This window comes from Toxorhynchites rutilus, chromosome 3 (genome assembly GCF_029784135.1).
Source record: "Toxorhynchites rutilus septentrionalis strain SRP chromosome 3, ASM2978413v1, whole genome shotgun sequence".
In the NCBI taxonomy this organism is placed as follows: Eukaryota; Metazoa; Arthropoda; class Insecta; order Diptera; family Culicidae; genus Toxorhynchites; species Toxorhynchites rutilus.
Window position 1 is genome coordinate 197,572,039 of NC_073746.1, and position 144,179 is coordinate 197,716,217.

General features: G+C 41.0%; 4 protein-coding genes and 1 long non-coding RNA gene across 14 annotated transcripts; 4 read left to right on the forward strand and 1 right to left on the reverse strand.

Moving 5' to 3' along the window:
• Nucleotides 1–13,242: 13,242 nt before the first annotated feature.
• Nucleotides 13,243–16,278, forward strand: LOC129777570 (uncharacterized). 2 transcript variants are annotated; one of them, XM_055783920.1, is made up of 2 exons: nt 13,243–14,830; nt 15,254–16,278. In XM_055783920.1, exons 1-2 carry the CDS (start codon nt 13,910–13,912, stop codon nt 15,320–15,322), a joined length of 990 nt encoding a protein of 329 aa, XP_055639895.1. In that variant the 5' UTR covers nt 13,243–13,909; the 3' UTR covers nt 15,323–16,278. The 2 variants fall into 2 exon arrangements, with proteins under 2 accessions (XP_055639895.1, XP_055639894.1); XM_055783919.1 differs by having other exon boundaries at nt 15,283–16,278.
• A 4,223-nt stretch (nt 16,279–20,501) lies between these two features.
• On the forward strand, nt 20,502–23,269 carry LOC129778661 (uncharacterized). Its single transcript, XR_008743475.1, has 3 exons — nt 20,502–20,856; nt 21,083–21,210; nt 22,064–23,269. It is a non-coding gene; the product is annotated as an uncharacterized LOC129778661 (long non-coding RNA).
• A 484-nt stretch (nt 23,270–23,753) lies between these two features.
• On the reverse strand, nt 23,754–25,558 carry LOC129778725 (uncharacterized). The gene is made up of 2 exons (XM_055785802.1): nt 24,666–25,558; nt 23,754–24,470 (listed from the first exon to the last, which is right to left on the reverse strand). Exon 1 carries the CDS (start codon nt 25,433–25,435, stop codon nt 24,713–24,715), a length of 723 nt encoding a protein of 240 aa, XP_055641777.1. The 5' UTR covers nt 25,436–25,558; the 3' UTR covers nt 23,754–24,470; nt 24,666–24,712.
• Nucleotides 25,559–27,217: 1,659 nt separating this feature from the next.
• On the forward strand, nt 27,218–29,455 carry LOC129773805 (uncharacterized). Its single transcript, XM_055777458.1, has one exon. It carries the CDS (start codon nt 27,218–27,220, stop codon nt 29,453–29,455), a length of 2,238 nt encoding a protein of 745 aa, XP_055633433.1.
• A 4,045-nt stretch (nt 29,456–33,500) lies between these two features.
• On the forward strand, nt 33,501–98,377 carry LOC129775543 (alpha-1,2-mannosyltransferase ALG9). Of its 9 annotated transcripts, none has more exons than XM_055780392.1 (8): nt 33,501–34,146; nt 34,211–34,391; nt 72,631–72,732; nt 72,783–72,880; nt 74,958–75,014; nt 76,215–76,371; nt 77,408–77,424; nt 97,570–97,739. In XM_055780392.1, the coding sequence occupies exons 1-8, from the start codon at nt 33,666–33,668 to the stop codon at nt 97,596–97,598; spliced, it is 1,122 nt and encodes a 373-aa protein (XP_055636367.1). In that variant the 5' UTR covers nt 33,501–33,665; the 3' UTR covers nt 97,599–97,739. The 9 variants fall into 9 exon arrangements, 8 of the variants coding, with proteins under 8 accessions (XP_055636367.1, XP_055636368.1, XP_055636369.1 ...); XM_055780393.1 differs by having other exon boundaries at nt 33,505–34,146; nt 76,235–76,371; nt 97,570–97,679; XR_008742978.1 differs by having other exon boundaries at nt 33,515–34,146; nt 75,096–76,270; nt 97,570–97,642.
• The last annotated feature ends 45,802 nt before the right edge of the window (nt 98,378–144,179 follow it).

Below are 144,179 nucleotides of genomic sequence, written 5' to 3' on the forward strand. Positions count from 1 at the left end.
ATTTAGGGATCGTTCATTTCATTTGCTTATTTTTACTTCTAATAACAACACTGTTCCTATATAGTGGACTATTATAAGAAAAGTAACATACATAAACACAATCTGTGACGTCACAGATTTAAAAAATCTTCCCACCTTTCATTTTCCATCTCGCTTTGGTGGTACCCGAGCCGTACCATAATACCACGGACAGACATACAGCTGTACTTGCGTTGTACGTGTACAGCGTTGTACAGGTACCATCGTACCATGACAGACATACTTTGGTTGTACCAAGGAGCTGGAATTGACAGGTGGTTCGTTTTCGACAGTATATGAGGATAAGGCATGGATGATGCGAGAGGGGATGAAAAATGACAGCGGCTTTTTTTTGTTTATAAACAAAGTAGATCAAATCTTTATGCTACATAGCGGTCTCCACCAACATATACCTACGCTGGGCTGGTTTCAATCGAACTAGCTGTTGTGTCTCACAACCCGAACGATCAGGCGAGTCTTCAGCTAAAGCAATACGGCACAAGCCCACTGGTTATTAAGAGCCACCTCTTTTATATACCCACTAGCAAAGCTCCCACAATCGCTGAGTTTCCAATCCCAGCAGCAACGGCAACAACCCTCACGTCCCGTAGAACAGCAATGCAGACAATAACTTGCAGCAGTCACCGAAACACTACAATGATGCCAACAGCGTAAACAAAACCAACATTTATGCGCAGCAAACACATAGCGGCATGCACTCCTCATTGCATGCCATTTGTTATCCTCTTTCTCGGAAAACTCTAGCCGTTCGTTTGGCCGCTGTCAATTCGAACTCAAGTAATGGCTGAACAGCAGTTCTGACATAACGTTCCACCTTATTATACCGCCTTGGGTTGTACATTGTACCGTATGTCAAACTGACAATCAGATATTTTTCCAATTTCCACCACATATTTCAATGAAAAAGGTTTTTATTTAGTGTCTAAACTATCAAACACAACAAAAAAGTTTCCAATCTGAGTTATTAACTTAAAAGAAAGTCAATGAAAAGAACGTTTATCAAGGGATTTGATTCTGCTTGTTCATGCTACCCACCACTAACCGTCTATGGCGCTGCGCACAGTACAACTGTAGCCATGTACAGCGGTAAAACTGGTCGGTACAGGTACAGCGATTGTACCGAGTTGCTTGCATGGTTCTAGCGCTGTACATGGTGACAGACATACAATTTTCGAAGTACAACGCAAGTACAGCTGTATGTCTGTCATAAGTATAATACCAGGGACAGACATACAGCTGTACTAGCGTTGTACGTGTACAGCGTTGTACAGGTACCATCGTAGCATGACAGACATACTTTGGTTGTACATTGCACCGCATGTCAAACTGTCCATCAAAAATTCGACCAATTTTCACCACATGTTTCAATGAAAATGTTTTTTATTTAGCGTCTGAACCATCAAACACAACAAACAAGTTTCCAATTTGAGTTATTAACTCAAGAGAAAGTCAATGAAAAGAATATTCACCAAGTGTTTTGATTCAGTTTGTTCATGCTACCCACCACTAACCGTTTATGGCGCTGCGCACAGTACAACTGTAGCCATGTACAGCGGTAAAATAGGTCGGTACCCTTAGAAAAATCCTCGGTCGAAAACTACTAAATACATTTGGTAATGAAAAATTAGTAGAATGTACAAATTTTTTGTACATATTGTCAACAAACCCGCATCCCTACCAGATATTAGTATATTTTACTCGATAACATTAGTAAGCTTGGATATTGTCATATATGAAAATTGGTGAGAAAAGCGCGTATTAACCATTTTCATTGTTCCTATAAGGCAATACGGAGGTATAATAAGGATATAATTCTGATACGTGCATTTTCGGCGAGAAAATGTAGCCGATATTGGGCTTCCGAATCATTGTTCTGCTTGACATATGTGTTTATTAGTACGGTCGAAAATGACTATAGATTGGTAGTATTTACCAAAAAATTCGTTATATTTACTAATTATTTCTCTCAGTGTACAAGTACAGCGATTGTACCGAGTTGCTTGCATGGTTCTAGCGCTGTACATGGTGACAGACATACAATTTTCGAAGTACAACGCAAGACAGCTGTATGTCTGTCATAAGTATAACAGACATACTTTGGTTGTACCCGAGATGGAAAATGAAAGGTGGGAAGATTTTTTAAATCTGTGACGTCACAGATTTTGTTTATGTATGTTACTTTTCTTATAATAGTCCACTACATAGGAAAAGTGTTGTTATTAAAAGTAAAAATAAACAAATGAAATGAACTACTTTTTTCCTAAATCAATGCTAGCGTTCAAAATCACAAGGGCCCGACATTTTAACAGAAACTGAAATTTCAGTGTTTTTGAAGTGTTCTAAACATAATTTCAATTCAATTTTACTTCTCGTTACGTCGACCAAAAACGTAAACGAACAAAGTCAGAGTCATGCAATTTTTTGTTCCTTTGACGGATAAACATTTGACAGTGCATGGGAAAAAAGGTTGCAAGTTTTTTTCACGTAAAATCAACTTTAAAAATAATTTTAATTGACTTCGTATGACTTAGATTGAGACGAAAAACTTTCCGTTTGCGTCTTAGTTTTAGACGACTGAAATTTTTAGCACCCTAATTGTGAAAAAGTAATTACAGTTGCTGACAAATGTCAAATTTCCATGAAGTTGCTCTAGAATCCAAACATAGTAGACATTAAAATACTATATCTGAAATCAAAGAAATAATTAAACATTTTAGTTCGTGATATGTTTCGTTTTTCTTCATGATGCGAAAAATATGATTTGGAAATCTGTAATTAGCTTCTGTATATCCTCTTTCAACGTTATTCGTTGACACATTCAATTTTGTACCATTTGAGTAACTGACTGGTATGCCTGGTATGTGAACTTCCTATCTTCCTGGCTACTAACACAATCAAAGTTCACCACAACCAAAACCCGTGAATCTTCCCACCTTCTATTCTTCATCTCGGGTTGTACCAATATGGTGGAGTTAACAGGTGGCTCGTAATTTACACTATTTAGAAAAGACGTATGAGGAATGGCAAGACGAAAAGTTTGGATTTGTTTACGTTATTACTTACGTTGGTATGGTTACTTTTGATTTCGTCGAAGGTATTTGAAGCAGTATGATAAATAAACAGTTGTCGTTGAAAATAGTAACCTAGTAACCTTTATGCATATGCTTCCGCCAGCTGGCTCGGCTAATGCGATATGATTTATTCAGGGAATGCTTTGATCGTGGTACCGCCATTGGCGCATAATTTGCAGCTTTGTTTTTTGTGCTGGTTCATAACGGCAATCGAAATGAAAATTAACTTTTCTATATCAAATTAGTATTTTATTTAAATTTAAAAAAAATTGTTTGCAGGTGGGGAAAAAGTCTCATACGAAAATTGTTTATGAAGACGACTTTATATTATAGTGAAAAAATTCAGTAACAATGTTGGAATTCGTATAGCCATATGGTTGAATGAAAGTCAGAAATACGTGCCTCAAGTAATTACATAACACGATGTGAACATTTTCATTCAAATTTTAAAATTTAAAAACCGGCTTCGTGTCTTCTAATCTGATAGAGATTACATTAACGAGTTTGGGACCCAAATTTGAAGTCGCCACCAGACGTCGACACTATTTTTCTGTCATCGCGAATTACCAATTTACCACCATCTGACATAACGTGAAGTCGATGATGAACTTTTACAGCAGAGGGATAGTGAGATAGGCGGTGATGCTAGGTAGAGTGGGATAGCGATTATCGTGCCATACACCTGCTGCCTACGCTCTATTTGCATTGGATGGGATAGGGTTTCCATAGCCCCGACAACGCTAGTACAGTTGTATGTCTGTCATTGGCGATCTAACGCAAAACGTAAACGATCGGTGAGACATCATTGCTTTTGAACTAAGAAAATGATGATAAGGTAACCTAAAACTTAAAAATAAATCACGTATATTTTACTCCCGGACATTCCAAGGTAGTTCTCACATGCAGGAACCATGCATTTTTCAACTTGTTTTGATTGTGCTCGAGAATTTCCTTTTTTAATTCAACCATTGTCAACATTTATACAATTTTCACTACTGAAAGAGGTAAGTATATAACATGTTATATATAAAATTGCGCAGAATTAAATTTCTTCCAAACTCGTCGCAATCAAATAATCTTTTATGACTATAACATCGTGATTTATGTAAAGAACTACAAACCTTCCATAAACCCACATTGAAAAATTTAAAACCATCATCACTTTGACCGCAGCGCCGCCTAGGTGTAGATTTGTACGTTAGACCGCCAATTGACGAATTTACGCAAAGCTGAATCAGCTCATGCGACATCTACATTAGAGCTCAAAACCACAAAAGTGAGGGTGTTTGTTTATTTTACGCACTTAAAAGCAAGATTCGGTAGTGATTATTCAGTTTATTTCAATTTAGATTTATTTCAACCTTTGAATGTCGTCAGTATATGGTAAGAAAGTTGGAGTTTTGTATATTTACTATGGTTTCAATACGCAATTTGACCAAAGTCATAGATAATCTTCGAAAATTTTAAGTTTGATGATGCATACCGGTTATTTATACTATGGTTAATTGCGATAAAATCGATATCATATCAAATTGGCTGATATCATTGATTATGTAGGGGCCGATACGAGAAGGAATTGCAGTATTTTTAGCGTAAAACACCCTATTCATCGTTTACTTTGTTGAAAAAAATTAAAGTTACAATACTTATAACAAGACATTCCTCGTAATACACATAGCACATTGTAAAATGATGATTTTCTAACCGGGAAATTTGAAGATAAATTCTGATTTTTCTAGAAAATTTGAACAAATTTCATACCAAAATAATAAAACAACCTCATTTTACTCGCTGCGCCATCTGGTTGTAAATCCAACGTAAATTCGTCAATTGACGAATTTACGCAAAGCTGAATCAGCTCGTGCGACATCTACATTAGAGCTCAGAACCACAAGAGTGAGGTTGTTTGTTTATTTTACGCACTGAAAAGCAAGATTCGGTAGTGATTATTCATTTTATTTTAATTTAGATTCATTTCAACCATTGAACGTCGTCAGTATATGGTAAGAAAGTTGGTGTTTTGTATATTTACGATGGTTTCAACACGCGATTTGACCAAAGGCATAGATAAGCTTCGAAAATTTTAAGTTTGATAATGCATACCGGTTATTGATACTAATAGCGAATTCGTTTTTAAAACTGAGTCAGTGCCACACTAACTCTGTAATAAAAAAACGTTTTCAGTTTCACGAATGCGGTGGTTTGTTGGTGTGCGTTATATAGTCTGATTTGTTTATATTTGCGACGACAAATGTACAGTGTCGACGTCTGGTGGCGATATTAGTGCTTGGGAGGTAAATTATTCTCTATCAGATAAGAAGGGCCAAGTGCAGTGTAAAAATATAAAAGTTTGAATGACATTTTTTACTTCATATTGTTTGATTACCTAACACATGTAGTCCTGACACTCACTTAAACATTTGTCGATGCATTTCCTGTTTGTTCCACAAATAATTACTATTATAATATAAAATCATCGTTAGACACAGTTTTCGTTCAATGTTTCTGCGATATCGGAAAAAAAACCCTCTTATTTCATCACATAAAATAAATATTCGATACGTTAAAGTAAATTTTCATTCATAATTTTGATTTTGAGAGCATGTTTATTCCTCTTGAATATCCATAATAATTTTCGCCTCCCAATGAAAGCACACGGAGCTTAATGCCGTCTACACGACTATACTCTTCAAAATCAGAATCCGAATTGGATTACGATTCCAATAATACAAAAGCAAGAGCAGTAGCTTTTCCATTTTCATAGTCTTCATTTCTAGATTTTCCAAAACAATACTCGGAACTTGACAGTTCAGTATAGTTGTATTGGTGAACCCGAGTGCCAACCCGTGAAGCATCTCAGTGCGAAACTAGCAGCTTTCGGGGCGAACTAGTGCGACACTGAGTGCGCAACTGAGTGAATAAAAAAACGTTTTGACAGCAGTTAGTGCGGCACTGGGGTTGAAACTGAACAAAAACGAATTCGCTATAAGGATAATTGCGATGAAATCGATATCATATCAAATTGACTGATATAATTGATACTGTAGAGGCCGATACGCGAAGGATTTGCAGTATTTTTAGCGCAAAACACCCTATTCATCGTTTACTTAGTCGAAAAAAATTGAAGTTACAATACTTGTTCGTGACAACACGAAGGAGCGCCAACTGGCTGTGGATTGAGGAACTACAAAAGCGAAAAACCCCTCGTTCGTCAGTCATGCGTATATTTGATTATGCGTTTGTCTCGCGTTTGGCTGACGTTTCATCGTTTCCGCATACGGAACGAATGACGTCACGACAAGTATAAAAGAAGGACATCTTGTTTGCCTCGCTCTCTTTCCTGTTCAACGACGCTTGCCGTCAACTCTTTTCGGATCAACGACACCTGCTGTCAACATCTGTTTCCGGCCGACGACACCTGCTGTCAACCATTTTGTGAGCAGCGAAGCTCAGTGAAGAAAAATTATTTGTGCAACTGACATTTAATTAGAAAATGGAGTAAATTTAAACTAGTGGTTAAGTTAGGTTAAATAAAAGGAAGTGTTTTTGAAGTAAAAGTAAATACTGACCTGGAAATAATTTGAACGTTTGGTTTCCTGATGACCTGGAATAAAAGGGAAAATAAGTGAAATATACCTACATGCTGTAATCTGCTACCGACTGCAAGTGATTTTTCGGAGACGTTTCGGTGGAACGGACAACGGCCCGTCTGCTGCTTTGATGATCTATCGACATCAGGTCCTTCGAGCCGGATAAGCGTCGAAACTCCGCTCATCTGGTACCCACGTGCTACGATCTACGATCCGCCATTGTTCAATTCATCTGGAACGTTCGAGAACATCCACGAGCTCGCTGCAGGTAGCGACCATTGTTCCTGTTACTATTCATACAAGGCACGTTATTGCCTTACACAAGGTAGTTGTATTTCCAATAACATTCATTTTCCCGTGAGAGCTACGCGGTCTTGCGTTTTGCAGATTTGATCCTTACTCTGCCATCATGTCCGCCGAACGACGCATCAAAGGACTCAAGTCGCGCTACAAGAGCTTGAATTCATCACTCATCCAGATCAAGATCTTCGTCGACGAGTATCAGGAGGAAAGGGACTCCCTCGAAGTTCCGGTTCGTCTGGAGCACCTTCAGAAGCTGTGGACCGACCTGGATAGCGATCTAGAAATGCTGGACGATGATGCTTTTGACGAACTCTTGAAGGAGCGGATGGCGTTCGAGTCGCTCTACTACAAAACAAAAGGATTTCTTTTGGCCATGAACAAACTGCCTACTACGACGATCGCTTCTCCGGCTAGCCGTTCTCACCACCTTCCTGCACAGTCGTCGCACATCCGCCTGCCAGACGTCAGACTGCCTACGTTTAGTGGAAATATTGACACGTGGCTCAATTTCCACGACCTTTTTGTGTCACTGGTTCATTCCTCGGCCGATCTCTCGAGCATACAAAAGTTCTACTACCTGCGCTCTTCACTCACTGGCGATGCACTGAAACTCATTCAGACCGTTCCGATCAGCGCCGAGAACTACCCTATTGCGTGGGAAATTCTGATGAATCACTATCAGAACACTGCCCGACTCAAGCGCACCTACGTAGATGCTCTATTCGATTTTCCTTCGTTGAAGCGGGAATCTGCGACGGAATTGCATTCGCTGGCCGAGAAATTTGAAGCGAATGTAAAGATCCTGAAACAGCTTGGTGGACGCACAGAGTATTGGGACATAATCCTGATCCGCATGCTCAGCATACGACTAGACCCGACCACGAGGAGAGACTGGGAGGAGTATTCTTCTGCGCTGGACAACGTGTCGTTCCAGCAACTGACCACTTTCATCAAGAGGCGAGTGACAGTATTACAAACTATCCAAGTGAAGGCTCCAGAAATTCCATCACCTACTACACCGAAATGGCCTACTCAACGGCCAGTAGTGAGCAACAACGCTTCTCAACAACCAACCAACAGCGGTCGAAACTGCACCGTCTGCCACGATCATCATCCGGTCTACCTTTGCCCTGTCTTTTCGAAGCTGGAAAGTCGAAGGAGAAAGACTTTCGTCGCCTGCAGCTTTGCAAAAACTGCCTTCGAAAGGGACACCAGGTGCGGGACTGCCCATCTTCTAGCTCTTGTCGAAGATACAGAGGACGTCATCACACTCAACTCTGCTCGGGGGTAAACGTAGTCGCTGTGCACTCCAGGGCTACAGAATCCGAACACGCGAGATCGGTCCCCACTGCAGCGGCTGTACAGCAAACACCGAAAGCTTGTGTCAACGCTACTCTCAACTATTCGCCTAGCCACGCTTCATCTGGAAATCATCACAAGAACGTCCTACTCGCTACTGCTATTGTCACCTTGATCGATGCCAACGGGGCAGCACATCTCGCTCGGGCTCTGCTGGATTCTGGGAGCGAATGCTGTTTTGTCACGGAGTCGTTTTCACAGTCGATCAAGGCACCACGTCAGAAGATCTCGCTGCCAATCTCGAGGATTGGGCAGTCTTCAACCTACGCGCGCTACAAAATCCTGTCCACCATACGATCCAGAACGAGTGACTATTCCGCTACCGTGGAGTTAGTTGTTCTTCCGAAGGTCACAATCGATCTACCGTCGTCGTCCATAGATCCATTTGCATGGAAAATCCCTCCTGGCATTCAGTTGGCCGACCCGAATTTCCGATCGACTTGATTCTGGGCGCGGAAATCTTCTTTGACCCCTTCAAGGTGGAAGGTCGAATCCAACTCGGAGACTCGTCGCCATTCCTCGTCAACTCCGTACTTGGTTGGGTGTTGTCCGCGAAAATCGCGAACGGAACCTAGCTTCATCGACGAAATCATGGGAAAATTCTCCAGCTACACCCGCTTCGTACGAGTTGTGGCCTACTGTCATCGTTTCCTGCTGAATCGCGTTCACCACTACAAACAGACAATTAACACCAAAACTCCAACTTCGGAAATTACTCTCCTCAGTAGCGACGGAATCAGAAACGCCAAAACTGCTTTGAGCAGACTTGCTCAGCAGCAAGACCAGTGGAATAGGCTCCAGCATTCACATCCCGTTAGATCCAAATTTCGGTGGTTAGCTTCATTCATTTCGCTGGACCGGCTGATCAGGATTGGCGGTCGTCTCACTCACGCATCACAGCCATACAACATTCACAGTTTTCATCTGAAGAACCTACATGCTGCTCAACAACTCCTACTTACACTTCCACGCCTGTGGTACTGGATCACAGGGGCCAGAAGTCTGAAAAAAAATGTCGTTCATCAGTGCATCTTTTGTTTTAAGATCCGCCTGAAGCTTGTGGCACAGTTCATGGGAGAACTACCAGCCGCAGGAGTAACCGCCAGCCGACCTTTCTCCACCACGGCAGTGGACTGCGCTTCGACCACCCTACCGTCGAGCAGCCTCAAGCAAAGCATACATCGCAGTATTTGTGTGCTTTTCAACACGCACTGTGCACATAGAGCTCGTCACCGACCTCAGCACAGCAAAATTAATTCAAGCTCTACGCCGCTCCATTTCTAATCAGAGTCTGTGTGCAGTAATTTACAGCGTCAACGGCCGTAACTTTCTCGTAGCGGACAACGAAATACAACGACTTGTGCGAAACCAGCAACACCGTCAAACAGTCGTCAAACAGGAGTGTGCAACCAAAGGAATGCAACCACTAACGCCGGAGTACTTTTTTGTTGGGTCCGCTCTAAAGGCCGTTCCAGATTCGGATGTATTTGAAATCTTTTTCAATCGCTTAACGCAGTGGCAGCAAATTCAAGAACTGCTGCAGAACATCTGGAATAAGTGGCATTCCGGATATTTGTCGACGCTGCAATCGAGTACGGTCACCATCAGCAACAGTCAGCTCGTTCTTCTGAATGTTGGAAATTGTCCTCCGATGGTATGGCCAACAGCAAATCGTCGAAATAAACCCAGGCACCGATAACGTCACCATGGTCACCGTTCAGACGACGGACCGCCGATACACTTGTCCGTGACGAATATTTATTTGCTGCCAATTTCACCCACACAAGAAACACCACCGAACAACAACACCGAATACGGAAAAAAAACAACACTGACATCCGCTCTCCTGTTGGATTCCTTCCGATTTTCGTCACGATTCCATCAGCTTCAACTGGAATTAAACAAATACAACGCCTTTATCAATTAGGGACAAGGTAAGCACCTGTCCAATCAAATTTATTTTTAAAACCCCTATACCGGGATCTTATTTTCATATCGCCGCGCTGAGTTTTGCTGGTTTCGCTCGCAATCAAAACAATCATCGCCTGATGTCTATCGAGTGACAGCCGCTCTCATCATCATCGTAGGAACCATCATCAACAATGTTCGCTTATCGTTTAACTGTCAGAATGGACGATTCTGAAGGGGCCAGTATGTTCGTGACAACACGAAGGAGCGCCAACTGGCTGTGGATTGAGGAACTACAAAAGCGAAAAACCCCTCGTTCGTCAGTCATGTGTTTATTTGATTATGCGTTTGTCTCGCGTTTGGCTGACGTTTCATCGTTTCCGCATACGGAACGAATGACGTCACGACAAGTATAAAAGAAGGACATCTTGTTTGCCTCGCTCTCTTTCCTGTTCAACGACGCTTGCCGTCAACTCTTTTCGGATCAACGACACCTGCTGTCAACATCTGTTTCCGGCCGACGACACCTGCTGTCAACCATTTTGTGAGCAGCGAAGCTCAGTGAAGAAAAATTATTTGTGCAACTGACATTTAATTAGAAAATGGTGTAAATTTAAACTAGTGGTTAAGTTAGGTTAATTAAAAGGAAGTGTTTTTGAAGTAAAAGTAAATACTGACCTGGAAATAATTTGAACGTTTGGTTTCCTGATGACCTGGAATAAAAGGGAAAATAAGTGAAATATAACTACCTGCTGTAATCTGCTACCGACTGCAAGTGATTTTTCGGAGACGTTTCGGTGGAACGGACAACGGCCCGTCTGCTGCTTTGATGATCTATCGACAAATACTTATAACAAGCCATTCCTCGTAATTGACGAATTTACGCAAAGCTGAATCAGCTCATGCGACATCTACATTAGAGCTCAGAACCACAAAAGTGAGGGTGTTTGTTTATTTTACGCACTGAAAAGCAAGATTCGGTGGTGATTATTCATTTTATTTCAATTTAGATTTATTTCAGCCATTGAATGTCGTCAGTATATGGTAAGAAAGTTGGACTTTTGTATATTTACGATGGTTTCAACACATGATTTGACCAAAGTCATAGATAATCTTCGAAAATTTTATGTTTGATGATGCATACCGGTTATTGATACTATGGATAACTGCGATGAAATCGATATCACATCAAATTGATATCATTGATATCATTGATTATGTAGGGGCCGATACGAGAAGAATTTGCAGTATTTTTAGCGCAAAACGCCCTATTCATCGTTTACTTAGTTGAAAAAAATTAAAGTTACAATACTTATAACAAGCCATTCCTCGTAATGTACATAGCACATTGTAAAATGATGATGTTCTAACCTTTTCAGCGTGGAAAGAATACATGAAACTGGGAAATTTGAAGATAAATTCTGATTTTTCTAGAAAATTTGAACGAATTTCATACCAAAAAAACAAAACATCCTCATTTTACTCGCTGCGCCATCTGGTTGTAAATCCAACATAAATTCGTCAATATACATAGCACATTGTGAAATGATGATTTTCTAACCTTTGCAACGTGGAAAGAATACGCGAAACCGGCAAATTTGAAGATAAATTCTGATTTTTCAAGAAAATTTGAACGAATTTCATACCAAAAAAACAAAACATCCTCATTTTACTCGCTGCGCCATCTGGTTGTAAATCCAACGTTAATTCGTCAATACACTGAGAGGAATAGTTAGTAAATACGACGAATTTTTTGGTACATGTTACCAATTCTCTAGTCATTTTCTACCCTACTAATCATTGGTACATATTACGAAAGAAAAATGGTAGGCACAAACGTCAAACAAACTACGATTTGTTGGTCCAACATTGGTGCAATATCAGTGAAAATTTTGCTTCTCATTTGTGAGAGATAATCATCAGGGATAATAGAAATGTTTTTTAATAATTATTTTTAATTTAAAAAATTATATTTGGTTACATTTAACTCCACATACTTAGAATACATAATAATAATAATAATAATATATAACTTATTCTATGAGCAGCGTACACGTGGAAAGTTCCCGTTCATCTTCCTGCTGCATCGCTCTAGTTAGCATTATTTAGGGAGTGCCGGTAGCACCAGCACGTTTCATCCGCATTTTGTTCTCTCGTGTCTCTATGAAGAAAAGAAATACATATGTTAATAATATTAAATATGTATATATGTACTGAAACGTAACATCACAAAAATACTTACCTCCGAATCGCTTCATCTCCAAAATAGAAATGGCGATTTGCAAAGTGCGCACATCACAGATGTTAAGCGGACCTTACACGGTCAAATTTATTGACAATATGATGACATTTGAGAGCATAATGACAGCTGAACATGGCCGACAATGCAGAAATCCGGATTTTCTGATTTTCGGGCATCAATATCGTGACATTTCATATGGATGCATGATGATGACGTTTTACCTCACGGACTTCCAGACTGAGTTGCCAGATTTGCAAACGGACATTTAATGTTTGTTAGTCTTTTTTGCGATTGCAATTAAAATTTATAAACTTCTGAAATTGTAGGAATCATAAATGAAAGTTTTTGGTTTGGAAAACTGATACAGTAATTTACATTTAATGCGACATGCCGAGAAACCACTCAGTGTCGCATTGGAGGCGATTTGACCTGTAATTGGACATTGAATATGAGAGTGGTACAGCGTCGACGTCTGGCGGCGAATTTCAATGTGGGGCCATAATTTGGGCCCGAACTCGATGTTTACAAAAATGTCTAATACTTATGACAGACATACAGCTGTACTTGCGTTGTACTTCGAAAATTGTATGTCTGTCACCATGTACAGCGCTAGAACCATGCAAGCAACTCGGTACAATCGCTGTACCTGTACCGACCTATTTTACCGCTGTACATGGCTACAGTTGTACTGTGCGCAGCGCCATAGACGGTTAGTGGTGGGTAGCATGAACAAAACGAATCAAAACATTTGGTATACATTCTTTTCAATGACTTTCTCTTGAGTTAATCACTCAGATTGGATACATATTTGTTGTGTTCGATAGTTTAGACGCTAAATAAAACCTTGTTCATCGAAATATTGGTGAAAATACAATGCAATAAATTCAAACTTCTATTTGTCAGTCTGACATGCCCAGTAGCAGCAGGATATCGCAAGCGAGCAGATATTGTATTTCTCCCGCTGCGAATAATCGTTGATTACGTCTCACTTTGTGTATAATTGTGCGTGTAAGTTTCACGGGGCGCCGCGCAGGTCGTGGAAGTGAACTTTACCGCTTTTATTTCGTGTCCGTACGGTCCGTACTGTCCGTTTGTTCGTCGTGAAAATTGTGTGTACCGATAGCATTGTATACTTTTGTTGACGTTTGTTGAGCCACTAGCGCTGGTGCGGCTACATCGCCGTACACAAGTGTTCGAACGTTTTGTTCGCGTTAATTTTGTTTTGTGGACAATTTATCAATTGTTTTTTTTAATTGTTCAACCGCCGGGAAATAAAACGCGAGTGAGGTGAGAAGCCGCGTCGGTGACGTCATTGGGGTAGGGATTCCTCCGTAGCGTGTTTTTTGTGCGTCGTAAAAATTCACTGTTATTGGATAAGCGGCTGCTGAACCGCCGTAATGGCGGGTGTCCCCGGCCCCGCACCTAGTGTGTGGGGCGTCAATGGCGGGATAAATCACCGCACAATCGACGGTAGCTTTTCGGGTGCGACTTTACCAACATACATAGACCCCGGCGGTAATCACGGAGAACTGATGGTGCTACGAATCACTGGCGTGGACAACGACGGCAAAGATAAGGCGCTCCCTACCGCACCATTCATGATTCGCAAGTCAATAGAGGACTGGGCTGGAAAAATTGAAGGTGCATTCCCCGAAGGTGGCAGTGCGGCATACGCACTAAAGGTACGTGACAAGAAACAGGCAGAGAGACTTCTGGATTTGACCAATCTAGCGGACGGAACAAAAGTGAGGGTTACGTACCACCAGTACCTCAATTTTTCTAAGTGCGTCGTAAGTTGCGGGCAGACAGTCAACATGTCCGAGGAGCAAATTGTGAGCTACCTCCAGGATCAAAAGGTTACAGTGGCGAGGAGAATAAAGCGACGAACTGGCCCGACCACTTTCGAGAATACTCCGACGATAATACTGACTGTAAGCGGTACCCAAACTCCCGAATTCATTGATTTTGGATATCTGCGTGTCAGAACGAGACCCTACTATCCGTCGCCCATGAAATGCTTCAAATGCTGGGCGTTCGGTCATACTAAACTCAAATGCAGGCAAGACACACCAACATGTGGGAATTGTTCAGAAAAACACGTGATTCCGGCGGAGGGTCCCAAATGCGAACGGTCATTGTTCTGTATAAAGTGTGGGTCGAATGAACACAGTCTTGCATCCCGTTCCTGTCCTGAATATCTGAAAGAAAACAGCATTCAGAGATTAAAAGTAGACCGCGACATCGATTACAGGGCCGCACGAATAATTTTCGAGGCAGAAAATGGTCGATCAAAAAGCTACGCCGGTGTCACTAGAGAGGTAAGTGATCAAGGCCAATCATCGACTACGGGGATTTGTAAGGGGGATCCTGCTCGGGTCTTCAAAATCTCCGACTTTCGCGCCAGAGGACCACGGCCCTCTGTCGGGATTCAAAGTTATGGTTGCCCGGACTAGCGTTTTCGCTTGGCCACGCGACAGTATCCACCTTCAATTGACTTTTCAACCAACTTACAACCGATCCGAAATTTTCGATTTCGGAAACAACCAAATCGACCAAATCAGTTAGATTAACTCACCAAAAATTAAGTGAAATTAAAAAAAAAAAAAAAACTAATCCAGAAACTTTCCTTCTTTCAATCGTCTATTTTTTCCAAATTAACCCTAACTCCTAACGATGACGTCGCTCTTAGCCCTACTCTATGTGTATATCCTATCTCTATAATGGTTTTCCCTACTTGGAAGGGGTTTGTGTGCGCACACTTTTGTTTCAGGGTACTCACGAATCGAACGATGACGTTGCAGCACCGGTGATGGAACGATGGAGCAGCGTGATGTTTGCTGATGCGCTAGCACAGTGTTCCGCTCACCGACGTGAGTTTTCGGGAATCTCGCTGGCGTTGGCAGTCTTTTCCCTTGACTGAGGCAAAAACCACGGTGGAGTGTTGCCGCTTGTAGCGTACGGCAGCCGTGGGACCGAGCTTCCTCACCGATGACCAACGCACTCCAGAATGGCCTATAGTAGTACGCAACTACGAGGCGATAGGCCACTCCGGGGGATTCTACCGACGCACCGATTCACAATGATAAATTGAATATACTCCGGACGCGGAGCCACAAGGCTACATAAATTAATGGTGTCATTAATGCCCTGTCTACTACCGAAAATACATATTTTATTTTTAGTTTTAAATTTACCTCCGTTCCCTTGGTGCGCAAAAACTGCTGCAACCGTATTTCTTGTAGAATTGTTCTACAATAATCCTATTCACAAATAAAATTAAAATTACACAAAAAACTTATTGTCTAATTCTATAAATGACTCACTTCTATTGTTTTTTTTAATTCCACACAAACTCACGATTTTTATTAAAAAAAAAACTCCGAAAATTTCTGGAATAGGAATTTCTAATTAAATCACAAAACTTTACTTGACTAAATATTATCTCACCAAAACAACTATTGAAATTTAACACTCCAAGAATCAACTGATTCGCTCGGCGGCTCAGAAGGAAAAGATCGAGTCGGTTTTGTTTCGTGAATTCGAAACCTATCGAATATTCTAGAATACTTTTTCCTGTCCTTTTTTCTTACTGCTTCCGGTTTCACGAATATTGTTCGTGACTTAATTCCCGCCGCGTCATTTTTTGAATATGGAGTCTACATCGATTTATCACTTAAGTCTGATTCCAATAGGTTGTCTACTACTAGGCGTTAAATCTACTTAAACTCTATTTGAAACGACTATGCTCGTTTCATCACTCCCTACTCTCCCCAAAAAAATATATGAAATATATTTTTTTTTAATAAATTCTTCAAAAGTTACTCTTAATCCAAATCCAACATTTAATCCTAAAAATTCAAACTAAATTATACCAAAATTTATCCAAACCCAAAACTAATAATAATTTAATCGAAGTTAAAAATATTAAATAAAACTAACCAACTACAACTAACTATTTACAAAATTTATTTACAACTCCATTTGGAAAACCCAAAATCATTATGATTTGAAACACATCACATTACTATGGATGTCATCTGCTGAGCTTTGGAAACACTAATAACCTTTTTCATGGTATCATTAAGTGTGCAAAATTGTATAACATAACCAAATCACCTCCAATTTACGAATTGGAAAACATTTACCAAATAAACCTCCAATTAATCAATTGGAATATCCTTATCCCAAATATAATATCCTGAAATTCATTTCGGAAAATACTATGTCCTTCCTTGTCGGAAAAGACAAATTTACCCTATTTCATAACTCCAATATACATATTGGAAAACATAAACCAATCGATGACGTAAGAGCATATACTGACAGTATACTGAGACTCAATTTCTCTCCAGTGTACTCAGACAACATGCCTACGCACATCCCCATAAAATCCAATTACACTCCATATGAACATATGGAAATTGGACCAAATCTCTACACAACACAAAGTGTTATACTCTCTCGCACTTACATCTCCGATACTATTACTTCAGCCATTGTTGTTTCCAAACAACCAGATGAGTGCAACCATTGTATGCTATGGTCGCGCACTCCTTTCTTCTGAATTTATTTTTCAGGTTTAGTGCTGAAATCAAGGATTCCAAAGGTAAGTATATGTTTTATTACGTTCTCTAAATCTATTTCTATTTCTGGTCCTATTTGTACTTTCCATTTTCCCTTATATTCAATTAATTCTTTCGTCCTCTAATTTCATATCAACTAACCCTATTGTTTATTCCCTCATAGGTCTTTGTACTCGGGTAAATGTTTTGTTTACTGTTGTTCTCATTGTTGGTCCTGTAATTCAATGCTTATATCTATGTTTTTTCCAGCATTAATATGAAAATGGACGGCCTACCCGGGGATTGGGTTCGAAGTAACAAAATTACAAACTTCCCCAAACAAACTTACGAAAATGTAATTGGAATGAATGGGTTACGCAATGGAACGTATGGAATTCGTAAGTATCTCAGAAATAAGTTTTTTTGTATCTTCCAATAAACGTTCATTCCTATGTTGTGTACATTTTTCCGCAGAGCGTATTTTCGTATTATGCTCTGTGCGCAACATAGTTTTTGTACATAGCTTGAAATTATAAAATTTTGCCGTTTTTTACGTGTTTTTGTCTTATGTTTTTTTTTCTTAATTTTATTGTTTATATACATAGCTTTCAATTTCCCATGATTTTTCCGATTTTTCGTATTTTTGGATTAAGCTGTTATGCTTAATATTGTTTTTCTACATAGCTTTCAATTATTCCTTTTGCAAAGCTACTCTCAAATTGTAAGCTTTGATCCAACAACGTGATATTTTCTTCTGCCTTTACTTTACTTTCCGGCGATTCCGATTCCCCGTTTTCTTCTCTATCACTCAAGTTCATCAAACTTCTCGCTTGCGTTTTATACGTCTCTATTAATTTCGAAATTCGTATTAGCGTCTCAAATTTCTGATCTTCTTGTGCCAAATCTATAGTTTCCGTTCTATTAATTCTTTCTCGCCAATGACGCAATTGCGAAATCCATTTCACCTGAACATTTTCTTTCAAACCTGCTTCGATTTTCTTCAATTTCCTATTTACCAAAGGTAATTCCTCTCCCATATTACTTTCTATATTCCATGTATTACTTCCTTTTTCCTCACTCTGAAAAATATTTCTCAATCGTTCTCTTTTCTGCTGTACTGATTCCTTGATATTCTGTTTTCTAATTCCCAACTCATATTCTACTTCGTTGTCGCTTAAATCATATGGATTTATTATCCAAATTTCACCTTCAGCCATAATGCTAAATTGATTCCCTTTCTTTTCTTTTCAGGAAGTCAACCCAAGCAGAATGTAATCGAAAAATAATTAAAATAACAATAAAAAGAAAAATGTCCCACTACCTAAAATTCAAAAACAAAATAAACCTTCACCACAATTTCCCGAATTCAATCTATTAATTTATCTACCTAATCGAATCAGACTTAAATTTTCTAAGTTCAAATTATTACTTACAACTAAAATTTCCTATATTTCAAATATTAAAACTACTTAATAAGAAATTAACCTAAACGTAGTTCACAGGGTCGTGAATTAACAGTTGGGCGCCAATGTAAGGGGGATCCTGCTCGGGTCTTCAAAATCTCCGACTTTCGCGCCAGAGGACCACGGCCCTCTGTCGGGATTCAAAGTTATGGTTGCCCGGACTAGCGTTTTCGCTTGGCCACGCGACAGTATCCACCTTCAATTGACTTTTCAACCAACTTACAACCGATCCGAAATTTTCGATTTCGGAAACAACCAAATCGACCAAATCAGTTAGATTAACTCACCAAAAATTAAGTGAAATTAAAAAAAAAAAAAAAAACTAATCCAGAAACTTTCCTTCTTTCAATCGTCTATTTTTTCCAAATTAACCCTAACTCCTAACGATGACGTCGCTCTTAGCCCTACTCTATGTGTATATCCTATCTCTATAATGGTTTTCCCTACTTGGAAGGGGTTTGTGTGCGCACACTTTTGTTTCAGGGTACTCACGAATCGAACGATGACGTTGCAGCACCGGTGATGGAACGATGGAGCAGCGTGATGTTTGCTGATGCGCTCGCACAGTGTTCCGCTCACCGACGTGAGTTTTCGGGAATCTCGCTGGCGTTGGCAGTCTTTTCCCTTGACTGAGGCAAAAACCACGGTGGAGTGTTGCCGCTTGTAGCGTACGGCAGCCGTGGGACCGAGCTTCCTCACCGATGACCAACGCACTCCAGAATGGCCTATAGTAGTACGCAACTACGAGGCGATAGGCCACTCCGGGGGATTCTACCGACGCACCGATTCACAATGATAAATTGAATATACTCCGGACGCGGAGCCACAAGGCTACATAAATTAATGGTGTCATTAATGCCCTGTCTACTACCGAAAATACATATTTTATTTTTAGTTTTAAATTTACCTCCGTTCCCTTGGTGCGCAAAAACTGCTGCAACCGTATTTCTTGTAGAATTGTTCTACAATAATCCTATTCACAAATAAAATTAAAATTACACAAAAAACTTATTGTCTAATTCTATAAATGACTCACTTCTATTGTTTTTTTTTAATTCCACACAAACTCACGATTTTTATTAAAAAAAAACTCCGAAAATTTCTGGAATAGGAATTTCTAATTAAATCACAAAACTTTACTTGACTAAATATTATCTCACCAAAACAACTATTGAAATTTAACACTCCAAGAATCAACTGATTCGCTCGGCGGCTCAGAAGGAAAAGATCGAGTCGGTTTTGTTTCGTGAATTCGAAACCTATCGAATATTCTAGAATACTTTTTCCTGTCCTTTTTTCTTACTGCTTCCGGTTTCACGAATATTGTTCGTGACTTAATTCCCGCCGCGTCATTTTTTGAATATGGAGTCTACATCGATTTATCACTTAAGTCTGATTCCAATAGGTTGTCTACTACTAGGCGTTAAATCTACTTAAACTCTATTTGAAACGACTATGCTCGTTTCATCACTCCCTACTCTCCCCAAAAAAATATATGAAATATATTTTTTTTTAATAAATTCTTCAAAAGTTACTCTTAATCCAAATCCAACATTTAATCCTAAAAATTCAAACTAAATTATACCAAAATTTATCCAAACCCAAAACTAATAATAATTTAATCGAAGTTAAAAATATTAAATAAAACTAACCAACTACAACTAACTATTTACAAAATTTATTTACAACTCCATTTGGAAAACCCAAAATCATTATGATTTGAAACACATCACATTACTATGGATGTCATCTGCTGAGCTTTGGAAACACTAATAACCTTTTTCATGGTATCATTAAGTGTGCAAAATTGTATAACATAACCAAATCACCTCCAATTTACGAATTGGAAAACATTTACCAAATAAACCTCCAATTAATCAATTGGAATATCCTTATCCCAAATATAATATCCTGAAATTCATTTCGGAAAATACTATGTCCTTCCTTGTCGGAAAAGACAAATTTACCCTATTTCATAACTCCAATATACATATTGGAAAACATAAACCAATCGATGACGTAAGAGCATATACTGACAGTATACTGAGACTCAATTTCTCTCCAGTGTACTCAGACAACATGCCTACGCACATCCCCATAAAATCCAATTACACTCCATATGAACATATGGAAATTGGACCAAATCTCTACACAACACAAAGTGTTATACTCTCTCGCACTTACATCTCCGATACTATTACTTCAGCCATTGTTGTTTCCAAACAACCAGATGAGTGCAACCATTGTATGCTATGGTCGCGCACTCCTTTCTTCTGAATTTATTTTTCAGGTTTAGTGCTGAAATCAAGGATTCCAAAGGTAAGTATATGTTTTATTACGTTCTCTAAATCTATTTCTATTTCTGGTCCTATTTGTACTTTCCATTTTCCCTTATATTCAATTAATTCTTTCGTCCTCTAATTTCATATCAACTAACCCTATTGTTTATTCCCTCATAGGTCTTTGTACTCGGGTAAATGTTTTGTTTACTGTTGTTCTCATTGTTGGTCCTGTAATTCAATGCTTATATCTATGTTTTTTCCAGCATTAATATGAAAATGGACGGCCTACCCGGGGATTGGGTTCGAAGTAACAAAATTACAAACTTCCCCAAACAAACTTACGAAAATGTAATTGGAATGAATGGGTTACGCAATGGAACGTATGGAATTCGTAAGTATCTCAGAAATAAGTTTTTTTGTATCTTCCAATAAACGTTCATTCCTATGTTGTGTACATTTTTCCGCAGAGCGTATTTTCGTATTATGCTCTGTGCGCAACATAGTTTTTGTACATAGCTTGAAATTATAAAATTTTGCCGTTTTTTACGTGTTTTTGTCTTATGTTTTTTTTTCTTAATTTTATTGTTTATATACATAGCTTTCAATTTCCCATGATTTTTCCGATTTTTCGTATTTTTGGATTAAGCTGTTATGCTTAATATTGTTTTTCTACATAGCTTTCAATTATTCCTTTTGCAAAGCTACTCTCAAATTGTAAGCTTTGATCCAACAACGTGATATTTTCTTCTGCCTTTACTTTACTTTCCGGCGATTCCGATTCCCCGTTTTCTTCTCTATCACTCAAGTTCATCAAACTTCTCGCTTGCGTTTTATACGTCTCTATTAATTTCGAAATTCGTATTAGCGTCTCAAATTTCTGATCTTCTTGTGCCAAATCTATAGTTTCCGTTCTATTAATTCTTTCTCGCCAATGACGCAATTGCGAAATCCATTTCACCTGAACATTTTCTTTCAAACCTGCTTCGATTTTCTTCAATTTCCTATTTACCAAAGGTAATTCCTCTCCCATATTACTTTCTATATTCCATGTATTACTTCCTTTTTCCTCACTCTGAAAAATATTTCTCAATCGTTCTCTTTTCTGCTGTACTGATTCCTTGATATTCTGTTTTCTAATTCCCAACTCATATTCTACTTCGTTGTCGCTTAAATCATATGGATTTATTATCCAAATTTCACCTTCAGCCATAATGCTAAATTGATTCCCTTTCTTTTCTTTTCAGAAAGTCAACCCAAGCAGAATGTAATCGAAAAATAATTAAAATAACAATAAAAAGAAAAATGTCCCACTACCTAAAATTCAAAAACAAAATAAACCTTCACCACAATTTCCCGAATTCAATCTATTAATTTATCTACCTAATCGAATCAGACTTAAATTTTCTAAGTTCAAATTATTACTTACAACTAAAATTTCCTATATTTCAAATATTAAAACTACTTAATAAGAAATTAACCTAAACGTAGTTCACAGGGTCGTGAATTAACAGTTGGGCGCCAATGTAAGGGGGATCCTGCTCGGGTCTTCAAAATCTCCGACTTTCGCGCCAGAGGACCACGGCCCTCTGTCGGGATTCAAAGTTATGGTTGCCCGGACTAGCGTTTTCGCTTGGCCACGCGACAGTATCCACCTTCAATTGACTTTTCAACCAACTTACAACCGATCCGAAATTTTCGATTTCGGAAACAACCAAATCGACCAAATCAGTTAGATTAACTCACCAAAAATTAAGTGAAATTAAAAAAAAAAAAAAAAACTAATCCAGAAACTTTCCTTCTTTCAATCGTCTATTTTTTCCAAATTAACCCTAACTCCTAACGATGACGTCGCTCTTAGCCCTACTCTATGTGTATATCCTATCTCTATAATGGTTTTCCCTACTTGGAAGGGGTTTGTGTGCGCACACTTTTGTTTCAGGGTACTCACGAATCGAACGATGACGTTGCAGCACCGGTGATGGAACGATGGAGCAGCGTGATGTTTGCTGATGCGCTCGCACAGTGTTCCGCTCACCGACGTGAGTTTTCGGGAATCTCGCTGGCGTTGGCAGTCTTTTCCCTTGACTGAGGCAAAAACCACGGTGGAGTGTTGCCGCTTGTAGCGTACGGCAGCCGTGGGACCGAGCTTCCTCACCGATGACCAACGCACTCCAGAATGGCCTATAGTAGTACGCAACTACGAGGCGATAGGCCACTCCGGGGGATTCTACCGACGCACCGATTCACAATGATAAATTGAATATACTCCGGACGCGGAGCCACAAGGCTACATAAATTAATGGTGTCATTAATGCCCTGTCTACTACCGAAAATACATATTTTATTTTTAGTTTTAAATTTACCTCCGTTCCCTTGGTGCGCAAAAACTGCTGCAACCGTATTTCTTGTAGAATTGTTCTACAATAATCCTATTCACAAATAAAATTAAAATTACACAAAAAACCTATTGTCTAATTCTATAAATGACTCACTTCTATTGTTTTTTTTAATTCCACACAAACTCACGATTTTTATTAAAAAAAAACTCCGAAAATTTCTGGAATAGGAATTTCTGATTAAATCACAAAACTTTACTTGACTAAATATTATCTCACCAAAACAACTAATGAAATTTAACACTCCAAGAATCAACTGATTCGCTCGGCGGCTCAGAAGGAAAAGATCGAGTCGGTTTTGTTTCGTGAATTCGAAACCTATCGAATATTCTAGAATACTTTTTCCTGTCCTTTTTTCTTACTGCTTCCGGTTTCACGAATATTGTTCGTGACTTAATTCCCGCCGCGTCATTTTTTGAATATGGAGTCTACATCAATTTATCACTTAAGTCTGATTCCAATAGGTTGTCTACTACTAGGCGTTAAATCTACTTAAACTCTATTTGAAACGACTATGCTCGTTTCAGATTGCCCCGGACAAAAAATACAATGATCTAGTAAAAATAATAGCGGAGAAGGACCTCATCATCGCGAACATGGCCGCTTCAATTGAATCGCAGCGCACCGAGGCTGCCCAAAATGCAGCGACCATTAAGTCGTTGGTTGAAAGAGTAGATCAGATGGCCAACATTTTAGCGGCCATGGAACAGCGATTGATCCTGAGAGAGGGAGCAAATGCATCTCAACAAGAAGAGATTATCGTAGCTAGATCATTGTTGACCCGCACCAGTACCACTAATGCATCCGGAGCAACACGGCCCGTCCAAACAACTCCTCCGTCTTCGATGAACACACCGATCCCCTCTCCACCGACCAAAACACATTCAACAAATGAAACGGTCTCGGAAGAAGCAGAAAATGCAGCTGCCCACAACGATTTCATCTATTATCGATTCGATTCAGACACCGATTCCGACGATCAAACGGCAACATTTAAGGACATCACCTCGCCGCCCACGCCAGTATACCGTTCTTCTCAACCAAAAAATAACGTAGTCGCACCCGCCACGCCTTCGAAAAAACGAAAACCGGACTCCCAGCTCACTCAACCGCCAAAGGACATCCGCAAAAGACAGTTGGCCACAGACCAGCAGCCCACGTCGCCGCCAGACACCAGTCGGTCGAACCAGCGACCAGCTACCCCCTGGCATCCGACAGAAGCGAATAATTAAAAATGTATCCCACAATGCCTCACCTATATGTCACCCTTCTAATCTCGAGTTCACCGCGAGTAATCGGTTTCCCACATTACTAACCATAGATTTAAGAAAATTGTTCATATATATAGTGTTAAAAATATATTTAAGATTTCGGCTCCTTTAAACTTATGCAACTGAGCCTGTAAAAATAAACGAATTTATAAAAAATAAAAAAAATAAAAATGCCTCACCTGAACCAACACACATCCACACATGTCGCTCCACACCAAACTACTAGTCAGCTCTCCGGAAGGGATAGTCGGGGCCCCGCCGATGCGGCCGCTACAGCCCAACCGGAATCGTCGGACAACCTCCGGCATCCCATGCCGCGACCTGAGGATGATACGAGTAGCAGCGCCTTGGGTATACAGGGCCCCAGTAGTGCGGACGTTACACCCCCACCGGAACTACTGGACCACCTCTGCAGCTCAAGGACGAAGAACCAGATAAACGATGTAGAAAATCGGAACTCCGCGACAGCCCTCTGCAGCCGGGGCACCGTTAGTGCGGACGTTACAACCCCACCGGTACTGACGGATAACCCCCGGCGCCGGGGAAAAGTGGCTTCCGTTGTACGAGAAATCGGGACGCACAAGGGCAGAAATGCTCGTTCCCCGATGGACCACGCGGGAGTAGAAAGATATCTCGGGACGCACAAGGGCGGAAACGCTCGTTCCCCGATGGACCACGCGGGAACACAAAATCTCAGGACGCACAAGGGCGACAACGCCCGTTCCCTGAAGGACCACGTGGGAGTCGTATATGATCTCGGGACGCACAAGGGCGGAAACGCTTGTTCCCCGACGGACGGGATTTCTACGTCGTGCAACTGCATCGTTGAGACAGGGCCTGCTGTCATTGCTGTCGCCGAAGAACCAACCACCATAGTCGATTGCCCTAAAAAAGCCGAACTATTTTTTCCTTCCGTCGGGTCATGCGGGCGGCTTTCGGTCGGAACCATTCCACCCGGCCGCTGCCTCCCTCTGTCTCGTTCGGCATTACCATCCACAACAACCTCCGCCAAGGGCCAAGCCGCTGATTTTTTTTCCACCGTCAGGTCGGGGGGTCGGTCACTGGGAGATATCCGTCCTTACCTCTCTCGTTTGGCAACTCAGAGCGCGGGTGTTCCGTCCATGCCCGTCGAAGCCCAATCCAATGCTGCTATCTACGACACATGGAGACATAGACTTGGAGACTTTCTACCAGCTATAGCCGGGTCCTCCGGTTCCCTGTCAACAACGTCATCTTCACCTCCGTTGAGTTCCAGGGTATTTCCGAACACCCAGGGTGCTCCATCGAGTCTGGTATCTGACAACAGTTTGATTTCACCGAGTAATCACCACGTCATCAACCGCCAGCGAGGTCCAACAGTCACCAGATCAACAAACCAGGCCCTGCAGTGGAATGTCAATGGTCTGTATAACAACCTTGGAGAGCTGGAGATCCTAGACCGGGAACTGTGTCCTTTAGTCATCGCTCTTCAAGAAATAAACAGAGTGTCTCCAACGAACGTCCAGAAGATCCTCGGCGGTAAATACCAATGGTACACAAAGCTGGGCTCCGTATTACAACATTCCGTGGCTTTGGGCGTCAAGAAGAGCATCCCCCATAAGCGCAAGCAGATCAACACCGACCTACCGATAATTGCGGTCAGAATAGAATCTCCAATTCCGGTAGTTATTGTCTCCGTTTACCTACCATGTGGCAAGATCCCGGATTTGAGACACAAACTGCTAGAGGTGCTTGAGAGCTTGGAGGATCTTAAAATCGTTCTGGGGGACTTCAACGCTCACCACCACAACTGGGGGATGCAAGCAACGGACGTAAGGGGGAACATCATCGCTGATTTTTTCGAATCGTTGGAGCTCTCGGTCCTGAATGACGGTACCGACACCTTCTGTCGAAGTCGTAGCAGTTCAGCCATCGACATTTCCGCAGCCAGTATTGATTTGGTAGGTAAACTGAGGTGGAATAAAGCAGACGACCTACACGGAAGTGACCATTATCCGATATCAATTATCCTCAACGCACCGTCGCCTCAATCCACCCGAAGATCAAAGTGGATTTTCGACAAAGCTGACTGGGATTTCTACAGGACTTCCTCCAGCCACCTGATCGCCCGAGACAACCCGACCTCCATGCAGAAGCTCAACGAAATCATCATCGAGGTAGCAAAATCCGCCATCCCTAAAACAAAGCCCAACCCTGGAAAGAGAGCGCTGCACTGGTGGTCTGAGGACATCAAAAAAGAAATCAAGAAACGGAGGAAGTTCCTGCGTGCGACAAAACGAATCCGGCACGATGGTCCGGAGAAAGAAACGGCAATGAACAGATACCGAGCGCAGCACATAAGGGTGAGGCGAATAGTGAGACGGGCCAAACTAGACAGCTGGACCGGCTTCCTGGAATCCATCAACGAAAGTCAGTCCTCTGCGGACCTATGGAGACGTGTTAACGCGCTGAATGGGAAAAGAAGATTCCAAACCCCTATCCTGCAAGCGAATGGCACGACCTACAGCGATCCAGTCGACACCGCGAACATGCTAGGGGAATATTTTGCTGAACTGTCCTCGATTTCGGGATACGATTCCGAGTTCATCCGACAACAAAAAGCGGACACGAACTCAGTCGATCGATTCGTGGTTCCGAATGATCGGGTTGGAAAACCGTTCAACAAACCCTTCTCCGTCGAAGAACTCATCGTCGCTCTGCGCTCCACCAAAGGGGAGCGCAGGGTTATAAGATGATCAAGCAGCTGTCTCCGTTAGGTCAAACCACTCTCCTCGACATTTTTAATGATCTCTGGTTGAAGCACGACTTCCCAGCGGAATGGAGACATAGTATTGTGATCCCCATCCCCAAAGTCGGCCTGAACAGCTGCTCCGTGAAAGGATACCGACCAATATCCTTGACCTCCTGTACGTCCAAGACCCTAGAGAGGATGGCGAATCGACGGCTCGTCACCTACCTGACCGAAAACAAGAAGTTGGACTGCCGACAGTTTGCCTTTCGACCGGGGATGGGCACAAACACGTATTTCGCATCCCTTGGAGAGGTGGTAGCTGAGGCCAGAAAAAATCGACAGCATCTGGAGATGGTAGCCCTGGATCTAGAGAAGGCGTACAACCGAACCTGGATTCCATTAGTTCTTAAAACACTGGCTGACTGGGGGGTAGACGGCAACCTGCTGCACTTTGTTCAAAACTTCGCGACAAACCGGACCTTTGAGGTAAAAGTCGGGAACACCAGCTCCAGGCGTTTTCATGAAGAAACTGGTGTACCTCAAGGTTCCGTCTTAGCCGTCACCCTCTTCCTGATAGCGATGAACAGCCTGTTCCGGGTTATACCGAAGGGAGTATGCGTATTCACGTATGCGGACGACATCCTTTTGGTAGTGGTGGGGAACACGCACAGGGCACCACGCATCAAGATCCAGGCAGCTACCAATGCTATCGGTAAATGGGCTGTCGAACGAGGTTTTCGACTTTCGGCGCAAAAGAGTGGTCACATGGTGGTATGCAGTCACAAACACCAAGGTTGCAATTCGGGAGTCAAAATCTACAACGACCGCATTCCCCGCCGTAGAACGTTGAGAATCCTGGGAGTGGTGGTCGATTGCAACCTGAACTTCCAGCACCATTTCGACGAGCTGAAGAAAAGCTGTGCCACCCGGTTAAACCTCTTAAAAACCATCTCCAAACCTCACCGGAGTAACAACCGAACGATCCGTTTACGGGTGGCCAAAGCCATCATCAATAGCCGCCTCACCTACGGTCTCGAAGTGACATGCTTGGCCAGAGATAAACTCCTAAAAACTCTATCACCGATTTACAACAATGCACTACGGATTATCTCTGGTCTGCTACCATCAACACCAGCAGCCTCGGTATGCGCCGAAATAGGAGAACCTCCGTTTGACATTTTTGTGGACGCGGCGATAGTTTCCAGAACTGCGAGCTTTCTCGCTAAAACCAGCGGAGGTAAGGAGACACACCTGACTGTTTTAACGAACGAAATCTTGCAGCAGGTGACACACTCAAACCTCCCATCGATAGCTAAACAACTTTGGTTTGGGACTAACGACTGGAGGTTGCCGGTGGTCCAAGTGGATGATACAATCAGGAACAACTTTCGAGCTGGGGCAAGCTCTGTGGGTCTGGAGCAAACCTTTGTCGAACTTGTCTCAAGAAAATATCACAATTATGAAATTCGCTACACGGACGGTTCCAAAGGGATGCAAGGAGTTGGTTTCGGGGTAAGCGGTCATAATAACTCTCTTGTTTCCAGCAAGAAGCTCGTCGACATTTGCCAGGTTTTCTCGGCCGAAGCTGCCGGAATATTTGAAGCTGCCACTATACCGTCAAGCAAATCGATCCTGATAGTTACCGACTCGGCTAGCGTCATCGATGGCGTTGGCGCGGCTATAACTAGGCACCCATGGATACAAGCTATCAGGAGGTATCTGCTGCCGGATACAGTCCTCATGTGGGTCTCCGGACATAGTGGCATAGCCGGCAATGAAGCGGCCGACCGTTTTGCTGGAATCGGTCACCTTGGACAACTTTTGACGCGCAAAGTACCGCTAGACGACATCAGACTATGGATCGCCAACACATTCAAAACTTTTTGGGCGGAAAAATGGTCCGTTGAAGCGACGTTGTTCCTCCGGAGAATCAAAGGATCCATCACCAGATTCGAAGACGTCAAAACGATGAGAGAGCAACGAATCTTATCCAGGTTAAGAACCGGCCACTGCAACATGTCACACAACTTCAACAGAGGACCCTTTCATCCCCTTTGTGACTTGTGCGAGGTTCGCAATTCAGTCGAACACATCCTCTGTATTTGCCCAAACTATGAGAACCTCCGGAACTCACACGGGATCAGCGGGAGCATTCGAGATGTGCTTGGCGACGACCCTTCACAAACTACTGCACTGCTCTGTTTTTTGAAAGATGCCGATCTGTACTTTAAAATTTGACCAAAAAACTTGTGATTAAATCGAAGATCCTTGTTCCTTCCCCTTCGCGATAAGGGGAACAAGAACAGTCGGCATCTTCGAGTGGCGCGGATTCCCCATCTGTGGCCTGGGGCCATGGCAAGCGGACATCCTCGTCAAACCAGGGGGAAAAAAAGCTCAAATGCGTAGAAATTCTTGTGACGAAATCTGTTTTTGTTTTATTGTTTTATTGTTAATTGCTTGTCCGTATGTGCATGTAAAATGGATAGTAAGCGCACTTTGCGGCATGGTTTCGGCCGTTTTTACTGAGACGAACCAGCCCAGGAGGCTAAAAGTCTCAAAAATAAAGAAAAAAAAAAAGTCTGACATGCGGTACAATGTACAACTAAAGTATGTGTGTCATGCTATCGTGGTACCTGTACAACGCTGTACACGTACAGCGCTAGTACAGTTGTATGTCTGTCCATGGTATAACTAAACGTGTCGCATACAGGTCTGTCCAATTAGAAAAATGTCGCATTAAATGTAAATTACTGTACCTAAAATAGCAAAATACAGTACTTTTCGCGATACAAATCAAAACCTCAAAGTAAACTGACAATGTGATGGTGAGAGAGTGAATGAAAATTAACAACGTCTTAGGACTTTTTTATCATTGAACTCGGTCATTCTTTGCGCTAGCGAGCGGGGTCTAAGTTGTGTGTTTCTTCACACTCCGCTATAAAATTTGGAGAATGAGAAGATCTGGGAAAATCACAGGTGAAAAAAAATCACGTGTTAATTCAAGTTACAGTAGAATCCCGATTATCCACGAATAGTCGGGATGATGTTTAAATATAGAAACTATGTTTTATCAATACAGAAATAGATACAGATACAGATAATCGGGGTTCTACTGTCATAGTCTTATTTATCGAATAAAAACATTTGCTTGCAGATAATATAATTTGCATATATTTTCGCAATCTAAAATAATTTGGCATCCCTGAAACTGAAAGGATCAGTCTGTATTTGTGAAGCGAGTATTATGATGTGGTTTTGAGAAGGAAAAACGAGTTTTAAAGTGTAAATTATGAATGAAAATTAACTTTTCCAAATCAAATTAGTATTCTATGTGAATGCAAATCACTTTTTTTTGCAAGTGGTGAGAAAATCCCTTACAAAAATTGTATCTGAAACTGACGTTATATAATAATAATAAATTTTAGTAGGAATATCTGAAAATTCATAGAAAATAGGTTAAGTTAGAGTTAGGACTACGCGCTTCAACTAATTAAATAATACCAAGTAGATATTTACATTCAAATTTTACCAATTGAAAATTGCCTTTTAGCCTTCTAATCTGATGGAGAATAGTTTGGATCCCAAACACGAATGTCGCCACTAGCCATCGCGGATATTTTCGTTGTCTCGGGTTGAGGGCGATATTGACCGTGTAAGGGGCAAAATATTGATTGAGGTTAGATCGGATGTCGAAAGCCTAGCTGTCACGATATTGAAGACACTTATTGTCAGTCAGTTTGATCGTGTAAGGTGCCCATTAGGTATGACAAAAAAACAAAGTTACTAATGGTATGAAGTAAAATCTACGAATCTCTGGTAGGAACGTTCATTGCGTCTGACATCGCTTTTACGAAATTTTGGTAATATTTACAAAACATTTGTATATTTTACCAATGTTTTGGCTACTAAAGATTTGGTAGCTGCTTTTACTAAACTATTTCTCCAGTGTAAGCATAAGGATGATTTTTCATGTCACTTCACCTATTTTGAATTGCACCTTGATTAGGTGTAAAATATTTATTTTGACAACATGGCAGTATTCATGAGTAGTGATCCCCGATTTTTGAAATTAATCGTTCATCAGCTAATCGAATAGTTTTCAGCAGTTCGTTATTCGATACGATTAATCGACCCAAATAATCGATTAATCGATTAATCGCAATACTGAGAGAAATAATCCGTCAGACTAATATTTCTCATTTGCTAGAAAGCCATATGGAATCAAAAATATGTTAATTCCACCTGAAAATCAATTATTATCCTTTACGCTCCCCTAAAGTCGTAAAGAATGCTCAATTCGCGTTGACGGCATTGAGCTTCGTTTATGAACTTAAGGGAGCGTTAAAGATAATGATTGATTTTCAGGATAATGTGCGATTCACATAGCACGTTACGGAGAAGAACGTCTACGTTCCGTCAACGTCTCCACCAATTCACACATGCAGTCAATGCTTCCACCAGCACCGTCACGTCAAATGCTAAACGAATGATTTATTTAATTTTATTCATGGTGTCGCCACCTACAACAATTTTAAATTGCAATGCCCTCTTTCAAATCAGCATGCCTAGAATCAGTTCTAAATTTTAAAAAATTCAATGAATGATTCTCATTGAATTTTTCAAAATTCAATTCAATTATTTAAATGCTTATACCCCGTAGTCCGACCCTTATGCAATAATAATAATAAATAGAATAATTCTTTCAACTAGTCGCGAATGATTTTCACTCCGAAATTTGGAACTAAAGCCGGGTTCAGACGGTGCGAGTAAGCATACGAGTCGGTCTAGTCAGTTACTGCAGTGGAGCTACTCACACCGTGTGAACACATCATGCCAGTTAGTGTCATGTGTAATCCGGCGTGCGAGCTACTTCAAAGTTTTTTGAATTTACTTGCACTCGCATCCCTCAAAACGTCAAAAACAGAATTTAGCGTTCGAATCATGGATGCCAAATATAAAGAAATGTCTCTATTTTTAAGATATTTTAAAATATGCGAAGATATTTAAAGACTTGAGAATTATTGGAAAAACAAATAAAACCCTCATAGTTTCTAAATGAAATCGTTGTTATTTCGTTTTGCACGCTGGCGGGGCACGCTTTCTTTTTGAGATAGTTTTCTTGAGAATCTCTAATATAGAATCATTATCAGGCACAATTTTCATTCAAAATTCACTCATAACTTGCAAAAAAAAGTATTGTTCTAAGAAACAGAATACTTACTCGATTTAAAAAAGTACATTTTCATTCATTATTTTAATTTTTGATGAATATTTATTCCAACTGCAAATCTACTATCATTTTCATTTCACAAATTGGTATACGAAGCTGCTGGCAAGGCGAAATAAATAAAATTTAAAAAAATCTTTCAGACTGCCATTTATAGCATCACATACCTCCGGAATTATCTTAGCTATGGATGCTTTCGAGATTCTAAAAAAATATCAATAACAATCTGAACGATATTCCAGAAAAAAGGCACATCAATGTCATTTCTAATTTCACTCTTGCAGGTACAGCATCCCTCATGAGTGTATCTTGGCGTTGTATTTGTGGAGCAATTAAACCCAATAGTTTTTCCACCTGTTCAGGTGTTATTCTCAACACTGCTTTGTAATCTCGGGGATCCTCATCGCAGAGTTCCTTCAATATTGTATTTGTTGTTCCTTTTCTTTGCATCCAATTCCTGGCCCGAATCCCTTTTTTCTTTCTGTTTTTTCGGATAGTACCTTCAGTTCAAAGAAATTCAGCACAAAGTATGTATTTTTAATCACGATCAGCTTCTGTTTCGCTATAAAATTGTGTAATGATACATTCAACTGAAAACCTAAGAAGAAAACTGCCAATAGAGAAATAGATTTCGGATCAATCATCTGACAAATTCGGACCTGATTGCTGTTTCTGACTATTTGATGGACTTTTGAAAAATCGCCTGGCATCCCTGGTAAACCCGTGCCGTCATATCTAGTTTCTCGCCAACAGCTCACACTGTGTGAACGGACAAGGCGAATAAACCAATTGTCAAGCGAGTTCACCGGGTCAGTAGCTGCTCATTGACAAGTCAGCTACTAGCAACGTATAAATGGGCCTTAAGAGATATGTTGGCATAAAAAGTACAGTAAGTTACTTGTAAAGCGATATGCTGAGGCGCCACTCAGTGTCGCATTGGAGTCGGTTTTGACCAGTAATAGGACCTTTGCGACTGGTGGCGACTTTCAATGTGGGGCCCTCAATGTTTACAAAAATGTCCAACTAGAGGTAAAAATGTCTAATTAAACGTGTTGCATCACAGATCTGTTCAATTAGCTTAATGTCGATGTAGATGTAAATTACTTTACAATCAAATCAAAACAAAAGCCGAGACACAAAGCCCAGACAAAAACCAAACGAGCCGTCCGTCTCCGTCATTATTCTTTTGTATAAACCCTGCCGGTCGTTTTCGTTGAACGTATGCTGACGGGTCGTTACGTTGCTGGTGTATGTGAATGTTTTCATGAGAATTGCATGGTAGAATCATTGACGTATCGTGACGTGACGGGACGTGAACGTGACGTGTATGTTGTATGTGAATCGCACTTAAAACTGCAACGGCCGTACGTTTTTTTCTCTCAGCGTTTGGATCGATTAATCGACGTAAATTATTCGTTCGCTTCGATTATTGGTTGTGCAGTATTCGTTCGATTAATAATCGATTTCTGTAGGAAGTATTCGATTAATCGATTAATCGAACGATTATCGGGGATCACTATTCATGAGCCGGTGATTTTATTGTATTTTGAATACAATTTGGTTGCAGAAAAAATAGTTACAATGAAAGTGTTTTGTTGTTTTCTTATAATAAGATTACTTTCTGCATTTTTTCTACACATAACTGATTGTGATGAAACTTATAATTATTGGGAGCCGCTACATTATTTGACCCAAGGGAAAGGTAATTGATTAAATAAATAAACATTGGCAAAGTACATTCTAATATTTATCGTAAACTATTGCAGGACTTCAAACATGGGAGTATAGTCCAGAGTATGGGTTGCGGTCATATTTCTATTTATTATTACATGCGGTTCCATCGTTCTTACTGAAAACAATTCTCGATGTTGATGCAATTATTGCTTTTTATGCTACACGCTGTATGTTAGCAGTAATATGCTCCGTAATGGAAACAATTCTTTTCAAGTAAGTAAAAAAAGTAAAGGGTTTCTACCGATATAACCAAGGATGGAAAACAAGGGAGCATGATGAGATTTACGATTAATCGCAAACTGCACAGATCGTAATCTGTGCAAACTGCGACTAACTATTAATCCTCTCCCATCATAACCAAATGATTTTCTCTTGGTAACTCTGAGTTGACCAAAACATTGCTAGACTGAAACTAGTCCGAATAATTGAGTTACTCTCCTTCCTCGTTCTGTTTACAACTCCTAACAAGAATTTGCTCCATGGGAATGAATACCTCTATGACGTACGCTTTACGATTCTCGCTCTCTCACCTGCCGAAAATGCAATTGGCAACCATTTCGCTAGTTCACACAATCTTGGCCAGAACATTACAAGTCCATTTGAAGCTTCGGCGAATGATACTGGAAGGGCTATTGACAATATCCATTCTGTACCTCAAGGGAATGAAATCATCTCGACTGCAGAAGTTATCTCGGTTATACGCTCGTTGAAGAATATGAAGGCCCCCGGCTACGACAGTATATTAACATTGAGTTGAAACATCTTAGTAACAACTTATATGAAATTATGACTTCTATCTTCAACAGATGTCTATCACTTGGCTACTTCCCCTCGAGTTGGAAGTTGGCAAAAGTGATCCCAATACTAAAACCCGGAAAAGATCCTTCTTCTTCAAAGAGCTATCCACCAATTAGCCTTCTCCCAGCATTTTCGAAAGTATTCGAAAAAATTATATTAACGTGCATTCTTGCTTTTGCAGATGAGCACAATATATTTTTGGATGAGCAGTTTGGATTCCGAAAAGGTCACTCTACAATTCACCAGCTTCGTAGAGTATACAATATAATCAGACGAAACAAGCAAAGACACAAGACATATTGTTTCCCCACAAGAACACTCCAAAGCTTGTTCCTCCTCAAAATATGACAGTCAGTCTTAATGGCAATAGCATTGAATGGTCTTCAGAAGTAGTGTATCTGGGTCTAACTTTCGATCGAAAGCTTACCCTCAGAGCACACATTGACAAAACAGACACAAGATGCAACATTTTAATCAGGTCATTGTATCCCCTGATCAATAGATACTCTCGATTATCTCTAACGAATAAACTTGCAGTATACAAACAAATAATATTTCCAGTTATCGCATATGCGATGCCCGTTTGGGAGTGCTGTGCTCCAACACACAAATTAAAACTTCAACGCATACAAAACAAAATTCTTCGTATGATTCTAAACTCTCCACCCAGCACGCGAAATTCGGAGATACATCAGCTGGCCGGGATTAAAACCTTGGATGAAATTATCAATAGTAATTGTATGAAATTTGAACAGAGTTGCGCTCTCTCAATACACGGAATAATACAAAATCTGTATGATTATGCTACCTGACTTTCTAGTCATTACCTTTCAAGGTAACGGCTTTGGGATTAGGGTAGATATATTTATTTCCAGTTAGATAAGTAGTTTAAGTTGGGACAATGTAAATAATTTGGGGATGGTATCTTATAAGTTAGATTTAAGTATTAAAAAAAGGTAAAAAACTAGAAAAGTTTAGGCATAATTTTACAATAGGAATATGAAACAAACGGATAATGTGTATGATGAAAATCTTTACAGAACATGACATTGCAATTTAAAGATGTAGAACCCTAGGTTGATCACTTGAAATGTAGTATTATATTATAATGTAAACCAAATTAAGAAATAAAAAGAATTTAAGTGAAAAAAAAGACAAAAAAAACAGGAAGTGGGTTATATCTATGGTATAACCGCAAGGGTGACGTAGGACTATCGTTGATTTAGAGATCATTTGCATGAAGTTGAATCTGAATTCATTCTGAATGAATTAATATTTGGAGAACTTCGAAAACGAGAGCGTTACGTTGGAGGCACAAGGTTTTATGCATCCAATATTGGATACGGAAATATCCTACTGATGGGGAAGAATAATCTTCAGAAGCTATCCTGTTGATTACGATTGATTGAAAAATCACAAAACCTAATGTATTTGGTCACAGTGTTACATGGATAGAAAACATTAAAATAAACACTTTCATATGAATGTAATTTTAAATTCCCAGAGGAACTGGCAGATTATTTTCAGTAACGATTAGATATTTCCACATTTTCCTCGATACTGGAAGCCCACCATTGGTTAATGCTAACTCGATAACCATCTGTTAATAGCACTTGATTGAAACATATTTGGTCACAGTGTTACATGGATAGAAAACATTCAAATAAACTCTTTCACATGAATGTATTTTTAAATTCCTAGAGGAACTGGCAGATTATTTTCCGGATCTTTCTCGATCCAAACGGAAAGAATTCCGTGCGTGTATGTGTGTGTGTGTGTAGCGGCTGCTTCGAGATCTTCCCGGGGAACCGTTTGTAGCATCACTCTCCTCCTGATGGATTCCCTTCTGGCCTAAGGTGCACAAACAGGCTCTTGGTGACACCGTTCATCCGCGCTTTCATGATAAATGAAGAGCTTCACCACAACAGCGACAACATGCTCCAATCGCTGTTCAATTAGAACTGAGTGGATTTCCGAGCGGCGCTCGCTTAATACCGATTGGTGATTTCAATAGCCTATTTTGAAAGCAAATTTAAGACTATTGAAACAAGTTTTTGGATCAGAAAGTAACAAGTATAGAACGCGTAGACATTTTATCTTTCGAATGAAGTGTTTATCATACCATTTCGTTCAGTTGTTTAGGAGCTATTAACACTCAAAATCTCGGTCTCCGGCGTAACGCTTTCGTTTTCGAAACTTTGATTTTACACCCCGGTATAGAAATGAAAGACGTAGTCCTACGTCAAAAGTTCTCGCTCTCTCGTCCGGGCGTTCAATTTTCCTCTCCGAGCGCGTTTACTTCGATGAAACTATGTGAGGAAAAAATTTGTTACAGCAGATAGGACGACATTGATGTTTAATGTTCCACACAGGGATTTCTCAGGTGGTGTTTAAATTCATCTACAAGAGACTACAAATAGTAATCCCTCTCAAATCACTAATTTTATGAGTTAATGTAAATGCGTTAATGGCCAAGGCTATTACGATATCGAACACGTGGTCTTGCAAGATATATTTTTCCGCCAGCCCAAATACAGAACACTCCTTTCGGGCCCGAGTAAACTTGTGGCTAGAAAAGACCTTAATCACCTTGAATTAATCAAAAACATAAATTAGCGCAAATATGTCAACATGTGTTTTTTTGTGTAAGCACGTAAATATTTACTCATAACATTTTAGGATTGTGGAACTCTACATAATTTGTATGCAGATAGACTATCCACAATTTGTGGGGGAATACTCATACAACTCAAATAGGTAATGATTATCTGCTATCACAAAACTGAGAAATTTTTTGACGTTTTGTTTTACTACTGATTCATTCAAAAAAAAAAAGCTTTATTTTAAAATGTTTTCTTATCCTGAGACTGGCTCACCATATTGCACTGCTACTAAAACCGTAGGCTAACCTCAAGGATATTTTTTTATCCATTTTCGGCGAATAATCAATAGAGTACCGTGTTATGAAACATCAGAACAATGGCAAAAACAACATCACGATCATAAGGTGTTGGTTCGGTTATTCCATCTGATCATGTTTAGGAAGGTTATCGACCTCCAAAGGATAAATTTATCTTGGGAACATTAAATTGATGTTCATGATTTCCAGTCGGACGTTTATCCGCTCTGATAATAATTGTGTGGTCCTCACAAAGCATATATTCCAATGCCGTCAGTTCACTTAAATTCTTTGCATACTGTTTGATGATTAGGTAGGATGTTGATAATCATTTTCTGCGATACCGATTGTTCCAATAGTATTTATTCGACAATATGGAGATTGAATACCTGAAATTAACTAGATTCAACCAAAAAAAAATAGTTTCCTGTACAATTTACTGTCAGAAAAGCACATGTTTTTCAATCATGGCAGCTTGAAATCTTCTCGATACAGTTTTATGGGCCTACCACAAGGCTCCTGCCTAAGCCCCCTCTTGTACAGTTTTTACGTCAATGATATAGATAATTGTCTAACTAGAGACTGCACGCTGAGACAACTTGCAGACGATGGAGTTATTTCCATCACGGGTACTAATCCCGCCGTTCTGCAAAAATCCTTGCAAGATACCCTGAACAATCTGTTCACGTGGGCTCTCAAGCTGGGTATCAAATTCTCTACGGAGAAAACCGAAATGGTCGTTTTTTCTAGGAAGCATGAACCCGTCCAATTCCAGCTTCACCTATCCGGCAAAACGATCAAGCACTCGATGTTTTTCAAATACCTTGGAGTATATTTTGACTCTAAATGTACCTGGGGAATACACATTGCGTATTTGAAACAGAAATGCCAGCAAAGAATCAATTTTCTCCAAACAATAACCGGAACATGGTGGGGTGCCCATCCAGGAGACCTCATTCAGTTATACAAAACAACGATATTATCAGTGTTAGAATATGGCAGTTTTTGCTTCCGATCAGCTGCCAGGATTCATATTCTCAAGCTGGAGAGAATACAATATCGTTGCTTGCGTATAGCAATGGGGTGTTTGCATTCGACACATACGATGAGTCTCGAAGTTTTGGCAGGAGTACCCCCGCTTACTCTTCGGTTCACAGAATTATCCTCCAGATTTCTCATCCGTTGCAAGATCATGAATCCATTGGTGATTGATAACTTCGAAAATCTACTCCAACTGATTCCTCAGTCAAGTTTTATGTCTTTATACCAGGAGTACCTTACCCACGACGTGCACCCTTCACCAGGCATCTCCAACCAAGTTTGCTTCCCATACTTTTGCAATTCCTCTATCAGTTTTGATCTGTCCATGCGACAAAAAAATCCATGGAATCCCAGATCATCTACGCTCAGATTCTATTCCGCCGATATTTTCGGCAGCATATGGGGGCATAGTTAGATCTGATAAAATGTTCTTTACTGACGGTTCATTCATAAACGGGTCCACTGGCTTTGGCATCTTCAATGAAAATTCCAGTGCCTCTTTCAAACTCAAAGATCCTTGTTCCGTGTATGTTGCTGAACTGGGTGCGAAATACTACGCACTGGGGATCATTGAAACATTGCCCATCGACCACTATTTTATTTTTTCAGACAGTATCAGCTCATTAGAAGCAATCCGCTCAATGAAAGTTGATAAACGCTCATCTTATTTCCTAACAAGAATAAGACAACTAAAGGGTGTGTCACATCAAATTGCATCACGGAAAAAACGCTGTAGAAATTTAATTTTTAGGAATTATATCTTCAGCTTCCGCTTATAATCAGATAAGAGTGTATAGATCACGTTGGCCATGCTTCACTGTCAATTTTTCGTAAATTTGGAAAAATGTCGTCGAACGAAAAAGAGCGTCGTGAATTAATCCTGTACACTCATTTCGAGAATCCGGAGTTGTCACATCGGGACATCGGTAAGATGCTGGGAATCGTCCAATCCACGGTCAGCAGAGTACTAAAACGATACTTCGAGAACCTAACCATCGACCGGAAGGTGAAGAACGGCAAAAATGGATGCTCCGTCAGTGAAAAAGATCACAAGCGCGTAGTTAAGCAGTTTAGACGTGATCCGAGAAGTTCGGTCTGGGATGTCGCCAATAAGCCGAATTTGTCAAGTTCATTCGTCCAGCGGACCAAGCAGCGGGAGGGCCTGCGTACATACAAGGTTCAGAAGGGTCCTAACCGCGACGAAAGGTAAAACATGGTGGGGAAGACGCGAGCCCGGAAGCTGTACACCGAAATGCTGACAAAACCGCATTGCCTGGTAATGGACGAAGAAACCTACGTCAAAGCGGACTTTCGTCAGCTGCCGGGCCTGTTGTTCTTCTCCGCAGAGGACAAATTCAGCGTTCCGGAGGAGATTCGCAAGCAGAAACTATCCAAGTTTGCCAAAAAGTACATGGTGTGGCAAGCGATCTGCTCTTGCGGAAAGCGGAGGGCCCCCTTCGTGATGACCGGCACGGTAAACGGGCAGGTTTACCTTAAGGAGTGCCTACAGAAGCGCTTACTACCACTATTGAAGCAGCACGAGGGCCCGACCATCTTCTGGCCGGATTTCGCTTCGTGCCACTATTCAAAGGATGTGTTGGAGTGGTACGAAGCCAACGGGGTCACCTTCGTGCCAAAGGAAATGAACCCGCCCAACGCGCCGGAGCTTCGCCCAATAGAGAAATATTGGGCGATTATGAAGCAGGCCCTCCGGAAGAACCCAAAAGTTGTCAAATCGGAGGCGGACTTCAAGAGAAAATGGATTTCTGTTAAAAAAACTACAACCTGACGTTGTACAGAACCTTATGGACGGGGTAAAGAAGAAGGTGCGAGCATACGGGCTTGGGCTCGAAGTATGAATAAAAAGAAAATGCCAAAAGTTGTTTAATAGTTTTTATTTTACTGTCTAAAATTTTCAAAAGGATCGGTCTACTGGGCGAATTTCTACAGCGTTTTTCCCGTGATGCAATTTGATGTGACACACCCTTTATTCTTGGCCAAAGGTTGTGCAGTCCACTGATGATTCTACAAGAGCCAAAGGTTGTACCGCTCATGTTAACTCTACACGAGCTGATGATTGCGCCGGTTAGTGACCATTCTATCCTGGATTCCTCGAGTCGAGAAGACGCACCACGCTAGATATGGGGTACATACTAGGGGGGCGTTGCTGATTAATGGTCAGCTGCATCCAAATAGGAAGCATACCGTGTCGGGCACACGTACAGAGCATTGGAGACAGCAACATCCCAATTACGAGAACACTTGTGAAATGAAATGAAATACAGTTTGAATAAAATATAGTGGTTTTGAATTTAATGGTACATGGTAGAGCTAAAAAATGGAGAGGTTTATTTAATGAATTTATCCTCCTTGGTGAGTGTGGCTGTAGGAATAGGAAGTTGATTAAAGTATAATGTAATGGATAGAAGATAGATGTGGGTATGAAAGTATATATTATATTATTTGTTATTTATTATTATTGAATGCGTGTATATACATGTATGAATTCCTTCCTTCCGACCCGTACATACATGTGTATACACACATAAACACGCATACATGACTATGAAGTGGCGAACCTTAATAAGCAATTTCCAAGGTATTTAGTGTTTCGATTTAGATTTTACCAAAGAAGTCGGTTTCTTTCAGAAACGCAATAAGATTGGTTTCTTGGGTTGAAGCGACCCTAATTCCTCCATATATGTATGTAGAGACGCTTGGAGAATGCTTCGCTCCATTTTTTCATATTTCATTGAAGCACACTTGCGCTTTGTCGTCAAGATCCAAAAGTGCATCACCCTTGTCGAAAATCGAACACTTCTCTAATTACATTATGTTGTTACCGAGTCTACATTTTTTTTCCGTACATCAATTTTGTTATTTTTGTGCGAGTGAAACAAATCTCAAGTTTCCACTCGGTTCGTGGCAGTTCAACACACACGGGACATTTTTTTGATTACTCGGCGCGTAATTATTTATCGGCAGATATAGCGGGGCAACTCCAAGCGCCTCCCCAGAAATTCGAAGGTAGAAGAATTAGTTTGTAGAATTAATTTCGGAAAAATAAAAGAGTCGAGAGTTGCACGCTAACAGGATTGGTCGAGTTTTAGTTGTATGAAAGAAAGCCAAGACCGTGCAGGCAACGCTACAAGTGGTGACAGCGGTGGGATGCTGTCCAAGTGGGGACAGCAGCCCATCCATCGGCGTGTTTAAACTTTTTTCCCCACGGGCAACCGTGGCTGAGTTTTAGTTGTGTTTCATCGCTGCGATAAGGGAAGGAATTTTGTGCTATATTGTGCGTGGATGGAAATGCATATCAAGAGTTACTGTTAGTGGCCCATGTTGGCACACGGTGGGAAATTTGCCACACAAGTATTTGGATATACGAAGAATGTTCCCAAATGTGATATGCGCTGCGGTTTATCAGAATCATGTCTGCTTCAGTATGCAGTGCGGTTGGAATAGTGTTTAAATGTAATTTTTTGTGATACTGTGTGGAGGCGGAATGAAAACAATAAAATCAAGTTTGGGTGAAGGCGTATTCGCTATCAGTGAGATGGAAACCATGCCGCTGGAACAGCTGATACGTTACATTTATCCGGATTTTCATGGGCTCGACGAGTTGTTTCTCAGTGATTCCCGGAAGACAACCGATGGAGAAGCTCATTTGGTTGAGCCATCGTTGTCTGCTGAGAAGTTTGATTCACGATTCATGTTTTCGCTGGACTGTGGTCCCGAGATGTCTATCTACATCGGATCAAATGTGGTAAACTATCCGTTGGTCAAAGGAGGAAGACAGGAACAAACGTCAGTTCTCGGAGGAGCAAATGTGAGTCGGACAGACAGTAATCTCACTGCGATACGGATCTAACAAGGTGACAATCTAGAGGAGCACTAATTTCGGTAATACTAGACATAGGAGCTATATGATATTCCATCAACTTTCCCATAAAGCATTAAAGTTAAAAAAATTATCAAAATAAAATTAAAAGCCAATTAATTCATCAAGGGAAATAATCGTATTAGATGCGAGGCAGTTATTTTTGTGTCAATATTTAGACGATTGTCATATTTGGAAAATATTCAAAGTTAACATGAAGTATCTAAATCGGATTCCGCGTTCCATGATCTTTTATTATGTACTGAGAATCCAACACTAAAATAAATAGAATAGCAACCATGTGTGGAAACCAGATAAAGAATTCTAGTAAATTATGTAAAACAAATAATGTGCGACCGATTTAAACCTTGCAAATCGTTGGTTCAAAGTGTAAAAAAAACAGATGTAATATATGAAAAATTTATATAAAAGCTAGACTACTATAAACGAAAAAACAATTGTTGGCGACTGCAAACTATTTCATTGTAACAAATTAGGACAGCAGTGAGAAAGTGAAAAGGACGAATTATTTTTTTTCCTCTCAAAACAACCAAATTTTAAAAAAGTGAAAAGAAAAAGCTTTTTCCTAATCAATTCATATCAACTGTTGGAAGTGTAATCAATTTTTAAATAAATTAGGAGATTTTTAGAATAAGAGCGATAAAATGTGTGTGAAAGGAAACTATGCACCTAGAAGAAAGTTGTACGATCTAATTCTTCTAATGCTTCAAGAATGTAATACACAGACTGAATTAATTTAGCAGAGAAATTTGAACCCGGCATCAAAATATGAATCAAAGAAGGGATAATTATTATTCAACAATATTCCGTCAATTCTGGGAAGACTGCTTATTCTGTTTAGAAAGACACAATCATATCTCCCGTACTTTAATTGTATGGACAGGGAAAAATGGGGAAATGTACTTATCGATAATTTGAATGGGTGTGATTCTAAACTTTACATACACACTTTGAAGTGGGATTTTAACAAAATGTAAAATGTTGAGGCATATTTGTCTACAGCCAATTTATAACAAAAATGTGTCCATCAATCGCAATAATAGTTTTTGAATGTACCGAAGGGCTGGAAAACCAGGAATGAATTCCTGTAAGGACATGTATGCCCCAATACTTACTTAACAGTTCATGAGTAACTGAAATGTGGGATTATCGAGAATAAAAATGTAAACAAAGTAGCGCTATAAAAGCGAAGAAGAATCATGGGAGATGAATTTACATCCAACAATAAAGATTGAAATGAAGAAAACTAAATATTGAAGAAGATGAAAGATCAAAGATTAAAAGAATATGAAAGATTAAAGATTAAAGAATTAATGAGAGGGAGATATATTCAGCAAGAATGATGAAAATAAACATATTGCACCAAGAAATTTTTAAATGAAGCTGTACAAGCTCATCAACAATGATCGATAAGACTTTCGGGGAAGCTTTAAGGAGATATGACCATTTATGTTTCCATTTAGAATTGGGGAATTACAGAGTTGAGGGAGTATGTTTTATTTTAATTACAACCGAAAAAAAAAAATCATTTAAGTTCCTATGACTGAAAAGAAAAAAATCAAAAATCAAATACATTTATCTAATTATTACATTATTGTATAATCTGCTTGCAATAACCTCTTCAAGATTATTACAAGCTCTGTAAGTAAGGGGGGATGAAGAGACCCTAATTCCTCCATATATGTATGTAGAGACGCTTGGAGAATGCTTCGCTCCATTTTTTCATATTTCATTGAAGCACACTTGCGCTTTGTCGTCAAGATCCAAAAGTGCATCACCCTTGTCGAAAATCGAACACTTCTCTAATTACATTATGTTGTTACCGAGTCTACATTTTTTTCCGTACATCAATTTTGTTATTTTTGTGCGAGTGAAACAAATCTCAAGTTTCCACTCGGTTCGTGGCAGAATGTAATACATCACACACGGAACATTTTTTTGATTACTCGGCGCGTAATTATTTATCGGCAGATATAGCGGGGCAACTCCAAGCGCCTCCCCAGAAATTCGAAGGTAGAAGAATTAGTTTGTAGAATTAATTTCGGAAAAATAAAAGAGTCGAGAGTTGCACGCTAACAGGATTGGTCGAGTTTTAGTTGTATGAAAGAAAGCCAAGACCGTGCAGGCAACGCTACAGGGTCTCGTTTCTACTGAGGATATCTCGGAGACTCTGACCTATATTGTGTCGGGCTCGAGCATCTTTGGTATGTTGGCATTCTAATAGAAGATAGCTAACGGAAACGGGTGCTACGTTGCAAGCACATTGGGGGTTTTCGGCTCTGTAGAACAAATGTGAGTGGGTGAAGTTAGTGTGCCCAATTCGAAGACGGGTAAGGACTCGCCTTTCCCTACTATTGAGACGGTCCTCCCAAGGGAGAGTGGAATTTTTGATTTTATGAAGATGAGTGGGACGGCTGTTTATCCAGTCTATGTGCCAACTTTCACGGACTTGCTGTTTTACCCAGCGGACAATGTCAGATGGAGGACAGGGCATGTCTGGGGGTTCCATTTTGCTGCCCTTGCCGGCCAGTATGTCGGCGGCTGTGTTTCCGCGGATTCCTGAGTGACCAGGAACCCAGCAGAAGGAGATGTTTTTATCTGAAGCAGCCTCATCTGTTTGTATTATCCATGGGTGTTTGCTGTTTCCACTTAGAAGGTCATAGAGACAGCTAGCTGAGTCGGAAAATATTGTGGTAGGAAGGAAATCATGGGTGAATTCTTGGGTAGCTATTAAAAGAGCGAAAACTTCCGCACTGAAGATGGAGCATTGCGGTGGAAGAGAAAAGCTACCTATGTATCTACTCTCAAAAATTCCACATCCAACTCCATCGGCATTGACTGAACCATCTGTATATACCTGGTGATTAATTTGAAAATTGGGTGCAATGAGGTTATTGAAGCAAGCTTTGATTTTTGGAGAAGGGTCTCCCGCTCGGACAGCCTTAAGAAGATCAAGGTTAATGTTCGGCGGTTTGACGTTCCAATTTCTTCCCGTAGCAGATGGCCGTTCACAAATATTGTGGAGGTCTTTGTTTGTGAGGTTGTTGAATAATGTTTTGGCCCTGCGTATTAGTGGGACATTGTGGTCACTGTCGGGAAGTGACAAGTGACGGATGGCTTTATTTGTGATGGCTTTTGTCGCCAGGTGTTTGAGGGGAAGTTGACCACTTTCAGCCATTACGGCAAGAGTGGGGCTAGTGGGAAAAGCTCCGATTGCAATCCTGACTGCTTTATTGTAAACTGGTTGAATGGTGTTTAACACACCGTCCCCTCCGCGGCTGTAGGTGCCTATTCCGTATAGGATTTTTGGGACCAACCAAACGTTTACAATATTCAGCAGTGTTTTTCTGTGACCAGAGGCTAGGTTGCCTGCAATAGCCTTGATGATGTTCAACTTCATTCTGGTGGCTATTTTGGTCTTTTTTTTTGGAATGTGGTAAGAAGTTGAGTTTCTTATCAAAAGTAACTCCTAGTATTTTCAATGTCCTCGTTGTGGGGATCGGGATTTTGTTAAGTTGAAGATAGGTTCTCCTACTGAGATGTTTTCCAATGTACATGTGCTTGGATTTCTCCGGGGAAATTTTAAAACCTGTTTTTAGAGCCCAGTTTTGGATGGAGTCTAAGGGTTTTTGAAGCCTCTTCCTCTGATTTAAGCCGAAGCAGCTCGTAGAGATAAGAGTTATGTCATCTGCATAGACTATGATCTTTATGTGATCGGGAATTAGTTCGAAGATGGATTGCATAGCAATGTTGAAAAGGGTAGGTGAAAGTGCTGAGCCTTGGGGGAAACCGTTTTCAGGGATTTTTAAAGAAGACCTATGCTGCCGTTCTACGCATAGTTGTCCCATGTTCCAAAATCAGCAACTGAGAAAAACGCAATCAAAATTTTCTAACACATTTGTCTAGCAGAAGCTTCAAGCAATTCAGTTTAGCAATACACCGGGTTTTTTATAAGCACTAAGCTATTGTTAAATGAAATGTGAAGAGATTCCCTCAATTGAAGCAATCTAGGTGGATTAGGGGTTTAAAATGCATGGTGGGACAGTTATGCGTAGAATATCAACATGGGACAGTTGAACTTGATTTTGTTTTTTTGACGTAGGACTACGTCTTTCATTTCTATACCGGGGTGTAAAACCAAAGTTTCGAGAACGAAAGCGTTACGCTGGAGACCGAGATTTTGAGCGTTAATAGCTCTTAAACAACTGAACGAAATGGTATGATAAACACTTAATTTGAAAGATAAAATGTCTACGCATCATATACTTGTTACTTTTTCATCCAAAAACTTGTTTCAATAGTCTTAAAAATGCTTTCAAAACAGGCTATTGAAATCAAAAATCGGTATATAAGCGAGCGCCGCTCGTAAACCCACTCAGTTATGATTGAACAGCGATTGGAGCATGTTGTCGCTGTTGTTGTTAAGCTAATTTCGTTTATCATGAATGCGCTGATGAACGGTGTCACCAAGAGCCTGTTTGTGCACCTAAGGCCAAAAGGGAATCCATCAGGAGGAGAGTGATGCCACGGTTCCGCTTGAAACATCGGAGCAGCCGCCACACACACACACATACACGCGCGGAATTCTCGTTGCTATCATCGTTGCTGAAAAATAATCTGCCAGTTCCCCTGGGAATTGAAAAATACATTCATGCGAAATAGTTTATTTTAATGTTTTCTATCCATATAACACTGCAACCAAATACATTTGTTTTTGTTATTTTTCAATCAATCGCAATTAACAGGAAAGCTTCTGAATATTTTTTCCCCATCAGTGGAAATTTTCGTATTCAATATTGGATGCATAACATGAAAAACGGAAAATGTTTCACATCGCGAAAATCAAGTCATTTTCGAGCGATTATTTGCTTTCTACTCATATAATGCTTCGACCAAATACATTTCGTTTTGGATTTTTTCAATCAAGTGCGATCATCGTAAGACCATGTCTTTCGGCAATTTATTAGAGGTGCAATGAATCTTTAGGAATTCCCGCTCTACGCGCACTGGCAAACAATGTTTACTCAACAATTTCTCAAACTAGAAATGGGTGTTGTGAGAGAGGATTAGCGAACGCGAAAACGACAAACGGGAGAAAGATACGTTTGGAGGTTGAAGGAAATTGGCAGAAAACTTCTTCATTCTATCATTCAAATAATGTGATTCATACCACATCGTTTTGCCAGAAAGAGATTATTAATGCTCAAAGGAGGAATCGAGTCCTCCGAGGAAATTACCCAGCGCAAATTAGAGTCGACTATCGATTGCGGCATTCGTACACAAATAATTTTATAATGCAGTTTCACTAAAGTGATTTCTTCGGATATATTCACTACATCATGTCATGTATTTCATATTCTTCATAAGGAAATCCATATCCATGGCACCTATCGGTAACGAATTATTATCGAAACCACGATTTTCGCTAAATGCTCCTTTCAGTTCGGCCTGTAAAAAACTTTTCTGTACTCTAATCCATCAAATTTGGAGCCCTGAAAAGGGCCGTTGATCATATGCTAAGCTAATATAGCACGCTCTCCTCGGATACGTTGGGCCAGCTGGATGTCCTTGGGCATGATGTGACGCGTTTTGCATGGATAGCACACAAATTGGTATCTTCGAATAAGCCTCCTGCAGCGTCATAACCGCGGAACTTTGGAAGCGCAAGTCGGTTTTGAAGTCCTGAGCAATTCCACGAACCAAATGCTGCAAAGGTAGCTTGCGGATCAGCAATTCGGTCGATATCTGATAGTGACGAATTTCATGCGAAGTTCCCGGTCGATAGCGATGTGGCTTCTCCACCTATCCTGCTACTGGTGCGCTTATCCGAGCTGACTTCGTGTGCCTTACCACCGAATGACAAACGAGCTGTCTGCGAAAGACTAACGAGCTCGAGTCCTCACGGTGCGAGAGTAGAGTAAGAAATGAACGAAAGCAAAGGAAGCGTCATTTTATAAACCATAAAAGTATAGAATCTAAATCCCACCCTTATTATATTCGTGAGTATACAGTAAGCTTATACAATAAAGAGGGTGGGGTTTACATTCGATTCTTTTATGTTTTATAAAATGACACTTCCCTTGTTTTCGTTCATTTCTTACTCTACTCTCGCACCGTGAGGACTCGTTTCATCGGGACTAAGCAGACAGCTCGTTAGTCTTTCGGTGGTAAGGCACCACGAAAGCAGCTCGGATAAGCGCATCAGCCGCAGGAAGCGTGAAGAAGCCACATCGCTATCGACCGGGAACTTCGCATGAAATTCGTCGCTATCAGAAGTCGACCGAATTGCTGATCCGCAAGCTACCTTTGCAGCATTTGGTTCGTGGAATTGCTCAGGACTTCAAAACCGACTTGCGCTTCCAAAGTTCCGCGGCTATTCGAAGATACCAATTTGTGTGCTATCCATGCAAAACGCGTCACATCATGCCCAAGGACATCCAGCTGGCCCAACGTATCCGAGGAGAGCGTGCTATATTAGCTTAGCATATAATCAACAGCCCTTTTCAGGGCTCCAAATTTGATGGATTAGAGTTCAGAAAAGTTTTTGACAGGCCGAACTGAAAGGAGCATTTAGCGAAAATCGTGGTGTCGATGATAATTCGATACCGATAGGTGCCATGGATATGGATTTCATAATGAAAAATATGAAATATATGACATGATGTAGTGAATATATCCCCATATCGAAGAAATCACTTTGATGAAACTGTTTACCGTTTGTCGTTTTTAATTGTTGGGAAAGGGCATTATTTATGCTGACTAAATTCCAAGAAAAAATCCATTCCTTCTTTAAGCGTGATTCATTCTGCTTCGGATCAACGGAACAGTATGATAATCATTTCATACAAAAGATAAAATGTCCATGAGTTATATGATTGCTATTTATTGAGTCGAAAAATTGTTTCAATAGCTTAATGATAGCTTCGAAAACAGGTTATTGAAATCATTCGTATCCGTATGTAGCGCGCCCACTTGGAAACCCATTAATCTTATTGGAATGTGAGATGGGGAAGCTCATACTTACGTCTATGCATTATGCTGTACACTACAGCCTTTTTTTCTCCGTACTGATTAAGAAGCCGACCGAACTATCGGTCGACAAGTCAGTCTGCAGTCGGCGGGGGCTCTTAATTTCGTTTTGGCAGGCCGAACCGAAAAAACAGGAAGTGGGTTATATCTATGGTATAACCGCAAGGGTGACGTAGGACTCTCGTTGATATAGAGATCATTTGTATGAAGTTGAATCTGAATTCATTCTGAATGAATGAATATTTGGAGAACTTCTAAAACGAGAGCGTTACGTTGGAGGCACAAGGTTTTATGCATCTAATATTGGATACGGAAATATCCTACTGATGGGGAAGAATAATCTTCAGAAGCTATCCTGTTGATTGCGATTGATTGAAAAACCACAAAACCAAATGTATTTGGTCACAGTGTTACATGGATAGAAAACATTCAATTAAACTCTTTCACATGAATATATTTTGAAAATTCCCAAAGGAACTGGCAGATTATTTTCAGTAACGATTAGATATTTCCACATTTTCCTCGATACTGGAAGCCCACCAGTGGTTAATGCCAACTCGATAACCACCTGTTAATAGCACTTGATTGAAACATATTTGGTCACAGTGTTACATGGATAGAAAACATTCAATTAAATTCTTTCACATGAATATATTTTGAAAATTCCCAAAGGAACTGGCAGATTATTTTCAGTAACGATTAGATATTTCCACATTTTCCTCGATACTGGAAGCCCACCAGTGGTTAATGTCAACTCGATAACCACCTGTTAATAGCACTTGATTGAAACATATTTGGTCACAGTGTTACATGGATAGAAAACATTCAATTAAACTCTTTCACATGAATATATTTTGAAAATTCCCAGAGGAACTGGCAGATTATTTTCAGTAACGATTAGTTATTTCCACATTTTCCTCGATACTGGAAGCCCACCAGTGGTTAATACCAACTCGATAACCACCTGTTAATAGCACTTGATTGAAACATATTTGGTCACAGTGTAACATGGATAGAAAACATTCAATTAAACTCTTTCACATGAATATATTTTGAAAATTCCCAAAGGAACTGGCAGATTATTTTCCAGCAATGATTAGATCTTTCCGGAACTTTCTCGATGCTGAATGGCATCCTAACGAAAAGAGTTCTGCGCGTGTATGTGTCGATCCTTCGCCGTCCACCTCCTCCAGCACGTTAGGCAACGATGTTGTCTTGTCGATGTCCTCACGAAAAATGAATGTGTCTCACCACCAGAATATCGCTTAAGTATGCTTTTTGTGTGTGATTGAATCGAGAGAAGGTGTGGTTTACGATGGCAATTTTGAAGGCAAACTAGAGGGGAATGAACTCTCTGAGCTCGGAACTTTCGGCGACTGAGCAATAATCGATTGCGGGCGCATACAATATTGGATACGGAAATATCCTACTGATGGGGAAGAATAATCTTCTGAAGCTATCCTGTTAATTGCGATTGATTGAAAAACCACAAAACCAAATGTATTTGGTCACAGTGTTACATGGATAGAAAACATTCAATTAAACTCTTTCACATGAATATATTTTGAAAATTCCCAAAGGAACTGGCAGATTATTTTCAGTAACGATTAGATATTTCCACATTTTCCTCGATACTGGAAGCCCACCAGTGGTTAATGCCAACTCGATAACCACCTGTTAATAGCACTTGATTGAAACATATTTGGTCACAGTGTTACATGGATAGAAAACATTCAATTAAACTCTTTCACATGAATATATTTTGAAAATTCCCAGAGGAACTGGCATATTATTTTCAGTAACGATTAGTTATTTCCACATTTTCCTCGATACTGGAATCCCACCAGTGGTTAATGCCAACTCGATAACCACCTGTTAATAGCACTTGATTGAAACATATTTGGTCACAGTGTTACATGGATAGAAAACATTCAATTAAACTCTTTCACATGAATATATTTTGAAAATTCCCAGAGGAACTGGCAGATTATTTTCAGTAACGATTAGATATTTCCACATTTTCCTCGATACTGGAAGCCCACCAGTGGTTAATGCCAACTCGATAACCACCTGTTAATAGCACTTGATTGAAACATATTTGGTCACAGTGTAACATGGATAGAAAACATTCAATTAAACTCTTTCACATGAATATATTTTGAAAAATTCCCAAAGGAACTGGCAGATTATTTTCCAGCAATGATTAGATCTTTCCGGAACTTTCTCGATGCTGAATAGCATCCTAACGGAAAGAGTTCTGCGCGTGTATGTGTCGATCCTTCGCCTTCCACCTCCTCCAGCACGTTAGGCAACGATGTTGTCTTGTCGATGTCCTCACGAAAAATGAATGTGTCTCACCACCAGAATATCGCTTAAGTATGCTTTTTGTGTGTGATTGAATCGAGAGAAGGTGTGGTTTACGATGGCAATTTGGAAGGCAAACTAGAGGGGAATGAACTCTCTGAGCTCGGAACTTTCGGCGACTGAGCAATAATCGATTGCGGGCGCATACAATATTGGATACGGAAATATCCTACTGATGGGGAAGAATAATCTTCTGAAGCTATCCTGTTAATTGCGATTGATTGAAAAACCACAAAACCAAATGTATTTGGTCACAGTGTTACATGGATAGAAAACATTCAATTAAACTCTTTCACATGAATATATTTTGAAAATTCCCAAAGGAACTGGCAGATTATTTTCCAGCAATGATTAGATCTTTCCGGAACTTTCTCGATGCTGAATGGCATCCTAACGAAAAGAGTTCTGCGCGTGTATGTGTTCTCCTTCGCCGTCCACCTCCTCCAGCACGTTAGGCAACGATGTTGTCTTGTCGATGTCCTCACGAAAAATGAATGTGTCTCACCACCAGAATATCGCTTAAGTATGCTTTTTGTGTGTGATTGAATCGAGAGAAGGTGTGGTTTACAATGGCAATTTGGAAGGCAAACTAGAGGGGAATGAACTCTCTGAGCTCGGAACTTTCGGCGACTGAGCAATAATCGATTGCGGGCGCATACAATATTGGATACGGAAATATCCTACTGATGGGGAAGAATAATCTTCTGAAGCTATCCTGTTAATTGCGATTGATTGAAAAACCACAAAACCAAATGTATTTGGTCACAGTGTTACATGGATAGAAAACATTCAATTAAACTCTTTCACATGAATATATTTTGAAAATTCCCAAAGGAACTGGCAGATTATTTTCAGTAACGATTAGATATTTCCACATTTTCCTCGATACTGGAAGCCCACCAGTGGTTAATGCCAACTCGATAACCACCTGTTAATAGCACTTGATTGAAACATATTTGGTCACAGTGTTACATGGATAGAAAACATTCAATTAAACTCTTTCACATGAATATATTTTGAAAATTCCCAGAGGAACTGGCAGATTATTTTCAGTAACGATTAGTTATTCCCACATTTTCCTCGATACTGGAAGCCCACCAGTGGTTAATGCCAACTCGATAACAACCTGTTAATAGCACTTGATTGAAACATATTTGGTCACAGTGTTACATGGATAGAAAACATTCAATTAAACTCTTTCACATGAATATATTTTGAAAATTCCCAGAGGAACTGGCAGATTATTTTCAGTAACGATTAGATATTTCCACATTTTCCTCGATACTGGAAGCCCACCAGTGGTTAATGCCAACTCGATAACCACCTGTTAATAGCACTTGATTGAAACATATTTGGTCACAGTGTAACATGGATAGAAAACATTCAATTAAACTCTTTCACATGAATATATTTTGAAAATTCCCAAAGGAACTGGCAGATTATTTTCCAGCAATGATTAGATCTTTCCGGAACTTTCTCGATGCTGAATAGCATCCTAACGGAAAGAGTTCTGCGCGTGTATGTGTCGATCCTTCGCCGTCCACCTCCTCCAGCACGTTAGGCAACGATGTTGTCTTGTCGATGTCCTCACGAAAAATGAATGTGTCTCACCACCAGAATATCGCTTAAGTATGCTTTTTGTGTGTGATTGAATCGAGAGAAGGTGTGGTTTACGATGGCAATTTGGAAGGCAAACTAGAGGGGAATGAACTCTCTGAGCTCGGAACTTTCGGCGACTGAGCAATAATCGATTGCGGGCGCATACAATATTGGATACGGAAATATCCTACTGATGGGGAAGAATAATCTTCTGAAGCTATCCTGTTAATTGCGATTGATTGAAAAACCACAAAACCAAATGTATTTGGTCACAGTGTTACATGGATAGAAAACATTCAATTAAACTCTTTCACATGAATATATTTTGAAAATTCCCAAAGGAACTGGCAGATTATTTTCAGTAACGATTAGATATTTCCACATTTTCCTCGATACTGGAAGCCCACCATTGGTTAATGCCAACTCGATAACCACCTGTTAATAGCACTTGATTGAAACATATTTGGTCACAGTGTAACATGGATAGAAAACATTCAATTAAACTCTTTCACATGAATATATTTTGAATATTCCCAAAGGAACTGGCTGATTATTTTCAGTAACGATTAGATATTTCCACATTTTCCTCGATACTGGAAGCCCACCAGTGGTTAATGCCAACTCGATAACCACCTGTTAATAGCACTTGATTGAAACATATTTGGTCACAGTGTTACATGGATAGAAAACATTCAATTAAACTCTTTCACATGAATATATTTTGAAAATTCCCAAAGGAACTGGCAGATTATTTTAAGTAACGATTAGATATTTCCACATTTTCCTCGATACTGGAAGCCCACCAGTGGTTAATGCCAACTCGATAACCACCTGTTAATAGCACTTGATTGAAACATATTTGGTCACAGTTCATCCGGGCTTTCATGATAAATAAAGAGCTTCACCGCAACAGCGACAACATGCTCCAATCGCTGTTCAATTAGAACTGAGTGGATTTCCGAGCGCCGCTCGCTTATATACCGATTGGTGATTTCAATAGCCTGTTTTGAAAGCAATTTTAAGACTATTGAAACAAGTTTTTGGATCAAAAAGTAACAAGTATATAACGCGTAGACATTTTATCTTTCGAATGAAGTGTTTATCATACCATTTCGTTCAGTTGTTTAGGAGCTATTAACGCTCAAAATCTCGGTCTCCGGCGTAACGCTTTCGTTTTCGAAACTTTGATTTTACACCCCGGTATAGAAATGAAAGACGTAGTCCTACGTCAAAATTTCAGTCGAGTTAACTTTTTTTTTACAGTAATGCTTTTGAATCCGGACACTTTGCATTACATTCAATATCATACCACAGCCATAAAATTTTTTTCATGTTGAATTTATGCGATTAATAGTTGCTAATATAGTTACTGATAGTTTCTTGATAGTTACTTATCAATCGCATTAATTCAACATGCAGAAAATGTTGTGGCTGCGGTATGGTATTAAATGTAACGCAAAGTGTCCGGATTCAATGTATTTGACTTACTTACTTACTTCGATGTTATTCGTTTCTCTCTCAGGGTAAGCAACGAATATAATAAGGGTGGGGTTTAGATTCTATACTTTTATGGTTTATAAAATGACGCTTCCTTTGCTTTCGTTCATTTCTTACTCTACTCTCGCACCGTGACGACTCGTTTGTTTGGGACCAAGCAGATAGATAGTTAGTCTTTCAGTGGTAAGGCACACGATAGCAGCTCGGATAAGCGCACCAGCCGCAGGATAGGTGAAGAAGCCACATCGCTATCGACCGGGAACTTTGCGTGAAATTCATCGCTATCGGAAGTCGACCGAATTGCTGATCCGCAAGCTACCTTTGCAGCTTTTGGATCGTGGAATTGCTCAGGACTTCAAAACCAACTTGCGCTTCCAAAGTTCCGCGGTTATGACGCTGCAGGAGGCTTATTCGAAGATACAAATTTGTGTGCTATCCACGCAAAACGCGTCACATCATGCCCAAGGACATTCAGCTGGCCCATCGAATCCAAGGAGAGGGTGCTATATTAGCTTAGCATATAATCATCGGCCCTTTTCAGGGCTCCAAATTTGATGGATTAGAGTTTAGAAAAGTTTTTTGCAGGCCAAACTGAAACGAGAATTTTCGTTTGGATGCCATACAGCATCGAGAAAATTCCGGAAAGATCTAATCGTTGCTGAAAAATAATCTGCCAGTTCCCTGGGAATTGAAGAATACATCCATGCGAAAGAGTTTATTTTAATGTTTTCTAATTATATGGCGAACACAGCGACCAAATACATTTGATTTCGTAATTTTTCAATCAAGTGTAATTAGCTGGAAAGCTTCTGAAGATTATTCTTTCCCATCAGTAGGATATTTTCGTATCCAATATTGGATGCATAACATGAAAAACGGAAAATGTTTCGTATCGCGAAAATTATATAATTTTCAATCGATTATTGCTCAGTCGCCGAAATTTTCATACTCAGAGAGTTCATTCTCCTCTAGTTTGCCTTCCAAATTGCCATCGTAAACCACACCTTCTCTCGATTCAATCACGCACGAAAAGCATACTGAAATGATATTCTGGTGGTGAAACCGATTCATTTTTCGTGAGGCGTCGTGCACAAATTACGTAACGCGATAAGTTGGGAGGGGGTAGATGTTGCGTTACTTTCTGTTTATTAGAGATAGGAAATTGCGTTTCGAAAGGGGGGGGGGAGAGGTGGTTCAAAATTCGGATTTTTAGCGTTACGTAATTTGTGCACGACGCCTGAGGACATCGACAAGACAACATCGTTACTGAACGAGCTGAACGGCGAGGGATCGAGGGATTCATTACCTGGCCTGACCTGACCTGAAATGCAATCAGTTTGTTTTAACTGTGAGGGAGCGCAGAAAAGCCGATGCTGATACTCTCGTGACCAAGAGAGTATCAGCATCGAAATACGGTTCCTCGGGAAGACATAGAAGCAGCCGCCACACACACACATACACGCGCGCAACTCTTTTCGTTTGCTGGTTATCGAGAGGAAACCTGGAAAAAAATGATCGTTGCTGAAAAATAATCTGACAGTTCCCCTTGGAATTGAAAATTACATTCAAGCGAGCTTGTTTTAATGTTTTCTATCCATATAATACTGCGACCACATACATTTGGTTTTGTGATTTGTCAATCAAGTGCAGTTAGCAGGAAAGCTTCTGAAGATTATTCTTCAGAACAAGGTTTTTTGTATCCAATATTGGATGCATAAAACCTTGAGTCTCCAACGTAACACTCTCGTTTTTGAAGTCACCCAAATATTTATTTATTCATTCATTCAGGATGGATTTAGATTCAACTTCAAACAAATGATCTCTAAATCAACGATAGTCATACGTCACCCTTGCGGTTATACCATAGATATAACCCACTTCCTGTTTTGACGTAGGACTACGTCTAACCGGAAGATATAGGGGGTGAAATGAAAATCTAGGCACTGAACAAGTAGGAAAAAATGCAAGATTTGGAACGCTTATAACTCGAGCATTTTTCAATAGATCGCAAAGATTTTTGCATCAATTGATAGGAAATATATCTACGCATCTATCATAACGAATAACATTTTTCTTGAGATAAATGATTGAATAATTGTGAAATATCAAGCGTTGTCAAAATGCACTATGTGCCCATTTTTGATTGGTCCATTTTGTGCTCCTCAAATCGTACCGACCAAAACGGGCAACCAGAGCAGCAGCGAAATACAACGAGGCACGATTGGAAAGGAAAAAGAAAAAAAAGGAAGAAACATTGGTTGCAGTCTCACACATGCGTAATTCTCGAGCCAGCCAGTCAGCTTAAAAATCCCCGCTCCGCTGCGGTAACGCTCATTCTCATCCAAACCGTACACCACATCGTTTCGCATCACATCACATCAACAAACCAACACAAGCAGCCATGGTTGGTTATGGCAAAGGAGGAAAAGTGAAGGGAAAGGTAAAATCCCGCCCGAACCGTGTTTGTCTAGAGTTCCCCGCAAGGGTAGCTAGGCCGAGAGCGTTAGTGCAGCAGTGCACCAGTCCACCTAGCCGGCGTTATATAGTTTCGGCCGCCGAAGTGATCGAGTTAGCTGGCAAAGCTGCTCGCGACGATAAGAAAACCCGCATTCGGAACAGAACACATTCGGTTCGGTGGACATCAAGACAACAGGCAGTTGCAGCGAGTGGCGAGTAGCAAACGCAATCGCAAAACGGCATCAGGTAGCAGAAGAAAAAAGTTTGTTCTTTATACAAACTGCTTTGGTGGCAAATCCAGAACAAGGCGGCATCGAGGGCGTTCGAAATGGTTTTTTTTCAAAACCACGAGTACAAAGTTTTCTAAATTGGAACCATTCCATAAAACACGGCGCTTATCAGGGCCATTAAACCTTTCAAAAAAGAGTTTACGAAATACAGTTCAATGCATTCTAAAATAATATCCAAAATAATAATAAAACACAAATTGATTTTTTCAAAATTTGTTTGCCAAGATCTGATGAGTATGTGAATTTGGCAGTTGTTCTGAGCTTATTGATAGTTGGGGACTTTCCTGATTATTCAATTTTCACCAATTCTTAAATTGTTTCCAGATTGAAAGTACAGTAATTTACAATTAGTTCGACATTTAGCTAATTGGACGGACATGTAATGCGACATATTTAGTTGGACATTTTTGTAAACATAGAGTTCGGGGTCCAAATTATGACCCCACATTGAAAGTCGACACTGTACCACTGTCATCGCAAATGTTCAATTACAGGTTAAAATTACCTCCAATCCGACACTGAATGGTGGTAATGCGACGTGCCATTGAATGTAATTTACTGTACAATATGCCACAAGCTGGATGGGAAGAAATTTTCCAACTGTGAAAGCTGTGGCGAGTGGCAAACGTAATCGCTAAACAGGAAGGTTTAGCCGAAAAAGATGGAATATCGAGTGATAACAAAACAATAAACTCTTTAGATTGAAGATAATTTTGTGATCCTGAAAAGGACCCTTTTTAGCCTGCATGTGAATCCAACGAGCGAACAAATCGTAATGAATGTATTTTTTTGCCATCGCTGCCTTTTAACGCTCATTCGTTCGTCTCGTTGGACTCGCCCCTTTGGCTGAGTCTGCCGATTGGTCTCTATCCTGTGAGTGTGTACCGCTAGAGTACAAAACGCGCGGACCCCAAAAAATATCTCATTTTCTTTCAAACCGTAAATCAGTGTGGTTGTATGGCATCGTTTCACATCACATCGCATCAACGGATTGGTGCCGGAGCACCAGTATACCTAATAGCGGTTATAGAATTTCGGCCGCCGGAGTGCTCGAGTTGGCTTGCCAAGCTGCTCACGACAATAAGAAAACCCGCCTACAGAACAGAGCACATTCGGTTCGGAGGCAACAACTAGTTTCAGCGAGTGGCAAACGCAATCGCAAAACGGCAGCAGGTAGAAGAAGGAAAAAGTTTGTTTATACAGACTGCTTTGGTGGCAAAACCAGCCACCGTAAAACACGGCGCTTTTCAGGGCCATTAAACCTTTCAAAGAAGAGTTATTAAAAGTTTTTCACAATACCAATGCATTCTAAAGTGACATAATATGACATATAATATAAACTGATTTATTTTGGTTATGCTTGTTCTTGAACTTATTGGTGGTTGGGGTCTTTTAAATTGATCATTCAGTTTTCACAAACCCATGCATGGTTTCCGAATTAAAAGTGGCTTCACATTGTATGCAGGATGGCATTAACGAATTTTCTCGGTAGCAAGAACTGCTTTCTTTGGTTGATAACTGATGTTGAAAATTGACTGACGTTACATCTGCATTGTATAGAAAAATAACTAAGGAGCAACATGATGAGCTATGTATTTCCTGCTGCTCTGTTCTTATTTTAAAGGACTTTAATCCGAAGGTCATCCGTTCCTGTATTTTCTGTTGGTTTTTCAGAACGCTTCTAGTTCGTTTATTTCTCGACAGATCGTAGAGTTCGTCTCCAAAACCTCAGTTCTTTTTCATTTTTATTTACTTTGTTTGCGGAGACTACAAATATTACAATTCATTCGTCTCCGAAACCACAGTTTAATGTACAGTAATGTGCTCAATAGTGAAATATATGATAGTGAATGAGCTGATGACCACCTATGCATTCCCTATCACAGCCATCCTTTTGATTGTACGATATGTTCATACGCCGAAAGATGCTCGGCATTGAACATTTAATAAGTACAAAGCCTTCAGAAAAAAATCAAGAATCAATTTTGTAAAAAAACGCAAAAACACAACACCAAAGGTTCTTTTCAGAACCCCCAACATGTTCATAAAAAGTAAACAGTAAAGTAATCCATTTTTTCAGGTAGATAGGTAGGTATTCACGTAGGAGAAGAAAATAAAACAATATATTTAAAATATATATTTAGCAAAAGCTGTCCCCTTTGTATAGTCCTACGTCACTCCGGTTATGTCCCCGACATTACCCACCCACTGGGAACAAATAATAAGTTTTTTGTGTTTTTCCAAAAGATTATGCATAAAAATATTCTTTTATGAAGCGAAAGTGAAAATTGTCAAAAAGTAACATTTAAGAACTATGCGTAAAATGACAGTGTCATAGCATAAAAAAGAAAACATAATTGGTGCCGTAGCAAGTGGCATCGGTGTGTAGTATATAGTAATGTAGTATCCCTAGTATCAGTACTGGAGCTTTTTCCTACATCTTGTTCTCTTATTGAACGACGATAAAGTTGACGTTAAGGAGATTGTATTGAAATACTTCGAATCCGGTCATACGTTCATGGCGGCTGACAGTTTTCATGCTGCTGTTGAAACTGCCATGCGACACGGCCGAGTAGTGGATTTCGAAGATTTCAAAAAGACTGTTGGTGGGGCCAATAAGCGCGTCCATGTGATGGACATGCAGAGCATTCATTTTTTTTAAAACTGAATTTGCCGTTACTCAATACACTCTCAATAAATTAAATCCGCGGCCATATATTGAGAATATTATATGGGTCAGAATTGCTGAAGGTCGGTATGATATCGGCTATTCTGATGTTGTTGACAGCAAGCAACTGAATTATTGTGTTTTTCTATCTAAGAAACAGCAAACGATGCTTGCAGCTGGTCACTTTTCGTTAGATGACAGCATGAAGTGGCAAAAAGCTCCGAGAGGAATTCAAAAGCAACGGAAGAAATTGTTATTGGCAGCAATACTTCCAGTTGTTCCAGAAGCCAAGAAGGTTTTTTTTTCGAGAACATGCCAACAAATTAATGCTTATATACTTCTTCATTTCATAGATCTCCATGAGATCTCCATTTCATAGATCTCCTGAAAATAAAAATTTGAAAAAAACTATACCAAAATATTTCAATGTTTATTATGCTGCCGTCACATTCAATTTACACATTACACTTCCATTAGATTATACCAATTGGGGCTATTCATAAACCACGTAAGTTCATTTTCAGTCAATTCAGTCCTTCTCTTCTTCTCTCTTTATGCATACATTTCTGGATTTTTTTACAAATCGTATACTTTGACCAAATCTCCTCTTTTCCTGAAAGTGTATGTGGTATATGGATGACCCTTTTCTTTCAAAAGCACTCCTAGCAGTTTATATTATTATATGAATAATGCACATAACATTCCTGTACTTGAATCGATTAATTTATTATAGATCTACAAAAAATACATAGTGGGACAGTTATGCCTAGAATATCAACATGGGACAATTGAACTTGATGTTGTTTTTTTAAATACTGGGAACAAACAATAAGGTTTTTTGTGTTTTTCCAGAAGATTATGCATAAAAACATCGTTTTATGATGAAAAGTGAAAATTGTCAAAAAGTAACATGGGACAACTATGCGTAGAACGGCAGTATGGTTGTTGATGATGGTTTTGAAAAACCGGTTTTCAAGGAAACTTTTTATGAAGAGGCCTAACCTCCCACGAATCCCCCAGTTGAAAAGGCATTTCAGCACTGGGTATCTCCATGCCCGATCGAAGGCCTTGGATAGGTCAAGTGAAACGATATCTATGTTCTGTAATTTTTCAGTTGCGTCGTCTAGGATTTTTTCGATTGCTACGAGGCAATCTTCTGTACCTTTTCCCGGGCGGAATGCGAATTGTCTGGAATCAATCAACTTATTTGACTCGAGAAAGGTCGTTGAGCGTCGATTTATTATTTTTTCCATGACTTTCCCAACACAACTTAGAAGAGTGATGGGGCGGAAATTGTCGAGAAGATGATTGTTCATGTCTGGTTTCGGGATACAGATCATTAAACCCTCTTTCCAGCAACTGGGGAGGGTTCCACTGTCCCAGACTTTGTTGAGGAGCTTCAGAAGTGCTTTTTTCCCGAGATGGGGTAGTTTCTTTAGCATCGGGTAGCTGATGTCATCGGGTCCGGTGGATCCTTGTTTGACTTTGTTCAGTACCCAATCGAGCTCTTTGAGGGAGAGGTTTTTGTTGAGGTCAAATTCCACATCGGTATGAAAATCGATGGGAATTTTTTCGCATTCCGTTTTGTGGGTTTGAAAGGTTTGGTCGTAATTTTGATTGGAGGAGGCAGATGCAAAGAAATCTCCGAACGCCTCGGCGATGATTTTCCGGTCATTGGTGTATTGACCGTTAATAAGAAGATTATACTCTTTGCTTCTTTATTGCCATGAAGCCTACCAATCTTATTCCATAACTCCTTTGTCGACGTGTTAGGGTTAATTTCGCTGACGAATTTAGCCCAACTATTGTGTTTGGCTGAATTAATGGCAGTTCGAGCTTCGTTGCGAGCCCTTTGGAACTCTGTGAGCAGAGTGGGCTTATGGGGGTTATCCGGATGGGCCTTTCTGAGTTTGCGTAAGGCCTTACGTCGACCTTTGATCGCTGCCTTCACCTCAGGCGACCACCATGGGACGCATTTCCTGCCAGGGATGCCACTGGTTCTAGGGATGTGCAACATTGCAACCTCAAGGACAACTTTGGAGAATTCCTCGGCTGTCCAGTCTTGTTTAGCGGAAAGGCGGTTTTCAATATCAAATTGATAGCCAGCCCAGTCAGCATATTCAAATTTCCATCTTGGCCTTGTTGGAAACTCTGGAGAAGATTGGCCGAAGGAGATGAGAATTGGAAAATGATCGCTGCCGCAGGTATCATCGTGAAGTTCCATGAAAGTTTTGAAGAGAGTTTGTGTGATACCATAGTAAGATCAATGGCCGAAGTAGTACCAGTATGATGAATTCTGGTGTGTTGGCCGTTGTTTAGAAGGAGTAGGGAATGGTCGGAGATAAAATCTTCGATTATAGATCCTTTTTGATCGAGGTATGCGCCTCCCCAGGCGTATGAGTGGGCGTTGAAATCACCCATAAGTATGATTGGGGCGGGAAGTTGGGAGAACAGATGGTCCAGTTGGCCTCGTAGAGTGGCCGGATTAGAATTATTAGTGATGTAGATGCTGACGACAGTGATTGGAAAGGGGTGTTTAATGCGTACTACCACTGCCTGAAGGTCGGTGGTAATTGCAAGAAGATCATGTGGAGTGCCATCCTTGATTGCGATTGCAACTCCGTGCTTTGAGGGGTTGGGACCCTCTTTGAAGTATGTGATGTACTTTGGGATGAAGTGTTTGTTGAAATTGTTTGGTGTCATAGTTTCTTGAAGGGCTATGACTGTGGGATTAGAGCTCGAAATAAGAATTTTTAGTTCTAAAATATTTTGTCGGATACTTCTGATGTTCCATTGTATCCCGAATGTCTGTATTGGAGTGAATGTGTTGGTGTTTTTAACTCTAATTCCTAAGTCTTGATTGTGTGTATGTTTGAACTATTCAAAGAGAATTAGTTCGATGGTCCTTTACCCTTGGAAAGAGAAGCTTTCTTTGAGGTATTGGTGTTGTTTTTGTTTGGTGTAGAAGTCTTTGGAGTGTTTGTTGTGTTTGTGTTGTTTTTTGTTGAATGTGCGTTGCTGTTGTTGTTATTGTTGTTTTTTGTTTGATGAGTGTTGTTGTTGTTGTTTTCTGTTGGGGTTGTATTGTTATTTGTTGTTGGTGTCTGTTTTTGTTCATTTCTTGTTCTTTTCTTGTCTTTGTTAGTTAGGGTTTCATCTTCGGATTTTTGATCTGAATCTGAAGATGAGCCTTTCGCAATCTTTCTTTTATTTTTATTTTTGTTTGGAACATCGGAAGTATCCATGGAGATGACTGATTCGCTCTCAGATTCAGCTGTTGAACTATCAGTTGTCGAATCTGTCATGGTAGTGTCGAGTGTAGTATCAATTGAAGGGGTGCTTTCGCGGCTGGAAGAGGCCGAAACGACCGAGGCAGTTGCAGCGCAGTTGCATTTACAGTTGCAGCTGGTTACTGATTTTTGTAAGTTGGAGAGTCTGTCTTGCAAGACACTTGCATATGTTGGTCCATTAATTTGTCCATTGTATTAGTCCTTTGCCTCTTTATAGGAGATACCATAGTCGACACGGATTTTAGTAATATTATTTTCGCATTGCCATACAGGGCATTTCCTGTTCGAAGAGGAATGGTCCCCTTGGCAATTCACGCAAAATGCTGAAGCGTTGCAGGTTTTAGTTCCATCCTTTTGTTCTGGATGTTCTTGACCGCAATTTCTGCAAAGCGGGTTATCGCGTTTGCATCGTTTGCTTGTATGCCCAAATTTGTAGCATTTAAAGCATTGCATTGGGTTGGGATAGAAATTTCTAGTCCCAGCCCGAATAAATCCGAAATTAATAAAGTCTGGAACAACAGTTCCACGAATAGTCAAAATGAGAGTGGCAGTTGGCACAACAATATTATTATCCTTCCTGGTGATGCGCTTGACATCGATCACACCTTGATCGGAAAGCTCTGCAACCAGTTCGGATTCCTTGATGTCCATGACATCACGGCAAGTAACAACACATTCACGTTGGTTAAGGGTTGGGTGGTAAATCACTTCAATAGGGGTTTCGTCAATCAGTTGATTAATTAGAAGGAGCTTACCAATGATATCCTCATCCTTGGCCGTAAGGATATATTGAGTCCTCTTCTTGTCGTCTCGTTGCGGTCGCGCTGTGTAATTTTTTTTTCCTACAGCGTTGGCAATCGTCTTACTTACTACGAACGGATTAGTCGGGATTACGTTCTCTCCTGTTGCACGAAGTAGCAGGATTTGAAGATTTCCGTTTAGTGGGTCGGCCCACCTTGGAGCGGTACGTTGGGTAGGTTTACCCTCGTACATGTTTGTAGCTCGGCCTCCCGGAGGCCCGGAGCTACTTGAAGCCATGCTGTTGTCTGGCTACACCCTAGGTATAGCCGATGACTGGGGTTTTCTTCGGGTTAAAACACTATATAATATTTATGGGGGCTTTACACTTAGGGATATGTGCCCAGAAATTCACACTTTTTTAACCAGAGCACTTGTAAAACCACCAATATCGCGTATAAGCTTTTGAAATTGTTTTCACCAGTCACTTCACTGTCCGTAAGCGCACGTCTTCTTTTTAAATTATATTTTGACGTAGGACTACGTCTAACCGGAAGATATAGGGGGTGAAATGGAAATCTAGGCATTGAACAAGTAGGAAAAAATGCAAGATTTTCAACCCTTATAACTCGAACATTTCTCAATAGATCGCAAAGGTTTTTGCATCAATTGATAGGAAATATATCTACGCATCTATCATAACGAATAACATTTCATTTTTCTTGAGATAAATAATTGAATAATTGTGAAATATCAAGCATTGTCAAAATGCACTATGTGCCCATTTTTGATTGGTCCATTTTGTGCTGCTCAAATCGTACCGACCAAAATGGGCAACCAGAGCAGCAGCGAAATAGAATGAAGCACGATTGGAAAGGAAAAAGAAAAAAATGAACGAAACATTGGTCGCAGTCTCACACATGCGTAATTCTCGAGCCAGCCAGTCAGCTTAAAAATCCCCGCTCCGCTGCCGTAACGATCACATTCTTTGTGTGGACACCGACTGGACAACATCGTTGCTGGACGAGCTGGACGGCGAGGGATCGAGTGCCTTTCTCAAGGCAAGAGGGCGGAGGTGGTAGCGCTGGAGTAGAGTAATAGAATAGAGTGAAGTTTTCAAAGGGCCTTTCTCAAGGCTAGAGACGAATGAACTGCAAAAGTTTAAAGTCTCTGTAATACAAGACCTTCCTTCCTTCCTTCCGTAACGATCATTCTCATTCAAACCGTACACCACATCGGTTCGCATCACAACACATCAACAAACCAACCCAAGCAGCCATGTCTGGACATGGTAAAGGAGGAAAAGTGAAGGGAAAGGCAAAATCCCGCTCGAAACGTGTTGATCTGGAGTTCCCCGCAAGGGTAGTTAGGCCGAGCGCGTTAGTATCAGTGTACCAGTCCACCTAGCCGGCGTTATATAGTTTCGGCCGCCGAAGTGATCGAGTTAGCTGGCAAAGCTGCTCGCGACGATAAGAAAACCCGCATTCGGAACAGAACACATTCGGTTCGGTGGACATCAAGAGAACAGGCAGTTGCAGCGAGTGGCGAGTGGCAAACGCAATCGCAAAACGGCATCAGGTAGCAGAAGAAAAAAGACAATTAGTTCTTTAGACAAAATGCTTTGGTGGCAAATCCACAACAAGGCGGCATCGAGGGCGTTCAAAATGGGTTTTTTCAAAACCACGAGTACTAAGTTTTCTAAATTGGAACCATTCCATAAAACAAGGCGCTTTTCAGAGCCATTAAACCTTCCAAAAAAGAGTTTAGGAAATACAGTTCAATGCTTTCTAAAACATTATCCAAAATAATAATAAAACACAAATCGATTTTTTCATCATTTGTTTTCCAGGATCTGATGAGTATGTGAATTTGGCAGTTGTTCTGAGCTTATTGATAGTTGGGGACTTTCCTGATTATTCAATTTTCACCAATTCTTAAATTGTTTCCAGATTGAAAGTACAGTAATTTACAATTAGTTCGACATTTAGCTAATTGGACGGACATGTAATGCGACTTATTTAGTTGGACATTTTTGTAAACATAGAGATCCAAATTATGACCCCACATTGCAAGTCGACACTGTACCACTGTCATCGCAAATGTTCAATTACAGGTTAAAATCGCCTCCAATGCGACACTGAGTGGTGCTTCGGCACGTCGCATTGAATGTAATTTACTGTACAACATGTCACAAAGCTGGATGGGAAGAAATTTTCCAACTGTGAAAGCTGTGGCGAGTGGCAAACGCAATAGCTAAACAGGAAGGTTTAACCGAACAAGATGGGAATATCGAGTGATAACAAAAACACAACACCAAAGGTTCTTTTCAGAACCATCAACATATTCATAAAGAGTAAACAGTAAACTAATCCATTTTTCAGGTAGATAGGTAGGTATTCACGTAGGAGAAGAAAATAAAACAATATATTTAAAATATATATTTAACAAAAGCTGTGCCCTTTGTATAGTCCTACGTCACTCCGGTTATGTCCCCGACATTACCCACCCGTCTTTTTATATTTAAAATCACTAATCGCTACAAATAAACTGCCAACACTGCCCAAAAGAAAAAAGGGGGCGTGGCGTTGGTGACGCCGAAAAGCGCGCGCTTTTCCGGCACGCCGGTAAGCACCGCTCACTGCGATCGAAGTAAACGGATGTCGTCTGCTGCAGCAAATCTGTAAACTAAAACTATATTGAGGACTAACTTAGCTTTCAGAAAGGCTGCTAGAAGCAAAAGTTAGTTTTTTAGGTGTGAAAAAACAGGTAAAATCTGCAAACTCCTTCCAAGGCGCCAGAGGGTGACGTTCCAGTCCGAGATCCAAAAGCGCCGTCATGTTTTTTTTTTGCCATCGCTGCCTTTCAACGCTCATTCGTTCGTCTCGTTAGACTCGCCCCTTTGGCTGAGTCTGCCGATTTGTCTCTATCCTGTGAGTGTGTACCGCTAGAGTACAAAACGCGCGGACCCCAAAAAAATATCTCATTTTCTTTCAAACCGTGAACCAGTGTGGTTGTACGGCATCGTTTCACATCGTATCGCATCACATCAACAAAGCAACACAAGCAGCAACGTGGACGTGTGGACGTGACAAAGGAGGACAAGTTAAGGGAAAGGCAAAATCCCGCTCGAACCGTGTTGGACTGCAGTTTCCTGTAGGTGTATCCGCCAATTGCTCCGCAAGGGTAGCTAGGCCGAGCGGATTAGTACCAGTGAACCAGTCCACCTAGCCGCCGTTATAGAGCTTCGTTGCCGAAGTGATCGAGTTGGCTGGCAAAACTGCTCGCGCTTTGGTTCGGTGAATATCAAGACAACAACAGGCAGACGCAAACGCAATCGCAAAACGGCAGCAAGTAGCAGAAGAAAAAAGTTTGTTCTTCATACAAACTGCTTTGGTGGCAAATCCAGAACAAGGCGACATCGAGGGCGTTCGAAATGGTTTTTTTCAAAACCACGAGTACTAAGCTTTCTAAATTGGAACCATTCCATAAAACACGGCGCTTATCAGGGCCATTAAACTTTCCAAAAAAGAGTTTACAAAATACAGTTCAATGCTTTCTAAAACAATATCCAAAATAATAATAACACAAATAGATTTTTTCATAATCCTGTTTTCCAGGATATGATGAGTATGAGAATTTGGCAGTTGTTCTGAGCTTATTGATGGTTGAGGAATTTCCCGATTATTCAATTTTCACCAATTCTTAAATTGTTTCCAGATTGAAAGTACAGTAATTTACATTTAGTTCGACATTTAGCTAATACGACGGTCATGTAATGCGTCATATTTAGTTGGACATTTTTGTAAACATAGAGTTCGGGGTCCAAATTATGACCCCACATTGAAAGTCGACACTGTACCACTGTCATCGCAAATGTTCAATTACAGGTTAAAATCCCCTCCAATGCGACACTGAGTGGTGCTTCGGTACGTCGCATTAAATATAATTTACTGTACAACATGTCACGAGCTGGATGGGAAGAAATTTTCCAACTGTGAAAGCTGTGGCGAGTGGCAAACGCAATCGTTAAACAGGAAGGTTTAGCCGAACAAGATGGGGATATCGAGTGATAACAAAACAATAAACTCTTTAGATTAAATATAATGTTGTAATCCTGAAAAGGACCCTTTTTAGCCTGCATGTGAATCCAACGAGCGAACAAATCGTAATGAATGTATTTTTCTGCCATCGCTGCCTTTTAACGCTCTTTCGTTCGTCTCGTTGGACTCGCCCCTTTGGCTGAGTCTGCCGATTTGTCTCTATCCTGTGACCGTGTACCGCTAAAGTACAAAACGCGCGGATACGCTGCAAAATATATCATTCTCTTTCAAACCGTAAATCAGTGTGGTTGAATGGCATCGTTTCACATCACATCGCATCAACGGATTGGTGCCGGAGCACCAGTATACCTAATAGCGGTTATAGAATTTCGGCCGCCGGAGTGCTCGAGATGGCTTGCAAAGCTGCTCACGACAATAAGAAAACCCGCCTACAGAACAGAGCATATTCGGTTCGGGGGCAACAACTAGTTTCAGCGAGTGGCAAACGCAATCGCAAAACGGCAGCAGGTAGAAGAAGAAAAAAGTTTGTTTATAGTGACTGTTTTGGTGGCAAAACCAGCCACCGTAAAACACGGCGCTTTTCAGGGCCATGAAACCTTTCAAAGAAGAGTTATTAAAAGTTTTTCACAATACCAATGCTTTCTAAAGTGACATAATATGACATTTATTTTGTCTATGCTTGTTCTTGAACTTATTGGTGGTTGGGGTCTTTTAAATTGATCATTCAGTTTTCACAAACCCATGCATGGTTCCCGAATTAAAAGTGGCTTCAAATTACAACACATTGTATGCAGGATGGCATTACGAATTTTCTCGGTACCAAGAACTGTTTTCTTTGGTTGATAACTGATGTTGAAAATTGACTGACGTTACATCTGCATTGTATAGAAACATAATTAAGGAGCAACATGATGAGCTATGTATTTCCTGCTGCTCTGTTCTTATTGACGTGGGACTACGTCTAACCGGAGTATATGGGGGGTAAAATGAAAACATAAACACAGAACATGCAGGAAAAATTGAAAGATTCCGAATGCTTATAGCTCGCACATTATTTACTGGATCGGAAAGATGTTTGCATCAATTGATAGGGAATGTTTCTACGCTTCTATCGCAATTAATAAAATGTTATTTTTCATTAGATGAACAATTGAATAACTTTAAATTGTAAGCGTTATCTTAACGCCCTAACTGCCTCGCTTTGATTGGCCCGATTTACGGTTTCCCCAACACAGCCATATAAACCAAGCAGCCTTGGGGAAATCGACATTGCAGATACATGAAAGTATGGAGACTTTTGTTCTCACCTAACACAGACTTCAAAACCAAGCAGCGTTGGAGAAATCGGCATTGCTAATACATGAAAGTCGGGGGTATTTTTGTTCCGGCGGAAATGTGTTTCCCTAACACAGACTTCAAAACCAAGGTGTCTGGGGAAATTGGCATTGCAAATACACGTAAGTCGGGGGCATTTTTGTTCCGATTGAAATGTGTTTCCCTAACACAGATTTTAAATCCAAGGAGCGTGGAGAAATTGGCATTGCAAATACATGCAAGTCGGGGGCATTTTTGTTCCGGCGGAAAGGTGTTTCCCCAACACAGACTTCAGAACCAAGGTGTCTGAGGAAATTGGCATTACAAATTCATGCAGGTCGGGAGTATTTTTGTTTCGACTGAAATGTTTTCTTTGCATTCCGAAAAGTGTTTTCCTAACTGGGATTACAAAAGCGGGTACGAACACAACGCTTTGGCATTGCATTGACGGATATGCCTTCATATATTCTGCTCACTGAATTTCTACGCATACCATTTGATGATTAGGCAAAATGTTGAAAACCAGTTGTTGCGATTTTGTCCTGGGGATCATGCCAAACGTAAAAGGAATGTAATTTACTTGTAACGAAGAACATAATCTATCACAATGCATGAATTGAGCTTACATGGCATTTATTAAATCTTTTCACTCACAAATCAAATATATTGAATTCAATTAAATTCAGAAATTGTTTCATTCAATCGATACAAACAAATGATTGCAAAGCTAAGGTAGTCCCACGTCAACTTTGCGGTTATATCATAGATATAACCCACCCATTTTTTTAAAGGACTTTAATCCTGTGGTAATTTACTGTTGGTTTTTCAGAACGCTTATAGCTCGTTTAATTCTCGACAGATCGTAGAGTTCGTCTCCAAAACCTCAGTTCTTTTTCATTTCTATTTACTTTGTTTAGGGGATACAAATCTTACAATTCATTCGTCTCCGAAACCACAGTTTAAGGTACGGTAATGTGCTCAATAGTGAAATATATGATAGTGAATGAGCTGTAACCACCTATGCATTCCCTATCACAGTCATCATTTTGATTGTACGATATGTGCATACGCCAAAAGATGCCCGGCGTTGAACATTTAATAAGTACAAAGCCTTCAGAAAAAAAATCAAGAATCAACTATGAGATAGTGAGAAAAAATTGAGAAAGTTTGTAAAAAAAAAGCAAAAACACAACACAAAAGGTTCTTTTCAGAACCCCCAACATGTTCATAAAGAGTAAACAGTAAACTAATCCATTTTTCAGGTAGATAGGTAGGTATTCAAGTAGGAGAAGAAAATAAAACAATATATTTAAAATATATATTTAGCAAAAGCTGTCCCCATTGTATAGTCCTACGTCACTCCGGTTATGTCCCCGACATTACCTACCCGTCTTTTTAATCGAATCAACCACTTCAAAAACATTATTGGTTAGAACGTTTTTTATGTCGTCGGGTGAAACACTCTGTTCTATGCCTTTCAGCACCGCAGTTACACCTTTCCAAGCTTTTAAGTGGTAGGTGTAATAGAAGGTTTTTTCCTTCTCTAACGCGTTCACAATTTTGCGATAATCGTCAATTGTATTGCACTGCACTTTCAGTTCACTAATATTTCCGCGTTGCACATTGCGGCACAGAAAATTGTTGCTACCGATAGCCTTTTTAACTAGGTCAATAGCGTTTCTGGTTACCACCTGACGCAGGTAAATTGGTGCGGGCTTCGGTTGGACAGGGATAACTGTGTTGGCTGTATTGTTTGTTTTTTTGCTGCGTTGCCAGTGTTTGCACTATTGGGGCTCATTTTTATTTTAAAATAGCGATTTAGCCCTGTTTGCACTTTTTTTTTATTGTCTATTGGTTTCTTCATGTTTAAAATGAAATTACTACTTTCCGGCGTTTTGTTCAAAGCGGGCTCACTTTCAGCGCGGGTTAACGAGTTCTCTGCCGTACCTGTGGAAATCCGCTTTCCAAATATACATGCAAGTCGGGAATATTTTTGTTCGCACCTGAATGTGTTTCCCTAAGATGGATTTCAAAACAAAGATGCTTGGGGAAATCCGCATTGCAAATACTTGCAAGCTGCGAGTACTTTTGTACTCGCTTGTCTTTGTGCAGTTTGGAATATGTTTCCCTAAAACTTACTAACTAACGTAACTTCGTAAACATGAGAGATGCAATAATTTCAGAGTGAAATGTAAAATACAATGATCGTTTGATAATTCTTCCGTCCGCATGTTTTGGTAGTCCTAGGCGTCATATCAAACGTAAAAGGACGGGCATCAAATTTACTTGTAACGAACATAATCTATTACAATGCATTAATTGATCTTACATGACAACTGTTCCAACTTTTTACCTATAAAGCAAATATGTTGAATTCAATTGAATTCGAAAATTGTTTCATTCAATCGATAATTTGATCAATACAATACAAATGCCTAATAAGACAACTGCTTACAATGCATAACATTTCAGTATAAGTTATTCAATTACGTTTCTTCTATTTCAGAGTTATTAGTCAATGTTTTGGAAACAAAATTGCCAGTTGGTGGTTGACTTTTCAACTAATAAGCCCGGGTTTATTCATATCTGGTACAGCGTTACTCCCAAGGTATAACAAAAATATTAATTCAAAGCAGTCGAACATGTTCATAATTTCAGCTCGTTTTCGATGTATTTGACAATGGCTTTACATTCGGCATGGTGGAGTAAAAAAATAAAACTTCCCATTTTCCTTACAGTTGTTTCGACTTTTGTAGGTGAGTAAAATCTTACAAGAATAAGCTCTGATAATTTTTGTTTTGTTGAGTGGTGCTAGGTTAAGGTTCTTTTGTTTGCGTGATGACTCAGATTATCTGACTATTAATGTATAGGACACAGCCCCGTCCTAGGCGGCCATATTTTTGGTGCCAATTTCTCGAGAACAAAACATCTGAGATGTATGCGGTTTTGATGTTGGCACCATCCGAGCACTTAGGGAGAGATGGGCGATAACAGGACTCTGATAGGACATATAGTGAATTCGTTTTTGAACCTGGGTTAGTTCCAATATGACTCTGTAAAAAAAATCGGGATGGCAAATGTACAGTGTCTGGTGGCGACATTCGTGCATGGGAGAGAAATTACTCCTTACCAGATTGGCAAGGCCGAATCGTATCCTGATATCCTGACAACCACTCAATTTTGAACGTTTTATTTTTATCTCTTTAAAAGTTATCCGTACTGGGATTCTGGGATTCCTGTTAATGTTTTCCTGCTTGGAAATTAAAACTGTCAGCATATCCTACATAAAAAAGCTCTCCGGTATGAACATTGAGGATTATTTTGTGTGATCTTTTTTCATCTCACTCCAGAATCTATATATATATATATACAGGGTTTTCCAACTTTAAATTCCGAAAGTAAATTGAAATAAAACACACTAAGAATTCGAATTTCGATGAAACTTTTTTTTCAAATTAAAGTTTGGTTTATGCCATTATGTGTGAAATACAACACCATTCAAATGTCCACCTAGGGCTTCCTCGCACACCTTGATCCGGAACAGGTAATTTTCGATGACTTTTCGGCACATATGGGGCGGTATCTCGGTCATAACTTCACGAATGTTGTCTTTCAAATGTTCAAGAGTTTGCGGAGAGTTGGCATAGACACGGTCTTTCGCAAAACCCCACAAAAAAAGTCTAGCGGGTTCAAATCGCATGATCTGGACGGCCAATTGGCATCAACAAAACGCGAAATTATGCATCCCTCAAATTTCGTTCGCAATATGGCCATGTTTGGTCGTGTTGTGTGGCACGTGGCGCCGTCCTGCTGAAACCACATGTCATCCGTATCCATATCTTCAATTTGTGACAAAAAAAAATCGGTTAACATGTGGCCATAGCGCTCACCATTCACAGTTACCGTCTCGCCGTCCTCATTTTCAAAGAAATGAACCCCGATGACTCCACCAGACCATAATGCGCACCAAACAGTGACTTTTGGCGGATGCAATGGCCTCTCAACAATCACGTGTGGATTTTCTGAGCCCCATATACGGAAATTTTGGGTGTTCACATAGCCACCGAGCTCGAAATGTGCCTCATCGCTGAAGAAAATTTGATGCGAAAATTCAGCATTTTGCTGCTGTTGTTCGTTCACCCAATCGACGTATGCCCGACGCATTCCATGGTCACCACGCTCTAATTTTTATACCAGTTGGACTTTATATGGATGTAGATGCAAGTCCAAATGAAAAATTCGCCACAATGATGTGTTTGACAAGCCCAATTGCTGAGCACGCCGTGGATTCGAAACATTCGGGTCATCCTCCACACTGGCAGCAACAGCAGCAATATTTTCGGCCAAACGCACATTACGATGATGCACAGGTTTCACAATATCCGCTACGGATCCAGTTTGTTCGAATTTACGCACTACATTACCGATTGTGTGCTCTGTAAGCCGTCCATGACGACCAAAATCCGTCCGTAATGCTCGAAAAACATTTGGCGGTTTTTCATCATTTTTATAGTATAATTTAACAAAATTAACACGTTGTGCGATGCTAAAACGATCCATATTGTAAAATGGCAGACATTCAACTAACGATATGACGCTTTGGTTGTCAGCGCATATGTATAATGATCATATATATAATATAATTATTGTATTTGTTTTTTATAGTTTTCATGGTCTCGGGACCAAAGGCGCTATATTATTTTATATATTTTTTTGGAAAGCTGAGAGTTTTTTACATAACATATCTCGAAACCAGAGAGGCGTTTTTTTTTGTTTTGAAGTTATAATTTTTCAAAGTTTACCGTAATTATTCATTGTATTTATTATTTATAGCTTACATGGTTTCGGGACCAAGGGTAGAGATTAAGGACAATGAAAAACATGAATCAGGTAAAGGCAAGAAATGTATAGACGACTAGTGGGTAGTAATTAAAATTCATCTGTTATATTTTTCTTTTTTTTTAATTCTAGGTATAAAGCATACTTAAAGCTACTTTTACAGTTTCACAGTTTATAACGAGTTTTAAGTTTTCTTTCCATTGCTTTAGAACTTGTCTCTGAAAAAAACCATAGTGAATTTTCGAATCTGTTTTGGAAATTACCCATGTATAAAGTTCTTTTGCATTTGTAATGTGATGACCCTGTAAACTTGCTTTAGCAGCATTCCGCTTCAAAACTCCTCCTAAAGCGTCACATGGACCTTTCCCATAGCATCTGGCGAAAAAGTTCCACTCCGCATCTATACCAAACTCTTTTTTCATTTGGCACAAATTAAAGGCTGTCATCTCATTTTTGTAGTGACTACCTGATCCATCTGAGAAAAAGTTAACTTTCTTAAGGTCAGGCAACTTCCTTTTGATAAAATTAACACAATCTACAATGAATAAACGAACTGCAACGTGGTTATGCTTGGAAGACTCCGCGTTTGCAGTGAAACTGGTAAACTTTGAATCTGAAGTATGATCATCCTTATAATAAATAGCAAATGTGTGAATAGTGAAACTCTATCTTAATTGCAGGATATTGTTCTTTGAAAATGGCGTAAGCTTCTTGTAAATTACATTACACGTTGTATATATACCTTGCCATCAACATTTTTTGAAATAACATAGTCTCGTTTTCATGGACACGCTCGACTTATTTCGTAACTGGTATAGAAATCACGCACGAGCGATAGAGTTTCTTCTGCCAAAGACGCACTGCTTAGCCTTTTAGTCGGTGTTGTCATTATGCCCTTGTCCCCCTGTAGTATTTTAGCCCATTCTGCCATATGTTGAGAAACATCGAATTCCTTCTTTATTTTATAGGCTGTTCAGCTTTTAGGCAAAGTAGTGAGAATACGATACTTCTCATTATTGTCATGAGTTTTTCGAAACTTTTCCTTGAGTTGCTGAATTATTTCATCCTCGCTTGTAGAAGGTACGCTGGTAATAATCCTGATTGATTCCAAACTGGGTGTTTCTAGCGACGGTAATGACACTGAAATTTAATAAAAAATATATATTTAGCAACCTGGCGAACAATTAACTTATTAGACTCGTTATTAGAATTTTTACTAATACACTCAAGTCAGTTTATTGAAACCTAAAGCTTACCTTGGCTGTCGACAGCAGGAACTTCGGATGGATCAGCGATGGGCTCTTCGGGTGTGTACTTATACAGTTTCAAGTGGCAATTTCTGCAAATGTTGGAAATGCTGTCATCTAATTTCACTTTTTTCTTCACTGCATGATCTTGAAGAGCATGAGTAAGTTATCTGATGAACATCTTTTTAACCACACCACGAACACTTGAATTTCATCTTTTATAAAATACTGACTGTACAGAATATGTTTAGATGAACAGAGCGTGTGGCTCTTAGAACAGTAATTGGAGGCAAAAGGGAATTAAACTACAACTTGATAAAAGTTCAAAACCTCTTGGCTTCAGCTGCGTGTTTTAGTTTGAGAAAAGCAACTTTTTTACTGCGGTCGGTATTTCATGTCATTTTTGTTCGTCATTTCTCCGGTCTTTATACAATTTCAATTCCTACCCACTAGTCGTATCTACATTTCTTGCCCTTACCTGATATATGTTTTTTTCATTGTCCTTAATCTCTACCGATAACTATACCTATTCCTATTTTCTACACATTAAGTTACCTGCCTCTCTGGTTTCGTGATATGTTATGTAAAAAATAGGGTTGGGGAAAAAGAAATGTCGTATATTGTCAATATATGGCAATATATGGTACACCAGTAAGATAAACTGAAAGCAATGACAGAAACAAGAGAGCAAGGGCCTGCCACAAATACCGCACCACGAATCATTCGCCTGTGTTATAACTTTTTTATATTAACTTGTTTTTTTTTTGTTTTGTTATAGGTTGGCCATTTGCAGCCATTACAAGTTTAGCATTCGTGTACGACATTTTAATTAATCGACGTTTTTATAAAACTTTTGTATACTGGAGCTTGCTGTGTGCCCTTTGCGTTGGAATGTTGTTACTGATAGTTGATTCATTTTTCTATGGCAAAATCACATTTCCCCCGATCAATATTGTTTTATATAATATATTCACGACTCATGGTCCCGACTTATTTGGAGTGGAATCGCATTTTTTCTATTTTGTTAATTTATTCCTGAACTTTAATCTTATTTGGATATTTGCCTTTTTGTATCCTTTAATCATGGTAGCTTACAGTATACTATCACATTTCACCACATTGCATGACAGACAATTTTGGACTGATTGCTGGAAAATTTCGTCACTGTACATATGGATGTTTGTATTCTTCATGCAGCCACATAAGGAGGAAAGGTAAATACTGTTAGCAACAAATGAGATTGGATTTGAATTTTGATTTTCAAAAACAGGTGTTTCAAAATAAATTCAAAATACCGTGATACTCCCTTATTCCAATCAATGCCTAACACCGTTCACTTTACATAAAACGCTGTATTTAGCTGAATCTAGCAAAAGCTGGACATAAAAAGATTAGTGTCAAACGTAGCACTTTATGTGAAAAAATTAATCCGTTCAAAAACGAAATACCAGGGGTCTGTTGCAAAACCGAAATTCCGCTAATAAAGTCTGCTTCATTTAATATTGGAACACAAACAATTGCGTGTAGTTCAGTCATTTATTAACGAATTCATAATTTTTTTTCATACATATATAGCATTTTCTTTACTCTTTCATAAAAAAAATTTAAAAAATTATTCATTGCTGTTTCGAAGAAATTCTCGTACTTTTCCCGTAATCCGGCACATTAGGCGGCGCACAACCTTTTCGTCCACCGTTTTGGCGATTTGATTCCACCAGTTCTTCATTTGAGTCATGTTCCTAACAAGTTTTCCCTTTGCCTTAAGCCTCCGCTTCGTGATTGCCCAGTATTTCTCTATCGGCCGGAACTGGGGGCAGTTTGGGGGGTTGAGGTCCTTCGGTATTACGCTGATACCGTTCGTTGCGTACCATTCCATAACCGTTTTGCTGTAATGGCAGCTTGCGAGGTCCGGCCGAAACATTACTGGACGGTCGTGGGCACGAAGAAACGGCAGAATTCGTTTCTGTAGGCACTCTTTTTTGTAGACTTCTGATGTCATTGTCTTGTCAGTGAGAAAGACTTTGGTTTTCTGTCCATAACTGCATATCCCCTGCCAAATCATGTACTTGCGGGCGAATTTATCCGCAAACACGAACTTAAATTTTGCAAGTACATCCCCCCGAGCCGTCGCCAAATAAAATTTTTGACCTGGGATTTGCCCAAAGTCCGCCTTCACGTAGGTCTCATCGTCCATCAGAATACATCCGTCGAACTTGGTCAGCACTTGGTCGTACAGCTTTCGAGCACGGATTCTGGCCACATTGTTCTGCTCCAGCGTCCGATTTGGCTGTTTGCTGGCTCGGAATGACCTTATTCCTTCCCGGAGACGAATTCGTCGCACCGTACTGTGAGCGGCCTAGAACTTATTGGCCAAATCGCGGTCTGAAAGATTGGGATTCCTGTTGACGGCCTTGATGACTTTCCCACGCAGTTTCCGGTCGACAGTTCCACTCCGACGCTTCGAATGCGGCTTCCGAGCCGTCGTCAATGTTTCCTTGTACTGCTTGATAACACGCCATACGGTATTTCTGGGCATTTTAAGCTGTTTAGCTAGCTTAGATGCCGACAACAATGGATTTTCAAGAAAACTGTGCACAATTTTATCTCTCCATTCGGCTTCCATGGCGGTTGTTTACAAAATGCTATCGTTTGGTGTTATGACATAAATACATGGTGAAGGTAATGAATTTCCCGACACGTGGGTGAAAAAAGTTTCCAAATCCGTCCACTAGGAGCGCCACAATGAGCAAAAGAATTTGTTCCAATATTAAATGAAACAGGCTTGTAAATTGTAACTTTTAGATTACTGTTGCATAATGAATCTAGAAGTATAAATTTACAAGTCTAATATTTAAAGTTGTTTACACTAATATTATTAGTTCAGTTTACAAGTGAATGTTGCATAAACAAAATACAAATTATTAGTTTCAATCTGTATTTTTGACGTAGGACTACGTCTAACCGGAAGATATAGGGGGTGAAATGAAAATCTAGGCACTGAACAAATAGGAAAAAATGCAAGATTTGGTACGCTTATAACTCGAGCATTTCTCAATAGATCGCAAAGGTTTTTGCATCAGTTGATAGGAAATATATCTACGCATCTATCATAACGAATAACATTTCATTTTTCTTGAGATAAATAATTGTGAAATATCAAGCATTGTCCAAATGCACTATGTGCCCATTTTTGATTGGTCCATTTTGTGCTCCTCAAATCGTACCGACCAAAACGGGCAACCAGAGCAGCAGCGAAATACAATGAAGCATGATTGGAAAGGAAAAAGAAAAAATATGAACGAAACATTGGTCGCAGTCTCACACATGCGTAATTCTCGAGCCAGCCAGTCAGCTTAAAAATCCCCGCTCCGCTGCCGTAACGATCATTCTCATCCAAACCGTACACCACATCGTTTCGCATCACATCAAATCAACAAAGCAACACAAGCAGCCATGTCTGGACATGACAAAGGAAGAAAAGTGAAGGGAAAGGCAAAATCCCGCTCGAACCGTGTTGGTCTGCAATTCACCGTAGGTGTATCCGCCAATTGCTCCGCAAGGGGAGCTAGGCCGAGCGCGTTAGTACCAGTGCACCAGTCCACCTAGCCGGCGATATATAGTTTCGGCCGCCGAAGTTATCGAGTTAGCTGGCAAAGCTGCTCGCGACGATAAGAAAACCCGCATTCAGAACAGACCACAATCGGTTCCGTGGACACCAAGACAACAACAGGCAGTTGCAGCGAGTGGCAAACGCAATCGCAAAACGGCAGCTGGTAGCAGAAGAAAAAGTTTGTTCTTTACACAAACTGCTTTGGTGGCAAATCCAGAACAAGGCGGCATCGAGGGCGTTCGAAATGGTTTTTTTCAAAACCACGAGTACTAAGTTTTCTAAATTGGAACCATTCCATAAAACACGGCGCTTATCAGTGCCATTAAACCTTTCAAAAAAGAGTTTACGAAATACAGTTCAATGCATTCTAAAATATTATCCAAAATAATAATAAAACACAAATTGATTTTTTCATAATTTGTTTGCCAAGATATGATGAGTATGAGAATTTGGCAATTGTGCTGAACTTATTGATGGTTGGGGACTTTCTCGATTATTCAATTTCAAGAATTCTTAAATTGCTTCCAGATTGAAAGTACAGTAATTTACATTTAGCCCGACATATAGCTAATTTGACGGACATGTAATGCGACATATTTAGTTGGACATTTTTGTAAACATAGAGTTCGGGGTCCAAATCATAATTTTCTCGACCCCACATTGAAAGTCGACACTGTACCACTGTCATCGCAAATGTTCAATTACAGGTTAAAATCGCCTCCAATGCGACACTGAGCGGTGCTTCGGCACGTCGCGTTAAATGTAATTTACTGTACAACATGTCACAAGCAGGATGGGAAGAAATTTTCCAACTGTGAAAGCTGTGGCGAGTGGCAAACGCAATCGCTAAACAGAAAGGTTTAGCCGAACAAGATGGGGATATCGAGTGATAACAAAACAATAAGCTCTTTAGATTAAAGATAATGTTGTGATCTTGAAAAGGACCCTTTTTAGCCTGCATGTGAATCCAACGAGCGAACAAATCGTAATCAATGTATTTTTTTGCCATCGCTGCCTTATAACGCTCATTCGTTCGTCTCGTTGGACTCGCCCCTTTGGCTGAGTTTGCCGATTTTTCTCTATCCTGTGAGCGTGTACCGCTAAAGTACAAAACGCGCGGATACGCTGAAAAATATATAATTCTCTTTCAAACCGTAAATCAGTGTGGTTGTATGGCATCGTTTCACATCACATCGCATCAACGGATTGGTTCCGGAGCACCAGTATACCTAATAGCGGTTATAGAATTTCGGCCGGCCGAGTGCTCGAGTTGGCTTGCAATGCTCCTCACGACAATAAGAAAACCCGCCTACAGAACAGAGCACATTTGGTTCGGTGGCAACAACTAGTTTCAGCGAGTGGCAAACGCAATCGCAAAACGGCAGCAGGTAGAAGAAGGAAAAAGTTTGTTTATACAGACTGCTTTGGTGGCAAAACCAGCCACCGTAAAACACGGCGCTTTTCAGGGCCATTAAACCTTTCAAAGAAGAGTTATTAAAAGTTTTTCACAATACCAATGCATTCTAAAGTGACATAATATGACATATAATATAAACTGATTTATTTTGGTTATGCTTGTTCTTGAACTTATTGGTGGTTGAGGTCTTTTAAATTGATCATTCAGTTTTTACAAACCCATGCATGGTTCCCGAATTGAAAGTGGCTTCATGCAGGATGGCATTCACGATTTTCTCGGTAGCAAGAACTGCTTTCTTTGGTTGATAACTAATGTTGAAAATTGACTGAGGTCACATCTGCATTGTATAGAAACATAACTAAGGAGCAACATGATGAGCTATGTATTTCCTGCTGCTCTGTTCTTATTTTAAAGGACTTTAATCCGAAGGTCATCCGTCCCTGTATTCACTGTTGGTTTTTCAGAACGCTTATAGCTCATCTATTTCTCGACAGATCGTAAAGTTCGTCTCCATTTCATTTTTATTTACATTGTTTGTGGAGACTACAAATCTTACAATTCATTCGTTTACGAAACCACAGTTTAAGGTACGGTAATGTGCTCAATAGTGAAATATATGATAGTGAATGAGCTGAGGACCACTATGCATTCCCTATCATAGCCATCATTTTGATTGTACGATATGTGCATACGCCAAAAGATGCCCGGCGTTGAACATTGAATAAGTACAAAGCCTTCAGAAAAATATCAAGAAGCAACTATAAGATAGTGAGAAAAAATTGAGAATGTTGGTAAAAAAAACGCAAAAACACAACATCAAAGGTTCTGTTCAGAACCTTCAACATATTCATAAAGAGTAAACAGTAAACTTATCCATTTTTCAGTTAGATAGGTAGGTATTCACGTAGGAGAAGAAAATAAAACAATATATTTAAAATATATATTTAGCAAAAGCTGTCCCCTTTGTATAGTCCTACGTCACTCCGGTTATGTCCCCGACATTACCCACTCGTCGTTTTTTCGTCAAAGAAATTTCCTTTGACTTGCACTGTGGTCACGTGTATTCTAGAGCTTGTCCTTCGGAATAAATTCAAGGCATGTTATTTGGCTTAAGAAATCTCAACTAAGTATTAATAAATGACGCTACCCAGCAAACATTTAATCGCATAACAAGCGTATATATAACATCATATGCTCTAAAATTTGGTTGGTATATAATGCGCCTAACTGGCATATGCATGCAAAAGTGGAGGCCATATACATACATGGCAAATGCTTACCGAATTTGTTTGGATGAATATGCAACTTTGATCGGCTATAATAGCGATTATGTTGAAAATGAATTGCGATCTAATATGAATATATTCATGAATTGTCAAAGCACCAAATACGACTTTTGCCATACTCATATACGATTTATTACAGCCATAGAGAAAAAAACAAATGGCGCAAAATATTTTCGTGAAATGTTTATTATAGCCTCACGAAATAATAATTGTTTGGTTGACTTGTGTTGGGAGTGGTACATGAATGTTTAAAATGGCACAGATTGATGTTTGGTGAAAACTGCTCCGATGTGAGTTCAAACTCAGGTCGTCTGGACCATCCACCAGTCATCCACCTGCTATCTCGCGCGGCTATCTCAAATTCAATTCAACAGCGGTTAAAACTTTCGAGTGCATGAGCATTTCATTGACATTTCAATATGATGTAATATGTTCTTTATTAGGATCTAATATGATTTACTGTTTCATGATTTTCTTCAGCATGCAACACGATTTACTACAGTACTGAATCGATTTAAATTATACGCTTATACGACATACAAACTGCATCAGCGTAATATACGCATATGATGCGGATTAAATATATTTTACGACAATGTACATAATAAAATTGATGTTTATTATACCTAATTGCGACTTAATTTAAATCGAAATAAAATCGAGTTTATAAATTTTATGCGATTTCAAATATACACGATACATACTTTGATTGATATTATATGCGATTATGATTTATTCGGATTTCTTGTAAGACTTGGCACGTGCAAAATTATACGATTTATTGTTTGCTGGGTAGTTAAAGTATACGTTGAGACGACAAAAGTTCCACAGGGAACGTTAACGCCATTCAAGAAAGAAAAATAATGGGTGGATTATATCAATGATATAACCGCAAAGTTGACGTGGGACTAGGTTAGCTTAGCAATCATTTGTTTGTATTGATTAGATTTTTGATTGAATGAAACAATTTCCGAATTCAATATATTTGCTTTGTGAGTAAACAGATTGAATAAATGCCATGTAAGGTCTATTCATGCATTGTGATAGATTATGTTCTTCGTTACAAGTAAATTTGATGACAGTCCTTTTTCGTTTGGTACGATTCCTAGGACAAAATATGTGAACGGAAAAATGATCAAACGATTATTTTATTTTACATTTCCCTCTGAAGTTTGCATCTCTCAAGTGTACGTACTTCTCAATCCGCGCCAAAGCGTTGTGTTCGTACTCGTTTTTGTAATCCGTGTTAGGAAAACACTTTTCGGAGTGCAAAAAAAAAACATGCGGATGCAAAAGTACCCCCGGCTTGCATGAATCAACAACCTCAACTTATACCGTGTTCAGGAAGCAAGCGAGTACAAAAGTACTCGCAGTTTGCATTTATTTGCAAAACCGATTTCCCCAGACACTTTGGTTTTGAAGTCTGTTTTAGGCAAACACATTTCAGCCGGAACAAAAATACCCCCGACTTGCATGAATTTGCAATGCCAATTCCCCCAGACACCTTGGTTCTGAAGTCTGTGTTGGGGAAACACATTTCAGTCGGAACAAAAATACCCCCTACTTACATGTATTTGCAATGCCAATTTCCCCACGCTCCATGGATTTGAAGTCTGTGTTGGGGAAACACATTTCAATCGGAATAAAAATACCCACGACTTGCATGAATTTGCAATGCCAATTTCCCCGAAACTGCTGGGTTATAATGGCTGTGTTGGGGAAACTGTAAAAACAAAGTAGTTAGGACGTTTAGATAACGCTTAACATTTGACAGTTATTCAATTGTTTATCTAATGATAAATAACATTCTATTAATTACGATGGATGCGTAGAAATATTCCATATCAATTGATGCAAACATCTTTCCGATACAGTAAGAAATGTTCGAGTTATAAGCATTTGGAATCTTTCATTTTTTCCTGCATGTTCTGCGTTTGGGTTTTCATTTTATCCCCATATACTACGGTTAGACGTAGTCCCACGTCAAAAGAAAGAAGACTTCCCGCTGCGACTACCATACTATAAATAACAAAATTGTTTCTCTGGACTGGGACCGCATACTTGACCATGCATCAGTTGACAACGTTGTATCTATATTCTATGAGCATTTGAACGTAATCATTAGTGAAACAGTTCCGTTGGAATCCCGATGTTCTAGCAATTTTAATCAACCCTAGTGGACTCCACAGCTTCGGAATCCCCGCAATCGACTGCGAAAATTCATTTAAAATCCGGAATCATAACACAAATTGTACCTCGGGATTGGTTAAAGGTACAACAAATATCAAAATATAGAATATTTATTGTTCTATCAGAAAAAAAATTATTCCATTATAGTTTTGATGAATTTTTTTTAATTCTTTATTTTTTGAGACTTTCAGCCTCCTGGGCTGGTTTGTCTCAGTAAAAACGGCCGAAACCATGCCGCGATGTGCGCTTACTATTCATTTTACATGCACATACGGACAAGCAATTAACAATAAAACAATAAAACAAAAACAGATTTCGTCACGAGAATTTCTACGCATTTGAGTATTTTTTCCCCTGGATGTATTTTTTCCTGCAAGCGAGGATGTCAGATGGGGAATCCGCGCCACTCGAAGATACCGACTGTTCTTGTTCCCCTTATCGCGAAGGGGAAGGAACAAGGATCTTCGATTTAGTCACAAGTTTTTTATTCAAATTTTAAAGTACAGATCGGCATCTTTCAAAAAACAGAGCAGTGCAGTAGTTTGTGAAGGGTCGTCGCCAAGCACATCTCGAATGCTCCCGCTGATCCCGTGTAAGTTCCGGAGGTTCTCATACTTTGGGCAAATACAGAGGATGTGTTCGACTGAATTGCGAACCTCGCACAAGTCACAAAGGGGATGAAAGGGTCCTCTGTTGAAGTTGTGTGACATGTTGCAGTGGCCGGTTCTTAACCTGGATAAGATTCGTTGCTCTCTCATCGTTTTGACGTCTTCGAATCTGGTGATGGATCCTTTAATTCTCCGGAGGAACAGCGTCGCTTCAACGGACCATTTTTCCGCCCAAAAAGTCTTGAACGTGTTGTTAGATACCTCCTGATAGCTTGTATCCATGGGTGCCTAGTTATAGCCGCGCCAACGGCATCGATGACGCTAGCCGAGTCGGTAACTATCAGGATCGTTTTGCTTGACGATATAGTGGCAGCTTCAAATATTCCGGCAGCTTCGGCCGAGAAAACCTGGCAAATGTCGACGAGCTTCTTGCTGGAAATAAGAGAGTTATTATGACCGCTTACCCCGAAACCAACTCCTTGCATCCCTTTGGAACCGTCCGTGTAGCGAATTTCATAATTGTAATATTTTCTTGAGACAAGTTCGACAAAGGTTTGCTCCAGACCCACAGAGCTTGCCCCAGCTCGAAAGTTGTTCCTGATTGTATCATCCACTTGGACCACCGGCAACCTCCAGTCGTTAGTCCCAAACCAAAGCTGTTTAGCTATCGATGGGAGGTTTGAGTGTGTCACCTGCTGCAAGATTTCGTTCGTTAAAACAGTCAGGTGTGTCTCCTTACCTCCGCTGGTTTTAGCGAGAAAGCTCGCAGTTCTGGAAACTATCGTCGCGTCCACAAAAATGTCAAACGGAGGTTCTCCTATTTCGGCGCATACCGAGGCTGCTGGTGTTGATGGTAGCAGACCAGCGATAATCCGTAGTGCATTGTTGTAAATCGGTGACAGAGTTTTTAGGAGTTTATCTCTGGCCAGGCATGTTACTTCGAGACCGTTGATGATGGCTTTGGCCACCCGTAAACGGATCGTTCGGTTGTTACTCCGGTGAGGTTTGGAGATGGTTTTTAATAGGTTTAACCGGGTGGCACAGCTTTTCTTCACCTCGTCGAAATGGTGCTGGAAGTTCAGGTTGCAATCGACCACCACTCCCAGGATTCTCAACGTTCTACGGCGGGGAATGCGGTCGTTGTAGATTTTGACTCCCGAATTGCAACCTTGGTGTTTGTGACTGCATACCACCATGTGACCACTCTTTTGCGCCGAAAGTCGAAAATCTCGTTCGACAGCCCATTTACCGATAGCATTGGTAGCTGCCTGGATCTTGATGCGTGGTGCCTTGTGCGTGTTCCCCACCACTACCAAAAGGATGTCGTCCGCATACGTGAATACGCATACTCCCTTCGGTATAACCCGGAACAGGTTGTTCATCGCTATCAGTAAGAGGGTGACGGCTAAGACGGAACCTTGAGGTACACCAGTTTCTTCATGAAGGCGTCTGGAGCTGGTGTTCCCGACTTTTACCTCAAAGGTCCGGTTTGTCGCGAAGTTTTGAACAAAGAGCAGCAGGTTGCCGTCTACCCCCCAGTCAGCCAGTGTTTCAAGAACTAATGGAATCCAGGTTCGGTTGTACGCCTTCTCTAGATCCAGGGCTACCATCTCCAGATGCTGTCGATTTTTTCTGGCCTCAGCTACCACCTCTCCAAGGGATGCGAAATACGTGTTTGTGCCCATCCCCGGTCGAAAGGCAAACTGTCGGCAGTCCAACTTCTTGTTTTCGGTCAGGTAGGTGACGAGCCGTCGGTTCGCCATCCTCTCTAGGGTCTTGGACGTACAGGAGGTCAAGGATATTGGCCGGTATCCTTTCACGGAGCAGCTGTTCTGGCTGACTTTGGGGATGGGGATCACAATACTATGTCTCCATTCCGCTGGGAAGTCGTGCTTCAACCAGAGATCATTAAAAATGTCGAGGAGAGTGGTTTGACCTAACGGGGACAGCTGCTTGATCATCTTATAACCGATGTGATCGGGACCAGTGGACTCCCCTTTGGTGGAGCCCAGAGCGACGATGAGTTCTTCGACGGAGAAGGGTTTGTTGAACGGTTTTCCAACCCGATCATTCGGAACCACGAATCGATCGACTGAGTTCGTGTCCGCTTTTTGCTGTCGGATGAACTCGGAATCGTATCCAGAAATCGAGGACAGTTCAGCGAAATATTCCCCTAGCATGTTCGCGGTGTCGACTGGATCGCTGTAGGTCGTGCCATTCGCTTGCGGGATAGGGGTTTGGAATCTTCTTTTCCCATTCAGCGCGTTAACACGTCTCCATAGGTCCGCAGAGGACTGGCTTTCGTTGATGGATTCCAGGAAGCCGGTCCAGCTGTCTAGTTTGGCCCGTCTCACTATTCGCCTCACCCTTATGTGCTGCGCTCGGTATCTGTTCATTGCCGTTTCTTTCTCCGGACCATCGTGCCGGATTCGCTTTGTCGCACGCAGGAACTTCCTCCGTTTCTTGATTTCTTTTTTGATGTCCTCAGACCACCAGTGCAGCGCTCTCTTTCCAGGGTTGGGCTTTGTGTTAGGGATGACGGATTCTGCTACCTCGGTGATGATTTCGTTGAGCTTCTGCATGGTGGTCGGGTTGTCTCGGGGGATTAGGTGGCTGGAGGAAGCCCTGTAGAAATCCCAGTCAGCTTTGTCGAAGATCCACTTTGATCTTCGGGTGGATTGAGGCGGCGGTGCGTTGAGGATAATTGAAATCGGATAATGGTCACTTTCGTGTAGGTTGTCTGCTTTATTCCACCCCAGTTTACCTACCAAATCAATACTGGCTGCGGAAATGTCAATGGCTGAACTGCTACGACTTCGACAGAAGGTGTCGGTACCGTCATTCAGGACCGGAGACAATGACTACCGGAATTGGAGATTCTATTCTGACCGCAATTATCGGTAGGTCGGTGTTGATCTGCTTGCGCTTATGGGGGATGCTCTTCTTGACGCCCAAAGCCACGGAATGTTGTAATACGGAGCCCAGCTTTGTGTTCCATTGGTATTTACCGCCGAGTATCTTCTGGACGTTCGTTTGAGACACTCTGTTTATTTCTTGAAGAGCGATGACTAAAGGACACAGTTCCCGGTCTAAGATCTCCAGCTCTCCAAGGTTGTTATACAGACCATTGACATTCCACTGCAGGGCCATGTTTGTTGATCTGGTGACTGTTGGACCTTGCTGGCGGTTGATGATGTGGTGGTTGGTCGGTGAAATCAAACTGTTGTCAGAGACCAGACTCGATGGAGCACCTTGGGTGTTCTGAAATACCCTGGAACTCAACGGAGGTGAAGATTACGTTGTTGACAGGGGACCGGAGGACCCGGCTATAACTGGTAGAAAGTCTCCAAGCCTATGTCTCCATGTGTCGTAGATAGCAGCATTGGATTGTGCTTCGACGGGCATGGACGGAACACCCGCGCTCAGAGTTGCCGAACGAGAGGGGTAAGGACGGATATCTCCCAGTGACCGGCCCCCGACCCGACGGTGGAAAAAAAAATTAGTGGGTTATATCTATGATATAACCGCAAGGTTCACGTGGAACTACCTTAGCTGAGCAATCATTCGTTTGTATTGATTAAATTCTTGATTGAATGAAACAGTTTCCAAATTCAATTGAGTTCAATATATTTGCTCTGTGAGTGAAAAAAATGAACAAATGCCGTGTAAAGTCAATTAATTTATTGTGATTGATTGTTCTTCGTTACAAGTAAATTTAATGACGGACCTTTTACGTTTGGTATGATGACTAGAACAAAATATATGTACGGAAGAATTATCAAACGTTTGATGAACCAGCCTAAGGCTGAAAATCTTTCCAATAAAGACAAAAAAAAATTATCAAACGATTATTTTATTTTACATTTACCTCTGAAGTTTACATCCCAAAAGTGTACATATTTCTCGAATCTCGAATTTGCTTGAAACTGGGAAGTTCATTCGCTTCTAGTGGCTGCACGATTTTCCCAGGTTCCTAAGTTTAGAAGATCATGTTAGGACAGACATATTCCACTCTGCACAAAGGCAAGCGAGGACAAAAGTACTCGCAGTTTGCATTTATTTGCAGAGCCGATTTCCCCAGAAACCACGGTTTTGAAGTCTGTGTTAGGGAAGCACATTTCAATCGGAACAAAAATACCCCCGATTTGTATGAATTCGCAATGCCGATTTCTCCACGCTTCATGGATTTGAAGTCTGTGTTAGGGAAACACATTCCAGTCGGAACAAAAATACCCCCGACTTGCATGAATTTGAAATACCGATTTCTCCAGGCACCTTGGTTTAGAAATCTCTATTAGGGAACACATTTCGGTGGGAACAAAAGCTCCCCCTACTTTCGTGTGTTCTTTTTCTTCTTTTTGGCTTTAAGAGGGTTAATTTTTCAGTTCACTCGCCTCTAGGCTCTTTCGTGTGCTTGCAATGCCGATTTCGCTGCTTGGTTTTAAAGTCTGTGTTAGGGAACATTTTTCGATGAGAACAAAAGTCCCCCTACTTTCATGTATTTGCAATGCCGATTTCCCCAAGGCTGCTTGGTTTTGATGGCTGTGTTAGGGAAACCGTAAATCGGGCCAATCAAAACGATGCAGTTAGGGCGTTTAGATAACGCCTAATATTTTACAGTTATTCAATTGTTTATCTAATGAAAAACCACATTTTGTTAGTTGCGATAGATGCGTAGAAATATTCCCTATCAAGTGATGCAAACATCTCTCCTATCCAGTACGAAATGTTCGAGCTATAAGCATTCGAAATCTTTCATTTTTTCCTGCATGTTCTGTGTTTAGGTTTTCATTTTACCCTCCATATATTCCGGTTAGACGTAGTCCCACGTCAAAATCAGCGGCTTGGCCCTTGGCGGAGGTTGTTGTGGATGGTAATGCCGAACGAGATAGAGGGGGGCAGCGGCCGGGTGGAATGGTTCCGACCGAAAGCCGCCCGCATGACCCGACGGAAGGAAAAAATAGTTCGGCTTTTTTAGGGCAATCGACTATGGTGGTTGGTTCTTCGGTGACAGCAACGACAGCAGGCCCTGTCTCAACGATGCAGTTGCACGACGTAGAAATCCCGTCCGTCGGTGAACAGGCGTTTCCGCCCTTGTGCGTCCCGAGATCATATACGACTCCCACGTGGTCCTTCAGGGAACGGGCGATGTCGCCCTTGTGCGTCCTGAAATTTTGTGTTCCCGCGTGGTCCATCGGGGAACGAGCGTTTCCGCCCTTGTGCGTCCCGAGATCTCTTTCTACTCCCGCGTGGTCCATCGGGGAACGAGCATTCCGGAGAGCTGACTAGTAGTGTGGTGTTTTTTTTTTATTTTTTTAAATTTTTTTTAAAGAGGTGAGGAACGCTCTACCAGCCTTACCTGGGAAGGGTTAACCCAGACGTCGAGTGGGGATCGCACCCACAAAAACCAAGCCCTCTACTCGTTGTCTTATTCCCCCTGGGACCACATCTAGGCGACTACTTCAGGGGGCGGCTGTGCTCATGCACTTCTCGAGTTTTCAACGCTAACTAGCGTTGTCCTTCCCTTTTTCTCAATATTTTTTTCTTTCTATTCGTTATTAATTCCACTGCGCTGATGTCCTCTTCGCAGGCATCCATTTACCCGTCGAGACGTGAACCGATTAGGAATTGCCCTCCAACTTGACGCGCAACCCGTCACAGCCACCCTCGCGGGGTTTCTCACCTGTCGAGACGTGAACCGATTAGGAAGCGCCCTCCAACTTGACGCGCGCCCCGTCACAGTCACCCTCGCAGGATTTCTCTTCCCAACGGAGCGCCGATTTGGCAGTGCCCTCCAACCTGACGCGCACTCCGTCACAGCTACTCTCGTGGGGTATTCACCATTTTGATCGTGGCTTCATCCTTGATGCTCGTTCCTTCGAAATGTTCGCGGTGTTCCTCCATCCAGGCCACGATCAGGCGTTGTCAGGCAGGCTTTTTGCTGTTCTCCGCGGCAGTATCCGTTTACCTGTCGAGACGTGCACCGATTAGGAAGCGCCCTCCAACTTGACGCGCGCCCCGTCACAGTCACCCTCGCAGGATTTCTCTTCCCAGCGGAGAGCCGATTAGGTGGTGCCCTCCAACACAACGCGCACCCCGTCACAGCTACTCTCGTGAGGTACCATCTCTTGCAACAGCCGTCGCCGTTGTTCACCTTTCGCCGTCGGACGTTGTCAGCACTTTGGTCAGCCCTCCACCTTCGCTGCAGCTCCGACATGATTTGTGTGATTGCACTGCTCACGGCATTCCAGATCATCTCGTCGCGAAACGATGGTATGTCCTCCGACCGATACCTCTGCCCGCAGCACTGCCTTACGATTGCTCACTAACAGCACCTCGGTTTTGTGATGTGCCATCTGGAGCTTTACGCTGTCCATCCAACTACTGATCATGTCTACAGCCTCAGTCACCAACATTTCCACCTCCTGAAGCGTCTCGCCGATTACCGTTGTTACGATGTCGTCCGCGAAGCCCACGATCTCCACACCTCTGGGTAGCTTCAGCCTTAGAACACCGTCGTACATCGTGTTCCAAAGCGTGGGACCTAGGATGGAACCTTGTGGAACTCCCGCCGAGATATTCTTCACTATCTGTCCCCTGTCTGTGTTGTATACCAGGATCCGATTCTGGAAATAACTCCTCAGTATCCTGTACAGGTAGCCAGGGACCTTCAATCTGTGTAGCGCCTCGGCGATGGCCTCGCAGCTGGCACTATTGAAGGCGTTCTTCACGTCAATCATAATCACCGCGCAGTAACGGTCGCCTCTTCGTTTTTGTTCAAGCGAGACCTGAGCTTTCTCGATAACTGTCCGAATAGCGTCCACTGTCGACTTTCCTTTCCGGAACCCGAACTGCATTTTCGACAATCCGTGGTCATCCTCCGTGCATTTCACCAGTCTGTTGAGAATAACCCTTTCCAAGAGCTTTCCCAAAGTATCCAACAAACAAATAGGCCTATACGACGCTGGATCTCCAGGTGGCTTTCCTGGTTTCGGGAGCAGCACCAACTTTTGTATCTTCCATTCCGAAGGGAAGAGACCGTCATCCAGGCATTTCTGCAGCACCACCCTGAACATGTCGGGGAAAGCAAGGATCGCCGATTTCAGGGCCACATTGGGGATTCCGTCGGGGCCGGGTGCTTTTTTCAACTTTAGACCTTTTGCCACCGCGATGAGTTCTTCGTTGGTGACTTGTGCGTTCTCTGCTTCGTCCTCACCGTACAGTGTGGGTGGCCACGTCGGTGGGTCGTGCTGCGGAAAGAGTCCATTCACAATGACCTCGAGTTTTTCCGGACATAATTCCATGGGAGTCGTTGAACTACGGAATTTCGCCATCACGATTCGATATGCTTCACCCCAAGGATTTGCGTCGACGTCTCGACACAGCTCCCTATAGCAGTTCGATTTGCTCCTACGTATCTCTCGTTTCAAGGCGGCTCTGGTCGCTCGGAAAGACGCGCGGTGCTCCTCTCTCTCTACATCGGTTCGTGCCCTCTGGACTCTTCTTCTGGCTCGTAGACAGTTAGCGCGGAGGATGCTGAGTGTCTCGTTCCACCAGTAGGCTGGACGTCGTTCATTCGTCGGGTTCAGTCTTCTCGGCATCGCTGTATCGCATGCCCTCACCAATGTTCCTGTCAGCCCGTCGGCGCTCAGATTAAGAGTTCTGCTGTCTATGCGTAGTGCTTCGACGAAAAGCTCCTTGTCAAAAACCTTTGTCCTCCACTTCCGCTCAAAGGTTCTTGTATTCCGTACCGCTGCGGGATTCCGTTGGCCGACACTATACAGGATTGCCTGGTGGTCGCTGTGTGTGTATCCCTCCGACACTCTCCACTTCGTGTTAGCCGCCAGTGATGGACTGCAGAAAGTTACATCGATGATGGATTCGCGGCCGTCCCTTCGAAAGGTGCTGCTAGTGCCTTCGTTCAGAAGTGTGACGTCTAGTTTTGCGAAGGCTTCTAGTAGGCTGTACCCCCTGGCGTTGGTGCATCTGCTTCCCCACTCCTCAGCCCAGGCGTTGAAGTCTCCTCCGATGATGACTGGTTTGCGGCCGCTGACCTTATCCGTGAGTACGTCCAACATCTCGTGAAACTGCTCCGCTGACCATCTTGGGGGTGCATAGCAACTACACATGAAGATTCCGTTGATTTTGACGATCACGAAACCTTCCTGTGAGCTTTCCACCACTTCTTGGATGGGGTACCTTCCCATCACTAGTATTGCAGCCATCCCTGCTTTATCCACCACCCATTTTCCGTTATCGCGAGGAACTCGGTACGGTTCTGCGATCATTGCAACGTCGCATTTAGTTTCAGTTGTTGACTGCCACAACAATTGCTGTGCTATGTCGCAATGATTCAGGTTGAGCTGGGTAACCTCCATTACTGCGAACCCGCAATCGCCTTTTTGTACGCCGGACATTTGAAGCTACCTGTGACGTGGTCGTTTCCGTCCTCCTCCTTGCACAACATGCACCTCGGTTGCTTTGTGCAGTCTCTAGCAACGTGACCTTCCGTCCCGCACTTCCTGCACAATTTCGATCTGTCAGGACCACCGCAGTTTTTCGCCTGGTGACCGAAGCCCATGCATTGAAAGCATCTCTCCATTTGCTTGGCCATACGAGGGGTAGCTTTCATCGGGCACACGGACCACCCCACTTTTATTTTACCCTTCTCCACCAGTTTATTCGCAGCTTGTTTCGAGAGCCGTATCGAGACCGTTTGTGTCCCACCGTATGCCTTTCTCAGCCGGATTGTCATTGGCACATCGCCAAGGTCACATTGTGACTGTAACGCAGTTCTCAATTCCTCAACAGTCGTGATCTCGTCCAGATACCGGCACTCGATGGTTGATTCCTGAGAGAGAGCTCTCACCTTCGCCTCCTCCCCTAGTGACTTCTCAATGAGTTGTTTGAAAGCAGAGCTCTTAACCGCTGGATCTTTTTTAAGCTCGAAGAGCATCTCGCCTTTCTGCGTGCGCCTAGTTTTCACGACGTTCTCGCCTAGTGTCTGCTACTCCGGATCGTCTCTCACTTTCCGAAGGATAGCTGCATACGATACTCCTGCTGACACTTCAACGATCAAAGCATCGCCCTTGATTCGCTCCACTCGAGGTCCGAGTTTCTTCTTTTCCTGCTCAACTTTTTTCTTCTTCTCCTTCTGTTTTTTGCGTTTTTCTGCCTGGTTATCGACAGTACGCCATTCACTGCTTTCACCTCCTTTCGCGTTACTCAGATCGTTCTTGGCATTTTTCAGCTCTTCTTCTTCTCCTGGGGTGTCCCTCCTTCTCTTGTCCGATCGTGTGTTCAGAGGACCCTTCGGCGTCTCAAGTATCTCGACGGGTTTCTCATTCGCCTCGAGCAGAGCCTCTGCAGCTCCTTATGCTCGCGTTCAGCAACCATGACGACTGATCTGATGCTCGTCACCAGATGTTTTATTTTTAAGTGGACATTGTTTTTGTCCTTTACGAACTCGTAAAGTTCGTTGACCTTTTTCCTAACGTCCGTAGTGTGGTGTGGAGCGACATGTGTGGATGTGTGTTGGTTCAGGTGAGACATTGTGGGATACATTTTTAATTATTCGCTTCTGTCGGATGCCAGGGGATAGCTGGTCGCTGGTTCGACCGACTGGTGTCTGGCGGCGACGTGGGCTGCTGGTATGTGGCCAACTGTCTTTTGCGGATGTCCTTTGGCGGTTGAGTGAGCTGGGAGTCCGGTTTTTGTTTTTTCGAAGGCGTGGCGGGTGCGACTACGTTATTTTTTGGTTAAGAAGAACGATATACTGGCGTGGGCGGCGAGGTGATATCCTTAAATGCTGCCGTTTGATCGTCGGAATCGGTGTCTGAATCGAATCGATAATAGATGAAATCGTTGTGGGCAGCTGCATTTTCTGCTTCTTCCGAGACCGTTTCATTTGTCGAATGTGTTTTGGTCGGTGGAGAGGGGATCGGTGTGTTCATCGAAGGCGGAGAAGTTGTTTGGACGGGCCGTGTTGCTCCGGATGCATTAGTGGTACTGTTGCGGGTCAACAATGATCTAGCTACGATAATCTCTTCTTGTTAAGATGCATTTGCTCCCTCCCTCAGGATCGATCGCTGTTCCATGGCCGCTAAAATGTTGGCCATCTGATCTACTTTTTCAACCAACGACTTAATGGTCGTTTTGGGCAGCCTCGGTGCGCTGCGATTCAATTGAAGCGGCCATGTTCGCGATGATGAGGTCCTTCTCCGCTATTATTTTTGCTAGATCATTGTATTTTTTGTCCGGAGCAATCTCCGTAGTCGATGATTGGCCTTGACCACTTACCTCTCTAGTGACACCGGCGTAGCTTTTTGATCGACCATTTTCTGCCTCGAAAATTATTCGTGCGGCCCTGTAATCCACGTCGCGGTCTACTTTTAATCTCTGAATGGTGTTTTCTTTCCGGTATTCAGGACAGGAACGGGATGGTAGACTGTGTTCATTCGATCCACACTTTATACAGAACAATGACCGTTCGCATTTGGGACCCTCCGCCGGAATCACGTGTTTTTCTGAACAATTCCCACATGTGGGTTAGTCTTGCCTGCATTTGAGTTTAGTATGACCGAACGCCCAGCATTTGAAGCATTGCATGGGCGACGGATAGTAGGGTCTCGTTCTGACACGCAGATATCCAAAATCAATGAATTCGGGAGTTTGGGTACCGCTTACAGTCAGTATTATCGTCGGAGTATTCTCGAAAGTGGTCGGGCCAGTTCGTCGCTTTATTCTCCTCGCCGCTGTAATCTTTTGATCCTGGAGGTAGCTCACAATTTGCTCCTCGGACATGTTGACTGTCTGCCCGCAACTTACGACGCACTTAGAAAAATTGAGGTACTGGAGTTTTGATGAATTTTCGTACTTTGCTTCCGAACGTTTGTTCTACTAACATCCGTCCTCTCCATCAAAACAACACTTGCACGTTCACGAACAGCGCTGTGCACTCATTGGAATGCAAACCCTGGAAACAACCCAAGAATTCATCGGCATAAATGGAATGAGTGTACAGCGTTGTTAGATAAGTTTAATTTTTTCATTACTTTTCAAAAATTCAAAAATTATGAAATTTTAAAATCACAAAATTATAAAGTTATAAAATTTTTAAAACATGAAATTATAAAATTAGAAAATCATAAAAATTTTCAAATCTTTAGTTCTTTATCAATTATTCGATTATTTACTTCTTTATTTTTTCCAAATTGTTTCATTATTGAATTCTCTATTTCATTGATACGCAGTCGCGATTGAAATCTGTTACAGAGTACGCGAAATGAATAAAAGCATATGTTGCCAGTCCGATTGGCCTTAGAACAGTTCTCCCGGTTACCTTCTCAGGTTCCCTACAGTTGAATCGTCGCGATTAATTTCCTTAAAGAGTACATGCGAAAAATAATAGAGTATAAAGCCGTTTCAATAAATTTTATAGATTTTTTTTATCTGTATTATAGTGACTTTAAACTCATTTCACTGGTTCGTCACTTTTTACTTCCATTTTTGGAAGAATTGTCGGGAGTGAGAATTGAACTCGTGACCTTTAGCGTGAGAGGAAATTTTATAGATTTTCCTTCTCAGGACACTTACAAATGATCGGCCGCCGTTCCGTCGAGTGTTCGAGAGTTAGCGTTGACATCATCACATCACTCACCACAGTGAATCCTGATACACTTCCCACTAACATCTATCCTTTCCTTGATGAACGCTAGGGAACCACACTATAGAGGCGACCCTTCTGGCACCCGGGCGGCGAATATCATACTAACATTCCTTTCCTTCCCCTGGTGACTGTAAGGACGTGGCCGGCGTCGTTATTGACTATTTAAAGCTCGATTCACCGAAACATGTACAATGAGAATGATTTGCTACTCCCAAGCATCATTCAGTGTGTTCTTTGTGCAATTTCGCTGGTTCTGGTCAATCACGCAGAGCAACTACGAAGTGTACAGTCTACCAAAGCTCAAGCTCAAGCGAGAATAGATCACGTACACAAAAATAATTCCTGTAGGAACTGATTGATCTATGGAATAATTTAAATCAAAATATCAATTGTGGGTGGAACGAAGTTCGCCGGGTCAGCTAGTATGAAATAATTCTGTTCGTACTTTTTTGTGAATTCTGTCATTCATTTGGGCTTTACAATAATTTCTGGATTAATTTATATAATATTTTATATTAGAATAACACGTTTACGATGCAATGAAATAAAAAATAAATAACATTTTTTATCTTTTCCACAGATTTTTATTTCCAGTGTACCCTTTACTGACTTTGTGTGGAGCCGTATCCATTTGTACGACAGGAACAATCGCGAATTACTTTGCCCATGTTCTGAGATTTGATAAGAAAACATACTTTCATTTACTAGCCAAAATCACGAATCATGTACTAAAATGGTGTATTTTTGTTTTATGTGCATCAAGATTATATTCATTGTATAGTAATTATCATGCTCCAATGAGAATATCATTACCACTCCAGAAAACATCTACAGAACAAAATATTTGTGTTGGAAATGAATGGCACAGATTTCCAGGTAGTTTCTTCATACCTGCCAATTACAACCTACGGTTCATAAGATCTCATTTCAATGGAATGTTACCGGCATATTTCAGTCAATCTGAAAATGGAACAACCATCATTCATAGCTACTTTAACAACATGAATCGTGCGAATGAGTATATGTTGGTCAATATTTCAAACTGTGATTTTTTGATCAATTTCGATGATGGTAAACACTATAACATTCAGGATGTAGAACCAAATTATTCCAAAGACACTGTAACATGGGAAATAGTGAAAAGTTTAAAATTTTTAAATACAAAAAGTTCGAACAAGCTTTATAGAGCATTCTACATTCCTCTCCTGACTCCAAAATATGTAAACTATGGAAATTACGATTTGTTGAAGCGGAAATTGTTAAAATAATATAAAAATATGTGATAAGCATTATATTTGTAGAAAAATAGTTCATGAATCCATTTTTTTGGTAAATATGCGATGTAAATAATTTCTTTGATTTTTGAATAAAAAACGTTTTTCGCGGTATTTTTCCTTTGTTTTGATTTATATCTCGAAACCCGACTGGAGCAATAAGCAACTAGTAACATGCGACCAAACGGACACGCACATTTTATTCGCATTGACGGCTCAATGCCGATAATGATCAGCCTAATCCTGCGTTGGATGAAAATTGTCATGTATGTCACGTGATTCTGCAAGGTGAATCCCATGATAAATCACACAAATGAATCCCATTGAATAAACCCAAATGAACTCTCACCGTGTTTCCGCTGTCAACCTACTTCAGCGATTGAATGACCAAAACGTAAGCTGTCGAAAAGTAGTTGAGTACAAGCAGTGCTCTAGTGGAGGCGATCTGGCGTAGTGGTAACATCCATGCCTCTCATGCCTCATGCCGGTCGACTCCAGTTTAGAAGGGTGACATATTTTCTTCAGGAAAAGGAGGGGATATGAGGATATATTGACAATGATCACAATCACACACTCAATCACACTCATCACACTCAATTCTTAAACCTATCTTATATCTAATATGTATTTACATTTCATCTTATTCTTAAGAAGGGATCCGATCTCTTACAAAGGAAAAGGAAAAACTAAGGGTATAAGGACAATCTCACACGAAGATCGATAGCTTTAAGGAATACATATATTTGGGACATGTAATCAAGGTCTAACCGAGCCAACACGTCTCTCACCGGCACCATGGGCTGCCTTCCTCGGGCCCGAAGGGTGTCTTCTAAATTCGATCTGGCGACAAGATACAGCTCGCACGACCAAACAACGTGCACACAAACACAAAGATTGTTGTCGGCATGATTAATACGAAAGAGTAGCGCATCCGAACAGTGATTGGACATGAGTCGGGAGAAGGTGCGAATAAAGTCCCGACTCAAGTCCAGACTTTTGAACCATGGTTTGAGGCTAACCTTAGGGATAATCGAGTGGAGCCACCGGCCCAATTCATCTTCGTTCCATTTGCGTTGCCAGTTAACTATGGTATTTTTGCGGACTAAAGAATAAAATTCATTGAAGGCGATTTTTTTTTTTTTTTTATTAAATCGTTTATTTTTACAGGCTCAGTTACATAAGTTTAAAGGAGCTAAACTCCTATTTGTATAGTTACAAGTATATATAAACATTTTTTATTAATTCTAATGTTAATGAAGTAGAGAACCGATTACTCGCGGCTTGCTCGAGTTTAGAAGGGTGACATTTTGTTTCAGGAAAAGGATGGGATATAAGGATATGTTGACAATGTTCATACTCACATTCGCACTCACATTCATCATACTCAATTCTTAAGCCTATCTTATATCTAACATGTATTTACATTTCACCTTATTCTATTGTTAGTAAGAAGGGATTTGATTCCTCGCGAAGGGAAAGGAAAAGGAGAATATAAGGATATAAGGACAATCACACACGAAGATTGATAGCTTTTAGGAAGACATATATTTGGGACATGTAATCAAGGTCTAAACCAGCTAACACATCTCTCACCGGCACATTGGGCTGCCTTCCTCTAGCCCGAAGAGAGTTTTCTAAATTCGATCTGGCAACAAGATACTCCTCGCACGACCAAACATTGGCATTTTTTACTCAGATACCTAATATGGGCCCCCCAAGTACATTTGGAGTCGAACCAGACCCCAAGATACTTGAATGACACAGCATGAGTGATCGGTTTACCCAAAAGTTGAAGCTTTGGTTTTGCTGGTCTATGCTTCCTAGAAAAAACCACCATCTCTGTTTTCTCCGTGGAGAATTCGATCCCTAGCCCAATGGCCCAGGTTGAAAAATTGTTCAAAGTATCTTGTAAAGGTCCTTGCAGGTCGGATTCGTTTGATCCTACGACAGACACCACTCCGTCATCTGCAAGTTGTCTTAGGCTGCAATTTTGTGTAAGACAATTGTCGATGTCGCTTACATAGAAGTTGTACAAAAGGGGGCTTAAACATGAGCCCTGGGGGAGGCCCATGTAGGAGACCCGATTTACTGTCGAATCCCCGTGAGAAAAATTCAACTGTTTCTCACAAAGCAAGTTATATAACATATTATTCAACAGAGGCGGCAGACCCCGAGAGTGTAATTTGTCTGACAAAACCTCTATTGAAACAGAATCAAAGGCCCCCTTTATGTCCAAGAATACTGAAGCCATTTGTTTTTTTTCGGCGTAAGCCGTTTGAATTTCTGAAGAAAGCAACGCAAGACAATCATTCGTCCCCTTACCCCTGCGGAACCCATATTGTGTATCTGAGAGTAAGCCATTCGTTTCAACCCAATGATCAAGGCGAAACAAGATCATTTTCTCCAACAATTTCCGTATACAAGACAGCATTGCTATTGGGCGGTACGAATTGAAGTCGGACGCGGGTTTTCCGGGTTTTTGAATAGCTATAATTCGTACTTGTCTCCAATCATCTGGAACAATATTATGCTCCAGAAACCGATTGAATAAATTCAACAAGCGATGTTTCGCCACATCAGGGAGGTTTTTTAACAAGTTGAACTTAATTCTATCCGTTCCTGGAGCAGAATTGTTACAAGAAAGGAGAGCAAGAGAGAATTCTACCATCGAAAACTCGGAATCAAGATCGCACCTATCTTGTGGTATATCTCGAACAATTTTTTGCACAGGAACGGAATCGGGACAAACCTTCCGTGCAAAATTAAAAATCCATCGATGTGAATATTCTTCGCTTTCATTCGTTGAAGAGCGATTTCTCATGTTTCGAGCCACTTTCCATAATTTTTTCATTGACGTTTCTCGTGACAAACCTCCCACGAAATTTCGCCAATAAGCACGTTTTTTCCCTTTGATCAAATTTTTGAACTGATTTTCAAGGTCCAAATACGTTTGAAAATTCTCAATGGTTCCACGTTTCCGAAAAGCTTTAAATGCGTTCGATTTATCCTGATAAAGCTTGGAACATTGGCTATCCCACCATGGATTGGGAGGCCTTTGACGAAAAGTGGAGCCTGGGATGGGTTTCGTTTGAGCGCGAACCGCGCTGTCATATATCAAACGAGAAAGGAAGTTATACTCCTCCAATGGAGGCAAACCATCTCTGGAATTGATGGCTAGAGCAATTGCGTCCGCATATTTTTTCCAGTCAATGTGTCTTGTGAGGTCATATGCCATGTTTATAGATTCAGAAGAATTCGAACCAATGGTGATGGAAATTTTGATTGACAAGTGGTCACTGCCGTTGGGGTCCTGGATTACATTCCACCTGCAATCTAACGATAGTGAATTCGAGCAAAGCGAGAGGTCAAGAGCACTTGGGTTAGCAGGAGGTTTAGGTACACGTGTTGTTTCCCCAGTGTTCAAAACGGTCATATTGAAGCTGTTACAAAGGTCATATATCAACAATGAACGATTGTCGTCGTACTGTTCCCCCCAGGCAGTTCCGTGAGAGTTGAAGTCTTCCAAGATCAATCGTGGCTCAGGAAGGAGTGAGCACATGTCAACAAGTTGATTGCGGCTAACCGCAGCTCTCGGAGGCCAATACAAGCTGACAATACAGAGGTCTTTGCCTGTGATGTTTGCATGACAAGCAACAGCTTCGATCCCTCCAATAGGTGGAAGGTCAATTCGAAAAAATGAGTGGCACTTATTGATACCCAATAGCACCCCTCCGTATCTGTCATCACGGTCCAAGCGTATGATATTAAAATTGTGGAAAGAGAGATCATCTCGCGAAGAAAGCCAAGTTTCGGACAGAGCAAAAACATCACAATTGAACTTATGAATTAAAAATTTGAATGTATCCAATTTAGGGATAAGACTACGACAATTCCACTGTAAAACAGTGATATCTCCGACCTCTCTATTTAAATTAGACATCAAGAGAGATAATCATTGCAAGGAGGGGCCATGTTTGCATCAATTGTTGCAAAATTGTCTTTAATACTGGAAGCATTGAAATGACAATGGTTCTGATGGAGTCGGAAACATTAAAACACTTGAAGATTTGGTCCAAAAGGTCAGACAACTTTATAAATCCCGATTGGGAAGTTGAACTGGACGGAAAAACAGGGACAGTTGGGGTTTTTGATGTCCCCTCGAGTGCTGGGCCATTCGAAGGTGAATTATTCCCACGGAAACCAGGAGGAACCTGATTTTGCTTGTCCGCTGCACTCGATTTTTTAGGCATGCTAACAGGGGGTATCACCGGAGGGGCTTGGAAAATGAACGGTGTGCCCCCGTTAGCTGTGTCCGCTTCTATTTCGTCAACGGGCAACGTGGCGAAGACATTTTGTGTGTTGATTGGTTGTTGTTGTTGGGCCAGTGGCGAAGCGCCCTTTAAAATATCCGCAAAAGTGCGTTTCGAGCGTTCCTTCAAAGAGCGCTTCTGTTTCTCCCAGCGACTCTTGTAAGTTTCACAAACTGAGAGTTCGTGTGGGGATCCCCCGCAATATGGACATTTATGCTCAGTCGCACTGCAGGATTTCCCCTCATGTTGCTCTCCGCAAGTGGCACAGCGCTCCTTGTTGGCACAATAATCTGAAGTGTGACCAACTGACTTGCATTTTTGGCAAGTCATGGGCTTTGGCACGAAGAGTCGCACAGGCAATCTCAATTTGCCCACCATGACGTAGTCAGGTAGAGCGGAACCAGCAAAAGTTACTCGAAACGAGTCTGACGGCGTGAATTTAGTTTTTCCCTCTTCTTGGGTTACTTTTCCTAGTTGGCGGCTGTCCAAAATTTTAACACCCACCAACGGGAGTCTTTTAAATTTACCAACTCCTTCTTTTATCATTTCGCACGTCAGACCAGTTTCAGTTACCACCCCCGAGATTTCTACGTCATGGGAGGGCACGTAGACGCGATACTCTAGGGAGAATCTCTCGTCGATCACAATTGCATTCGCGTGTTTCCGATCACTCACGACAACACGCATTGCTTCGACAACTCGCAAGCAGATCGGTCGAACCTATATTTGATCCGATACAGGTGTTTTTTTTTACATCCGTTTCTAGTGTGTATTTTTTCATCTGGTGCGCTGCGAGCGAAGTAAAGCTCATAAAAAGTGGTGCGCTATCGAGACAATCCGGCAGCAAGACACACCATCACACACGCTACACAGCGGCGGCAAGTAGAAGTTTATTTTCCTCTTCCATCATTCTGAATAGCTTCTGTGCACGATTTACACCATTGTTTAAACTTTGTGTTTACCAAATCGGCAAGCGTTGGCATTAGGGGTGTCCATTTTGATACATCACCGTTGAACTATTATTGGAACTTTTTTCATTTTCAAATACACATAATAACAAAAATTGAAATAAATAAAATTTTCAACAATAACTAATATAGTAATATCATTTCTTTTACTAATTTATATTTTCCAAATTATTATATTCTGTTCATATCGAACAGTTGTCTACTTCTTCGTTTTTATTAATATGGCAGAGGGCGGGGAGGATCCCCCATCCACGCCAAAGAATATATCAGATAATGAACCTTCTCCTGAAGAGCAGGAGGATGAAACAGAAGATGAGGAGGAAAATTCTGTTTACGAGATAGAAAGCTCTGAAGATGAGGAAAAAGATGAGAAGCAGGATTTTCGTCTAAAAGAATACCCTGATGGCGCCAAAGGCCCATTTATCGTATACTTTAGACGAAAATCCAAACCTCTTAACGTCATTCGCATCTCAAAAGAGTTGACACAGAAATTTTCCGAAGTTACCGAGATTACTCGGATGGGGCCAGACAAATTACGAGTTGTCGTCTCCAGCAGAACCCAAGCGAATGAAATAACGCGCTGTGATCTCTTTGCGATCGAGTATCGCGTATACGTACCCTGTTGCAACGTTGAAATAGACGGTGTAATAAACGAAAAGGGTTTGACTCGAAAAGAGATACTCGATGGTGTCGGTCGCTTCAAGAACTCTTCACTTAAAAGTGTGAAGATTCTTGCATGCGATCGACTGAAATCTGTGTCACTTAAAAATGACAAACGAGTCCTCAATCGGACAAACTCTTTTCGTGTGACATTTGAGGGTTCCGCCCTTCCTAACTACGTTGCAATAGGTGCACTTCGTTTACCTGTTCGGTTGTTTGTACCCCGGGTAATGAAATGCAACAAATGTATGCAACTCGGTCACACGGCCGCCTATTGTTGCAACAAAAAACGTTGCGCAGATTGTGGAGAGAGCCATGATGAGAATCCTTGCCCGAAAGAGCACAAGTGTCTTCATTGCGGCGGGACTCCTCATGATCTTACTCAATGCCCGGTGTACATACAACGAGGGGAAAAAATCAAGCGTTCCTTAAAAGACTTATGCAGAAATGCTTAAGAGTCCCGTTCCAACGACTCAGGACAATCCCTACTCCATTCTGCAGAACGACGAGCCTGGTGCTGACGCTCCCAATGCAGGAAGTTCCGGTACATCGCAGGGTGCCATCAGGAAAAGAAAAATTACTTCTTTTCCATCACTCCCCAGAAAGAAAACCGAAACTTCCCAAGTTGGAATGAAAACTCGAATCGAACGTGCTGAGAATAGACCGGTACTTGCTTCGGTCTATTCTCAGCACGTTCGATTCGAGTTTTCATTCCAACTTGGGAAGTTTCGGTTTTCTTTCTGGGGAGTGATGGAAAAGAAGTAATTTAAGCGGTTCTTCTACGCACCCCCCTACGGACCCCTGGTTTAAGCGGTTCTTCTACGCACCAGGGGTCCTCAGCACTTCCCGGAGCAGCACCCAACACGTCTGCTCCTTTTTCGCGGTCGAGGCAACAGCCAAAATCTGGCTTGCTTGCGCTTTCTGACCTGGTGGACAACATTTTAAATGCTTTAAATATAAACGACCCTCTTAAAAGCATAGTATTATGTTTGCTTCCGATTGTGAGAACATTTTTGAAAGAAAAATGTGGTTTTTTGGCAGCGTTCATTTCCCTCGATGCCTGATTCAGTGCAAGAGGTCAAGGATTTGACCACTGTAATACAGTGGAATTGCAGAAGCATCATTCCTAAACTAGATCAGTTTAAATTTTTAGTTCACAGCTCTAACTGTGATGTATTTTCTCTCTGTGAAACATGGCTTTCTTCAGCCGATGAGCTGAATTTCCACGATTTCAACATTATTCGCCTCGATCGAAATGACTCGTTTGGTGGCGTACTATTGGGGATTAAAAAATGTCACTCCTTCTATAGAGTCACTCTCCCATCGATGACAGGCATTGAAGTTGTTGCTTGCCAGACACAAATTAATGGCAAAGACCTCTGCATTGCTTCGATATATATCCCTCCCAGAACTACGGTAGGCCGCCATCAGTTCTTTGATACTATCGAGGCAATGCCGGAGCCGCGGGTAATCTTAGGTGATTTTAACTCCCATGGAACAGCATGGGGATCACTCTACGATGACAACCGTGCCACTTTGATTTATGATCTGTGCGACAACTTCAAATTGACAGTTTTGAATACTGGGGAAGCAACCAGAATAGCCAACCCTCCTGCACGGGCAAGCATGCTAGACATATCTCTATGCTCTTCTTCGTTATCCCTGGATTGCATGTGGAAGGTAATCCAAGATCCCCACGGTAGTGATCACCTACCAATAATTTTATCGATCGCTAATGAATCAAGCTCTCGTGAGTCAGTCAATATTTCGTATGACCTCACGAAAAATATTGACTGGAGAACATTTGCGGAAATAATATCTGAAGCAATTGTTTCAATGCATGAACTTCCTCCACTCGAAGAGTATAACTTTATATCGAGTTTGATTTACGAAAGCGCACTTCAAGCTCAAAAGAAACGTGTACCGGCTACCACTTTCCGACGTCGTCCTCCATCACTTTGGTGGGACAAGGAGTGTTCAAAGGTCTACCTTGAAAAATCATCCGCTTTCAAAAAATTCAGGAAAATTGGATTAGTGGAATGGTTTCTAAAGTACCAAGCTCTAGAAGCCAAACTAAAAGGTTTGATTAAAGCAAAAAAGCGTGGATATTGGCGGAAGTTCGTCAATGGTTTGTCAAGGGAGACCGCTATGAGCACTCTTTGGAATACGGCTAGGAAAATGCGTGGCTGGAACCATACAAACGAAAGTGAGGAATACTCTAACCGTTGGATTTTTAACTTTGCAAGGAAGGTTTGCCCCGACACCGTTCCTGCACAAAACGTCGTACGCGACATTCCACTTCAAAGCGATTATGAGAATTTTTCGATGGTGGAATTCTCAATTGCCCTTCTCTCATGTAACAATTCAGCTCCGGGGTCGGACAAGATTAAATTCAACTTGTTGAAGAATCTTCCCGACTTGGCAAAACAGCGTTTGCTGAACTTGTTCAACAAGTTTCTGGAGCTGAATATTGTCCCGCATGACTGGAGACAGGTGAGAGTGATAGCCATATGGAAACCCAACAAGCCGGCTTGCGATCACAACTCGTATAGGCCGATTGCAATGTTATCCTGTATTCGTAAATTGTTAGAGAAAATGATTCTACTTCGTTTGGACAAGTGGGTCGAAACAAACAATTTGCTGTCAAATACGCAGTTTGGCTTCCGCCGAGGTAGAGGGACAAATGATTGTCTCGCGCTGCTATCTTCTGAAATCCAAATCGCATTTGCTCGCAAAGAACAAATGGCTTCCTTTTTTCTCGATATCAAAGGGGCATTTGATTCAGTTTCCATGGAAATTCTCTCACAGAAGCTTCATAATCGTGGACTTTCACCAATTCTTAACAATTTCCTGTACAATTTACTGTCAGAAAAGCACATGATTTTCTCTCATGGCAGCTCGAAATCTTCTCGTTACAGTTTTATGGGCCTACCGCAAGGCTCCTGCCTAAGCCCCCTCTTGTACAGTTTTTACGTCAATGATATGGATGATTGTCTAACTAGAGACTGCACGCTGAGACAACTTGCAGACGATGGAGTTATTTCCATCACGGGTACTAATCCCGTCGTTCTGCAAAAGTCGTTGCAAGATACCCTGAACAATCTGTTCACGTGGGCCCTCAAGCTGGGTATCGAATTCTCTACGGAGAAAACTGAAATGGTCGTTTTTTCTAGGAAGCACGAACCCGCCCTATTCCAGCTTCACCTATCCGGCAAAACGATCCAACACTCTATGTTTTTCAAATACCTGGGTGTATATTTTGATTCTAAGTGTACCTGGGGGAGACACATTGCGTATTTGAAACAGAAATGCCAGCAAAGAATCAATTTTCTCCAAACAATTACCGGAACATGGTGGGGTGCCCATCCAGGAGACCTCATTCAGTTGTACAAAACAACGATATTATCAGTGTTAGAATATGGCAGTTTTTGCTTCCGATCAGCTGCCAGGATTCATATTCTCAAGCTGGAGAGAATACAATATCGTTGCTTGCGTATAGCCATGGGGTGTTTGCATTCGACACATACGATGAGTCTCGAAGTTTTGGCAGGAGTACCCCCGCTTACTCTTCGGTTCACAGAATTATCCTACAGATTTCTCATCCGTTGCAAGATCATGAATCCATTGGTGATTGATAACTTCGAAAATCTACTCCAACTGACTCCTCAGTCAAGTTTTATGTCTATATACCATGAGTACCTTACCCACAACGTGCACCCTTCACCAGGCATCTCCAACCAAGTTTGCTTCCCATACTTCTGCAATTCCTCTGTCATTTTTGATCTGTCCATGCGACAAAAAATCCATGGAATCCCAGATCACCTACGCTCCGATTCTATTCCGCCGATATTTTCGGCAGAATATGGGAAAGTTGGATCTGATAAAATGTTCTTTACTGATGGTTCATTCATAAACGAGTCCACTGGCTTCGGCATCTTCAATGAAAATTCCAGTGCCTCTTTCAAACTCAAAGATCCTTGTTCCGTGTATGTCGCTGAACTGGGTGCGATATATTACGCATTAGGGATCATTGAAACATTGCCCATCGACCACTATTTTATTTTTTCAGACAGTCTCAGCTCATTAGAGGCAATCCGTTCAATGAAGGTTGATAAACGTTCATCTTATTTCCTAACAAGAATAAGACAACTATTGAGTGTTTTGGTCGAAAAATTATTCAAGATTACCTTAGTATGGGTTCCCTCTCATTGCTCGATTCCGGGGAATGAGAAAGCGGACTCGCTAGCTAAGGTGGGCGCTTTAGAAGGCACACTTTTTGAAAGGCAAATTGCTTATAATGAATTTTTCCACATTCCTCGTCAGTATACGCTCGTAAGTTGGCAGCGCATGTGGAGTGAAGATGAGTTCGGTCGTTGGTTACACACGATTATCCCTAAGGTCTCGACGAGTGCATGGTTCAAGGGATTGAATGTAGGTCGTGATTTCATTCGCGTGATATCTCGGCTTATGTGCAATCACTACAACCTAAACGCGCATCTCTATCGCATTGGGCTCGCAGCAAACAATCTTTGTGATTGTGGCGATGGCTACCACGACATCGAGCATGTTGTCTGGTCGTGTATCCGGTTCCATGCTGCTCGCTCTCAGCTCTCTAGAGCACTGAGAGCACAAGGCAGACAATCGGATATCCCCGTCCGGGATACCTTAGGTAGCCGGGATCCTGATCTTCTGCTTCATATATACCTGTTCCTCAGAAACGCCGATGTCAACGTTTAATGATGTTTCCTTCGTTGTGTCCCCGTTTCATATCCCTCCTATCCGATCGATAAACTTTTACTTAGTCGCGGCAATACATACACACACTCTTTACAGATGCACGGGCCGAAGGTTGTGCAGTCCACTGATTATTCAACAAGAGCCAAAGGTTGTATCGCTCATGACAACTCTACACGAGCTGATGATTGCGTCGGTTAGTGACCATTCTATCCTGGATTCCTCGAGTCGAGAAAGACGCACCACGCTAGATATGGGGTACAGACTAGGGGGGCGTTGCTGATTAATGGTCAGCTGCATCCCAATAGGAAGTATCCCGTGTCGGGCACACGTACAGAGCATCGAAGACTGCAACATACCAATTACGAAAACACTTGTAATACTAACCTCGAGCCAACCGCGAGTAATCGGTTACATATTACTAACATAGTCTAAGCAAACATTGTCAAAATATTGAACTCCCGGCCCCGTTAGGCTGACGCCATATGAGCCTTAATAAAATATATATTTTGGATAAAAAAAAAACACGCAGTTTGTTCGGTCTAACCTTAGAGATTTCGACCACGGAGGAATATAATCTTGCCAGATCTTTCGAAACCTGAATGACATTAATTGCCTTTCCTTTTGGTTTAGGCCGGAAAAAAACAACCCATGGACCAGCTCCAAGTGCATCGTCTGGATAGACCTTGACACGAGGAGAGGAAACAACTGAGGGAGAGGACGAGGTCGATTGTTGAACGGGAGCGGGATCAGTAGGGCTGGGAGGCAAGTTCGGTAGTAGAGCGTAAGCGGGGGCGGGAGATTGAGGGGGCTAAGAGGAAAAGTTTGCCAATTTTCTTGAGGGGGGCTTGTTAAGGTAGATTACCTCTTTCTCTGAAGAGACATCTTCTGAGGGGGGAACGCGTTTAAGCGACTTCCCAGGCCCCGTTGTAGCTAGTGAGGAGGAAACAGTAGTTTCAATCTCCATGTCAACATGACCTTCTGCCATTACGGCAGATATAAAATAATATAATTTTTTTTTTTTTTGTATTTCTAAACCTAATATATATTATACCTAAATCGCACACCAATGCGAATGAAATGAAGCGGTGTCTCAATCGAACCGCGTGGCAATCGCTCGGCCAGATGCAACGGTATATCGCACCACAACACGATGATGGAATCGATGACGATGCTAAAGCACAAACAGCGATGATACGGCACACGCACCGCGTCCGCCGTGGAGGACTTCTTCCTCACGCTGGTAGTGATTACTGCTCTCCTCACTCGCGCAATAAAGAGAACCCCGTTAGGGCGAAATAACTTCACCAGCCACGAACTGATAACGGTATAATCTCCACTTTATAATAGACGCGAACAAATTTGCGACCGATGTCTTCGGACTGCGCGAGCTGAATGATTGAAGGCGATTTGACGCTGATAAATATCGCCTTCAATTGCACCTACCTTTGCTAATGAGTCAGCCCTCTCATTACCCGGAATTGAGCAATGTGAAGGGACCCAGACAAAGGTAATGACATAACAGCGTCTGGATAAAGCACTCAAAATTTCTCGTATTCTCTCAAGGAAGTACGGCGAGTGCTTTTCCGGCCTCACTGAACGGATAGCTTCGACAGAGCTAAGACTATCCGTTACAATGTAATAGTGTTCAACAGGTCGTGAGGCGACGCTGTCCAGCGCCCAGTGTATCGCTGCCAATTCAGCAATATACACTGAGCAAGGATTCTGAAGACTGTGGGAGGTGCTAAAAAATTCGTTGAACACTCCAAATCCTGTGGAATCATTCATAGAGTTGATATCCCCATACTTTGCATCGAAGATCGTTGGAACGATCCTCGATCGAAGATAATCTGATGTTCCATGGATATCCTGCTTCATGGACAGATCAAAATGCACAGAGGGAACACGGTTGGGAATATACGAAGAAGAATCAACCTGCATGGAGATGAATTCATGATATGGACTCATGAACCCAGATTGAAAATTTAGCTCGATCAGCTGTTCAAAATTTCCGATCACCAATGGGTTCATAACCTTACACCGGATGAGGAACCGAAGAGATAATAAATTGAAGCGATCTTTTAGTGGGAGTACGCCTGCCAAAACCTCGAGACTCATGGTATGCGTTGAGGGCATACATCCCAGAGCAATACGGAGACAAAGATACTGAATTCGCTCGAGTTTAATGAAGTGTGTTTTGGCAGCTGATTGAAAACAGAAACTGCCGTACTCCATCACTGAGAGAATAGTTGTTCTATACAACATTATAAGATCTTCTGGATGGGCTCCGCACCATGTGCCGGTAATTGTACGGAGAAAGTTTATTCTTTTTTGGCATTTTTTACTCAGATACCTAATATGGGCCCCCAAGTGCATTTGGAGTCGAACCAGACTCCAAGATACTTGAATGACATAGCATGAGTGATCGGTTTACCCAAAAGTTGAAGCTTTGGTTTTGCTGGTCTATGCTTCCTAGAAAAAACCACCATCTCTGTTTTCTCCGTGGAGAATTCGATCCCTAGCCCAATGGCCCAGGTTGAAAAATTGTTCAAAGTATCTTGTAAGGGTTCTTGCAGGTCGGATTCGTTTGATCCTACGACAGACACCACTCCATCATCTGCAAGTTGTCTTAGGCTGCAATTTTGTGTAAGGCAATTGTCAATGTCGCTTACGTAGAAGTTGTACAAAAGGGGGCTTAAACATGAGCCCTGGGGGAGGCCCATGTAAGAGACCCGACTTACTGCCGAATCTCCGTGAGAAAAGTTCAAATGTTTCTCACAAAGCAAGTTATATAACATATTATTCAATAGAGGCGGCAGACCCCGAGAGTGTAATTTGTCTGACAAAACCTCTATTGAAACAGAATCAAAGGCCCCCTTTATGTCCAAGAATACTGAAGCCATTTGTTTTTTTCCGGCGTAAGCCATTTGAATTTCTGAAGAAAGCAACGCAAGACAATCATTCGTCCCCTTGTCCCTGCGGAACCCATATTGTGTATCTGAGAGTAGGCCATTCGTTTCAACCCATCGATCAAGGCGAAACAAGATCATTTTCTCCAACAATTTCCGTATACAAGACAGCATTGCTATTGGGCGGTACGAATTGAAGTCGGACGCGGGTTTTCCGGGTTTTTAAATAGCTATAACTCGTACTTGTCTCCAATCATCCGGAACAATATTATGTTCCAGAAACCGATTGAATAAATTCAACAAGCGATGTTTCGCCACATTAGGGAGGTTTTTCAACAAGTTGAACTTAATTCTATCCGTTCCCGGAGCCGAATTGTTACAAGAAAGGAGAGCAAGAGAGAATTCTACCATCGAAAACCCGGAATCAAGATCGCACCTATCTTGTGGTATAACTCGAACAATTTTTTGCACGGGAGCGGAATCGGGACAAACCTTCCGTGCAAAATTAAAAATCCATCGATGTGAATATTCTTCGCTTTCATTCGTTGAAGAGCGATTTCTCATGTTTCGAGCCACTTTCCATAATTTTTTCATTGACGTTTCTCGTGACAAACCTCCCACGAAATTTCGCCAATAAGCACGTTTTTTTCCTTTGATCAAGTTTTTAAATTGATTTTCAAGGTCCAAATACGACTGAAAATTTTCAATGGTTCCACGTTTCCGAAAAGCTTTGAATGCGTTCGATTTATCCTGATAAAGCTTGGAACATTGGCTATCCCACCATGGATTGGGAGGCCTTCGGCGAAGAGTGGAACCTGGGATGGGTTTCGTTTGAGCGCGAACCGCACTGTCATAGATCAAACGAGAAAGGAAGTTATACTCCTCCAATGGAGGTAAACCATCTCTGGAATTGATGGCTAGAGTAATCGCGTCCGCATAGTTTTTCCAGTCAATGTGTCTTGTGAGGTCATATGCCATGTTTATAGATTAAGAAGAATTCGACCCAATGGTGATGGAAATTTTGATAGGCAAGTGATCACTACCGTTGGGGTCCTGGATTACATTCCACTCGCAATCTAACGATAGTGAATTCGAGCAAAGCGAGAGGTCAAGAGCACTTGGGTTAGCAGGAGCTTTAGGTACACGTGTTGTTTCCCCAGTGTTCAAAACGGTCATATTGAAGCTATTACAAAGGTCATATATCAACAATGAACGATTGCCGTCGTACTGTTCCCCCCAGGCAGTTCCGTGAGAGTTGAAGTCTCCCAAGATTAATCGTGGCTCAGGAAGGAGTGAGCACATGTTAACAAGTTGCTTGCGGCTAACCGCAGCTCTCGGAGGCCAATACAAGCTGACTATACAGAGTTCTTTGCCTCTGATGTTTGCATGACAAGCAACAGCTTCGTGGAGGGATCGAAGTGGAAGGTCAATTCTAAAAAATGAGTGACACTTATTGATCCCCAATAGTACCCCTCCGTATCTGTCATCGCGGTCCAAGCGTATTATATTAAAATCGTGGAAAGAGAGATCATTTTGAGAAGAGAGCCAGGTTTCGGACAGAGCAAAAACATCACAATTGAGTTTATGAATTTGAAATTTAAATGTATCCAATTTAGGGATAAGACTACGACAATTCCACTGTAAAACAGTGATATCTCCGACCTCTCTATTTAAATTAGACATCAAGAGAGATAATCATTGCAAGGAGGGGCCATGTTTGCATCAATTGCTGCAAAATTGTCTTTAATACTGGAAGCATTGCGGTGACAATGGTTCTGATGGAGTCGGAAACATTAAAACACGTGAAGATTTGATCCACAAGGTCAGACAACTTTATAAATCGCGATTGGGAAGTTGAACTGAACGGAAAAACAGGGACAGTTGGGGTTTTTGATGTCCCCTCGAGTGCTGGGTTGTTCGAAGGTGAACTATTACCACGGAGGCCAGGAGGGACCTGATTTTGCTTATCCGCTGCACTCGATTTTTTGGGCAAGCTAACAGGGGGTATCACCGGAGGGGCTTGTCCTTGAAGTTTAGGAGTGGTCACATTTTTGCGCCGGGGATTCCCTTGAGAAATAAACGGCGTGCCCCCGTTAGCTGTATCCGCTTCCATTTCGTCAACTGGCAACGTAGCGAAGACATTGTGTGTATTGATTGGTTGTTGTTCTTGAGCCAGTGGAGAAGCGCCCTTCAAAATTTCTGCGAAAGTGCGTTTAGAGCGTTCCCTCAAAGAGCGCTTCTGTTTCTCCCAGCGAGTCTTGTATTTTTCGCAAGCTGAGAGCACGTGTGGGGATCCCCCGCAATATGGACACTTATGCTCAGTCGCACTGCAGGATTTCCCCTCATGTTGTTCTCCGCAAGTGGCACATCGTTCTTTATTGGCACAATAAGCAGCCGTGTGACCAACTGACTTGCACTTTAGACAAGTCATTGGTTTTGGAATAAAAAGTCGCACGGCTAACCTCAATTTATCTACCATCACGTAGTCAGGTAGAGCTGAACCAGCGAAGGTGACTCGAAACGAGTTGGACGGCGTAAATTTAGTGTCATTTCCTTCATGGGAGACTGAATGTATTCGCACGTCAAGCCCGTTTCGGTTATCACGCCCTCAATTTCGACTATGTGAGAGGGAATGTAAACCCGATACTCAATTGTAAAATGCTGATCGACAACAATCTTGTTTGCGTCTTTCCGGTCAGTCACGACAACTCGTAATTTGTTTGGTCTAACCTTCGAAATTTCCGAAACGGAGGTATACCTTGCCAGATTTTTCGCGATCTGCATGACTCTCAACGCTTTTCCATTAGGCTTAGGCCTGAAGAAAACAACCCAGGGACCAATTCCGGGCGCATCTTCTGGATAGACCTTCACACGCGGGGTGGGAATAACAGGGGAGGAAGGCGAGGACGGGGATTGAGAGGGATCAGGGACAGTAGGGTGGGAGGGTGAAGGTTGAGAAGGAGCGAGGAGAACAGAGGGAGAAGACGAGGTTGAAGGTAAAGTGGGATCGTTAAGGGCAGATGGGAGATTTGCTAGTTTTTTGGAGGGAGGCTTGGTAGGGTTAGCTGACTCGTCCCCAGAAGAAGTATCTTCCGTATTTGGTACGCGTTCGAGTGACTTTTTTTTATCAATTAGGAGGGAACTGGAGTCAGAGACCTCCATATCCGAAGGTCCCCCACTCTCTGCCATTTTAAAATTTGCACTTATATTCTAAGTATTTTTTGTTTTTTAAACAATATTTCACAATAAAATAATTCACAAAAACAAAAAACTTATAATTAATAAATATTTTCTCCGAGTATATTTAATCTTATTCACCTATGAACGCACTCCAGTGCAGATGAACGGGAGCGCGCTGAAAGCTCGTTGGTGGTGAGAATGTGCCTACGACACCACTACCCACAGTCGTCGGTAAAAGCTTACCCGCACTGGTACTGTTGGCACGATGATTCGGCGAAAACTCCAATGTCAGCGAAGCAGCGACAAAATAAAAACCAATCCTTGGTTTTCCGATGATGAAAGCCTCTATCCGCTTTCATTCAGGGTACTCCACTCACTATCCAGATAGCGAAATAAACTCTTCAGCGGCAAAAAAAAAACAACAATCACGCGGTAACCGATAACGAAACTTAGACGCGACTTTCCTTCGTCTGGTTACTTCGGGCAATCGGCGAAGAATGTGATACGTATTAATGAAATGATTTATTTCGTCAAACCTAACTTCCGATGACTTCGAGTGTTTAGGCTTGATCTGCATGAACTCGATCCTTGCTGGATTTATGTCACTTAGAAGTCCTTCACAGATAGCTCTGACAAAATTAATCAGAGGTCCATTTCCATGATTCTCTCTGTAGATATGCCAAAGATAGCAGAGATCACTAAGATCAGGTGAATGTCCTTAAAAAACAACGGCATCTGCATTAGAATTTAAGGGCATTTTTTCCCAGTGTCTGGCTCTCCGCTTCTTGCTGCTGCCCGAGGAGCATTCTTGAGATTGGCCTCGTTCAATGTTGCTCTCGACATTAACTTGTTTGCCAAAACCGGAAGGGCCGTCCTCCGAGTCACTATATCCAGCATCCACATCGCTATCTCCACCGCTTGGGCGCACGATAACAAAATCAATATCATTTGTTGACACTAGATTTTCGAAAGCGTCTTCGTCCAAATCAATCAGATAATTGTACAGCTCCTCCAGATTATCGGGAAGCTGATATATCCAATTGAGAAAAAATATACCGTAGTTGCACAGCGTATGAAATTTCATACGCTCAAAAGTAAACATAGATTTTTTTGCGGTTTCATAATTTTCTTCGGATTTTTTGCTAGATATCATTTTTTACACTCGTCTAGTAGTGTTGTGTCACAGATTTGAGCAATTTAGAATCCTTTAAGAGGAAAAACTTCGATAAATTTATATTCAAAAAAGACGGTGGGTAATGTCGGGGACATAACCGGAGAGACGTAGGACTATACCAAGGGGTTGTCCATTATTCGAATATCATAGAGCACAGATCATGCACAAAATTACAGACATAGATTTTTTTGCGGTTTCATAATTTTCTTCGGATTTTTTGCTAGATATCATTTTTTACACTCGTCTAGTAGTGTTGTGTCACAGATTTGAGCAATTTAGAATCCTTTAAGAGGAAAAACTTCGATAAATTTATATTCAAAAAAGACGGTGGGTAATGTCGGGGACATAACCGGAGAGACGTAGGACTATACCAAGGGGTTGTCCATTATTCGAATATCATAGAGCACAGATCATGCACAAAATTACATTGTCTATGTCAAATCAAAGGATACAACAAAACTCAGCACACGATAAATTTTGATTTTTTTGTATTTCCATCTAAACACTCAAACGCGGTGCAAATGTTGTAGGGATTATTGTTCAGCCGGCAACGATCACACACTTGATGACAAGCTCATCGTAATAGGTATTTACCGTCTGGTATCGTGATATTCGAATTTGCATTCCTCATGAATAATTGTGTTCTACTAGTCAAGTTCTTCATTTGATGGGATATTTAGAGAAAAAATGTAATCCGCCATTTTAGATTTGCATTTTTCATAAATAACTGTGTTCTACTAGTCTATCCCTTTCATTTGGTACCAATATTGATGGGGCTTTGAGAAAATATGTAATCCGCCATTTTTTAGCGAAGATCATGAAATACGCAGTTTCATAATGACTGCAGAGATAAAGGTGAGTTCCAAATTTCAGATCAATTGTTCAAAAGGACTTCTTCACCCGGCACGACATTTTCACCGCCTGTCTCTCCTTCTTGCGGTATCGCACCGCATACATCGCCTGCAAATCCATCGATATCTCTTAAGGCCGTTTTATATTATCTAGCACGTAGCGTAAACGGCACGTACCGACATGGGCAGACAAATACATGATGTATTCATATTATCAGGCATAGCAACTTCTCTGTACGGACCGGCAGCGCAGACGGAGTGGAGAAATTTGGTTTCCGAGCGGGAGAGTAGATTCACGTTGACGAAATTGAACCAAGCGTAGCTACTGGTGATTAAACCGATGTCGTACCGAACCAGCGCTCACCTTATATGGCCATATAGTTAACGTTGTAACGACCGCCTATATTTATTTATAATCTCTTTTTCGTCCCCCACCTTCACCTTGTTTACACGTTTCGCCTGCATCCGTGGTTGCTTGTAACGAATAGCTATTTGCTGCGGGAGCGCAGACAAAATGTATGGGAAAGTAGGGGTTTCTTTCTTTAATTTTTCATCAATTTGAACTTTATATGAGCTGAAAACCCGTAATGTATAGCATATAAACAATTGCTGAGGATATTTCCTATTAATAGGTGTATTTGGAACCAGAATCCATTCATTAATTGAGGAGGTATTAACGTTCAAAAATTGAACACTTTTTCACACCGAAATATTGAAATGGGCCCCTATATTGAACGGTTAGACGTAGTCCTACGTCAAAAAAAATTTTTGAAGGCTGAGGTTTGTTTTACATATGTCATCGAAAAATCGTTATTTTTCTGATTTTTAAAGTTAACCGATGGTTCGAAAAATTATTTTTTCTCCTTTTTCCAAAACTGCCTTTTTAAAATCGTTATCGTAATCGTAATTTTTGAACTGCTAACTGATTCGGACATATCAAATTGAAGCCAATTAACCAATGAGTCTTCTTGCAAAACAATGGATTCTAGATAGGAAGGCTCTTCGTAAACAAGTCAGCAACCTGCTGCTGCGTCGGTATGTACTCCACTTTCATTTGCCCGTTTTGAATACACTCACGGATGGTACCGTATGTTTCAACCTTTTCTGATCACGAGGTTCATTGGCAATATGTATGCATGATTGATTGTCCTCATACAGCGTGGTGGGAGTGCAGCAGTCGAACCCAAGGTCTCCCAGAAGATTCCTAAGCCAAATTACGTCACACACCGCCTGGCTCAGTGACACGTATTCTGCTTCAATGGACGATAGGGACACAGTCAGTTGTTTCCTTGTTGTCCACATTATTGAGTTGCCGAAAACTTGGAACACGCTTCCTGAAGTTGACTTACGGTCATTTATGTCGCTTCCCCAGTCAGCGTCCGCATAGCCAACCAAACGACGATACGATACGACGAGACGATAGCATGAGATAGGTTGGGCATCCTACAAGTTCGCGATATGGATGCTGCGTTGTTGTTTCCGATTCGTTTCTCTCAAGTTTCAGTTTGACCTCCAACGGAGTAGATACTGGTTTACAGTCTTGCATCTCAAAGCGTTTCAATAGAGCACGTACGTATTGGAATTGATTGATTAATAATATTCCGTCTTCCATGCTTCTCTCGATCTTGAAGCCAAGATTGCTTTAATTCTTGTTTTTTTTATCTGTATTATAGTGATTTTCAACTCAATTTGGCTGGTTCGTCACTTTAACTTCCATTTTTGGAAGAATTTCGGGAGTGAGAATTGAACTCGTGACCTTTAGCGTGAGAGGGATGGATGTTACCACTACGCCAGATCGCCTCCACACTTTAATTCTTGCATATCGTCCATTTCAAATTCCTGATTCAAGCTTTGTTTAATTATTACAAGCTGTTCTAGTGAATTGCTCGCCATGATAATGTCGTCTACGTATAGGATCAAGTACACGACCACTTCCTTCGTTTTGCGTACATACAAACAACTGTCATATTGCGATCGTCTAAAACCAAGCTTCAACATATGACCATTGAAGCGCTCGTTCCAGCTACGAGGAGCCTGTTTGAACCCATACAAGGATTTGTTGAGCTTACATACGCCCTTCCCCCTCTCAAATCCTGGAGGTTGGCGCATATACACGGTTTCCGTTAAATTCCTGTTCAGAAAGGCGCATCCATTTGATGAATGTGGAGATTCTGCTGAACTGCTACTGCTATTAACGTACGAACGGTACTTATGCGAACTACTGGTGCGTACGTTTCCTGGCAATCAAAGCCATGACGTTGGGAACATCCCTTCGCCACAAGGCGCGCTTTGACGCAGTTCTTCAGGGTTATCCGGTAACTCCTCCACGTAATTTTCCGCATTCAGTGCGAAAGCCACACACACACATCGTTCAGCTTCCGGTGACTTAATTTCATCCGTATCTCTAATTGCTGATCGAATTCCGACAGACGGTCCGACACTGAATGATCATTTGTATACATTTCCTGATGAACGGTCTTCTTCACAGGGAGCTCTTCTACTAGCACATCACGATAGATGTTCACTTTCCGCTGATCTGGATTCCACACACGATACCCATTAACACCGTAACCGACCAGATAGCACACGCGATTTTTAGCATCTAATTTAGATCTCTTCTCCTTAGGAACATGACAAAACACTTAACTTCCGAACACGCGTAGTCTCGATACGTCTGGCTTTCGACCGAACCACATTTCGCACGGTGTTTTCTTCACTGTCAAAGCGTTTGTAGAGCTTCGATTAATCACATGAATCGCTGCTTCCACTGCTTCAGACCACATGTTCCGATTCACACCCAACTCGTCCAGCATCGCTCACGCATGTTCGAGAATTGTCTTGTTCATTCTTTCCGCGACGCCGTTTTGTTGCGGTGTATACGGTACACTTGTTTCCATCACGATTCCGGATTCGCTACAATACGTCATGAATTCTTCGTTGATATATTCAGTCCCGTAATCACTACGCAATCGCGCAGTCTTCCGCTCGAAATGCGATGTTGCCATTGCAGCATACGTTTTGAACGCTTCCACTACATCACTCTTCGCTTTTAGGCTAGGCGCAAATTGAGAAGCGTATAGCGCTCGTAACGAACGCGAGACTACCAACACGACTCATACGTGCCACAAACGTAGCGTGGTGGAGCGCATATTGAGTCGCAGTTTGGGGTAAATAACATGCCACTCGCATACAATGTCTGATTAACACAGAGTTGCGCGATATATTGATTTACTAACACAATCACTCGACCAGTACAGCCATACAGTGTCAAACCCACGGTGCTATATGATTGTTCACCAACACAACTACCACAACCGGCATGACCAGCACGAGAAACTGTGGTTCAGCCACAGCGTCGCGCGAATCGTGTCTCACGAGCGCTCCACCATCTCGCGTCATCTGGTCAATTTGCGCCGTTCTATCTGTTTTCATTAGTCACAAAAACAGGCGCTATATCGCGCCAAGTTACTCGCGCTATATGCGTCTCAATGTGCGCCTGGCCTTAACGTATACACAGCCGTAAAGTGTGTGTAGTCGTCAATGAAAGTTACAAAGATCTTTTTACCATCCCATGACTCCGGCTTGAACGGGCCACATACATCCGTATGCACTAATTCCAACGGACACCAACCCCGAGTAATCGGTTACATATTACTAACATAGTTGTAAGATAAAAATTGTCAAAATATTGGACTCCCGGCCCCGTCAGGCTAACGCCACATGTGCCTTAATAAAATATATATTTTGGAAAAAAAAATCCAACGGACGCGCCGAACGAGGTCTCTCACACTTTTCGAAAGGCAACTTCGCCTGCTTGCCCATCATACATGGTTCACAAACCGTAGGAACACTAGTGGGGCGCACACTTTCGGATCAGCTTCAACAAACCAGCATTTCCAATGTGGCCGAATCTGCGATGCCACAACAATAACTTATCTTCTGATTCACTGACCATGCCTGACGACACTTCCCTAATTTTGACGTTCAGTTCGTACAATCGACCCTTGCAATCGGCGATACACAAAATTTCCTCGTTTCTCGTAATTCGTGCACAGTCTTTTCCGAAGATTATTTCCATTCCGCGTTCTGCTACGCATTTGACAGAGTACAAATTCGTGTATAATCTCTAAGTCTATTCATGATGAAATGGCACATTTCGATAATTGTTGCCAAATGTATGTTCTATACCTCCTCTTTAAACCCTCACTAGTTAACATATTGAGTCCTGAATGGTTCCATCTATCTCAATCTTATTTTCTTCGTCGATTTCCATGAATCGTACATCACGACTGATAATTATCTGGCCAGTAGATGTATTCACGGTACTGATCCGATCGCTGAAGACGGCAGAAGGTTCTGGATGTACACTGCTGTATTCACAGCCTCTCGTTTCTCTTTCTGCCACGCCGTTCTGCTGTGGAGCGTATCTAGCAGTGAATTCAGATTTGATTCCTTCAGCTGCACAGAACTTCCGCAGTTCATTACTGATATACTCGCCGCCTCTGTCTGAACGGATGATCTTCGGTTTCCGGTCAAATAGGCAAATCAGCGAATTTTACATACTTACGGACCTTATTGGCAACTTCTTACTTCTCCTTCAAAAAATAGACGACCGTACAGTGACTATGACCATCAATCATTGTCATGTAATTTCGGCACTCGCCCGACAATGTCGTTATAGGACACCATACATCGCTGTGCATGATATCTAACACTGCCTTCGATTCTTTTCCGTTGTTTGGGAAAACGACGGCCGTTACATTTTTCCTTCAACACAACACTCACAAGTCTGCTGAATTCCATAATTTCTGACATTCAGTTCACAGGCCAAACCACGTCGCTCAACATCGCACAATCACTTCCGGGTCTCAGTGACCGATTCTTCGATGCCACGTGTGCAAACAATCGACGTTGTGTTGTACCAGCAACGATTTTTCGTTCACATTCAATCGGTACAAACGGCCGTCCCGATCAGCCGTTGCAATTACCGACCTGCCGTACACCATCCGACACTGGTGCGCATCGAATTCCGTACGAACACCTTTTTCTGCAAGTTTTATCACGGAAATCAAAATCACATCGGTCACATCACAATTTTCTCGTTACGAACGTTCATGCACCCGATGTTATACTCATCGACGCCTGCCGTGTGAAGATCCTTTCCACCCGAACGCACCGTTTCGTCTAGTGTGATGTCGATTTTTCGCCAAGTGTGATCGATCATTCATACATTCGCATCATGCTTACCGGACCGCACCATAAGGCCTTGTTCTTACTGCAGCGGGGCATCAACGTGGCGTGAGCGGGGGGTGTTCTCTTCTCGCCATGATATTTCAATTTACTCACATTGCACCGTGCCAGCGGCGTATCTTCAGCGTGTTTTATGAAAATTGTAAATGTGGGGTTTTGAATGAAAGAATCAAAATTGGTTTATTTTTGAATATTCCAACATAGTTGGATGTATCCGGCTAAAAACTCGTACGATGAAAAACGTAAAAAAAAAGAAAACTAAAAAAATTTAATTATGTCACTACTACAAACAAACATATGCAAGAGAGAAGCGGAGAAGTACAAATATCGCCGGCGTGAAATGTTTTCGGTTGCACGCCAGCCACGCGCCAAAACCACGCTCACGGCACGTCATCCTGGTGTGAACACATCGGTAAAGGCCCATTTATACGTTGCTAGTAGCTGACTTGACAATGAGCAGCTACTGACCCGGTGGACTCGCTTGACAATTGGTTGACTCGCCTTGTCCGTTCACACAGTGTGAGCTGCTGGCGAGAAACTAGATACTACGGCACGGGTTTACCAGGGATGCCAGGCGACTTTTCAAATGTCCATCAAATAGTCAGAAACAGCAATCAGGTCCGAATTTGTCAAATGATTGGTCCAAAATCGACTTCTTTATTGGCAGTTTTCATCTTAGGTTTTCAGTTGAATGTATCATCACACAATTTTATAGCAAAACAAACGCTGATCGTGTTTAAAAATACATACTTTGTGCTGAATTTCTTTGAACTGAAGGTACTATCCGAAAAAGCAGAAAGAGAAAAGGATTCGGGCCAGGAATTAGATGCAAAGAAAAGGAGCAACAAATACAATATTGAAGGAACTCTACGATGAGGATCCCCGAGATTACAGAGCAGTGTTGATAATAACACCTGAACAAGTGAAAAAACTGTTGGATTTAATTGCTCCACGAATACAACGCCAAGATACAGTCATGAGGGATGCTGTACCTGCAAGAGTTAAATTAGAAATGACATTGATGTGCCTTTGTTTTGGAATATCGTTGGGATTGTTGTCGATATTTTTTAGAATCTCGAAAACATCCATAGCTCAGATAATTCCGAAAGGATGTGATGTTATAAATGGTAGTCTAAAAGATTTTTTTTTAAATTTTATTTATTTTGTGAAATGAAAATGATAGTCGATTTGCAGGTGCAATAAATACGCTTCAAAATTTTTAATAATGAATGAAAATGTACTTTTTTAAATCGAATATGTATTCTGTTTCTTAGAACAATACTTTTTTTTGTAAGTTGTGATCTGATAATGATTCTATATTAGAGATTCTCAAGAAAACTATCTCAAAAAGAAAGCGTGCCCCGCCAGCGTGCAAAACGAAATAACAATTATTTCGTTTAGAAACTATGAGGGTTTTATTTGTTTTTCCAATAATTTTCAAGTCTATAAATATCTTCACATATTTTCAAATATCTTAAAAATAGAGACATTTCATTACATTTGGCATCACTGATTCGAACGCTAAATTCTGTTTTTGACGTTGTGAAGCATGCAAGTGCGAGTAAATTCAAAAAACTTTGAAGTAGCTCGCACGCCGGATCACACATGACAATAACTGGCATGATGTGTTCACACGGTGTGAGTAGCTGCACTGCAGTAACTGACTAGACCGACTCGTATGCTTACTCGCACCGTCTGAACCCGGCTTAAGAACACACACGATTAATCGTAAGCGTCACACGGCCTTAAGGCCCATTTATACGTTGCTAGTAGCTGGCTTCACAATGAGCAGCTACTGACCCGGTGAACTCGCTTGACAAATGGTTGACTCGCCTTGTCCGTTCACACAATGTGAGCTGCTGGCAAGAAACTAGATACTACGGCACAGGTTTTCCAGAGATGCCAGGCGGTTTTTCAAATGTCCATCAAATCGTCAAAAACAGCAATCAGATCCGAATTTGTCAGATGATTGATCCGAAATCGACTTCTTTATTGGCAGTTTTCGTCTTAGATTTTCAGTTGAATTTATCATTACACAATTTTATCGCTAAACACACACTGGCCGTGTTTAAAAATACTTTGTGCTGAATTTCTTTGAACTGAAGGTACTATCCGGAAAAAGCAGAAAGAAAAAAGGATTCGGTCCAGGAATTGGATGCAAAAAAAAGGAGCAACAAATACAATATTGAAGTAACTCTACGATGATGATCCCCGAGAGTACAGAGCAGTGTTGAGAATAACACCTGAAAAAGTGAAAAAACTGTTGGATTTAATTGCTCCACAAATACAACGCAAGATACACTCATGAGGGATGCTATACCTACATAAGTGAAACTAGAAATGTTGTACCTTTCTTCTGGAATATCGTTCAGATTATTGTCGATATTTTTTTAGAATCTCGAAAGCATCCATAGCTAAAATAATTCCGAAAGTATGTAGTGCTACAAATGGCAGTCTAAAAGATTTTTCAAATTTTGAATTATTTCGCCTTGACAGCAGCTTCGTGTACCAATTTGTGAAATGAAAATGATAGTAGATTTGCAGGAGGAATAAATACGCCTCAAAAACTAAAATAATGAATGAAAATCTACTTTTTTAAATGGAATATGTATTCTGTTTTTTAGAACAATACTTTTTTTGGAAGTTGTGAGTGAATTTCGAATGAAAATTGTGCCCGATAATGATTTTATATTTAGAATCCCAAGAAAACTATCTCAAAAAGAAAACGTGCCCCACCAGCGTGCAAAACAAAATAAAATGAGTAAAAAAACTTTTTAAGTTAAACGGTTTATTTGTGATTAAACATAATAATGTACTAAAAGCTAGAGAAAATAATTAGGCAAGTTGCAGTTAGTAGTTATCACACCTCTCCTTCATTAGTCTAGGGCATTGATAAGACTAAAATAAAATAGTGGGACATATGATGAAATCACTAATTGTGGATAATGAAAATGAATGGATTTTATAATTTAAAAAGTTTTTGTTTACTCATTTTATTTTCTAGTTTTTAGTACATTATCTGTTTCATTAGAATATTTCTCTACAATAAAGGCATTGTACTGTATTCTATCAGTCAAAAAATTTCATTTGATACCGATATTGAGTAGATTGCAGAAAATACATAGTGTGTTCTCCAAGTCAAGTTCGTTGGTTTGATACACATATCTCAATCAACCTTTTTTTTGAGATGATATGGAATCAGCGATTTTGAGCGGAGGCCAAATTGGATTTTTCAAGATAAGCAGTTTTAAAATGACAGCAGTTCCTATCCGGTCAGTTCCTATTGGTCAAATTTCTATTACTGTGGGACAATCCTACAGACATACATACATACATACGAACAGTTCAAGCTAAATAAAACCGTTTAATAAAGTATATTGCTATTTTGTGATTGCGGCCATCTTGGATTTTAATTTTTCATGATCTACTGTGATCTACTATTCAAGCCCTTTCATTTGATACCCATATTAATGGTGTTTTGACATAATATGTAGTCCGCCATTTGGTAGAATTTTGATGGATTTGCATTTTTCACAAATAACCGTGTTCTGCTAGTCAATCCCTTTCATTTGATACCCATTGTTACGGGGGTTTCGGAGGTTCTATTCAGCACGCGTTTTTATCAATGTATAGCGAGCTCAAAGCTGTATTTATTAAGAGAAACAATAATTAAACAAGAACTTTACATTATTAGGTTTTACCTACATTTGATCTCCTCGTTTTAAATTCAAAGCACGACAGGATGATTCAATTATTTAACAATTTGGGAATTCAACTTTATTTTGGGTTCTATCTCTACTCCTTTTTTGTGATTAGCAAAGAATGTGTGGTACGAGAGAAGTTTTCAGAATGACAGTGATGACAGCTAGCTGTCAATGATTGTCTGGGTGCGTCATGGAGTGGCACCGTCCGGATGCGCAGGTTCAGATCAAGTCATCAGTGGCGTAGTTTGCTTCCCCCCAACACCCATATTAATGAAGTTTTGGGAAACTATGTAGTCCGCCATTTAGTAGTGGCAGCCATCTTGGATTTGCATTTTTCTTAAATAACTGTATTCTGCTAGTCAAGCCCTTTCATTTGATACCCATATTGATGGGGTTTTGGAAAACCCACATTGATGAGGTTTTGAGGAAGAAAGGGATCCGCCATTTTGTAGCGGCCTCTATCTTGGATTTACAAGATAATGAAATACGCAGTTTTGTAATGACTACAGAGATAAAGGTGTGTTCCAAATTTCAGATCAATCGGTCAACAAGAAGGGGGTCAAATTTCTACTAATGTGGGACATGTTACAAACATACAAACAGATTACAGGGCAAGCTAAATAAAACCGTTTAATAACAACGATTCCGCTTAGAAACTATGAGGGTTTTATTTGTTTTTTCAATAATTTTCAAGTCTATAATAATCTTCGCATATTTTCAAATATCTTAAAAATAGAGACATGTAAAGACAATGTAAAGATTTGGCATCCCTGATTCGAGCGCTAAATTCTGTTTTTGACGTTTTGAGGGATGCGAGTGCGAGTAAATTCAAAAAAATTTGAAGTAGCTCGCACGCCGAATCACACATGACACTAACTGGCATGATGTGTTCACACGGTGTGAGTAGCTGTACTGCAGTAACTGACTAGACCGACTCGTATGCTTACTCGCACCGTCTGAACCCGGCTTTAGGCCTTGTTCTCACTGCAGCGGGGCGTCAGCGTGGTTTGGGCGGGACGTGTTCACTTCTCCCCACGATATTTGTCTTGTCTTCGGTGTGTTCTATGGAAATTGTCAATGTGTGTTTTAGAATGAAAGAATGAAAATTGGTTTATTTTTCTATATTCCAACATCGTTGGACGTATCCGGCTAAAAACTCGGAGAGTAAAAGACGTAAAAAATAAAATGGGTGAGTTATATCTATTATATAACCGCAAGGTTGACGTGAGACTACTGTTTGCTTAGTAATCATTTGTTTGTATTGAATAAATTATTGATAGAATGAAATAATATTCGAATTCAATTGAATTTAACATATTTGCTGTGTAAGTAAAGAATTTGAACTAGCTACCTTGATTTTTATGGCTGTGCTAGAGAACACATTTCGATGGGAACAAAAGTTTCTCCAATTTGCATGTATTTTCAGTGCCAATTTCCCCAGGCACCTTGGTTTAGAAGACTGTGTTAAGGGACATACATCGATGGTAACAAAAATTACCCCAACTTGCATGTAACTGCAAAGCGGATTCCTCCAGGCACATTGATTTTGATGGCTGTGTTGGGGAAACCCTAAATCAGACCAATAAAAACGTGGCAGGTAAAGCGTTTAGATAACGCTTAAATTCACAGTTGCTCAATTGTTTATCTCACGAAAAATAAAATTTCATTCATTGTGATAGATGCGTAGAAATATTTCCTATCAATTAATGCAAACATCTTTCCGATATATTGAGAAATGCTCGAGTTATAAGGATTTGAAATCTTTCATTTTCTCCTGCATGTTCTGTGTTTAAGTTTTCATTTTATCCCCCTCATATTTCGGTTAGACGTAGTCCCACGTCAAAAAAAATTGTAAGGGGTTCTATCTAGGACACGAGCGCATATATTCGACGTAAACTACGCAATTATATTATGCAATCCACTTGTTTACCACTTCGAATATTATTTTAGAGTGCATTGAGATTTTTGTAACAGATTATGTTCTTCGTTACAAATAAATTTGATGAACGTCCTTTTACGTTTGATACGATGGCTAGGACTACCAAAATATGCAAACGGAAGAATCGTCAAACGATCATTGTATTTTACATTTGCCTCTGAAAATATTGCACATCTCATGTTTACGTAGTTCCCGAACCGCGAAAGTTCATTCACCTCTAGTATCTGAAATGACGATTTTCCTAGGCTTTTCAGTTTAAAAGTACGTTTTAGAAAACGGTCTGCACAACGACAAACGAGTACAAAAGTACTCAACACCAAAAAAGTCACAGGAGGGTTGTGTCCGAAACACGACCGCATAGTTGACGTAGGATTCCGTTAGGCTATCTGTTGATTTTGTATATGTTTGAAGAATTCCATCGTTAAACTCTTTGATAATGATTTGGTGGTCCTGAAAAAGGCTTTGTTCTGTTTGGTTATTGCGTCATGTTGTTCACTCCACCAGTCTTTACCGAGTGATGATGGATTACCGAGAAGGATGGTAAACAGTCGTTGTATGGTGCGTATCAGATGAAAGATACCGAAGTGGAACGAGATATGATGAAAATCGCCCTCTGTGATCCTAGACGAGATGCCTCCAGTCTTATGTATGGATAAAATAAAGAAAAAAAAAGTCACAGGAGGGTTGTGTCCAAGACACGACCGCATAGTTGACGTAGGATTCCGTTAGGCTATCTGCTGCATGCTGATTTTTGATATGTTTGAAGAATTATTAGGCTGTCAAAAAAGTCCTGCGGTATTTCTTTTGAATTTTCATTTGTTCATAAAATTAGTTACAATCATCTGTTTTAAGTCAAATATGCGCCGTTTTGTTCGATGACTTGTTCCCAACGAGATGCCAACTTCATAATACCCCTGTTATAGAAGTTCGCTTCCTTATTGGCAAAAAACTCGGATAGCCAATTTTCACAGGCCTCTTTTGTGGCTAACTTCTGACTACCTAGCTCGTTCGCCATGGACAAAAACAGGTGGTAGTCACTTGGTGCAAGGTCCGGACTATACGGCGGATGCAAAAGAACCTCCCATCCGAGCTCCCGGAGCTTCTGGCGCGTCACCAAAGAAGTATGTGGCCTGGCGTTGTCCTGGTGGAAAACAACATCATTCCTATTGATCATTTCTGGCCGCTTCTGGTCAATCGCCTGCTTCAAACGGTCAAGCTGCTCACCGTACAGGTCCGAATTGAGCGTTTGGCCATAGGGAAGCAGCTCATAATAGATTATTCCTTGACAATCCCACCAAACACACAGCACAACCTTCCTGGCCGTTAATGAGGGCTTGGCCACCGTCTGAGCCGCTTCAGCGGGCTTCGACCACGACCGTTTGCGCTTCACGTTGTCGTAAGTGACCCACTTTTCATCGCCAGTCACCATCCGCTTCAGAAACGGGTCGATTTTGTTGCGATTCAGCAGCGATTCACATGCGTCGATACGGTCAAAGATGTTTTTTTGCGTCAACGTGTGTGGCACCCATACATCGAGCTTCTTTGTGAATCCAAGTTTCTTCAAATGGTTAAGAACGGTTTGATGACTTATCCCCAGCTCTTGGCCGATGCTACGGCTGCTACTATGCCGGTCTTTCTCGGCTAATTCAGCGATTTTGTCGCAATTTTCGACGACAGGCCTTCCGGAGCGTGGCGCATCTTCGACAACCTCTACACCAGAACGAAAACGTTGAAACCATCGTTGTGCGGTGGAAATGGAAACTGTATCGGGTCCATAAACTGCACAAATTTTATTGGCAGCTTGAGATGCACTTTTACCTTTGTCATAGTAGTACTGTAAAATATGTCGGATTTTCTCTTTATTTTGCTCCATATTTGCGACACTATAACTCACGAACGACTTAACCAAACAAAACACTGTCAAGGACTATATTAAATACCTTTCCAACAAGCTATAGTATGACTCGATACAATGAATACAACTAGAACTACGCGCTTACAACGACACCTCGCGGAAATACCGCAGGACTTTTTTGACAGCCTAATACATTGTTAAACTCTTCTATAATGATTTGGGTCCGTTTTATCTGGTTGTTAGGTATTGTTTGTTCACTCCACCATTGTCCATAACCGAGTGACAATGCTAGAAAGATGGTGATTAGTCATTAGATGGTCCATAACCGAGTGACAATGCTAGAAAGATGGTGATTAGTCATTAGATGGTGCGTATCACGTACTAAAGCCGCCCTCTGTGGTCCTGGACGAGATGGCTCCTATGTTATGTATAGATGGAATTAAGAAAAGAAAGCTCATCAATGTAATATAAGATAATTATCATTATCGAACACAAGTTTTCTCACCAGAAATGAAGTGTTACTTTAGTATAGAGAAAATATATTTGAAATGGAAAAGATAATTTCATTTATATTTTTTTTAGTTTCTGAGTGTTTATACAACCCATTTCCTTTTCGCTTTAAACCTAACGGAACACGATGCAACTTGCCTCAATGCAAATTTCAATTAGGCTAACAGCACCCAATACAATATGTAGAGCATATGTGAAATCACTTTTTCGAATATTTCTTCATTTTTCCAATTTTGCTCGTCGCATGAACTTTCCTTGGGAGAAAAAAAATCGTTTCATATTTCATGTCATTTTAACACAATAGCTACCATATACAATTTTATTCTTACAGTTGTGCTAAAAAATTTTAAATAAAATTTAAATTTAGAATTTTTATGTTGGTTGCTTCGTAAAATTACATATCAATGACCGATCATGTATTGTAAATCTATCAAGCATAAGTTCTATTCAGTTCATTGAAACAACATCCATCAATCAACCCATCGAAAGATTCTTATTGGAACGAAAATAACAAAAAAAAACAGGAAGTGAGTTATATCTATGGTATAACCGCAAGGGTGACGTAGGACTATCGTTGATTTAGAGATCATTTGTTTGAAGTTGAATATGAATTCATTCTGAATGAATGAATATTTGGGGGACTTCGAAAACGAGAGCGTTACGTTGGAGGCAAAAGGTTTTATGCATCCAATATTGGATACGGAATTATCCTACTGATGGGGAAGAATAATCTTCAGAAGCTATCCTGTTTATTGCGATTGATTGAAAAATCACAAAACCAAATGTATTTGGTCACAGTGTTACATGGATAGAAAACATTAAAATAAACTCTTTCACGTGAATGTAATTTTAAATTCCCAGAGGAACTGGCAGATTATTTTCAGTAACGATTAGATATTTCCACATTTTCCTCGATACTGGAAGCCCACCAGTGGTTTATGCTAACTCGATAACCATCTGTTAATAGCACTTGATTGAAACATATTCACAGTGTTACATGGATAAAAAACATTCAACATGAATGTATTTTTAAATTCCCAGAGGAACTGGCAGATTATTTTCCGGATCTTTCTTGATGCTGAATGGCATCCAAACGGAAAGAATTCCGTGCGTGTATGTGTGTGTGTAGCGGCTGCTTCGATGGTCACCTTCTCTTCTCCTGAAGGATAGGCTTCTCTGTGCTCCCCCACAGTTCCAAACAAACTGCTTGCGTTTCAGGGCAGATCTCGATCCTTCGCCGATCAGCACCCTCAGCAACGATGTTGTCTTGTCGATATCCTCACGAAAAATGAATGCGTCTCACCACCAGAATATCGCTTAAGTATGCTTTTTGTGCGTGATTGAATCGAGAGAAGACGTGGTTTACGATGGCAATTTGGAAGGCAAACTAGAGGGGAATGAACTCTCTGAGCTCAGAACTTTCGGCGACTGAGCAATAATCGATTGCGGGCGCATACAATATTGGATACGGAAATATCCTACCGATGGGGAAAAATAATCTTCAGAAGCTATCCTGTTAATTGCGATTGTTTGAAAAATCACAAAACCAAATGTATTTGGTCACAGTGTTACATGGATAAAAAACATTAAAATAAACTCTTCCACATGAATGTAATTTTAAATTCCCAGAGGAATTGGCAGATTATTTTCAGTAACGATTAGATATTTCCACATTTTCCTCGATACTGGAAGCCCACCAGTAGTTAATGCTAACTCGATAACCATCTGTTAATAGCACTTGATTGAAACATATTTGGTCACAGTGTTACATGGATAGAAAACATTCAAATAAACTCTTTCACATGAATGTATTTTTAAATTCCCAGAGGAACTGGCAGATTATTTTCCGTATCTTTCTCGGTGCTAAATGGCATCCAAACGGAAAGAATTCCGCGCGTGTATGTGTGTGTGAGTAGCGGCTGCTTCGAGATCTTCCCGGGGAACCGTTTGTGACATCACTCTCCTCCTGATGGATTCCCTTCTGGCCTAAGGTGCACAAACAGGCTCTTGGTGACACCGTTCATCCGCGATTTCATGATAAACGAAGAGCTTCACCACAACAGCGACAACATGCTCCAATCGCTGTTCAATTTGAACTGAGTGGATTTCCGAGCGGCGCTCGCTTATATACCGATTGGTGATTTCAATAGCCTGTTTTGAAAGCAATTTTAAGACTATTGAAACAAGTTTTTGGATCAGAAAGTAACAAGTATAGAACGCGTAGACATTTTATCTTTCGAATGAAGTGTTTATCATACCATTTCGTTCAGTTGTTTAAGAGCTATTAACGCTCAAAATCTCGGTCTCCGGCGTAACGCTTTCGTTTTCGAAACTTTGATTTTACACCCCGGTATAGAAATGAAAGACGTAATCCTACGTCAAAATACCCCCGACTTGCATGTATTTGCAAAGCGGTTTCCCCAGACATATTAATTTTGAAGTCCGTGTTAGGGAAACATAGCTCAGTGGGAAAAAATACCCCCGACCTGCATGTTTCGACAAAGTGGATTCTCCCAGGCACATTGATATTGAAGTCCTTGTTAGGGAAACACAGCTCGGTGGGAACAAAAATACCCCCGACTTGCATGTATATTTTCAGAGCGGATTTCCACAGATACATCGATTTTGAAGTCTGTGTTGGGGAAACCGTAAATCGGGCCAATCAAAACTTGGCAGTTAGGGCGTTTAAATAACGCTTGACATTTTACAGTTATTCAATTGTTCATCTTATGAAAAATAATATTTTATTAATTGTGATAGACTGGTAGAAATATTTCCTATCAATTGATGCAAACATCTCTCCGACTGTTAAAAAATGTTCGGGTTATAATCATTCGAAATAGGGCAGAACAAATGTATGGAAAAAAGGAAGTTCTTCCAGTTTTCATGAATTTAAACTGTTTAGAGATTAGTGAATTGTAACGTTTAGCATATCAAACAAATCTTTGAGAATTTCCGATTCGATTGGTATGCAAATCATGAAAATTCGTTCACAGTGAAAATAGTTATTGACGTTAACTTTATTTCATAAAAACGTGACCTGTTTTCTGACTTGGCACCCTTCCTGAAATACGTAGTTCTACGTCAATAACAAAAAAAATAATTAAATTATGTCACTACTACAAACAAACATATGCTAGAGAGAAGCGGAGAAATACAAATATCGCCGACGTGAAGCGTTTCCGTTTGCACGTCAAAACCACGCTCCTGACACGTCATCCTGGTGTGAACACATCGGTACCCAGCAAACATTAAATCGCATAACAAGCGTATATATAACATCATATGCCCTAAAATTTGGTTGGCATATAATGCGCCTAACTGGCATATGCATGCAAAAGTGGAGGCCATATACATACATGTTTGGATGTATATGCAACTTTGACCGGCTATAATAGCGATTATGTTGAAATTGAATTGCGATCTAATATGAATATCATGAATTGTCAAAGCACCAAATACGACTTTTGCCATACTCATATACGATTTATTACAGACATAGAAAAAAGTCACAGGAGGGTCGTGTCCGAGACACGACCGCATAGTTGACGTAGGATTCCATTAGACTATCTGTTTATTTTGGATATGTTTAAAGTATTACATCGTAAAACTCTTTGACAATGATTTGGTGGCCCTGAAAAGGGCCGTTTTGTTTGGTTGTTGGGTATTGTTTGTTAACTCCACCAGTGTTTACCGAGTGATGATGACAGAAGGATGGTAAACAGTCGTTGGATGGTGCGTATCAGATAAAAGATACCGAAGTGGAACGAGATATGATGAAAACTGCCTTTTGTATGGATGAAATAAATAAAAAAAAACTCACCAATGTAATATAGGATAATTACCAATACCGAACACAATTATCAATTTTTCTTTAATACAGGTAAACTTCGATATAACGTACATTTCACTTTCAAAATTGTACGTTGTAACGAATTGTACGTTATATCGAAGCATAATAAAGTACTCACAAACGTAGTCTATAATACATTATTGTGTTGCTGTTTTAGTCAAGTTAATGAATAACTTCAATCAGAAGACGAAGTCAGCCTTTCTCATGATGTTTCCCTTCGTACTGTTGATTTAAGACTGATTCATTTAGAATCTGGAATCACAAAACCAGCTGTATATCGAGATTGATTGAAGGTACAAAACTTGTTTTAGCATCATAATACAGACATAATACAGTCATTGTTCTATCAGAAAAAAATATTGAAAAAAAATTTCCTTTACACTTTGAAAAGGTGTACGTTATATCGAGGTAAAATGTACGTTATATCGAGTGACGTTATATCGAGGGTACGTTATAACGAGGGTACGTTATATCGAAGTTTCCCTTTATAGAGAGAACTTATTTGAAATGGAAAAGGTAATTTTCTTTTTTATTTTTTGCTTTCTGAGTGTTTCTTCAACCCAATGCTAATTTTAATTGGACAACAACACCTAATACTATATGTAGAGCATATGGGAAATCACTTTTTCTAATATTTCTTCACTTTTCCAATTTTTCAGCCGAATTAACTTTCCTTGGGTGAAAATGAACACAACAAGCTTAAACCTAAAGACCCGTTCTCGAGCGGGAACAAACCTTAATTATTATTTATGAAAATTGAAATAGATCGTTTCATACATCAAATCAGTTTCAACACAACTGCCATATACAATTTTATACTCACACTTGTCCTAAATTTTTCACAATGAACGATTGAAATTGAAATATGAAATTTCACGAAGCAACCAACATTCAAGTTCCAAATTAAAATTCTATTTGCTAGAATTTATCGTATCACTCACCTTACTTGCAATATAAAAATGCCCCCGACATGCATATATTTGCAATGTCGATTTCCCGTCGAGGCACCTTGATTTAAAATCTCTGTTAAAGAACACATTTCGGTGGGAAAAAAGCTCCCCCTACTTTCAAGTATTTGCAATGTTGATTTCCCCAGGCAGCTTGGTTTTGATGTCTCTGTTAGAGAATACATTTCGGCTCCCTCTACTTTCATGTATTTGCAATGTCGATTTCTCCCAGGCAGCTTGGTTTTGATGTCTCTGTTAGGGAACACATTTCGGTAGGAACAAAAGCTCCCCCTACTTTCATGTATTTGCAATGCCGATTTCTCCCAGGCAGCTTGGTTTTGATGTCTCTGTTAGGGAACACATTTCGGTAGGAACAAAAGCTCCCCCTACTTTCGTTACGTTGGAGGCACAAGGTTTTATGCATCCAATATTAGATACGGAAATATCCTGTTAATTGCGATTGATTGAAAAATCACAAAATCAAATGTATTTGGTATAGTGTTACATGGATAGAAAACATTCAAATAAACTCTTCCACATGAATGTATTTTTAAATTCCCAGAGGAATTGGCAGATTATTTTCCGGATCTTTCTCGACGCTGAATGACATCCAAACGGAAAGAATTCCGTGCGTGTATGTGTGTGTGTAGCGGCTGATTCGATGGTCACCTTCTCTTCTCCTGAAGGATCGGCTTCTCTGTGCTCTCTCACAGGTTCAAACAAACTGCCTGCGTTTCAGGGCAGATCTCGATCCTTCGCCGTCCAGCACCCTCAGCAACGATGTTGTCTTGTCGATGTCCTCACGAAAAATCAATTCACTTAAATTCTGTTTTATTTCTTAATTTGGTTTACATTATAATATAGTACTACATATCAAGTGATCAACCTAGGGTTCTACATCTTTAAGTTGCAATGTCAAGTTTTGTAATGATTTGTATCATACCCATTATCCTATTGTTTCATATTCCTATTGTAAAATCATGCCTAAACTTTTCTAGTTTTTTTTGTTACCTTCTTTTTTTTACCTAAACTTATAAGATACCCTCCCCAAATTATTTACATTGTCCCAACTTAAATTACTTATCTAACTGGAAATAAATATATCTACCCTAATCCGAAGCCGTTACCTTGAAAGGTAACGACTAGAGAGTCAGGTAGCATAATCATACAGATTTTGTATTATTCCGTGTATTGAGAGAGTGCAACTCTGTTCAAATTTCATACAATTACTATTGATAATTTCATCCAAGGTTTTAATACCGGCCAGCTGATGTATCTCCGAATTTCGCGTTCTGGGTGGAGAGTTTAGAATCATACGAAGAATTTTGTTTTGTATGCGTTGAAGTTTTAATTTGTGAGTTGGAGCACACCACTCCCAAATGGGCATCGCATATGCGATAACTGGAAATATTATTTGTTTGTATACAGCAAGTTTATTCGTTAGAGATAATCGAGAGTATCTATTGATCAGGGGATACAATGACCTGATTAAAATGTTGCATATTGTGTCTGTTTTGTCAATGTGTGCTCTGAAGGTAAGCTTTCGATCGAAAGTTAAACCCAAATACACAACTTCTGAAGACCATTCAATACTATTGCCATTAAGACTGACTGTCATATTTTGAGGAGGAACAAGCTTTGGAGTGTTCCTGTGGGGAAACAATATGACTTGTGTCTTTGCTGCATTTATGCATATTTTCCAATTATTGAAATATCCAGACAAAGCGTCTAACCCTCTTTGAAGCTTAGATCTTAGTTCTGTGATACTTCTGCCCTTGTAAATGATGGCAGTGTCATCTGCAAATAGTGACAGTTTCCCATCAGATGAGAGTGCGGGAATATCTGAAGTGTATATATTGAAAACGATGGATCCTTGAGGAACACCTGCATTCACGACGAATTTCTCTGATGAAATATTGAATGCTCTATAAGAAAGATAATTTTTTAATAATTTTTATCAAGTATGTAGGAAAACCAAAGTTCTGAAGCTTGTAAATGAGACCATTATGCCAAACATTATCAAATGCTTTTTCAACATCAAGAAGTGCCATGGCAGATGATTTTGAAACTGACTTGTTTCGTCTGATTATGTTGTATACTCTACGAAGCTGGTGAATGGTAGAGTGGCCTTTTCGGAATCCAAACTGCTCATCCAAAAATATATTGTGCTCATCTGCAAAAGCAAGTCCCGTTCACCCTTTGGCGTCCCTTTCTTTGTGTGTTTTGTCTTTTTTTTCAATTTAATAAATGGTGCCCAACTCCAGGAAGCTCATAACAGAGTTTCTTCGAGATGGGGGTGAGCGGAGGGTTTAAAAAAAAAAGAAAAAAAAAAAAAATATAATTTTTTCGAATACTTTCGAAAATGCTGGGAGAAGGCTAATTGGTCGATAGCTCTTTGAAGAAGAAGGATCTTTTCCGGGTTTTAATATCGGGATCACTTTTGCCAACTTCCAACTCGAGGGGAAGTAGCCAAGTGATAGACATCTGTTGAAGACAGAAGTCATAATTTCATATAAGTTGTTACTGAGATGTTTCAACTCAATGATAAATATACTATCGAAGCCGGGGGCCTTCATATTCTTCAACGAGCGTATAACCGAGAGGTGCTCCCTTGGCCGAGTGGTTAGCGTCATAACTAACATGCCGGGTGTTCGGGTTCGATTCCCGTTCTGGTCGGGGGAATTTTTCGTCAAAGAAATTTCCTCCGACTTGCACTGTGATCACGCGTATTCTAGAGCTTGCCACTCAAAATGCATTCAAGGCGTGTTATTTGGCATAGAAATCTCAACTAAGTACTAATAAAAATGACGCAAGTAATACTATGTTGAGACGGCGAAGTTCCTCTAGGAACGTTAGTGCCATTGAAGAAGAAGAAGAAGATAACCGAGATAACCTCTGCAGTCGAGATGATTTCATTCTCTTGAGGTGCAGAATGGATATTGCCAATAGCCCTTACAGTATCATTCACCGAAGCTTCAAATGGACTTGTAATGTTCTGGCCAAGATTGTGTGAACTAGCGAAATGGTTGCCAATTGCATTAGCCTTTTCGGCAGGTGTTATCAATCGTTCTGAATTATCAGGTTGAAGAAGAGGAGGAATAGGATTAGACTTGGTCTTGAGGATATTAGCGAGCCTCCAAAATGGCTTGGAGTTGTTCGGAAGTTTACTAATATCTTTTGCGAATTTTTTGTTACTGAGATCAATCATTCTGGCCTGGATAACCTTGGTTAACTGAATATACTGTCGTTTCCTCTCTCGAATACCAGTACGTTGGTACTGCCTTCGATAGAGGTTCCGAAGTCTAATCAAATGTTTAGTAATTGGATCAATTTGAACAGAGTCACTCACCTGAATCGTTTCTGGGATGTGGTTTTGGCGAGCCTGAATAACTGCAGTTTGAATAGAGCTGACTGTTGCTTCGATATCTTCGGGAGATTCAAGAGGCTGATCGAAATCAATGTTGTTGTCAATAAGCTGCTGGAATTCCACCCAATTCGCACGATGATAGTCCCGTCTACATTGTGGCCTCCTGACTACGACATTCACTCCCAATTCAACCAGCACTGGGAAGTGATCCGAACTCAACTCGTTAAGAGCAATAGGATCACCGATGTGGCGATCCAAGTTGGTAATAAAGAAATCAATTATGGAATGTACTCCAGAACGAGAAATTCGAGTGGGGGTTGCTGGACTAAGAATCCTGTAGGCCCACACTGTAGATCATCATTTAGAGTCACTCCATTTTGATTCCTCCTTTGGTTTCCCCAGGACTGATGTCGAGCATTGATGTCCCCGCCGATAACGTATTTCGACTGTCTTCGTGTTAGCTTGATGATATCGTTTTTAAGAAGCAACGCCGAGCCATCTCTGATTGACGTCTGTTTGGGATAGTAGACCGCAATCACGATAATAGGCCCAATCGATGTTGTGATTTCCGCTCCTATAGCTTCGATTATGTTGAGTTTCAGGCACGGTATCTGATGTTATTTCTGATGGCTAGGGCAACACCGCCTCCACCAGAACTAGTACGATCCATTCTCAATAGACGATAATTCGGAAGTCGAAGGTTAACATTCGGTTTAAGATGCGTCTCGGTAACGATAGCTACGTCGATGCTGTTTGTCACTAAGAAGTCAGTGAATTCGATGACCTTACTCTTGAGAGAGCAGGCATTCCAATTAATTAGTCTGAGAGATGATCGATCCATGATTGAAATAAAAGTGTAGCATGACTTACACTTGTTCCTGTTGGTTGTGACAACTTCTAGTCATGCAAGTTCCTGCATGCTATAAAGCTCCTCAGTAGAAGAGGAATGAGGTGAAGGTTTTGGTGTAGGTGGTAAACCAATAGCTGCAACGTTACTATAGCTCGGTTGCTCCTTTATTTTTTTGCTAGAAGAGGCCGTTTGGGGGCGACCTGTAGGAAGTGGAAGAGGAGGAAGAACAGGAATCGTGCGAGAAACCATTGGAGGGAACTCTTTGTCAGTAAGTTCTGGAACCTTCTTCCTATTCTGTGTTTTATCAGTAGCTTGCTTCCGGATACGTTTAAAATTCGCACGTTTTGTGCAGCTACGGCTGGTGGCTTGGTGACTTTCGCCACAGTTAACGCACTTGCGAGGTTCTTTTTCTGGAAGGCTGCAAGTGCAGAACAGAACACAATATGTGAAGGTGCACAACAACGCATCCAGGTCTTTCGGTGTTAGTTCAGGTGTTCCGCAGGGTAGTCTTCTTCTTCTTGAACGGCATTAACGATCCCTGTGGAACTTTTGCCGTCTCAACGTATTCATTAACTAGCGTCGTTCATTAATACTTGGTTGAGATTTCTATGCCGAATAACACGCCTTGAATGTACTCTGGAGTGGCAAGCTCTAGAATACGCGTGACCACAGTGCAATCCGGAAGAATTTTCTTTGACGAAAAATCCCCCAACCAGAACGGGAATCGAACCCGAACACCCGGCATGATAGTGTGGGACGCTAACCACTCGGCCACGGGTGCACCGCAGGGTAGTCATTTGGGGCCTATTCTGTTTGTCATGGTCATGAATAAACTACCATCATGTTTCACCAACGCAATAGTGCTCATATACGCAGACGATGTAAAGATTTTCTTGCCCGTGAAAAACATCGATGATTGCCATCTTCTTCAGCAAGATTTAATCAATTTTCGGAGATTCGTCGAGAGCAACGGACTGAGTGTAAACCCCAGCAAGTGCTCCGTTATTACTTACACCAGGAGAGCTCAATCGATAACTTTCGACTATAGGCTAGGAGGTACAGATCTACAACGAGTAGAGTATGTCCGAGACTTAGGCGTGACGATGGATCAATCCCTCACGTTTAACTTCCACCTAGAACGAATAGTCAAGGAAGCGCTGCAACTATTTGCTCTCACTCGTCGTTTTGGGCAAGAATTCACTGACCCGCATGTAATTCTGAGGATCTACACCAACCTTGTACGGTCTAAACTCGACTTTGCGAGTGTAGTGTGGCGACCGCAATACGATCTGCATATCCAAAGATTAGAAAATGTCCAGAAAAAGTTCCTGAAGTTTGTGCTGAGGAATATAGGATGGAGAGGAGAACACCTGCCAGTATACGAAGATCTCTGCTGTTTAGTAGACATGGATTCTATCAAAAGTAGACTCAGAATCGCGGATATGACTTTCTTCTGTAAACTATTGAGCGGACGGATAAGAAGTCCGTGTCTCTACGAACGGATAAATATTAACACCAGCCCCGTTTCTCTTCGTCGCCGGAGGGTTTTTGATCCACCTCTGAGGTCCAGAAACTACACCCAGCACGAACCTACAACTCGATTCATGCGTCAGTTTAACATGCTGCAAGAAGTGATTTCCATAAATATGACAACAGAAGAAATTCGAAGAAGACTACGATTATTTTTAAGAGGTCAACTAAATATATAAGTGATGATGTGTTTTATTTCTGTTTTCATGTTTAGTCTTTATGATGAGTTTTATTTTCCATGTTTAGTTTTTAAGAAAGATAACGGGCTTGCAGTCTATAATCTAATAAACATTACATTAAAACATTCAAATAAATTCTTTCACATGAATGTATTTTTAAATTCCCAGAGGAACTGGCAGATTATTTTCCGGATCTTTCTCGATGCTGAATGGCATCCAAACGGAAAGAATTCCGCGCGTGTATGTGTGTGTGTGTGTGTGTGTGTAGCGGCTACTTCGAGATCTTCCCGGGGAACCGTTTGTGGCATCACTCTCCTCCTGATGGATTCCCTTCTGGCCTAAGGTGCACAAACAGGCTCTTGGTGACACCGTTCATTCGAGCTTTCATGATAAACGAAGAGCTTCACCACAACAGCGACAATATGCTCCAATCGCTGTTCAATTAGAACTGAGTGGATTTCCGAGCGGCGCTCGCTTATATACCGATTGGTGATTTCAATAGCCTGTTTTGAAAGCAATTTTAGACTATTGAAACAAGTTTTAAAAATGGCACAGATTGATGTTTGGTGAAAACTGCTCCGATGTGGGTTCGAACTCCGATCGTCTGGATTATCATCCACCAGCTATCTCGCGCGGCTATCTGAAATTTTCTTCAGCATGCAACACAATTTACTACACTACTGAATCGATTTAAATTATACGCTTATACGACACACAAACTGCATCAGCGTAATATACGCATATGATACGGATTAAATATATTTTACGACAATGTACATCATAAAATTGATGTTTATTATACCGAATTGCGACTTAATTTGATAATGGTATATAAAATCGAGTTTTTACATTTTATGCGATTTCAAATATACACGATACATACTTTGATTGATACACAGCTTCGACAACTCGCAAGCAGATCGGTCGAACCTATATTTGATCCGATACAGGTGTTTTTTTTTACATCCGTTTCTGGTGCGCTACGAGCGAAGTAAAGCTCATAAAAAGTGGTGCGCTATCGAGACAATCCGGCAGCAAGACACACCATCACACACGCTACACAGCGGCGGCAAGTAGAAGTTTATTTTCCTCTTTCTTCTTCCATCATTCTGAATAGCTTCTGTGCACGATTTACACCATTGTTTAAACTTTGTGTTTACCGAATCGGCAAGCGTTGGCATTAGGGGTGTCCATTTTGATACATCACCGTTGAACTATTATTGGAACTTTTTTCATTTTCAAATTACACATAATAACAAAAATTGAAATAAATAAAATTTTCAACAATAACTAATATAGAAATATAATTTCTTTTACTAATTTATATTTTCCAAATTATTATATTCTGTTCATATCGAACAGTTGTCTACTTCTTCGTTTTTATTAATATGGCAGAGGGCGGGGAGGATCCCCCATCCACGCCAAAGAATATATCTGATAATGAACCTCCTCCTGAAGAGCAGGAGGATGAAACAGAAGATGAGGAGGAAAATTCTGTTTACGAGATAGAAAGCTCTGAAGATGAGGAAAAAGACGAGAAGCAGGATTTTCGTCTAAAAGAATACCCTGATGGCGCCAAAGGCCCATTTATCGTATACTTTAGACGAAAATCCAAACCTCTTAACGTCATTCGCATCTCAAAAGAGTTGACACAGAAATTTTCCGAAGTTACCGAGATTACTCGGATGGGGCCAGACAAATTACGAGTTGTCGTCTCCAGCAGGACCCAAGCGAATGAAATAACGCGCTGTGATCTCTTTGCGATCGAGTATCGCGTATACGTACCCTGTTGCAACGTTGAAATAGACGGTGTAATAAACGAAAAGGGTTTGACTCGAAAAGAGATACTCGATGGTGTCGGTCGCTTCAAGAACTCTTCACTTAAAAGTGTGAAGATTCTTGCATGCGATCGACTGAAATCTGTGTCACTTAAAAATGACAAACGAGTCCTCAATCGGACAAACTCTTTTCGTGTGACATTTGAGGGTTCCGCCCTTCCTAACTACGTTGCAATAGGTGCACTTCGTTTACCTGTTCGGTTGTTTGTACCCCGGGTAATGAAATGCAACAAATGTATGCAACTCGGTCACACGGCCGCCTATTGTTGCAACAAAAAACGTTGCGCAGATTGTGTAGAGAGCCATGATGAGAATCCTTGCCCGAAAGAGCACAAGTGTCTTCATTGCGGCGGGACTCCTCATGATCTTACTCAATGCCCGGTGTACACACAACGAGGGGAAAAAATCAAGCGTTCCTTAAAAGACCGTTCCAAGCGGACTTATGCAGAAATGCTTAAGAGTCCCGTTCCAACGACTCAGGACAATCCCTACTCCATTCTGCAGAACGACGAGCCTGGTGCTGACGCTCCCAATGCAGGAAGTTCCGGTACATCGCAGGGTGCCATCAGGAAAAGAAAAATTACTTCTTTTCCATCACTCCCCAGAAAGAAAACCGAAACTTCCCAAGTTGGAATGAAAACTCGAATCGAACGTGCTGAGAATAGACCGAAGCAAGTACCTCCTGGTTTAAGCGGTTCTTCTACGCACCAGGGGTCCTCAGCACTTCCCGGAGCAGCACCCAACACGTCTGCTCCTTTTTCACGGTCGAGGCAACAGCCAAAATCTGGCTTGCTTGCGCTTTCTGACCTGGTGGACAACATTTTAAATGCTTTAAATATAAACGACCCTCTTAAAAGCATAGTATTATGTTTGCTTCCGATTGTGAGAACATTTTTGAAAGAAAAATGTGGTTTTTTGGCAGCGTTCATTTCCCTCGATGCCTGATTCAGTGCAAGAGGTCAAGGATTTGACCACTGTAATACAGTGGAATTGCAGAAGCATCATTCCTAAACTAGATCAGTTTAAATTTTTAGTTCACAGCTCTAACTGTGATGTATTTTCTCTCTGTGAAACATGGCTTTCTTCAGCCGATGAGCTGAATTTCCACGATGTCAACATTATTCGCCTCGATCGAAATGACTCGTTTGGTGGCGTACTATTGGGGATTAAAAAATGTCACTCCTTCTATAGAGTCACTCTCCCATCGATGACAGGCATTGAAGTTGTTGCTTGCCAGACACAAATTAATGGCAAAGACCTCTGCATTGCTTCGATATATATCCCTCCCAGAACTACGGTAGGCCGCCA

Excerpts from the sequence above, each read along its gene's own strand:
- LOC129777570 (XM_055783919.1), top strand. The coding sequence starts at position 13,910 with ATGGCGGGTGTCCCCGGCCCCGCACCTAGTGTGTGGGGCGTCAATGGC. Across the intron at positions 14,831-15,282 it reads ACGCCGGTGTCACTAGAGAG|GGTACTCACGAATCGAACGA; the intron begins GTAAGTGATCAA and ends CTTTTGTTTCAG.
- LOC129778725 (XM_055785802.1), bottom strand. The coding sequence starts at position 25,435 with ATGGTTCCGACCGAAAGCCGCCCGCATGACCCGACGGAAGGAAAAAAT.
- LOC129773805 (XM_055777458.1), top strand. The coding sequence starts at position 27,218 with ATGATCAAGCAGCTGTCTCCGTTAGGTCAAACCACTCTCCTCGACATT.
- LOC129775543 (XM_055780389.1), top strand. The coding sequence starts at position 33,666 with ATGCTGACGGGTCGTTACGTTGCTGGTGTATGTGAATGTTTTCATGAG. Across the intron at positions 34,147-34,210 it reads TTATTTGACCCAAGGGAAAG|GACTTCAAACATGGGAGTAT; the intron begins GTAATTGATTAA and ends AAACTATTGCAG. Across the intron at positions 77,425-97,569 it reads CAGCCACATAAGGAGGAAAG|ATTTTTATTTCCAGTGTACC; the intron begins GTAAATACTGTT and ends TCTTTTCCACAG.